This window comes from Lissotriton helveticus, chromosome 7 (assembly GCF_964261635.1).
Source record: "Lissotriton helveticus chromosome 7, aLisHel1.1, whole genome shotgun sequence".
Taxonomy (NCBI): domain Eukaryota; kingdom Metazoa; phylum Chordata; class Amphibia; order Caudata; family Salamandridae; genus Lissotriton; species Lissotriton helveticus.
In genome coordinates this window covers 113,148,832-113,293,010 of record NC_136068.1, presented here as the reverse complement: position 1 = coordinate 113,293,010, position 144,179 = coordinate 113,148,832, and the positions used below count along the sequence as shown (strand labels likewise).

At 45.3% G+C, this 144,179-nt stretch overlaps 1 protein-coding gene across 2 annotated transcripts; it reads left to right on the top strand.

The window, feature by feature from the left end:
• Positions 1-59,182: 59,182 nt before the first annotated feature.
• EEF1A2 (eukaryotic translation elongation factor 1 alpha 2) lies at positions 59,183-123,008 on the top strand. 2 transcript variants are annotated; one of them, XM_078651640.1, is made up of 8 exons: positions 59,183-59,313; positions 93,043-93,248; positions 93,828-94,007; positions 96,088-96,384; positions 113,534-113,684; positions 118,451-118,707; positions 119,266-119,500; positions 122,643-123,008. In XM_078651640.1, the coding sequence occupies exons 2-8, from the start codon at positions 93,105-93,107 to the stop codon at positions 122,768-122,770; spliced, it is 1,392 nt and encodes a 463-aa protein (XP_078507766.1). In that variant the 5' UTR covers positions 59,183-59,313; positions 93,043-93,104; the 3' UTR covers positions 122,771-123,008. The 2 variants fall into 2 exon arrangements, with proteins under 2 accessions (XP_078507766.1, XP_078507767.1); XM_078651641.1 differs by lacking the exon at positions 59,183-59,313 and adding an exon at positions 70,859-70,973.
• Positions 123,009-144,179: the final 21,171 nt, after the last annotated feature.

Genomic DNA, 144,179 nt, shown 5'->3' with positions numbered 1-144,179 from the left:
GGACCCTCTCCCACCAAATCCCTCAGAAGCTGCTGCATCCACAGTCTCCTGCCTTCTAGGGACTCTCTCTGTCCTCACCCAGTACCTCTTGATCTGCTAGTCAGAGCTGAGACATCATACATTTGCCCACACCTCACATCCAAGCTTCTTTCCTCTTTGGTTTCTTTCGACCCTCTTGGCCAGACTTGCAAATGCGTTTGGTGGGGCCCAGGTCACAAACGTGATGCGGGGTCCTTCTCAGGATTTTAGGAGGCACCTAAGGTTAGCTACCTTATTAAAATATATCACAAAAGCAGAGTATGCCAGTTTTTGTGATACATAAATATACTTTGCATATGTTATGTGGGACTCCTCAAAAGAGCAAGGCCTGGGCCAAATAGCCCGGCTGTTCCCCTCTTGTGAACTCCCTGCTCTTGAGCTCCCTTTACTGTGTTTAATAACTTCTTCTTCACTTTTCAGTCAGACACCTAAGTGTGACATTCAAAACACATTATTGGCCTGTCCTTTGAGGTATGTGTATTTCAGGTTACACCAGTCCATCCACATGTTTCTGTTGACCTTAAAAGGCATTAAGTGGGCTCCAAATTACCAAAAAGGATTTAAAGCACTCCCTTTGTTTATTTTTTTTTGCCAACAAACCATTATTATTGGTTTCCTTCCTTGGGGGCATTGTGTTGCCCTGCTTAATGAAGAGCAGGGTAATACAGTCTCACCCCAGACAGAAGCCAAGAGTGGGTTGCTGGCAGAAAAATCCTTAGGGTATGCACAATTAGCAGAACACTTTAAAACAATCCCCTAAAGAATATAAGATAATTCTAGGTGCCAAATAGCTCTTGATCTACGAAGGGCCAGATTATAAATATGTACATTCTACAGTGCATTTTTCATTACCATGTACACTGAATGAATAGTGCAAATATGACTTTTTGGATAGCATTCATATATACCTGTGCTACAAAGTTCAGTTCAAGAATCCTTCCTATTCCGGCCCAGGATAATCCTTTGCATAATTAAAAAAATCCAAAGTATTAGAAGAGTATAACTGCTCAAGAAATAGTTCAACGTTTATCAACAACATTACTTTTCCTGGGTACTGTTCTGTACTGCCAAGGTCCATTAGTATGACTTCTAAGAAGGCAATCGGTCTTGGCCAGGAAAATCTAAAATCCATGTAGCAGGGGGCTGAGAGCAGCAACAAAGTATAACGATTCCCTAGCAAAGACGCTGTAAACACGAGGGAAGTTGTACTTGCTAATCCAAGATGGTTGCCACCTCTCCGCGCTCCCTCTCCATGAGTTCATGGCCTGCCAGGAAGTGTAGTTCTTTGCCAGCACACTACCAGTAGCATGCTCTCTATCATCATCATCATCATCATCATCATGATCTTTATTTTGGCAACATATGCCATAAAAGGTACAAAGAACATTACAACAAAAACAACTAGTGATAAAATATTAAAATATTAAAACATGTAAAACCAATGTACAAAAATGGAAACCAGCCTTAAACATACAGATATTGTCGATGTAATAAATTTGTAATTTGACAGTTGTCATACATCCCCAACTAAAAGATATCTTCTCTTATGCCAAACTATCCCCAAATATTTAGCTAATGCAAAAACTATATGCCCAGATAGGTCGGTCTTAAAGACCCTATATGCATGCAAGCAGTGAGACAACCCCAGGTTTTTACACACTGGGACAATCCATTTCCTCCTCGCCTGCGCGTAAGCATTACAAAAAAACAGTATGTGCAATCGCCACCTTTTCTTGAAAGGAACATAACACAAGCAGACTGCGCCTTCCCGAGGCCACCCTGTGGCCGTCAGGAGGGCGGGCCCTTAGTCGCGTAGGGCTGCCCCCGTCCAGTATATGGTCAAGCCACTCCTCCCCAGGGTGGGCGTTGCTCTGGGGATGTGGGCAGGTCAGGTGACGCGCGTCCGGGGCGGCAGGCAGGGAGAGGGGGGTATATCTCTCCCCCTCGCCATTGCTCAGGCCTCTTTGCCGCTCCGGACGTTGCGCGATCCACATCGGGGACACTCTTTTCCGCACCGGACGCGTCGGAGTGTGGTGGGACACACATTGTTGGTTGTCCGTCGCTGAGCTACTGCCGTTGGCTCACCCCGGTGGCGCGTCGGTCCTGGTTTTGGCGCCGTGTTTGTTCCGGTGAGTGTGGGCACTATGCCATAGGTCTCTCCGTCCCTCTCCTGTCGGTTGCCCCGTGTGAGAGTCGGATCGCGCGGGTCGGCTGGGCATGGGTTGGCCGGGAGGTCCACCGGAGGTGGTGTTGTGCGGCAGAGAATACAGTGGCTTCGTGCTCGGGGACTGGGTCACGTTTTCGGGTGAGCATGCAGTGGCATTTGAATGTGCTCTAATTAATCATGCGGATACACTGGTTAGAGAAATATAAGGGGGCGAGGAAGTGGCTCAACTCATAACGGTGCCGACAGTGGAGCTGGTAAACAGGGTTCGATGCTCGTTATGGGCGTCATCAAGGAAGTGTGACACAGGCTATTTGAATGTGACCACGGAAGCCTTTGTCTGCTTGTCAGAACCGCCCTGGAATGTGATAATTTCTGATGACTGAACTTGCGGTATAGACACGGTTGAAAAGGAGTGTGTTGTTGTCTTGGTTAGTTGTATTCCACCTCCGATCGTTTATCTATGCAATAGCGTGCATGTTGTATTTACCCTGCTCAGTTTTAGTGCTTTAAGGTCGCTAGAATACTTAGGGCCAGATGTAGGTAGGAAAAATTTACCGATTCATATTTACCGAATTTTACCGATTCGGTAAATAAGAATCGGTAAATAAGAAGGGGGGAGATGTAGGAACATCCAGATGTTCCTTTTACCGAATCTCTAAAATTCGGTATTTACCGATTCGGTAAATACCGACCGGTAATGCCCCATTCATTCCTATGGGCTTTGAAGCCCATAGGAATGAATGGGGCATTACCGGTCGGTATTTACCGAATCGGTAAATACCGAATTTGACAAGGGTGCAGGGGGTGTCACTTTGACACCCTCTAGCACCCCCAAAAAAGGTTCGGGGGCCATGTGGCAGGCATACCTGCCCTAAGGGCAGGTCTGCCTGTCATATGGCACAGGTGTGCATGCACACATGTGCATGCACACCTGAATCGGTATTTTACCATCAAATTGAATTTGATGGTAAAATACCGAATTTGTAGGGCTTGTGGGACTCAGAAGAGTCCCACCTACATCTCAATTTTACCGATTCTGTAAAAATACCGGTCGGTAAATTTACCGACCGGTATATTTACCGAATCGGTAAAATTACCGAAATGGCCTGTTTCCTGCCCCCTACATCTCAAAAGCCAAATACCGGTCGGTAACGGCCGAAATCGGCCGTTACCGACCGGTATTTGGCTACCTACATCTGGCCTTTAGTGTTTTAAGGGAGTGAACAATGCGTTGCTTCAAGGCTTTCAACGGCTTTCTGTGTTATGACCGAGTATGAACATGAGTATGCGAGCACAACGAGTTGGCTTGCGGTATTCTGTGTTGTCCTTTCATCGCACTCATTATTTCCCTCAAGTCACGTTGCTTCCTTGCCTTCGGTTGGGAGCAACGAGCCCTGGTTGCCTTTTTCGCTGGTCTTGGTTATCTGCTGATTGGTTGTGACCGGGAATGTTTAAGCCGCTCCCCCCCCCCCCCATTCATGAGGACAGGAAACAAAGCTCGGTTGTGATGCACGACGTTATTACTCTTCAGATGCAGACAGTCTACAGCACTGGGTTTTGTTTTGTGCGTGCAAAGTTGTGCGAAATGGTGGGGGAGGATATATCTGGTTCTTTTCCTGTAGTGCGGAGCCAGGACGCAGCACAGAGATGGGGCTTTGGTCTTGTTTTGCCTCCACAGCTTGTTGAGGTTCGGCTGAGGGTGGCCCGCCCTGGTCCTTTCACGTAACCTATGTCAGTTTAAGAACTCACGCTTCGTTCTCATCTACTCAGTTGATTCTTGAACGCTGATTCTCTCCAAGGACATAATTTTATAATTAGGGTTTCTGTCGGGGAGCGTTAGATGGGTTTTATCATTTGCATGTTGTATGCGGTGCCCTGCAGCCCAGGTGGTCTTCTGGTTCACGGTCTCCATTGTTCGGGGGCTGGCGGGGACGCGAGCGTTCTCAGATCTGAGGGGCCTTGTGCTAAGTCATCGGAGGGGCTACTTTAGATGTGAGCGTATGTCGGTCTCCGGGATCACGCGCCAAGTATGGTCCTCTCCCGGTTATTCGAGGTTGAGGCGGGCATGGGCAGACAGCCATGCCCCTAGGGCTATGGTTAAACAAGTCTGCGGCGGATCTGGCTGCAGAATCGTCAGTGTGGCGGGCTGACGCCATTTTGTGCAGCCATTTGTTCTCATATAGCTGTGAAAGGTTTCACTCAGGGGGGGGCCCCGCCATCATGTAACCGTTATATTATTCAGTTAACGTCCGGTCCGCTGTTTATATAGCAGCCTTTCCTGCCTGAGGTCTATATATCCACGGCGATGTAATAATAGTATGCTGTACATCATCCGGTGCACGTGGGTAATGGCGTCCGTGGGCGGCCATCTTCTTTTGGTCGGAGGTCACGCCAGTCGGGCGATGGGTTCTCCCTTAACTTCACCCTTGTACGGAGCTTCCATGCCGCGTATTGCGGTGGCATCTGTATCCCCCCACGCCCCCCTTGCCTACCCTGTTGCCTTTGGGTGCCTTCTGGAGGTCCAGAGGCCTCGTTTAGCATCGGGTGCTGGGCCTCCCGCCGGTGTGTTTCCCTTGCGGTGAGTCGGTTCAATGGGGGTGTCTCGGCGCTTTACATGCATTGGGACAGCGGTGGTGCATATGCTTCTGCACGGGTCTTGGGCGCATACCTCTGCCCCGCACCCCGGGAGGTTCTCTGCGATACAGCCTCGGTAGTACGAGGGCATGTTTTTTGCCCGAGTTTCTTTGTCTTGGGCATTGGTGCAGGGTACCCATAAGGTCCTTGTGTGTGGGTTAGCATGCGTTATGTCAGCCAGCGCCGCCAGGGTAGCCAAGGTGGCTTTTGAGGCACACGCTTCACGGGCAATGGGCAGCGGTCTGGAGAGATTGCGTTTGAGCGGCTGCGAGAGTCACGGGTCACTCTGAGCGTCAGTTGTTTTACAGTTAATTTGTTTATTGGTTGTTAACTGCATTGTACTGTGTTTACTTGTTGGTGTATTAACCCTTTAGGCATGGCCTCCTTGCTTAGGCGTCTGGTAAAGTTGCCGCGATCCTCATCGGGTAAGAGTAGCAGCTTCCCTGTATCCTATAGTCTTCTGTAGCTTGCTCTGTGTCCGGAATCATGTTCGCATATACTACAGTGCAGTGGCCGTGAGGTTGAGGGTCACTATCCTGCTGGGGGCAGTTCAGCATGGAGGTATGGGGCAGGCACAGTATTCACTCCGTTCCCATGTGAACACCGTGAAACAAGTCACGGATTGCAATATTGAGATGCTGCGTCATAAAGTTGTACACCTCTGCAGATAGTATATAATTACCAATCTTGACTTTATAGGTAGCCTGTACGATTCTTTTGTCATTTTCTGTGTGGGAATTCTCGGTATAGTAACCTACATTGTATTGCTGAATCAGCAGTGCACTGCATTAGGCCTTTTGCATTGGGCACGGATAGGAGTCGTCCATTGGATGGTTAGCATAGGGTGCCTTGTAGTTGGGAGTCTCGCCCAACCCTTTCAAGGGAGGTGGATATAGGAGTTGTGTGTAAGGGGTTAGTGCACCTACGGGCCGAACTCCTGGTCCTCTTTCGGGTGCACGTAGTGTTAAATGTGCGATGGAACACAAGGGTCGGCAGTAATTGTTTCGTTCTTCTACCGGCACAGACCTCCTCGGCACAGAGGAGTTGGGGATATGCTTGGCAACAGACGGTTGCGGGCACGTTTCCCACCCTCCCGTGACTATGTATCTCCGCGGGTAGGGCGGCGGGGTATCGGTTTCTCTCCCCTATGGTGGTGGTGGCAGGGGGCACGCAGTTCCCCTGGGGTGCTGGTTAGTTTTCATGGGCAGTATGGTGTTCATGGTCCGCCGCGTGTGGTTACGGTGTCCGTTTGCGGCCATTTTATGGGCGCCATGTTTCGTATGACCGGCTCCCGTGGGTTATGGCATCCGTGTGCGGTCATTCCCAAGGGCAAGTATTTCGAGACATGTCCGGCGCATGTGGGTATTGGCGCCCAGTGCAGCCATTCTGCGTTTTCTAGTTATTTGTGGGGGACATGTACGTGTGCATTAGTCTCATGAGATTTTGCGTGCACGTTTCGGGCGGCAGTCTTGTGGAGTCGCCTTTTGCCCCTCTTGTCACACTGGATGCGTGATTCCACATGTGTGGCCGCCCTCTCGGACACCGTACACTGTTGTGGGATGGGGCATCAGGCAAGCACCAAACTAGATCTGCAGGATGTGGCTAATGTGTGCCGGGACTAAGATTTGTGTGATTCAGACTAGCGGTATGCTGCTATCCTTGCATGAGGTGATAAGTACATACGTGATTCGGTTTGATTCCTAGGACAGGTGCGATACACCGGCCGAACAAATGCTACTGCATGGTGGGGACACTATGTACACACAACCGTTTGCTGGCACACGGGACGTGCAGTAGTTCTGTCTACTAGTGTACACTTATAGTATGATGGCTGTCTCAGGTATGCCTGCTCGTTCTTGGAGAGGTGCGTAGTTGCGCGCTCTGTGCACACGCATGAGTAGGGACAACTGCTCTTGCGCAATTTTAAGGCCATTTGGAGCGTTATTATTCTACATCTAACTTTACCCTCTCATCATGAGAGTGCGGCGTCCGCCAGCACGGAAGGCACGTAGGCCACATCAGCGTGGATGCAGGTGACAAAGGTGTTATCGTCAGTCACTTTTCAGGGGTCTATCGCCTATTTTGGGTTGATTTACATACTGTGTAGGGCAGGCACGCCAGGGAACTACACTTCTAAGTATATTGTTTCTTTTCTACCTGCCCATATATTTGTTCGGCCTTGATCCCGCTTGACGAATCCGCCCTTGAGCCGAAAGGTGTTTATGGGTTTGAGTCCTGCATGTGGGGTGTGCGGACCTATAATTTTCTTAATTATCCTATTGTAGCACAGCCTAGATGTTGCTTCTTACAGTTTGAGCATTAACATTTGATAGGTATCGAATACATCTTATGGATGAGCCCAGTGAGAACAGCCTGTGGTTGGTTTTCACGTGTTTCTGGCCAGGAATGCGGGCCACCTCTCCAAGAGGTTCCGCGGCCACAGGCGGTCCCAAGCCTACCTGCGGGTAGACAGGCCTACCCAGGAGCGAATGGTTACGCAGGCCCTAGTGCCACTGGTGTTGGTCTGGTAACCAATCTTTGCTTTATAGCACTTAGCGGTTGCGAGAGGTTAGTATTAAGCGTATGTCACTTCGAGCTATGACTCTGGTAGATCACTTTACAAGTTGTCAGACTCTCTCACAACTAGATCTCACTGGGAAGACACTTACACACCCGAGGCAAGTAGAATTACTAGAATTGTAAGGAAGGGGGAGATCTTGTTAAGTGGAGATCTTGTTGTTAGTTGATAGGCCTACGCCTTCTATTTACTTATGCAGCAGGCGCTGTAGGCACGCAAGCCCTTGCCACATTATACCTGAAGAGTGGGCACATAGAAAACTGTCTCTATTGTATTGTGCAAGAAGTGAAGTGGCAGCTGTTTTTGGAAACTCAGAATGTCTTTCTGGTATTCCAACCCCCCCCCCCTTTTCTTTCGTTTTCACGAATTTTGGGTGGTGGCTGTGTACGTTGGGCTTCATCAGGATTTGACACACAGCTTGTGTTCATGGTTAGTGTGCTTGGGGCTCCCCTGGCTTGCATTGGAACAGCTTCGTGTTGAATCTGTGTATCCTTTAGTTCCCTGGTGCACCTCCCAAGGTGAGAAGAAAACCGCGGGCCAACTTATTGCCATTAGGGGGAGCTCCCTGTTCCAGCTTATTTTCCCATATGCGCAAAGGGTTAGGCATCTTTTATAGATAAGCTAATTTTGAGGTAACATGGTCTAAGCGGCCCCCTGGTTCTGGGGGACACGTGTTTCCAGCTGTTTCCTTTGCATTCCTGTATATATAATGGAAGTGCACCACGCAAGTTACTAAATTAAGCTTCGCGCACTAATAGCCATCAGTACTTTGCTTGTTTGTAGCTCTAGCGTACACTAAGCACAGTAGTCAGTTGAAGTTTGAGTGCTGCACCTCTGCAGAAGTTGTTCGTTTCTGGGTGCAGTCTGCTGATGCCTTGCGTAAAGATGAGTGTTGGGTCTTAGTGGCATGCGCTGGTTCTCCTAGGGTATAGATTAGGGTGCGATAGCAGCAGGGGCCCCCCCCCCTCATCCCTTGGGTTTACCTTTGCAATCCTGTATATAAAATGTAAGTCCACCCGCAAGTTTTACTGATGCATTGCGCACCGAATTATCCCTCGGTACTTTGCTTAAGTACAGTTGCACAAGCGCTCACATAAGCTCAGTTTACAGTTGGATTTTAGAACTACACTCCGGCAGAAGTTGTCTTTTCTGGGTGTAGTCTGCTGCTGCTTTGTGTGCAGGTGTGGTGGGTCTCAGTGTCTTGCGCTGGTTCTCCTATTGTTTTATTAGGGAACGATATCAGCAGGGAGGCCCCCTCATCTCTTGGGCTCTTTCCAGGGGTATGACCTCTCGAACCTGGGATAGTCTACACTATTGCTGTAGAGGGAATTTTTCCCGGGGGTATATGCTGACTAGTTTCAGAGGGGCTTTTGGTTTCAGCGGGCGTGTCATGATGCAGGTCAGGATCTTAAGGGGGCACTTGTTTTCAGTCCCAGCAATCCTTTGGTGGTAGTCGTAAGTCCCCCTTACAGACAAGCCATCTATAGGTAGCATGGCCTAAGCTGCTGCCAGACTAAACCCGAGAGGGCAGGTGATGCCTGCGGTTTATACCTGTGCAATCCTGTATTGGCATAGGCAAAGTCATCGCCCAAGTTATATAGTATAATATGTATTTATCCCTTCAATGCCCCGGTGCTCTTTGGATTATAGCTGCACAAGCGTTCAATTGTAAGCACACTTTCTCCATGTTATGCGGAGAACGGCATTACAGCAGGAGTTGTAACTTAGCTGAGTATAGCCTGCTGACGCTTGTTGTGAAGGGTGTGGTGAGCTTCAGTGCATGTGCTGGAACGCCTATTGTTCGATACGAGGCACCTTCAGCAGTAGGGGCCCCTTCCCATCACTGGAAGTATGACTTCATGTAACCGGGTATGGTTGCACTATGGTGGTAAAGCAATAAAAAGACCCGGGGTATCTGCGGATTAAGGGCAGAGGGGCCTGGGTTTTCGTCAGGCATGTCAGTATCAGGTCTCTTCGAGGTGGAAAGGGTCCACCGCTCACCGTCGTTTTGGCCTTGTTTCTTGGACCGACAAAATGCTCTGCAGAGCAAGGGTTGCAGGTTTCCCTAGAAAGCGAAGTGGTGGGGGGCCCGGACGGTGACGGTGGCCGCCGGCCGGGCTGTGGCGGAGTTACAGGGCGATCCGGAAGCAGAGAGGTGCAACAATGTACTTCAGCGGGCACATAGGGGTGCCAGAGCCTAACCTGGAACCTCATGGGAGGTCCAGGAACTCGAGTCGGCGCCCCAGTAGTCCTTCGGGCGGTTGTGGGCCTGTGCAACCGGGGGTTTGCCTAGATACGCCCCGCAAGGGGCGTGTGTAGTTTATTTACCATAATGGTGCAGCAGTTGGGTGGTTCGCCACTGTGCTGATTGGCTCAACAGGCGGGCAGGTGGCGAGAATGCGGCCTGCCCTTGGATCGTCCGTAAGATAACCCACCGTGATTACATAATGTTGTATGTAATAATAAACCTGCAGCAATTTTTCCCAATCTTAACACTTGTGTCTGTGTGTTATTTGCGGGATGTTGTATATGTTGGGGCGGGGGATCCGGTGGCCCTGAAGTGACTATTGGAGAACATCTCCTTGGCTTGAGACATACTAAAAGGAAAGCAGTGTATCCAACCCTGCTTCCTGACACCGGACTGCCCCATCAAGTTTAAGAAATATTTGAACATGTCCCTCAATAAACAACACTGCACCACAATACCGCAGCAGGACACTTCTCCTGCCTGAACCCTACTACCAATACTGTCGTTTGTTGACTGTATCTTTGCCTGTGACCCTGCACAGCATTTTCTAACTTTTGCCTTGGATTGCGCTGCCAGAATACCACAGACATACATACATACAATCAACTCAGAACATAGCTGTCCTCAAGGCTAACTGTAAACTTCTCAAATTCTCCAATTTAATAAACCCAGGCACCTTTGGTCGGTCACTCAGATCATAACAACAACCCCCGCCAGGCAGGCTCCCATTACCTCATCAGTTCTTACATCAGGCTCTAGTATTGAAGCAGACGCTTTGTATGATCCTCGACACACTTTGCTTGCCGGGCACTCAGCGTGCAAGGCACCTGGTACATGTCCATGTTCACCTGTAGGGAAGGTCTCCCTGCACTTTGCGGGCCCCAGGTGAAGTAAGGTCGCAGACCAGTCTTCCCCTGGAGATTTCGCGCATAAACCGGAAGACCAAGGTGTGGGGGTGGGATTAGAGGGGCAAGGCGTGGGGATTTGGGAGGGCTTAAAAAGGTGTTGGGAGAGGAGATTCAGCCTCTTCCGAACACCGAAGCACCACCGGGGGGGACGCAGGAAGATTTTTGTGGCCGGTAGGTCGGTGGTAGGAGCAGAGGCCGATTTGTCGATCGGTGGGGAGAGGTTTTGTTTTTGGCTGCGCTTTAGATGGTAGCGCGGGAACGTTTATGGGCCACCATTGCCTACGTTACGTTTATTCTTGTGCCTGAGTGTCTAGCTTATTTTGCAGTATTATACCCCATTTGTACTTTGTTTTCTCTTATAACCTGCACACTTGTCACTTTTTCCTCATGGCACCTTTGCTACCTCATGTATTTTGTTTGCTCACCATTGTCGTTTTTACCTCGTGTGACTTAGCGTCTGCTTTTGTGGTTTGTTCACGTGTAAGGTTCTCCTCGTGTGACGGTTCTGTTCCTTGTGTGGGGCGCTCTGGAGCCTTCGGGTGGAGTCCACGATGTGTAGAGACGCATACACAGGGCACGAGTCGGGGTACCACGCGGGTGGACGGCATCCCCCCACTTATTTTCCAGGGTTTTCCAGGGTGGACGCCGTCCACCCTGCTCAATCAAAACGCCGTCCCGATCCAGACTTTCCTTCGTCCCCGGCCTCGCCTGCTGCCTGCCCGCCTCAGCCGGATATGTACGAAAACAGACTCTCCCAATATTGCACCTCACTGCCAGCTTTATTAGCCCATCATCCCCTAATGCTGTGGTTCCCAAAGTGTGCGCCGCGGCACCCCGGTGCGCCGTGATGAGAAGCCAGGGGCGCCGCGGCGCCGAGCAGGATGTGGGGGAGCTTGAAAGAAATGCCACCTTCTGTTGCATCGCACATGCTTCAAAACATTGGCACAGAGCGCCCTCTCTCCACCTGCCCGCCCCCATTCCTGCAATCACAGGCTGCTAGAAGCGCAAGAGCAGCCCCACCCCGCCCATTGTCACTTTGTATGGGGCTGATTGCCAAATACAGAATGTCAATGGGCCAGTTTGGGGTGTTACAGCATGTGGTGAGCCGCTTCCTGCGGGTAGCGCCGCCGGCAACATTAACAGCTGGTCAAGGGCATTCCCCCTCAATCTCACCAGTATGCTGCTTTCCACAGGGTCAGGAGTCTCTCTCTCTCTTCTTTTGGCATATGTTGAAAGCTAACACGATGTGCAACATTTGAAAATGAACGGAGGGTGTAATGTGTTTCAAATAAAAGTTCGATTATTTTAAGACTGTTTTTTCACACATTTTTGTCTAAAATAAAAAAAAATCTGAGCAGTGAAGGCTCTTGCAGGGCTGTTAATCGGTGAGTCGAGTTCCCAAGAGGTATGTTAGTCCCTTCTCTCCAGCCTGCTTGCTCAAATCAGAGGCGAACACCCCGCAACTGGCTGTGCATAAAAGGCAAGAACAACCCGCTTAATTACTGGAAAGGTGAGGAAGCATGCACCACTCCACTGTAACTTTTGGGATTCATAGCCCTTGCACAAGAATCCACAGACACCCCGGAAATGTTTCTTTTGTGACTGCTTTTTTAAACATGTTTGTGCACTTCGGTATATTCAACACAATATTCACCATAATATGATGCAATCGTTTTTCAGTGAACAAGTGTAAAAGTGTTGGGTACCCTAATCTCATGCTGCTGTATCAGCCTTCCATCTTCACTAGATCGATAACATTATGATAATTAATTTGTCTAACAATACATATCAGGTATGACACCTGACAAATGTACATTTCTTATTGTCTTACAGGCTGGATGGGGGAAAGGGTAAATGGTTGGATGGATGAGTGAATGGATGGGTGGGTGGAAGAGTGGATGGATGAGTGAAAGGATGCTTGGGTGAAATGGTACACGGTTGGATGGATGAGTGAAAGGATGCTTGGGTGAAATGGTACACGGTTGGATGGATGAGTGAGTGAATGGATGGATGAAGGGATGGATGACTGAAAGGATGCATGGAAAGATAGACGATGGATAGGTTTTCAAATAGTTGAAAAGGTTTGGATATGGATGGGCACACAGTTGGAAGGACAGAATGAATGGTGAAAGACTGCATGATGGATAAAAGAATTAATAGATGACAATGTACATTTGGAATGGTGGATATCAGGGGTTTGATGGAAGGATGAATGGTTAGATCATTGGACAAGAGAGCTCTTCTGGGGATGGTTGTGATCAGTGGCGTCACAAGGGGGGTGCGGGAGGTGCGGGCCGCACCGGGTGTCACCAGCAGAGGGCTGACACCAAAATGAACTCCTCGCTATTTATTTACTGTTCATGTAACACCGTCCGTATTGTCCCATGCTGTTTATAGTGCAGGGAAATGGACGGATGCCAGAATCTTCCTTTTCCCAGTTCTGGGAGCGCAGCGGCTTTGTCAGGAGGGGCTTGAGTATAAAATGAGCTCCGCCCTTGACCTTCTGCTCGCTATTCTTTTTGCTCGGAGATGCGATCTTGGTCGTGTTCATGTTCCGAGTGCATGTGGGCGTTTGGGGAACACCACATTCAGTGAACACAAAGTCAAGATTGGCCCAATCTCTAATGGTAAGAACTTTCAGAGTTTCGTAAAAAGTCACATTTGCAGTTAATTTTTGGAACCTTTTGAGTCATCCGTGTATATATGTTGCGAGGCTTGTCCTGCATTATTGCAGATGTTAATATGAGAAGCACTGAAAAGACCATTTGATTTCTTTGGACAGCGCTATGATGGGCCAAACGCAGGTAGGTCACAGAGTGTGCAGGATGGCAGGAGGAACGAAAAAAGGCCTCCCCCTGTTTGCCACGCCTGCCCTAGACAATGGAGGTTCAGTTGAATCATACAAAAGTATTAAAAAAAGGCTCCGATACTCCGCACATAGGAGCGGGGTAGGCGCAAATTTGCGTGCACAAATTCAAAGCGCATTTCATGAGTTTATTTCAGTCACTTTGAGAAGAGCCAAAAACTGTGGGAGAAACCATGGGGGGGGAGAAGGCGACGAGGAAAGGGTTAAAAGAGCAGCAGGCAGGGGAGGGAGGTGCAGGCGGAGGGGGTGGATGGTGCAAGCAGAGAAGGAGATGATGCAGGCTGAGAGGGAGACGGTGCAGCCAGAGGGAGAGATGGTGCAGGCAGGGGATGAGATGGTGTAGGCAGGGGGTGAGACGGTGCAGGCAGGGGGGAGACGGAGCAGGCAGAGGGCAGATGTTGCAGGCAGAGGGCAGATGGTGCAGGCAGAGGGGAGATGGTGCAGGCAGAGGGGAGATGGTGCAGGCAGAGGGGAGATGGTGCGGACAGAGGGAGAGATGGTGCAGAGAGAGGGAGAGATGGTGCAGGCAGAGTGGAAATGGTGCAGGCAGAGTGCAAATGGTGCAGGCAGAGGGAGAGATGGTGCAGGCAGAGGGAGAGATGGTGCAGGCATGGGATGAGATGGTGCAGGCAGGGGGTGAGACGGTGCAGGCGGAGGGGAGACGGAACAGGCAGAGGGGAGATGGTGCAGGCAGAGGGGAGATGGTGCAGGCAGAGGGGAGATGGTGCAGGCAGAGGGGAGATGGTGTGGACAGAGGGAGAGATGGTGCAGACAGAGGGAGAGATGGTGCAGGCAGGGGATGAGATGGTGCAGGCGGAGGGGAGACGGAGCAGGCAGAGGGCAGATGTTGCAGGCAGAGGGGAGATGGTGCAGGCAGAGGGGAGATGTTGCAGGCAGAGGGGAGATGGTGCAGGCAGAGGGGAAATGGTGTGGACAGAGGGAGAGATGGTGCAGACAGAGGGAGAGATGGTGCAGGCAGAGTGGAAATGGTGGAGGTAGAGTGGAAATGGTGCAGGCAGAGGGAGAGCTGGTGCAGGCAGAGGGAGAGATGGTGCAGGCGGAGGGAGAGATGGTGCAGGCCGAGGGAGAGATGGTGCAGGCGGAGGGAGAGATGGTGCGGACAGAGGGAGAGATGGGAGCCATCCTATTCAACAGATCTCCCTGCCTTGCATTTGTCCTGCTCACACCTGTCGTGATGTCACTTCCTGTTGTGATGTCACTTCCTGTTGTGATGTCACTTCCTGTCGTGATGTCACTTCCTGTGACCACGCCTAACTTGGAGAGTCCCCCCACTTCTTTTTTTAGGACTTGTGCCCTGCGCATACATAGATAAATAAATAAATAATTATGGGCTACAGTCCCCCTGCAAGGGTCAGCTGTCTGCGGTGCCGAGCGGGCGGTGGGAGAGGCTGCAAACCGGTCGGGTGAAGGGCCGGCCAGCAGGCATGTGCGGGGGCCAGCGTAGGTATGGGGTCAGGCGTGCTTTGTTATGTGGCTGTGGAAAGTTGGTGTGGGCACCCTGTGTGGCGCCGGCGGGAGTTTTTGGTAGGGGCGGCCCTGTGGAATTGCGCCGCTTACGCACTGTTCGGTTCCCTGGCATGTGGGCGGTGTTGCCCGCGCTGGGCGGGAGGCGGCCCCCTTGTCGGGTGGGGCTCGCTGTGTGTCGCGGGGCTCAGGATGGCCGCGGGGGGAAGGGGAGGTGAGGAGCGGGCGGGTTGCGGCGTTTGTGGTGGGCCCTGGCACCTTTGCCCGGTATGCACGTTGTTTGTGCGATTCTGTGTGGTGCGGTCTTTGCCCGGTGGTGTCTGGGCGCTTCACGTTGGGAGCAGTGGCGATACGGGATGAGAAATCCAGGTGTGCAGGGTACGGAGGCGGATGTTCAGTTGCACGAATCAGAGGTGACAGGTGAGGGGGGAACGTGGAGCAGGGTCCAGCCATAACATACTTTTAACGATGACATGAGGCTGCTGGACCCCGGAGGGCCCGGCGGAGGCCAGGGGGGTGCTGCTGCTGCACATATTGGACGCAGATGGGCCTCCTATTGCGGGCCTGCACCCCCTTTGGGGGGAGATGCGGAGTAGCACGTTTCAGGAGTCGGTGCTGGGGAGGGCCAAGGGGGCTTAAAGGCAGGCTCTTCTGCATACAGTGGCTACATGGATGTCGGGGTTGAGTTATGCCAGTTAGGGTGCAGGACACCTCCAGAGTGTGGCTATTGCTACTTACTGCAGGGGGTCTTGTTTGGGGGTGCTGCGTTTGAGGCGGTTGGGGGCACAGAGGATGTTTGGGGCACTGAGTAAGAGTGAGGGACCGCCATGCACGGTGCGAGGCCTGGTGGTGCTCGGGCCTCACCTGGTTGGGGCGACCTGGTGGGGGAGGACCAGGACCGGTATTGTTCCGGCAGACGGGGATGCCAGTGGGGTGCACAACGGCCTCCAGACACTGGCCTGAAGCAGTAGGGGGGTCCGCGGCAGCCTGCCCTCCATCGTGGGATCGCGCAGTTCGAACATTGCAGCTTTTATGGAATTTTTCGGTACTATGACCAGTGTGTGACAGTTGACATGCGGCTTGGAAGTCTGCTGATGAGTGAGGGGTTGCGGACATGGATGTGGGGGTATGCCGTGAGAAGGGTGAGTGGGTTGGTGGAGTGCAACATGCGGTGCATATTAAGTGGTTGAGTGGGGTTGCTCGGAGGGGGTGGGTTTCCAGTAATTAGTTTATTTTGTGTTGCTCCAGGAGACAGATACGGTTACAGGCGGGTACGGGGGACGATGACAGCGGGAACATCAGCGACTGAACAGGAGCAGGAGGCCCTGGATGGAATCTCAGGGACGGTTCTATGGTTGAGGGCAAAGTGGGGAGCTGCGGGGGTTTTCGGCTGGTTGGCTGGGGTGCATTGGAAGGTGGTGCAAGGGGATGCAGGTGCTGCTACGGCAGGCTGCTGGGGTACTGTTTAGGGTCAAGTGACGGGTAGGCATGGGACCGGACTGGGGACTGACGGAGCACACAGGTTGCTGGATTGGAAGGTTAGGTAACGGTGTTTGAGCATGGTTGAAATTCTTTGCCGGGGTGCCGGGGCATTCTCAGACCAAGAGGAGCGCTTGGGGGCCTGAGGGGCCGACTGCCCCACAAACAGTAATGGGTGGTATAAGCGGTATCTGTTCTGGGTTTTCTGATTGGGTGCCATCAGGCTGGGGTTGACTTGCACAGGAGGAATTTGGACAATCCATTTGACAGGCGGGGATCGAAGGGGCTGGGAAGCCCATCTCTGTGGCTCGAGGCTATGGGTCCATGGCGCTCAGTGTCGTAGGGAGATGAGCCGTGAGTCCGGCGCAGAGGCAGGTTTCTTCTGGAAAAGTTTTTTTTTGCATAAGTCCAGGGACGCTGGAGCGGGAGTCTGGGGCTGCGCTGGGGGGCCACGGACATGGATGGCTGAAGCAAATGCTGCGGCTACGGAAGACTGGCATATGAGTGGTGGGGCTTGAGGTTTGCGCTATTGGTGAGGCAGGTTTTGATTGATATACTGTCCCCATTTATTTAAGTACAGCTTTATATAGCTGTGGCTGGACTCGCGGGTATCAGGGCGAACTGCATACAGGCTGTGGCGAACTGGTGTGGCTGGGGGTGTGCAGCAAGTGGGATTTTTGGGGGCCCTGGGGTGCGCGTGGCTTTATAGCATGTCTGGTTTGGTAGCGTTACACACAGGACGGGGGGTTTGTAGGCTGGGTGTCTGGCCAGGGAATCTTAGCATGGGCGCGCAGAGTGCGAGACCGAATGGTGCATCGGGTGTGTACGTGACAGGATAGGTAGGGATGTTTTTTTGGGATGTGTGGTGCTAGGAACCTGCACACGGGGCAGTGGTGGAATGACTCTGGCGCTGTGCTATTCTCATGAGTTACAGGGGTCCTGGAAGTGCATTCGTTTTCCCCTGGATGCGGGATTACAGTGGTCAATGTGGAGCAGCGGATGAATGGGTGACCGGCATTGTTGACGTGCCCTGGGGGTACATAATGGGGCACCTGATTCCCAAGCAGGGCGACTTTGGTGCTTTGAGGCCATTTGTGAGGATGGTTTGTCTGGGTGTCTGGATTGGGGGTGGGTTTTGGTGGTTACGGTTGGAGGGTAGTTTTCACGGGCAGCGAGATTATTGTCTTAAGATTGAAGGCATAGGACTGGGGGGTTGTTTTCCAAAGGAGGAAAGGAGGTTTTCAGTTATGCAGGTCGTTATAGGTTTTCACACGCAGGGCTGCATACAGTGGCGCATGGTTTGGGTGTTATGGGACTGTTGCAGCATTGACAGACGGAGGGCCCTGGGGGGATAGAGGGGGAGCGGCTGCAGCATTTGGGGCTGGGGGTGTCCGTCAAGGTGTTTCTGTGATGGCGGGGTGACTGGACACTTGTCGACCGGGGCTGAGGGTGTCATATGCTTACCTACATACCGTGTTAAGTTAGCATGAGCTTATTAAATGTTTAAACGCCATTTTCCCTTTTTGCTGCTTCTGCACACGGCACATAATTGTTGTTTTAGCTCTCAGCCTAGAAGAGCATTGTGATTTATGTTATTGCTCTGATATCAGCTTTGCTTGGTAAACTATGTCTGTACAGTGAGTGCTGAAGCTTCAAGGATAACTCGACACAGTATTGTTGTGAGGTCTGATCTTCGCACCTTCATAGACATAACATAAGTGCAGCTCCTGCCAAATTCTGGCTTTAGGCGCGTTTTATATTGCTTTGCTTAGAGCACACAACACACACTTGATGCGGTTCGCATGCAGAGAGCTGGTGGAAGATGATGTGATCCCTTCACACTAGGATCTTGAGGTATGGGGCCGCCCTGCTAAAACCCAAAGAGACCTTCTTAGATATTAATATAATATGCTAGTTAGGGAGGGTGAGAATTAGGTGTTGTTAACCCTATTCATTACAGCATTTTAGCATGCTGTCACCTTTTGCTTTCTATGGACTAGTAACTATGCTGATAACTTTGCTTCTGATAATATGTTTCTTTGTATTATCTAAGATACTGCGTTTGAGAAAACAGCATTAGTAAATAAATATTTCAAATGTGCACGTGTCCTTATTTACTCCACGTTCTGGTTTGAAATGATTGTATAACGAAAGAGTGCTCATGTGTTCCACGTGACCTGAGGTACTGTAAGTTCATGTTCTGGTTTGTCTAAACATTGGGAGTTTGTTATGACCAATGAGACACTGTAGCTAGCTCGGTAAGGGGATTTTGGGTACTGAGGTGAGTTTTGGATCACCCTAATTCACTGAGGTTCCAAATCTCTATGCACAGTTCTGTAGGAGAACGGAATCCCTGCTACAAGGGAATAAGGATACACTTCATGCAGGACTAATTATTCTTTTCTACTACAGGAGTTGGGAGTGGAGCAGGACCCCAGGCGGTCTCCTGGCGGGAGTGGCCCCCTTGCTACTGGGGCATGGTCTGTCGGAAGAGGCGAACTAGCCAGTTGCGCAAGGGCTGAAACATGATGATCGACTGGGGGATGTATGGGGGTTTTTCTTTGGTCTGGACGTGTGACATTGTGTTATGTGGTAAGGAGTCGCCCCAATCCGAGGTTTCAGGTGGGAGTCAGACGTATGCTGGGATTAGTGGGGTATGGTTTACACGATGATACATGGAGGGGGACATGGTGCAAGGAAACAGATACTGGAGGCAATGGGGTAGCTGTGATGAACTGGGGCCTCGCAACAGAATGAGTCGAAGGGGGGGAGCTATTGACTGGCAAGGGTACAAGTGAGGGGAGTGGGGATTGCGCTGGGAGGGAAGCCACCGGCATGGATCGGGTCGGCACCTTCCATGACAGTTACTGGTGCTTTGGGGCAGGCCCTGGTGGTGGATGGTCGTTCACCGTGGGGGGGCTCTTGTCATGAGCAAAGTTGTGGCCTAAATATTGCTGAGCAGTTTACGCAGGAGGAAGGCAGAAGGGTGGACTGGGCGTGCAAAGAGAGGGGGGCAAGTGCCACAAACAAAATTTCGGTCCCATCAAATCTTATCTGTCTACAATGGTGGCGAGCAAGAGGGTGGATGGTCGTCCATCGTGAGGGGTACACTTGGCACTAATAAGGTTTGGGCCCCGGCTTCCTCTCTATCTACATTTAAGGCAAGCAAAAGGGTGTATGGTCGTTCACCAATGAAGAGGCCCTCGTCAAAAGCGAAGTTTGGGCCCAGAATCTACTGTTACACTGGTTGCATGCAAAAAGGTGGATGGTCGTTCACCGGAAAGGTGGCACTTGGCACGGGATGGATTTTGGCCCAAGAATCCTGTTTGTCTACACAGGATGCAACCAAGAGGGTGGATGGTCGTTCACCAAGGTGGAGGGCACTTGTCACAAACAGTTTCGGTCACATTGAATTCTCTATGTTCACAGTGGAGGCGGGCAAGAATGGTGGATTGTCGTTCACCGCGAAGGGGGTACTTGGCACTAATAAGGTTTGGCCCGGGAACCCTATGTCTATGCTGGACACCAGTAAAGGGTGGATGGTCGATCACCAACAGCGCATGCACTTGTTGCGAGAAACGTTTGGCCCAATAATGGCTCTTATCGGTGTGCTCGGGATGCTGGCAGAGGTGGTGGATTGGTCGTTCACCATGGGGGGGGGGCACATTTCGCAGACAAGGCGTGGCTTGCAATATGTGATGTGGTCACGCGGTGGCAGGTTGTTCAACGCATTGGGGGGGGGGGGGGCACTGTCCCGCCATGGTCTGGCACGGCGCAATGTACCTGGTAAATTTGAGTACAGACACAGGTGGTGGATGGTCGTTCACCAGACGGGGAGGGGCCTGCTGTCACTGACATGGTTTGGCCCGACAAAGGTTTGGTTACACAGGATACATGCAAAGTGGCGTGGTCTTTCACTGAGAAGGGGGCACTTTTTCCCAGACATGGGATTGCCTTGGATACGTTATCTGTTTGCGCAAGAAGCATGGGGAAGTGGTGGCTGGTCGGCCACTGGACGCCACAGGGTTGCGGATGCATTCGCTGCACAGGAACTTGGGGTTCCAGTGATGCTGGGAACGTTGGCACCTATCGCGATGGACGGTTGTCCCATCAACAGTGAGTTATATAGAACATACATTTGGGTGGTGGATTGGTCATCCACCGGGTGGCGCGGGGATCGGCGCACAGGAGGCGAAAGGTGCCTGGGGGTGGGGCAGTGAACCACCCTACGGGGGTTCCCTGGTTGGCGGTACTTTGGAGGGGTGGTGAGTCGCATACGGGCAATCCACCCCTCGAGGGGGAGAACGGTACTCGGGTGACGGATAGCGGGGCGCGGGAGGCAATGAAGGAAATTCAACAGAGGATGCTCGGAGGGCAAGTGAAGATGAGAATGGGGAGAGGAAGGAGGTCACTGAGTGAATGGGGAAGAGTCAAACAGGTGAGATGGTTTTTAGAAGGAGGAATGGAGAATGAGTCGGCATGGGGTGGTGAAAGTACATTTATTGCATTTATGTACTATGTAATAAAGTCTAAATGAGTGCAACCTTGTCCTAATAAAATGGCCTTTTACGCTTCAAGTAACAGCGTGGAGTGTGGTTCTTGCGCGAAGAACACCTACACGACTAACTGGATCACATTATCAGGTAAGCTAGAATTTTTTTTGAAGTTCTTCCGGAAAAAAAGTATTGTCATGTCCGGTTTAGTTCTGCCACATTTCAAAATCTTTGATGGTGGTTAACAGGTTTCCACAATTTTAAATTCAATCCCTGAATATAATTTCTAAAATGTTACAATGCACAGAAACTGTTTAACAACACTTGCTCATAATTGTGACACACTGGGCCCTCTGAGCACATAGCTTTCCTGGCATAATCAACAACTTTGTGAAAATCATGATTGTTATAATCTGGTATTAAAGTGCATTTGAGTACTTTCAGTTTTAGACTATTTTTACTGTCTGGGATCGCCATGTAACCATGGCAGCCTCGAACAGCAAGGGTCTACAAATGCACACATGCTTTGGGAGAAAAACCTCCTTCGCGTGAGTGACTTTATTTTTTTTTCCAAAACGATTCCCATTTTGGGCTTATGTCATAAAAAACATAGAACTGTCAGCATGTCCATGATGTCCTCATGGGAATGGCAGACATGCTGTTTTAGTTACTTCAACCACTTCCAGCGATGGATGGAAGAGCTGTTGCAGTGCAAAAAAATACTGGCAACTTGGTGGCCATCTCTAGGTCAGGCAGACTGGTCGTGGTATATGTGGTGCTGTCCCAGGTGGTTGGCAGCCTGTCCCCTAACTGAGCAAGTCTCTTAGGTTATTTTAAAGCTTCTAGGAGTTACATCTTTGGGTTCTTGACCTGATCAATCGTTAAATTTTCTGTGTAAGCTTCAGTCATGACTTAGGGTGTTATTTTAAGCTTTAAATACCCCACACCTTAGTTTTTCAGCATAATAATTCACTTTTCACTAAAATCATAATAACCAGATAGTTTTAGTTCTTTTTTCAACCTGCTGTCTTAGCCTTTCTGCGTTAACCTTAAGGATATGCTATTAACTTTAGTTTTGTGCCATTATTTTTTCCTCTTGCAGCCTTACATTTTTCCAGTGCCTACCAACTTTCTTTAATGTTGAACTTCTCAAAACCTGTCACAAGGACCCTTGATTGTACAACCGTCTTTTGTGTGTGGAAGAGGCTTGCAGAGAAATGCATGGAGATCATTGGCAAGATTGCTGCCACTGTTTAGGAATCTAGGTGTTGGGAAGCTCTAAAGGCATATACTCTTTCCAAAGGTCATTTTTAGTTTGCACTGGTGCGTGCCATTTTTGATAGGAGACAAAATCCTGAAGCGATGCCGAGGGACAACAAAGTATAGATTGAGTATAGTTCATCACTACAATATGTTGAAAGCTATTCTCTTATATTCTGCATATTGTGGAAAATCCATGAGTAACCCAAATGTGGTAGACCGGTGCTTCCTAACCTGTGGTCCAAAGACCCTTGGGGGTAAGCGAGGCCTTCTCAGTGGGTCTGCGACTCGTTTAGAAAATTAAGTAATTTTAAATCAGTCAATAAAAAAATAGTAAAGTATATACAAATCAGAAAGCAACACTATTAATTTGGAAACTTTTTCAATATTTGATTTTGAATTACACAAAATATTTTATTATTTGAGAATTTGTTTGGTGTATACTTGTTTTTGTACTTTTGTGTATTGTTCTGATGTCCAAAACTTAGAAAGTCTTCAGGCTGGGGTCCCCAGCTTCTGATTTTGACTCTGTGGGGGTTCTCCACTTCCAATAATGATTCATGGGAGGTTCACAGATATCAAAAGGTTAAAAACTGCTAGGCTAGACGCCTGCCTCTTGTCAATATTGGGCTCTTAAATTAACTCTGAATTCCTTAGAGTTCCAACCAGTCCCGGACTGGCCGTTGCGGGCACCGGGCAATCCCCCGGTCGGCCGCAAGGGTGGGGGCCGTTTTTGGGCCCAAGGGGGCCGTTTTTGTTACAGGGACGTTTTTGCAGCAAAGAGCTCGGTGGCATCCCCCCTTCCCCAGGGGGAGGAGGGGGGGCCGGCCGAGCACTTTGCCAGGGCCGGTTTTGGTTCCCAGTCCGGCCCTGCTTCCAACTTGTTCTTTGTTAGACCTGGCATCTTTTGCTGTTGTTTCCCCTGTCTTCTTGCTCCTAGACTCCTGTTTTCGATTGTTTGCTGACCTTCGTTTTTGCTGGTGTTTGGACTCTGGGCACTTTGCCACTGCTGGCCATTGCTGAAGTGCACGTGCTCTGTGTCAAAAATGTAATGACATTTGATTTCTGTATGATTGGCATGTTTGATTTACTAGTAAGTCCCTCGTACAGTGCAGTACATTTACCCAAGCCATGTCAACCATATGCTACTACTGGGCCTGCAGCACTGATTGTGCCACCCACCTGAGTTGCCCACCAAACATGCCACTGCAGAGTCTGTGTGCACGGTTTTTAACTGCCATGTTGACCTATCAAGTACACCTACTTTCAGGGCTCAAACCTTCCCTTTTACTACATGTAAGGTACCTGTAAGGTAGGCCCTAGGTTGCCCAGGGACTGGGTGCTGTGTATTTAAAAGTTGGGACATGTGCTTTTAAGTTTGACATGTCCTGGTAGTGTAAAACTGCTATATTAGCTTTTCACTGCAGCAGGGCCTATCTCTCCCATAGGTTAGCATTGGAGCTGCCCTGTAGCGTTTTACAAGGTTTTCTTCCAATTGGTAGCTGATAGAAAATTGGAACTTGGGGTCTCTGGACTCACAATTTAAAAACACATCTTTTAGTGAAGTTGGTTTTTAAATTGCAGTACTGAAATGCTACTTTTGGAAAGTTGGCATTTTCATACTTTAACCATACGCTGCCTCTGCCTGTCCTTATAATATACGTCTGAGTTGGATGACAGTTGTGTTTTGTGAAGTCACTGTAGACAGTCACACACCAAGGGAGCTGAGGTGTGCCCTGCATATATCGACTGCCCATCACCATGCTAATCGGTCTTCCTGAGCTAGAGTGGTGGGAGGAGTTGAAACATGCACCTCAGTAGGGCTGTGTCTGTCCCACACAAATAACTGCATACCCCCCTGTTGTATTTCTGGAGCCAGGGTCAGAAAGGGCACGCTCTTGTGCACTACAAAGACCTTTCTTATAAGTCTCCCTACTTCAAAGGCCAAATTGGGTTCAGGTGCTGTACTTCTGACACCTGTTATACTTAGCTTTGGTGACTTCCCTGCTACTCATGTTTAGGGTGGTGAGTGCCCTATGGTGGTAAGTTTATGGGGTGGTGAGTGCCCCATGCACTGATTCTGCAGAGATCCGGCCGCAGCACTCATCGGCTGTGGGTCTCCTCGAGGCGAGGAGTGAACTCTGGACTTCTCTGGTCCCCTCCGCCCTGCTCTTGCCGGCTGACTGGTCCCTGGTGCTTCCCTCCGGACTCGAGTGTGGGGGGCCCGGCTGGGGACCCTGCCTGCGTGGACAGCTGCATGTACCACGGCTCCGTTTGATGAGGGTGTGATCTTCTTCTGGGGGGTGTGTGGCTGAGGTTCATGTGGCGGATGGTTGCCTTGTTTTCTGTACACTTCGAGTGGTGCCCCTGATGCCTTCGCGCCGGCTGCAGAGGAGCGACGCACTCCGCTTCTCATGTTTTGACTGCCTTGCATCCTGGTGAGGAGCGATGCGCCCTGCCCAGACATTGGGTCCGGTGCCAGCCGCGCTGCCCATGGGTCTTCCTGGCTAGGGCACAGTGTGGATTATTGCGGAGCAACCGTTGCTGGGGGACAGCGCTCGACCCCCCCACTGGTCTATTTTGCCCTGTCCATCACCGATGTTGTAGTCTAACTTTGGGATCCCAGTTGGGATGATGTGATCTGACTGAGTTGAATAGCGACATCGACCGATGGAGACATTTCTATTCCACGTCCCTCATGAGAGACAAAATGGCGTGGAATCCATGATCTTTACTCCCTGACCCCTTAAGATGGACGCTCAGCCAACAACAACAAACGTCCTGACCACTTATCTTTTTCCTCTTGAACCACAGTGACCCTATACAGACCTATTTAGACCTGCTAGCCTTGAGCGCCACCTAGTGGTCCTATTCTGAACTTCGCCCCTCAATGCTTATTTTATATGACCAGCTATAGTCTTATTCCTTTCAGACCTGCTAGCCGTGAACGCCACATAGTGGTCCTATCCGGAACTTCACCCCTTAATGCTTATTTTATTAAGTCATACTAGGTCCTATCCTGAATTTCGCCCCTCAATGCTTATTTTATACGACCAGCCATAGTCTTATTCCTTTCAGACCTGCTAGCCTTGAGCGCCACCTAGTGGTCTTATCCTGAATTTCGCCCCTCAATGTGTTTATTTATATGACCAGCTTTGTTATTTACTTGTCATGACCCCGATAGGCCTTTATCACCCGATGTCCTCTTACATGCACCTTTGTTCATAACCTACCACTATCCCCTACTATGCCTCCTCTTCAGTTATCCCAACATGGCCCGAACTCCTGGTCCATTCTCTACCCCCCCAATCTCTCGAAATCCGCAAGAAAAAAATTCAAACACAACCTTCTCGTCCTTAACCCTGAAACTCTCATCGTGGACAACTATTACAGCCTGACCGCCCCTATCATTACCAACTACATTTTCTATTCCAAACGCCCCTCTAAATGGAAAAGCACTTCCCTACAATCTCTCCCAGTCACGAAGTCCCTCAAAATCCCCCATGGCCATAAACTATCCACTTCTCCCTCTTCTACCTTTCCTGGGGAAATCAATATCTCCATTTTTAAAACCGGTAACATCCTCATCCAAGCGGCCGTTCCCCACCTTAACTCCTTTGAATTACACTTCAGATCACTAACCATCCAACTTCAAAACTCCGCTAATAACCTTCGCCCCTCCCCCTTAACCCCTCTCCCCATCCTTTACTCCCCTCCGCTGATGCACCGATGTCCAGTAATACCTTACAATTGCCGACCATCCAGCCTCACAATTCCGCTAATAACCTTCCCCCTCACATCCTTTGCCCTCCTCGTTTACCCCTCTCTCTCATCCTATACTCCCCTCTGCTGACGTGCCCACAGTCAACAATGCCTTACAATTGCTGACCATCCAACCTCATAATTCCCCCAACAACATTCCCCCCTCTCCCCTTGCCCTCCACTTTAACCCCTCTCCCTTATCCTTTACTCCCCTCTGCAGATATGTCCACAACCAACAATGCCCTACAACTGCTGGCCTTGTACACGTCTAACAATGCCTCACAATTGATGATCCCCAGCCCCCCGCATACACCCCCGGCCCGACCTTCTCCCATGGACCCCCCTCTTCCCCTGTTCCTCCCTACTCCCCAAAGCTCCCAATCCCCCACACATACAACCTGCCCTCTCCCTCCCCTCATTCCCCACGCCACGAGTGCTATCCCCCACCCCTTTCTGACTCTCACTGCCCTTCCCCTCCTACTCTTACTCCACCCTATTCCTTCTCACCCAAACCCATCCTCTGTCCCCCCGAAACTCAATCCACCCACCAACCCGAACCGTCACTCACTCTATTCCAGAACCGCCCCTTCACCCCCCCTATTCCCATCCTCTCTCCCTTTGATTATCATGGCTCCCCCCCTCCCGACTCATCCCTCACCGTTCTTCCTAACACTCCTGCGCCTCGATTTCCTCCTTCTTCACTCTCGATGACCACATACCCACCTTCCCCCTCCATGCCCCTCCTCTTGCCCTACTACCACAGTCCTCCCATCTCCCTTTCTAGGAACCCCACCCTCCCTCCCAACAGCAAACCACCCCCTATGACGAACATCGCTCATCCTGTGTCAAAAATAGAGCCCTCCCACTTCGGTTAAACTGCGCTCGTACTAGACATATTAATCCCGCTACCCCCAAACCGTTTTGCACGACTCCTCTACACTGCCGCACACACAGACCTCTCCGCACCTCCTGCCCCCTCTCCCCCATGGAGATCATTGACCTCTGCAAATCCTACCCTCACCGCTCACCCACTAATATCCAAACTCCCCCGGCCTCCTGCATCCCTGTCATACTGGGGACTAGCCGAACTCCCCGCTCACCTTGCTCACCTAGACCTCCTCCCCAACTCACAGCCATCCACTCCCTTCCACTCCCCAAAACTCCCCCGAAACCTCTTCACTGCATGCTTGTTAATTGTCGGTCCGCTGTGCGACATGCCACTGAAATATCAGAAACTATCCTTAGTGAATCCATCGACATTGCGTTCCTAAATTAAACCTGGCTAACAGACCACTCGACAAGCATCCTGGACCTCCTAGTCCCTCCGGGCTATTCTATTCTCAGGAAAGACCGGCCCATCCGAATTGGCGGTGGTGTTGCCATCATCTTCAAAGAGGAACTACAAATTTCCCTTGTCAATAATACTAATTACTCCACCCTTGAATACCCTGAAGCTGAACTCAAAAATCACGGCTCCCAACCCATTCGCCTTCACAACATATATAACCCTTCCGGCAATACTCATCCCTTTGTTGATGAGTTATCCAACATTCTTACACAATCCTCACTTTCTAATTCCCTCAACATTTTCCTGGGAGACCTTAACCTCCACTGGAATGAGCCCAGCGATCCCTCTATCACCCTCCTTTCCAACCTTCTTGAGATCAATGACCTAGAGCAACTCTGTCACTCCCCGACCCATTCCAAAGGAGCTATCCTAGATGCCATAATTACTAGCAAAGATCTAGCCCTCCTATTCAACATTGTTCCCATCGACTGGTCCGACCACCATCTCATACTGTTCTCTATAGCGGTCTCTGCCACTCCCCCGCCCACGAAAACCACTAAACCCTCGAAACTGACCAGAAATTTGAATAATATCCCCCCGGATGTACTGGAATCCAAACTCCATGCCCAATTTCGTGCCATCCCTCCCTCACTTAACGCTAATGAGCTTACAGAACACTACAACAAAGCAGTTATCGAAACCCTAGACCTCCTGGCCCCGCTTAAGCTCAAAAACCAAAGAACCGTTCCTTCCAAATCATGGTTTAATACGGAGCTTAACAATGAAAGACGCTCATTGAGACAGACGGAAAGAACATGGAGACTGCACCCTTCCCCCTTGCACGTAGCTCGCCTCAGACTTGCAAGATCCTCCTACAAAAAACACATCTTTAAACTAAAAGCATCCTTTTTCAGAACACAACTTGACCAAGCCAAAAACAGACCCAGAGAACTGTTCAACATTGTTCGCAATCAAACCTCAGCCGCTCCACCTGTACTTATGGCCTCGACGACCAGATGCGAAGAAATAGCCCTCTTTTTCTCTGAAAAAATTGTGAAAATAGAGCAATCCTTCCTGCCAACTCTGACCCCTACCTCCATACTACACATCCCCCCTACTGCACCTGCTTCCTGCCCACTCCCCCCCCAACCCCTCCACGACCCTCCATAATACTGATCTCACTCCCTCCTCCTTTCCCGCCACCCTCCAAGATTCTAATCCCCCTAACACTTGCCCTAAAGATAACGCAGCTTGGCATAATTTCCAGCCAGTCACTGAAAGAGATGTCTTTGACATCATTGCAAAACTTAAACCCTCCTCCCACACTAAAGACCCCCTACCTTCTAAACTCGTCCAAAACCTCAAACATATCATCACACCTGCCTGGACCTCGATCATTAACACCTCCCTAGCCACCAGCTGTGTCCCCACCTCCCTTCAACTGAGACAAATCACCCCATTCTTAAAAACCCTACGGCTGACCCTAATGACCTCAACAACCTCCGCCCTATCTCCAACTTGCCCCTCCTCTCGAAAGCCCTTGAAAAATGTGTCCTTCTTCAGCTTGACAGACACATGCAACTTTTTAACTTACTTGACCCCCTCCAATCAGGCTTCAGGAAAGGCTGCAGCACCGAAACCGCCATGCTTAACATTATAGATGACATCCACCATTCCCTCGACAATGGCAAATCTAGCCTATTGATCCTCCTCGATCTCTCCGCAGCGTTTGATACCGTTAACCAACGAAGAACGATTCAGCCTTAATGGCATGGCTCATAATTGGTTTGTCTCATACCTGCAACACCGCGCTCAGCAAATTAAAATCCACAATTGCCTTTCTAACCCCTCCCCCATCTCTCTAGAAGTTCCACAAGGATCCATACTATCTCCCTCTCTCTTTAACCTCTTCATGGAACCTCTCACCCTCATTCTCAAACAAGCAGGGATTAACTATCACCTCTACGCTGACGATACACAACTCTACCATAAGATAAAAACCCATGCTGACATCCTCCACCTCAAAAACACCCTCATCAAAATTCAAGCCTGGTTCCACTCGAACCATCTCAAACTTAACCCCCAAAAAACTGAAATTATTCTTTTCTCCCCAAAAAACAACCAGCTCCCCATCCAAAAGTGGATCACAGACCTTAACGCCCTCAACTGCTCCTTGTCCCTAGCCACCTCAGTCAAATCCTTGGGCATCTCCCTTGACAACCGCCTAACTCTCAACGTACACATCAACAACTCTGCCAAAGGAGCCCTCTTTACCCTCCGTAACCTTAAGAAAATTAAGCCCTTCATCCCAATTGATGACTTTAAACTGGCAGTCCAATCGCTTGCTCTATCGCGCATTGATTACGGCAATGCCATCCTCACCGGAATGCCCAAAATCCACCTGGCACCTCTTAAATCTGTTCTCAACCTCACGGCTAGGCTTATCACGGACTGCAAACGATTTGACCACATCTCTCCCGCCCTTAAATCCCTTAAATGGCTCCCCATTGAAGGTAGATCCACATATAAAACAGCCTGCATTACACACAAAATCCTCCACCAAAACACACCGACATACCTCTCCAACAAACTGACCAAAGCAGGCTGCACGCGATCACTGAGAAGCTCCAACACCCTCCTACTTATCCCCCCCTACAGAAAAAGAATTCCACTCAGTCATGCTCCTTTTCAGGCAATGCCCCACTTATTTGGAATGCCCTCCCAAAAGACCTCCGCTGTAACCAGTCCTACCCCAGCTTCAAAAAAGAACTCAAACTTCTTCTCCTTAATAAATACTGGGGTTTCTAATCGCTCCCTGGTAGCCTCGCCCCTCTGCATCACCCCGCCTAGCTGCTCCGCATATGACTTGTGACCACCCGCCTGGCCAACTCCTTTTCAGTCTATCTGATCACCTTTACTCCCCTCCTCATGACCCTCATTTCTCTTGCGTTTTTTTTTTTTTATACTTAAGTGAGGCTTCCTGCCAAACTGTGACCGCTATTTTGTATTAATCAGAGTTTCTAGCAATTTGTTTTTACTCTTATCTAGATGTCATGTATCCTATGTGGACTTGCTCTTTTATTATTCCATTGTCTGTGCTTATACACACTGTACCTGTTGGAAACACCTTGTAAAGCGCTCTGATACTCCTGGGTCCAGCCAGCGCTATATAAAACCTCTTAAATAAATAAATAAATGCAGTTTGTGGGGTGTTAAGTGCCCTATGGTGGTGAGATTTTGGGGTGGTGAGCGCCCCGTGCAGTTTGGTTTAGGGTGGTGAGTACCCTATGGTGGTGGGTTTGTGGGGCGGTGAGTACCCCGTGCAGTTTATTTTATTTCTGGAAGTTTACTAGATTTTCATGCGTTTATTGTTATGCTAACTAGTGCCATTTATGCTTGTTTTAATTTTTTTTTCCTGAGGGAGAGGGATGGGCAATGTAAATGTTAAGTTTGAAAATGCATTGCTTATTTTGGGAGATAATGTTTTCTCTTTAGAATGCAATGTAAATGCTTTCTTTTCACAATGCATTGTATATCTTCATTGTATATTCTGATTGTTGTTTACATTTCCTTTCTTCACTTGTGAATTGTTGTTTTCTCAAGGAAGGGGGATATGTTATACTTAGCTTTGGTGACTTCCCTGCTACTCAGCTGGTGTGGCTCTTGGAATGCCTGATGACATAATAGAATCATGGGTGCCTGGCTTGTGTGGAGTGGCAGTTGATGGCAGGCAGGCTGAGTGGCAGGGAGGCCGCTCCTGGTGGGGCTTTTGTCATCTTTACTTATTTACTTGAAACTGAACTTGAAACTAAGCTTAATTAAACCTGCGTGTTATATATACCTGGCTCCAGGACTTCCTTTAATTACAACAACACCATAACGATGGAAAAGGAAAAACACTTCTGGACTGAGGACATTCTTTCAGGAGGAAGAGCTGTTGGACTGCCAGGAGGTACTGCCAGTTTGCTCTTTGCTTTGCTGTGTTGGCCTGCTGTCTGCTGCTTCTTGCCTGGGTGCGAGAGGACTGGACTTTTCTCTCTGCATCCTGCTTTCTAAAGTTTTCCCAAGGGATTAAGTTGAGCTTGCCTCCTGTTGAAAGTCTTAGGGCCATCAAAGATTTCACCAGCATCTTGATACCAGCACCCAGGCTCCTCTGTTGTGAGTCCTGACCTGCCAAGTGGCGCCAAACCCAGTCCTGGACCCTTGGAGGTGATTCTTGTGCTGCAATCAAGAAATCGACACCAAGGGTCACTTCCGAATTGGCACATCCACGTGAAATCGATGCATCACCACTGCCTGCACCAAAGCTGTGGTCTGAGGTCACTGAGTGTTCAATGCAACCACAACAACTTACAATGAAAGCCCGATGGTGCTGCAGTGCCTCCAAAGTACTGCCGCTGTGTAAGTCTCGAGCACCTCTTCACCGAAGTCCCTGCTGCACTACTCTGACTCTGACGCAGCGCCTGTGGCTTGGTGGTTCGACATCGTCGCTGTGGCATCGACGGACCACGCTGAGACACCAATGCATCATCAACACCGCGTTGCCTTCAGGATCTGAGGTTTCGCACCTGCAACTGGTGTATCGCCTTCCTTGCTCCCGGAATCGTCCCTGGGCATTAGTAGTTCAACAACTCTGCGCCACCTCCAGGAACCGATGCATCACTTTGCTACAGTGACATCTCAACTTCTTGGTGCAACGCATCCTCCCCGAACGCCAAAATGCCAATGACCTGCATAGCAGTAAGGAACCAACGGATCACCTGCCTTCGTGAAGCCTCACCTCCTCGGGACATCGCACAGTCTTTGAGTTTTTGGATGCATGCAAGGTACTGTACCAGGGCTATGAGACTCCTGTAGCTGGCCCGCTCACCATTGCGGTCTGACTAAATTTGGGGATTTGGGCCAGTCAAGCATGAACAAATAGCCCCAGGTGGAACTATTGTTTTGTTAAACACTATAATTGCATTTAATATTGAAGGATTCGTATCTTAACTTGTGTCTGTTGGTTGTTTTGCTGTTCTGGTTTTGTTTTACTCAGATTAATATTGGCTATTTTTCTAAACTTTTCTAGACTGCTCTGTGCCAAGCTACCAGAAGGTGAGGACAGGTAAACTTAGTGTATACTACACTTATCCTGTCTAGAGTGTGGGGCCCTGCTTGGCCTGGGTGCAAACCACTGCAAACTAGAGACCCAATTTCTAACATTTTGCAATGCATATTATTTCTGCAATGAAGTCACACACTGAACGGTCTGTATTACCTTCTGCCAAGTCGACGTCAATAGATTCTTTACAAACGTGTATTTTTAGCACAAAGACATTTCTTCATATTTCTGACTTTTGTCTATGCTGTATATTCTTTTATTGCTTTGCCTACTTAAATCCTGGAAACATTCCAGGTATTCACTTCTTTGTATTCCTGAGGATGATTTGTTATGTCATTGAGGACAATTTGCATGAAAAAAATGCATGTTCTCTAAGGAACCGGGATCTTAAATTTGGTGAGTGCTCTTAGCACGTTCTTAGCAGCCGTCTGATATTACAGTCACCCTTATTTTGGTTCCTTCTTTGGCAAATGGCCAGATGTTGCATTACAAAAGGCATCTTATCTCAGGCGTCAAGCTTATATAACGACAAGGCAAAATCATCAGATGAAAAACTTGAAAAAAATACCAGCAACCAAAAGATATCTCCTAAAAAAGCTCAAAAGAAGTCTGAATGACCAAACACCTGTGTATATCACAATACCTTTGAAACTAACCATTTACGTTCATATTAAAACATAGCGTAAGGTTCATGTATGAGTCCATTACACATTTAGTTTAAATCCAGAAATAGACCTTGGAAGGGTCATACAACTGGAGTAAATGGAGCAGTTCTCTATTAAACTGTGAATGTCCAAATCTTAATGTCCAGTTTAATACCCATGTTTAACATATTCTCTGCTAATAAGAGGTGATCAGTATTCCTTTCTTCTAAATTCTGAAAACAGCATAAAAATTGAAATTTTGATAATATATAATGAGCACTTTCTGCAAACATATTTTAATGGGTTAATTATATAATATTCATGCAGCACTCTTCGACACGCTTGAATGCTTCCCTTCATGCTTCCCTTCACTAACCCATGCATAATGTTCTTGTGAAGGAATTCCTGCCTTTTTTAATTCATGTAAAAAGGTGTGCGGATGCAAACTATTTCTTTATTTCAAAGTCAATCTAGATTTAGTTTAGTCTTGCATGCTTGCTTTTCCATTCATTTATTTCTCTGATATATATAAATTCAGTCTTTCAAACAGATGCAGCAGTTAATTTTAGACAAATTGCATAGACAAAACCAGAGGAGTAAGGGTCTGCGTGAAAGTGTTGCACCATTTGCCTTAGTGCATGATTCAGGAAAAACTAGTAAACCTGTGCCCATAAATTTACATATGAGTGAGGGTTCAGATTTATGACTTATTGGTATTAGTCAATTTTCCCAATAGTGTGGGTAGAAAGCTGTGACAGATGCAGGTTTCTAGGCATACTACTGGAATGCCAGATGACTGTTCCCTCTCTACAGAGTTTTACATAGCAAAAAAGTGCAGGGGGAATTGCGTCTCCTGTGCAAACGCATACTTTGGTGCTGATTATGATGTCGGTTGGAGTTGCCTCCGACCAACATCACTGCGCATGTGGAACCGACCGACCTCAGGTCGGAGGCTCCGACGCTGCAAATAGGATGCGACCGCACATGGTGTGGTCGCAAACTTTCTTTTTTTAATAGAAGCTTGTGCGGTGGGCCAAAACTGCCTGCAGCACAAGCTCCCATTGAAAAATGGAAGCTTTGAAACATCCCTGCACCGACTGGCAGGCACCTCACAGTGCCTGCCACACAGTGCAGGGATGGGAAGGGGGGCACCATAGGTGCTCTCAGGGCCACAAGCGGAGGACCAGGGAGCAAGGGGGCCTTGCTAGAGGCTCCCATAGACACTTTCCGACAGCAGTTCCATATCGAAAAAGCCAACATGGAACTCCTTTCGGAAAGTGCCATCATAATCCCAATGGCGGAAACGTCGTCCATAAGGGATTATGAGGCCTTTCTGACTGGCCGGCAGGCTCCTTGAGCCTGTTAGAACTGAGCCGGATTCCCCAGCCAGTTTAAACTCCGACTGCCGTCGTTGTAATATGGCAGTCAGAGTTGAAACCTACAATATTGGTTGGAAAGTGACCAACACTGTAATTAGGCCCCTAGTTGTAATCTCTGCAATGAACACATTACTCTCAGTGGAGAAAACCCTTCCACCTACAACACCATCAAATGAGAGGTGGATCTGTCCTCTTTTCCATCATTGCAGCACTTAGTTGAAGTAAATCTCTGACATTTCTAGGGTTGGAAAGAATTTGATTGGCATTTGAGAATGTTCAAAAATAAACATTCTTCTGGGCATTGCAAAATATCCAAGGCAAACCAAAGCTTGGAGTGCCAATTTTCCATCCCTTGAATTGGATTTCGTTACACTCATGGCAAGACATGTCTGCTCTTGTAAATCATTTATGCCCACCTGGAATATCTTTGTGGATTACAGACAGGCCTAAAAACGTATGTTTATGGTTGAATTTACGTTTGTAAATAGGGCCCATAATGCACAGCATTGGATACGTTTGCTACTGAGATTGGTTAATGGAATTGCATTAATATTTCCTGAAACTTTGGTGGCACTCAGAGACGGTGACCGTTAAATTTTTCAATGCAGAAGAAAGCTCGAGGCCTGACAGCTGTAGAGAGTTGGCATTACCCATCCATGCACAGTGCTTGCTTGAGCCAGTGGTTGCAGGTGGGGCCACCTGGACATATTTTTGGGGACCCATCTGCATTGTAATCCAAATAAAACATTATCCATAGCTTAACATTTGTTTGGGAAAGTGTTTCATTTAAGTTGTGCTGAGCATTGCAGGTATTTTATATGGAAGTGTTTCTTTTCACAGTAGCATTGCAGTTAATTAATTTCAATGAAACGCAATTAAATTTCCTGGTGATGCATTTATGTCAGCAAAGGAAGCCATTTTCTAAATATGTTCACCAATTATGTCATAGCACACTTTGTGATCGATTAGTGTTACAATTAATATTTAATGCCATTTATTGAAGTCCATGAATATATTTCTGCTTTGTATAATTTGTAATAAATTAAAATAATATCTTGATTGAACTCTTCTCCCGGCTCGCCCTTACTATCAGGGTCTATTGTAATTTACCTGTTAACCTCTAGAATGCACTAGTTTATGAGCATATTAGCTTACTTGTTTACAATACAATCTAAACAGTTTTCCCTTTACAATTTTTTATAGCCACAAACAATTTACTTAGGTATGTGTTAAAAACATGTAGGAAGGAGCAGGTGGTGGAAGGATTTATGAAAGCTAGTGTTTTGACACCACTTTGGTGAGTGACCAAAATATTGTTTCAGAAATATTGTGGTTCAAGAATAAATCCAAAGACAGAATATAGATGACAACAATATTGTATTGTACGTATGCAATAGCACTTTGTTAAGTATGTCCAAATTTTAATGTCCATTTTAATGCCCATGTTTAATTGATGGATAACATCTTCTCTGCTAATAAGAGGTGATCAGTATTCCTTTCTTCTAAATTCTAAAAACAGCATAAAAATTGGAATTTTGATAATATATAATGAGCACTTTCTGCAAACATATTTTAATGGGTTAATTATATAATATTCATGCAGCACTTTTCGACACGCTTGGATGCTTCCCTTCATGCTTCCCTTCACTAACCCATGCATAATGTTCTTGTGAAGGAATTCCTGCCTTTTTTAATTTAAGTAAAAAGGTGTGTGGATGCAAAATATTTATTTATTTCAAAATCAATCTAGATTTAGTTTAGTCTTGCATGCTTGCTTTTCCATTCATTTATTTCTCTGATATATATAAATCCAGTCTTTCAAACAGATGCAGCAGTTGATTTTAGACAAATTGCATAGACAAAACCAGAGGAGTAAGGGTCTGCGTGAAAGTGTTGCACCATTTGCCTTAGTGCATGATTCAAGAAAAAACTAGTAAACCTGTGCCCATAAATTTACATATGAGTGAGGGTTCAGATTTATGACTTATTGGTATTAGTCAATTTTCCCAATAGTGTGGGTACTAAGCTGTGACAGATGCAGGTTTCTAGGCATACTACTGGAATGCCAGATGACTGTTCCCTCTATACAGAGTTTTACATAGCAAAAAAGTGCAGGGGGAATTGCGTCTCCTGTGCAAACGCATACTTTGGTGCTGATTATGATGTCGGTTGGAGTTGCCTCCGACCGACATCACTGCGGATGTGGAACCGACCGACCTCAGGTCGGAGGCTCCGACACTGCAAATAGGATGCGACCGCACATGGTGTGGTCGCAAACTTTCTTTTTTTAATAGAAGCTTGTGCGGTGGGCCAAAACTGCCTGCAGCACAAGCTCCCATTGAAAAATGGAAGCTTTGAAACATCCCTGCACCGACTGGCAGGCACCTCACAGTGCCTGCCACACAGTGCAGGGATGGGAAGGGGGGCACCATAGGTGCTCTCAGGGCCACAAGCGGAGGACCAGGGAGCAGGGGGGCCTTGCTAGAGGCTCCCATAGACACTTTCCGACAGCAGTTCCATATCGAAAAAGCCAACATGGAACTCCTTTCGGAAAGTGCCATCATAATCCCAATGGCGGAAACGTCGTCCATAAAGGATTATGAGGCCTTTCTGACTGGCCGGCAGGCTCCTTGAGCCTGTCAGAACTGAGTCGGATTCCCCAGCCAGTTTAAACTCCGACCGCCGTCGTTGTAATATGGCAGTCAGAGTTGAAACCTACAATATTGGTTGGAAAGTGACCAACACTGTAATTAGGCCCCTAGTTGTAATCTCTGCAATGAACACATTACTCTCAGTGGAGAAAACCCTTCCACCTACAACACCATCAAATGAGAGGTGGATCTGTCCTCTTTTCCATTATTGCAGCTCTTAGTTGAAGTAAATCTCTGACATTTCTAGGGTTGGAAAGAATTTGATTGGCATTTGAGAATGTTCAAAAATAAACATTCTTCTGGGCATTGCAAAAGATCCAAGGCAAACCAAAGCTTGGAGTGCCAATTTTCCATCCCTTGAATGGGATTTCTTTACACTCATGGCAAGACATGTCTGCTCTTGTAAATCATTTATGCCCACCTGGAATATCTTTGTGGATTACAGACAGGCCTAAAAACGTATGTTTATGGTTGAATTTACGTTTGTAAATAGGGCCCATAATGCACAGCATTGGATACGTTTGCTACTGAGATTGGTTAATGGAATTGCATTAATATTTCCTGAAACTTTGGTGGCACTCAGAGACGGTGACCGTTAAATTTTTCAATGCAGAAGAAAGCTCGAGGCCTGACAGCTGTAGAGAGTTGGCATTACCCATCCATGCACAGTGCTTGCTTGAGCCAGTGGTTGCAGGTGGGGCCCACCTGGACATATTTTTGGGTAACCAATGCTTATTTTTCTTCAACAGACTTTGGTCCACAGCAAGATAGAGAAAAACACAAAAGGAAGAAAGATGAGGGAAGAGATTGTCACACTAAATTAGTAACAAAGTGAGAAAGCAGGGCAGAAGAAGAACCTGCTACAGTGAGATAAAGAAGAAGGGAGTGTCTGGTGGTGGATTAAAGAGGCATACTTGAGGTGGAATCAAGACAGCATAGCCTCAATCTTCTATAACGTTGGCTGCGGTCTTCTGAGCAAAACCTTTGGCCCCTGCACTTCTTCTTTTACAAAGTAAGCATTGTTTATGCAGGCATGGTTCTAAAATTGTCTGAAAAATCTACAATGTCCTAAATATAGTTTACAAAAATATCACTCCATTAGAATTGATAAATAGAAAATCTACCTCAATGGAGCAAAAGATTTGAATAAATGATATTTGAAGCCATTGATATTTCTGTTAGACAGCATCTTTATTATCGACATTCTGATATGGGACCCCTACATGCATGTTGTTAGATGCGCCAAGTAGCAGTTATAATTGTCATGTCCACCATGTCTACCATGGGAGAATACTCAACCGGTGTCAGCAAGGAGGAAGAAGATGGTTGCTGTTCGAGCCCATCTGCATTGTAATCCAAATAAAACATTATCCATAGCTTAACATTTGTTTGGGAAAGTGTTTCATTTAAGTTGTGCTGAGCATTACAGGTATTTTATATGGAAGTGTTTCTTTTCACAGTAGCATTGCAGTTAATTAATTTCAAAGAAACGCAATTAAATTTCCTGGTGATGCATTTATGTCAGCAAAGGAAGCCATTTTCTAAAAATGTTCACCAATTATGTCATAGCACACTTTGTGATCGATTAGTGTTACAATTAATATTTAATGCCATTTATTGAAGTCCATGAATATATTTCTGCTTTGTATAATTTGTAATAAATTAAAATAATATCTTGATTGAACTCTTCTCCCGGCTCGCCCTTACTATCAGGGTCTATTGTAATTTACCTGTTAACCTCTAGAATGCACTAGTTTATGAGCATATTAGCTTACTTGTTTACAATACAATCTAAACAGTTTTCCCTTTACAATTTTTTATAGCCACAAACAATTTACTTAGGTATGTGTTAAAAACATGTAGGAAGGAGCAGGTGGTGGAAGAATTTATGAAAGCTAGTGTTTTGACACCACTTTGGTGAGTGACCAAAATATTGTTTCAGAAATATTGTGGTTCAAGAATAAATCCAAAGACAGAATATAGATGACAACAATATTGTATTGTACGTATGCAATATCACTTTTTCAAGTATTGCTCTACATAGTATCCTTTACTTTATAATAGGTGTGTTAAATGTAGTTTTTGAATTCATTTAACATAGATTTGTTTAATTATTTTTCGCTATTAGAATTATTCCATAATTGCTTAATATTTTTTAATATAGTTTGAAAGGTTTAATATGTGAAACAAATAATAATTTAGTAGTAGCAAGTTGTTGGCTTTGTACAGGATTAACATGGGCAATTATTTAAATGATATATTACTATTGTTTTATTTTAAATTAATGTTAATTGAATACTTGAGCAGTAATTAATCACACAAATTATTTAATTAATCAATTCTGATTTAAATTATTTTGTGGCTTTTGTGAGTTTTATGTGTGAATTTTCTATAGTTGAGTTACTAAATTATAACTATGTGAATGATTGTTTTTATTGAAAATACATTTTATCCTAATCAAATATTTAATTGGTAATTAATTACGTTATTTATTTATGGTTGTGTTCTTTTAATAATTTAGGTGTGTTTTGTGATTTTTTTATATGTAATATATTTTTTCCCCGTTTAATGACTAATTTGTAATTTAGTAGTGGGTTGTTCAGTTTGTATAGGATTAGGATGGGAATTTATTGAAAATATGAAATATTATTTTTTATATGTAATGCGTTTTTAGGTTAATAAAAAGATTATTTGATAATTAATTATCTAACCTATTTAATTGAATATCTATTATGCCAATTATGTGCTGTATTTTACTCAATTGCTAATTCTTTGATAAGTGAATATAATAATGCACTTTTTGAAATTAATTGTAGATATATTATTTGTTTTAATTTCATTAGTTTGATTTCAGTTTAATTTTAATGGAGTTAATGTTTTATCTATTATTTATTTTAATTGTTTAGTTTTTGTTTGAGTAGTAGTAAGGGAGGTGTATTAACATATATATATATATATATATATATATACACACACATACACACATACACACACACACACACACATATATATATATATATATATATATATATATATATATATATATATATATAACGCTCAAAGAACTTCTCCGTGGTACGAAAAGAAAAGAGCAGCACTCAGGGGAATTACTCAGCAGCGTGCAGTTTATTTAGCACAGACAAACGTTTCGGCTAAAAGCCTTCGTCGGTGTCACAACCCGTAATCCCAAAACACACCTTAAATAAAATCATGTGTTAATTCATAAACATCAACAGGGGACTAGACCCTCAGCAATACCATAAGCGCCATCTTGAAGTGGTTTTCTAAAAATCAAAACCACATAGATATAACCATGAATTGGTTAAATCAAATAGGCAGAGGGCAAAATTCAATAATGCATTCCAATGATTATACAAAAGAAGTATAGCCGTGGATCGGCAAGGGTCCCTTGAGTGAAAAGAATAAACAATTTCATGACCACATACAATAAGGTGCTGGAGAATATATATAAATAAATATGTGCAAAGAGGAAGTGGCCTACTTCATATCAGCAGTCAAAATGAATATGTTAAGTGCTATAATTTCACCGTGAATAAATAATATAGATAAAGTTAATCAATCCTGCAACACAGCAAAACAAACAGCCAAACGTCCGTCTGGCGGGAGATAAGAACCATAATCTATCTACAAATGATCACAACTGTACAATGGAGAGTGGTCATACTCATAAGATCCATTAAATCAAAACCATATTAATGTAGAGAGTGATCAAAGTCAGAATATATATACACACACAAACTTACAGATACTAGCACAATCTAAGAGGAGTGAGCTTCGTTACGAGACGTATAACGTATATACAGTATGCTGTTAATTTTGAGAAAACATATATGTATGTAATTACACACACATTACTCTGCAGAAGCTAATGATCAGCCTAGGTATGTAATATAACCATATGGTCCAAGCACAATATGTACACTATATACATATTTACATTTTCATAAGTTTACCATACTTTCAAACAGATATGCATAATGTTATAGCGTACAGATGATATCAAGACGAGATGGAATAACTTGTGCTAGTGGCTAAATAATCCTATTCAGCCCATTATTTCCCCAGGTGGACCGCCATATCCTCACCACTATTCATACCCTTGGGGAACTTGGTAGACAGATCGATTATGTATCTGGACTCAAGACGTCTGAGCCTTCTTAACCTATCTCCACCCCGTGGATTGAATGGGACATGATCCAAGCCAAAGTAGCGCAGTTTCGTTCTATCTTTTTTATGGTATTCGGCAAAATGCCTCGCTACTGGGTATGCGGGGTCCACCTTTTCGATAGCCCTCTGATGTTCAAGCACTCTCAGTTTAAGTTGGTTGATGGTACTACCAATATATCTGAGACCGCATGGGCATATCAAACAGTACACAGCATAAGTGGTGCTGCATGTAATGAACTTGATTTTCTTAGTCCTACCAGCATCAGGAATATCGTATTGTAGAACCCTACGGCTGTTGCTACAAGCCTTACATTTCCCACATGGGAAAAAACCACTCATACTTTTTAGAGTGTTGGTATTGCTTTGAGTGGGTAGAGGTTCTAGATGGCTGTGTACTAGCACGTCACCCAGAGACCTTGCCTTGCTAAAGGTCACCCGGGGATGCGCAGGCAGATCCTCTCTGAGTACTTCGTCTGTGAGCAAGATGTGCCAATTTTTGCGCATCAGACTCCTCAGTCTATCAGCACCTGCAGAGTAAGGGGTGATCATTCTAAAGACATTCCCAGTATTCTCATCAGGCGTCCTTACTTTCTCAGCTAGTAAATCAACTCTCGCAATCGTTCTCACTTTTTTCAATGTGTTAGACAAAAGTGGCTCGTCATAACCTCTGGATCGGAAGCGGGAAAGGCATTCCGAGGCAGCCGCCTCGAAATCCTTATCTTGGGTGCTGTTTCTTTTTATCCTCAAGAGTTCACCGTACGGGATACTCCTGACGAGCTTAGGTGGGTGGGCGCTACTAGCAAAAAGGATAGAATTTCCCGCTGTCTCTTTGCGATAAAGAGACGTTTGGACTCGGCCATCCTCAATGTGAACCCGTAGGTCCAGATAGTGGGCTGCCACCCCACTAATAGTACCAGACAGATGCACATTGTAGATGTTGTCATTGAGAATATCAATGTATTTTCTAGCTGAATCCTCTGTACCCTGCCACACGATGAACAAGTCATCTATGTAGCGGTACCAATGTACCACTTTCCCACTTTCACCCTCTTCGTCATAGCTCCTGGGCACATGCTCCTCCCACCAGCCGACGAACAAGTTCGCGTAGCTGGGGGCAAAGCATGTGCCCATCGCTGTTCCAGAGGTTTGTCGGTATAGACTATCTTCGAACAAAAAGATGTTATTCTCCAGACAGAATTGCACAAATTCTATTAACATCACATTATGTTGCGCAAACCGAATGGGACGTTTGTTTAGATAGTGTTCGACAGCAGATGGTCCATGTACATGCTCAATGATGGTGTATAGGCTGGTAATATCCATCACTAAGAAAAGATAATCATCTTGCCAGTCCATATTGTCCACTCTCTTTAAGAAGTCCTTTGTATCTTGAACATAAGACTCCAGACCCAAAACCAGAGGGAAGATGTAATTGTCCACAAATTTGGACATATTCTCTGTTAGCCCACCGATAGATGCCACAATCGGTCGGCCAGGAGGAGTGACATTGTTTTTATGCAGTTTCGGCAAGTGATAAAAAGTAGGTGTCATTGGGTTACTACTTCTTAGGAAGATGTGTTCGTCTTTGTCAAGCATGGAGAGGTTATACCACTTAAAGATCAAATTGTCATATTCCCTAATACTTGCATCATACAGATCTTTAGTCGTGATGACATAGTATTTTATATCAGAAAGTTGCCTCATTGCTTCTTGGTAATAATACTCCCTTGTCATTAAGACGACATTACCTCCTTTATCCGAGGGTTTTATAATTGTTTGTTTGTCGCTTAACAGTTCTTGCAAGGCTTTCTTCTGGGATTGAGTGATGTTACTGGGAATAGGGTGGGAAACCTTTCTTTCTTTGACCAACTCCATCAACATGGCTTCAGAGAAGGCGTCAATTGCATCCCAAGGGGACTGGGGAATGAACGTTGAGAGAGGTTTAAACTGACTCCCATCTCTTTCTTGTTCAATACCTTGAGCCACTGCCCGCTCTGCCATATTCATTGTCGAAATGTCCATATCTGCATTTTTACTCCTTAGAGCTTCCATGGCTTCAATGCAGGGCATGTCCCGACCAATCAAGGTGTCAGTAGCTGTTATCCTGAGCCCTGGTTTGGACATACCCTTAATGTGTGGTCTTAATTTAAAGTGTTTGTGTAACTTCAGTTTTCTAGTAAACTTGAAGAGATCGATCTTGGTTTGAGTGAATTCGAGATCCGCATTAGGGCAGAAGGAAAGCCCAAGGCCGAGGAGCTCTTTTTGTTCATTGGTCAGGAGTTTGTTTGTAAGATTTACCACTGTAAGGTTAGTCCCATTATCGCGCTGTTCTTCACCTATTCTTACTTCTTTGTTTTGCGATATGACCGTGTTTGGGGTTTTGTTTTGCCCTTTCCTCTTCCTTTTATATATATATATTACCTACTGGCGGTCGCCAGTAGGTGGTTATAGTTAGGACCTATTTTCCATAGGAAATCGGCAACATTCTATTTGGAATAACTTAACTTTGGTGCCGGCTGACTAATCTTCTCATTTGTCATTTGAGATGTCATCAGTGATGTCATGAGTGATGTCACTGACCATGTCATGAGTGATGTAATATGTGACGTCATCAGCAGTGCATTGCACGCGCAAGTTATAGTGAGTCCAACTAACTATAACGTGGGAATTTCAATGGTTTTATGCGAGTAAAATTTCCACCTAACTATAACTGGTGTGAAACCTATGTTTTTTTCAGTGAATATATGTATATATATATATATATATATATATATATATATATATATATATATATATACTTGAATTTTTGTATAGAACTTGTTGGCAATTATACACACCTGAGATTTCAGGATAGCCTGAATGGTATCATAAAAAGCAGCATCCCCAGGGTCACAGGAGAATCTTAGGGCGAGACGTCTGGGGCATCAGACCTCAGGTTCCACTTTTGGCTCCCATCTGTGGAACAGATTAAACAGGTGGTGATGACAACGAAGTCTGGGGGCCTAACGGACCTGTGTCCACCTAAGGTGATGCACCTGTTTCCAGATCTACTGAGCGACCAACTATCCCTGCTTTTCACAAAGGTAATTAGCTCTAGCTGTTTGCCAAATGCCTGGAAAATGGCCTCAGTCCTCCCATTGCTAAAGATGCCAAATTTCGATCCGCAGGATCGCGGGATCTACAGACCAATTTCGAGAATCCCTTTTCCAGCAAAAGTATTGGAAAAATGATTGAACAAGCAATTGTCCAAATTTTTTACCTCTGTAAATGCCCTATACCACTCACAGTACGGGTTCCCAGAGGAACATGGAATGGAAACAGCTCTGCTCATGGCAGTGGAGGAACTCAGGAGTATACTGGATGCTGGAGGGAAGGTCGCCTTGATTCTATTAGATCTCTCGGTGGTCTTTGACACTGTAAACCATGATACACTCCTGACCCGACTAGCCGAAGTAGGTGTCCACGAGATGGCACTTAAGTTGCTATCATCATATTTAACTGACAGAACTTTTACAGTTAAATTAGGAGAGGCTACATCCAAACCCTTCAACTCACCGTGCGGCGTGCCGCAGGGGTCCTCCTTGAGCTCCACTCATTTCAATATTTATGTTGCCCCATTAGCAGCTATAATAAGGAACTATGGTTTTCTACCAGTCTGCTATGCAGACGACACCCAAATAGTGGTATCAGTCTCAAACAACTTAGAAGAGACAGCAGGCAGATTTAGCAACTGCATCCAGCGTAACTGGCTAAAATTAAACGGTGATAGAACCAAAATCATGCTGCTTGGGACAGACATAAATGTCTGTTCCCCAAAATGGTGGCCAGACAGTCTAGGTGACTGCCCATCGCCAGTGGACAAAGTTAGAAACCTGGGAGTGATTCTGGATAACAAACTTTGGGGCATATTATCAACCACACAGTTAAAATTATCGCCGCTTTAGCGGCAGAAAACTGCCGCTAAAGCGGGGATAATGGGCTTGATAATATGCCCTTGAGAATTCCAATAGAAGCCCATGTTGACACCAGAACCTGGTCTTCCCTTTCTCATGCCCTCTGCTTCACAGTACATGGAGGCACACTGCTGCCAATGTTGGGCATGGACCACACTCTGCTTCAAAGCATTCAGCTTTAGGAGAGAAGATGTGTTTACGGATAGCTGGGTTGACATCTACTTGGTGGTGACGGCTGATATCTTCTCAGTGATTATGGTGTTGGTTGACATATTCAGAGTATTGATGGCTGATATATTCCCAGTGAAGATTGGTGTTGGTTGACATCTTCAAGGTAGTGATGGCTGATATCTTCTCAGTGAAGATTGGTGTTGGTTGACATCTTCTGGGTAGTGATGGCTGACGTCTTCGCAGTGATGAAGATGTTGGTTGACTTCTACTGTGTAGTGATGGTGTTGTGTTAAGTGTCCCACAGTTGATGTTTGCTGCCTTGTCTTCCATTGATGTAATATATATATAGAATAGCGGTGCGCCCAAGAAGTGATCTTCTGCAGGTGTAATGTGTCTCATGCATATCGCCAACATCATCATGTTCAAGATCTGCGCATATATGTTGCAGTGGGGTAAACATTTCAAGTTTGGTACAATACATCGTGCCAATGGTCTGTGGTTTTTCCACATTTTCAAATTTAAAAGACTACTTACTATTAAGTAATATGGGAATCCGTACCACTCTCCTACTTACAATTCAGCTACTGTATCCCAGCACATGGCGATGGTTGGCATCTGTCTAGGTAGCTACCCATAAAATTAAAATTTGAACCGGGCTTCAGCAGGTCTCTATGTGGAGTAGATTTGTAGAAACATGCATCAAAGGCAGATTTAGCGCTTCCTAAATAGCGATTATTAAGGAATCACTATTTAGAAATCGCTAACCGCAATACATGAACCTGTTAGCGAAAAATAACCAAATCTGTACTAATCGCAAATGTGAATAGCGATTTACCGAAAGAGTCGCGCAAATTCCGAAAAACACAATTTGCGATTTTGCTTTTTGTAATATCGCAAATTGTGAGTCTACATGCATTGGTTTGTGACTTTTTATGATCTAATGGCTATTCGCAATCGCAGTTAGGGAAATCGTAAATAAGGATTCGCATTTTGGTTCTCACAATATGCGTGTCCTTATTTTTGTGATTTTGTTTATTTTTCGCAAATTTGGTTCCAGCATTGGAAAGGGCTGAATTGTGCTCGCAAACAGCCTTTTATTTGCGATTCGCTATGTTTGCAAGGCTTTTTTTGCTTGATGCATGTGCCTGTTTATCTTTGGCTGTTCTCATACCATATTTTAACTGACTGTAACTCTATTGACATTTTTAAGTTGTCATAGTTTTTAATTAATTAATCAATAAAGTATTCATTAAATTGTCTACTGTCCACGAGTAAGACACACTTACACGCTTCAAAGTTTCTGAACTAAGCCCTGCAAAGCTCTCCACTGCTCATGACATACATCGCCTCCATGCAGCGCTTCGGTGTTTTTCTTACCTTTAAATTGTAGATGCAAATGGGAGGAAGGAGATGCTGAGACACGAAGCACAGCGTGCCCTCACGGTACACAGGATGCATGTTGGAATTTGCTTGCATGCGTTGCATATCATGCACTATTACTTAGCACGCAGTTGCGTGCGACAAGTGTACACACACATTACCTTCCAGCTGACGTTGTGACCATATTATCACCCTCACAACGCAAGTCGTTACAACGACTTGCGCTGTAGGCGCTGGACTTAGGAATAGTATGATTTACTATTCCAACTCCATCCCACGTAACAGTAGGGAAGGTGTTGGAATAGTAAATCATACTATTCCTTAGTATATAGCGCCATCCAGCGCAAGTCGTTGTAACGACTTGCGTTGTGATGACCGCGTCGTAATGGTAGTGTGGTGTAAAGACCGCGTTGTAATGGTCGTCTCCCTACCCATCACACAACTCAGTGACATGGCTGTTTGGGGACCATTGCAGGTGGATAATGTAAATCCATGCAGTGTGTCTGTTCTATATACTTTTGGACTATATACGTTATGCAATTAAATGGATATTGTCTGTACAATGTTCCACATGTGGCAATGCTGACATATCTACTCTAATCCAACTACAGATTTTGGGGCAAGTTTGGGGCCCACAAATGTCATCGCAGAAGTTCTTGGCCCTTCCTGTCTGGTCGCTCCTCCTGTGTCTGGTTCCTTTTCATTAAACCTTTTCTTCCTGGATTGGACATGTTGCACCATGGTGTTATACTTCTGTGACGTCTACGCTCCTGCCTCCCTTTGCTTTCTATTTCGAAGAACAATGGTCCCTAGTAGTTCAGGGATCTTGACAAATGATAGACATACGCTCAATGGTAAGTATGACCTTTGTCCAGCCGGACAGGATTTTTAATTTAAGTAAGTTGCAAAAATACACAGGAATTTTTTACACAGTGGGTACAGCCAGTAACCCACAGGGGACAAGACAAACCAAGGGGATAAGGTTAGAGCGAACGAGGTGGTCTGAATACTAGTGATTCAGTGACCAGACAGAAATACATTTCAGAGGATCATTGTATTCATTTTCTACTTTCTCTTATACATATGACGCTAGTATGTCGACAACATTTCCATGCCTAGACTGAGATAATTGGCATCATCTTCAGGACAAAAAAATAATATGCTTGTCTTGAAAATATTTCACAATTTCTTTTGGCCAGTTTTGGTCCAAACGCTGTATATTTAGGGAAGGAGCGGTAACCAATGGTGAAGAGCGGGGTGCTCAATTGTCTGAGCAGGGTGCTCGGTTGTTTGCCCAACCAGGGCAAGGAAGCCTCTTCATAGGAGACCGGACCGATCGTGTCTCATTCCTGGTTGGGTTGCACGATGGCAATTCAGGATTCAGATGGGCGGGGATCCTGAATTGCCATCGTGCAACCCAACCAGGAATAAGACACGATCGGTCCGGTCTCCTATGAAGAGATGCCAATTATCTCAGTCTAGGCATCGAAACGTCGTCGACATACTAGCGTTCACTGAATCACTAGTATACAGACTAGTACCCACTGTGTAAAAAATTCCTGTGTATTTTTGCAACTTACTTAAATTAAAAATCCTGTCCGGCTGGACAAAGGTCATACTTACCATTGAGCGTATGTCTATCATTTGTCAAGATCCCTGAACTACTAGGGACCATTGTTCTTCGAAATACGTTACTGCCCAAGGTCCCTAGTGCCATACCTTTGGGTTCCCTTGTCTTGTACAGAAAATGTAGCGTCCCTTTGCTTTCTATGCAGAGATTGCAATATTCCTGTGAGGTGGGTGATGTCTTTACCTCTCGTACGACTTTTCTTTATTACTGATTTGCTTACCCAGTTATTGCAAATTACGACTATGCACAACTTGCTGCATCCAAATCTCCTTTTTGCGACTCAGTGACTTTGCAAATAACATCGAGTTTGACACAATTTTGCTAGATCTTTTTGCACATTTCTCACAATGATCTGGCTTCTGTTCATTGCTATTTCTGTCAATCAAAACACTAACGTTGGCCACTATAGACCAACAATGCAGTACTAAGGCAAAGGATCGCCAGATTCGGGCATAAGAAAGCCACACAAGGGCAAAATAACAATTATCCTGTCCAGTGATTCACTATAGTGCCATTTTCCTGTGTTTGGCAAAGCAAATCTAAAATAATAGCAATTCTGCATCTGTAGCACTTTACTTTGGTATCTGACGGACCTATGTGGGTTTAAGATAGCCGTAAGAAGGCATTGTAGTTCTCTGTCGTAGAGCAGCACTTGGGCATATGCTCATAATATATGGACATACTGTGGCACTTGAAAATATTAAAACAGTACTTGAGTATAAAATAGCCAACATTGGGCATGAAAATTCCATATTTTGACATTTGCTTGATGTAATAGGGAACTAAGAAGACCCCTCTGTGCATATGGTGGCACTTGAGCAGATGGCAGAAGTATTTGAGAAAAGACGGCCATAGTCAGACTTAGGACAATTATAGTATGATGGACAGATGTCAATCTGTTTAGATGCCTTCATTCGCCTCTGATTCCAAACCTCTGAAGTTCGGCATTCCCCAGATATCTGCCTTGAGTCCTACATTGTTTAACGTTTGTAAGGCTCCTGTGGCTGCCTGGTTGAATCCTTTGGAGTGCAGGTCATTTCTTACGCTGATGACACACAGATTATTTTAACCTGGGACAGGAACTTCTCTATGGCCCAAAATTGTTTCCAAGCATGCCTGTCAGCGGTATTCCAGTGCAACACCAGTAAAACAGAGGTCTTGGGTTTTCGTTCCCCTCCCCCTTCTTGGGGTGGCAAATTTTGGCCCAGGCCTGCCTCTCCCTTTTGACCCTTGCCACAGTGGTTCATAATCTAGGGTGTGAAGTTTGACAACAATTTGTCTTTAAATCACAGGTGGAGAGTGTAGTTGGGTCCTGCTTCGGTCTCTGATTTCTGAACTTTTTGTTCCTGCTTCATTTGTCGTGTCAGAAGACGGATGTATGACGTTGCAATGCACACTTTTACAACGTATACCTTTACAACGCATACCTTTACAACACATTTTTACAACGCAACATCCATGACAACGCATTCCATTAGAACGCATGCCATTAGAACGAAAATTTTAAAACTACATTTACAACGCATTCCATTACAACGCATAACATTACATTGCATGTTTGGTAAGTATTGGATAGTGTAGGGGTAAAAATTACTATTCTAACTCCAGGGGGTGCAACAGTAGGGTAAGTGTTGGATAGTGTAGGGGTAAAAATTACTATTCTACCTCCAGGGGGTGCAGCAGTAGGGTAAGTGTTATGTTATGTTATGTTAAGGCCGTACTTTTAGAGCGCACGGCTACCCCAAGGGGTGTCCCGGCGCTTTGGCAAAGAGACCTGAAACCTAAAAACACAAAGGCAGCAACACCACAGTCGCAGTGATTACGCGGAAAAGAGCATGGTCTTCAGCTCTTTCCTAAAAGCTAAGAGACTCTTAGCTTTGCGGAGGGAGAGAGGGAGCTCGTTCCAAAGGCGAGCTGCCACAAATTGAAAGGACCGTCCTCCCATCCGAACTCGTTTGGCAGTAGGCACCTCCATTTTAGCCAAATCGGCTGATCGCAACATCCTCCGCGGCACATAGAAAGCAATACGCTTTCTGATATGATTAGGACCGACAGAGTGAAGGGCTTTGAAAGCCAGCGTGAGGATTTTAAACCTGACTCTTTTGGAAATAGGTAGCCAATGCAACCTGTTTAGAAGCAGTTGGGCGCTGGCTCTCCTAGGCAGGCCAAATATAGCTCTGGCCGCCGAGTTTTGGACAATTTGCAGTCTGGCCAGGAGGTACCTGGGCAGACCAGCAAAAAGCGCATTAGCGTAATCTAACCTAGATCCCACTAGCGCCTGAACTACTGTCTTCCGATATTGTAGGGAGAGCAAAGGAAGAAACTTCCTCAGCATCTTGAGGATGCCGAAGCATTTCCCAGATATCCCCATAATGTGGGGACGAAAGGAGAGGTCATCATCAAATACCACTCCAAGATTTTTCACTTGGGAAGATGATTTCTCAGGGGGGAACATATCCTGGGGCCATCAGGACTTCCAACCCGGATCAGGGGCACAGCCGAAGAAAAGCAACTCAGATTTATCCGAGTTGCATTTCAGGCTGTGCCGCTGAAACCACGCAAAGACTGCACTCAGACAGTCTTTGATCCTGTCGCCGTCAAAAGCCTCTCCTTTGCTGCATGTAAACAGAAGCTGGGTGTCATCAGCGTATGAGATGACCCGGGCCCCATAAGCCTCCGCTACCACCGCCAGAGGGGCCATATAGATGTTAAAAATGGTGTTTGATAGTGTAGGGGTAAAATTACTATTCTAACTCCAGGGGGTGTAACAGTAGGGTGAGTGTTGGATTGTAATGTCATGCGTTGTAATGGTATGCGTTGTAATGACTGAGTTGTGATGACATGCGTTGTAGTGGTGTGCGTTGTAGTGTCATGCGTTGTAATGGTTGCGTTGTAATTGCATGCGTTGTAATGGATGCTGCGTTGTAAAAGTTTCGTTGTAATGGTAGTGCGTTGTAAAAGTTGCGTTGTAAAGGTTGTTTCCCCAGAAGACAGTAGTCCATGGCATCATAACTTCTCAGCTGGACTATGTCAATGCCCTATCCTGGGGTCTCCCTCTGTACCTACTCGAACATCGGCAGTTGGTACAGATTGCTGTAGCCAACTCTTGCTTAACATATCGAGAAATACTTCGATTTATTCCCATCTCAAGGATTTCCACTGGCTGCCTGTGCGGGAGAGAGTGATGTTTAAGGGCTTGGTGCTGGTCTATAGAGCTTTCTATGACCTAGGTCCCAGCTATATTACCAAGAGATTCTCACATTATCATTCCTCGAAAACCCTACACTCCTGGGACACTCTGTGGTGGTACCCAAGATCAAGTGGAAGAAATGGAGACGCACCTCCTTCTCAACATTGGCCGCTACAGGGTGGAAAACCCTTCTTTTGCATCTGCGTGCGACTAAGGATGCAGGCTCCTTCAAATGTGGCCTAAAAACTTGGCTGTTTAACCATGATTTTTGCTCTGTGCTCCATATTTTTTAGACCAGGAGTCGAGATAACGACGGGAGACTGAGTAGCCGCGGGCTTTATAAGTGCCACTTTGATTTGACATAATGGGACATATGTTGGATTCATTTAGTGCTTGGGTGCATGATGGCTATAATTGGGCATTTGTTGAATATAATGGCCTTAATTGGTAATACAATGGTCCTAACTGGGCTTATGGGGTATTTAGGCATAAAACTGTCATGTTTGGCATACGATGGAATGTGGACATTTGATAGATTTCAGGAAAATACAGGCCAAATTTCAAACAAAAAAGCCATTATTGAGCATGTGGTGGTACTTGGGCATGGGAGAGGCCATACCTGGACACACATGACTTAACTGAGGTATGAGAATGCCATGCTTGGTCATACTGTTCAAGCGTCTGGGCGAAGGATGGCCCTATCCGCGCAAATGACTGCCAGATCTGAGGATATGGTGACACTTAGAAGTGCATGAGGGCAGTCACTGGGCCTGAGATGGTCATTAATCATCATAAGATGGCAGTTATTGGCTTTCGATAGTTCTCGCTTGTGCACAGGGTTGCACTTGGGCATAGGATTTCTGAACCTGGTTTATGGTCAAAGTATGTAGTCTAAAATAGCCAAACATTGGGGTGTGCATGCTGAACATGTGCATACAAATGTAAGGATTGGGCAAATGATAACCATACACTATCATATATGTCATTTCTCTGCCATTTGATGGTAGCATTTGTGCATATGTAGATAATACCTGAGCAGATGGTGGCACCATGACACAAGGGGGCTACTAATGAAGCATACAAATGGTATAATTGGGCATATGGTGGCATGTGGGCATGAGAAGGCTATGTTTGGGCATATGATGTCTACTTGCCATATGGTTTCAGCCCTTCGGGCACAATAGTCATACATGAACACATGATGTCTATTATCACACATTGTCAATACTTGGCTACTTTGTAGGACTAGGACATATGATGGCCATAATTAGATCTATAACAGCATTCTGACATATGGTTGCAGCATCTGGGAATTGGATTGGCTAAACTGGGATTCGGAATGCATACTTGGACATTTGAGAGTCATACTGCACCAAATGAAGAGATTGCATGTGCATATGGTAGATGCACCCAGGCAATACGCCACAAACTCTGGGTATTTGAAAGACTATTCTTGGGCATGTTATGACATTGGGAATAAGGTTGCAGCACTTGAGCTTATGATGGCCATACATGGGCAGACAATGGTGCTCCTTGGGCATTAAAGGGTGCTTTGCCACACAAATGAATTATTTGTGCATAAGGTGAAACACAGGTTTAATATTGCCATGTGTAATTGTAATTGCAAATTGCATTTATATAGCACTTACTACTCCTGACAAGGTGTTGAAGCGCTTTACTTCAGGCAGCTTTCTGCTCTGGAACCCAAGGTTAGTGGTTAGACCAATGGGTATGAACCTTCGGACTTAGGACCTCACAATGAGTTTAGGGATGTGATAGCGGCACCCCCCCACACTCCTGCACCACCAACCGTATGTACAAACCGCCAGCCAGATCAGGAGTATTCTCTTGTCTGGCGGGCAGTTCTCTGGGGTTCCCAGGATGGTGCCTATGAAATAGGCACCGCAATGGAAACGTCAATGGCAGTACCTGCATGGCATGGACTGCTGTAGTCCATGCCGTGCAGGTACTGGTGTGCATGCACACAGGGGGGTACATGCTGTGCCCCCTGTGTGCATCCGAATGGCGAGAGGCACAAGGGGTCCGGAGTCCCTTTTGTTTCCTCACTGCCACACTTTTTATGGCGGTCGCACCGCCATGAAAAGTGTGGGGGTGAGGAAACTCGTATTATGCTTGGCGAGGCCGCTGCATATTATGGCCTCAATACCGTTGCGTCGCCACCAGGGATCTCTGATTGCGGTGGTTCCAGGGCGACCCAATGGCCCTGGTCGTAATGAGGTGGTTGGAAGACCGCCACCACTGCGGCCCCGCATGTCTGGTGGTCTGTGGACTGCCAGACTCGTAATAAAGCCCACAGCAAATCAAGAGATGAAGAATACATTAATCGTTTTAAGTAGAACGTTCAGATTTATGAGTTGAGGTAAAAACCTGAAAAATGTTTCTATTTTATTTTTTTAATTCAAAAAAGGACCACTGCTTTCCTGGCATGCCGGCTATTCTAGGAGTTAGATCCTCAAAGTGGGCAGCGCCAGAAAAATATTTAGACGCCGCTGAAGTGTATTTGTTTGTTTTGAGGGCATCGCATCACCCCAAATTTCCAAGGCTTTTGGCCCTTCTGGAGATATTTACCAAAGCATGGAGGTATGTTGGTGTCTTGGGGGGTTTGAAAGTGAGGCAAGAGTAAATTTGATTCTCACCTCCAGAGGGATCCAGTGGAGGTTCCTCAATGTCGGAGATATGTGGGTCAAATTGTTGAAGGCAGGGATCGGTCTCACGACTTCTGTGGGAGCAAAAGCTTTTTTGGGAACTCTAATAAGGAAGGGGCTTCAAAAATCTTATTTTTAGGTAGGATAAAGGCTTGAATTACAGCACAGATGATTTGTTGCGAACAGTGTTAGCCTGGCTGAGTATTAAATACACACGTATATGGTGTGGTTCGGGCCGACCCAAAAACCGAAAACGTTTACTTCATGTGTCAATCTGGGGAAAAAAAAGTCTCCTCAATCCAATTTGTATTGAATTTTGATTGGTGCTCTGATGTAACAATTATGAATGACTTCAGTATTTTGGGGATTAAACTGAGTAACTTTCATGACATCCATTTTAGAATATTTAAGCAGATTATGAGTGAAAGGATGGAGCCTGAGGAGGCAGTGTTCATTTATCACTGTGAGACCTCCGCATATTGGTGGACAGACACATAGGTGTGGTTGTGCACATCTTAACATCGCCATCTTTAGCAGGTCCAGTTAGGTGTCTTTAATAAACCCCTTAGCTCAGAACTGGGTAGCTGTGGTACACAGCAGTCTGGCTTAATCAAAGGAACAAGTGTAGAGCATCTAGAAGTACCAAAATAGTTCAGTAAGAAACACAACACACTAAATATCAGACCCCAATTTATAAAAAAGAGTGTATTTTTGTCTCAAAATAGACACCAAAAGGACAAAAAATATTGAGGAAAAACTGTAGATATGATTTTTCAATAGTAAGTTAATTCTTTTTTAAAGATTCAATAAATATTTGTATATTGATTGAGCAGTTCTTAGCCAACTGGCTAGTATGTCTACTTCTCTTAGCCTGGATGGGATACAACAGGATGTAGGCCTGTCACAGGAGGAAACTACTTAGGTCCTGGGAGAAAGTTACCTGTCACTTTCAGCATACATAGGGTCCTTAGTGTCATTTTCTTGTTTAACATGGTACAGCCTAGAAGTGGTCCTGAGGCTGGGGGTGCAAGATGTAGAGCATGTTGTGATGCTAAAGGCGCAAAAGAGATATGGTGAGTTTTCCTGGGGCCACCAACTTCAGGGGTCATCTCCGGCCTCAGGACTCAATCTCCCACAGTGCATGAGGGGAGCCCAGTGCAGGTCCAGTTACCACTGGTCAATTGGTCTTCCAGTTACAGCAGGTCCAGTGGTTGCATACAGGTAAGAAATCTTTTTTGTTTCTGGGAACCAGGGTCTACTTTGACTTTGGGTCCAACAGATTTTGGGAAAACTCAGGAAGGTCAGAAGTCTGTCGCACAGAAGGCACTTCGGCACTGAATTGCGGTCAGGCGTTCCTGGGCTGCTGAACTCTTGAGGAGTGCAGGGTTCTATAGCTTTTGAGCATCCTGAAGCTTAACAAGAGGCTAGCCACCTAGCCCTAAGAGTCACTTATTCCGTCTTGGCACGAGTGGATCTCTTTTCCACAACTAGGCACAGTCCTCTTTGTGGTTTCCTCGTGTGCAGCAGGTGCAGTCTCTCTTTGCTGGGTCCAGTAGGGCTGTCCTTATGTCTTCTTTCCAGTCCAGTCTAGTAGTGATCTAAGGGCTAGGATGCCATTATTATGCCATCTTTTAATGTGTGGCAGGAGAAGACGCACTAGCAAATAGGGCATTAGTTCCCACGAGGCAGCTATTCCCACTTTACATCACTTCATGGGGTTTTGAACTCCAAACAATCCCAGGATACCCTTCTCAACTCAGTTCCTAGATGGTTCCGGCCCTCATCCCCTGTGAGGGCCCCAGGGCACACCCCTGGGGAGTACCAATCATAATGGCCACTCCTACTGAAAAAATAGTTTGGCAATAGGTTTCCCCCATTGGAAGAGATGCCAGCCTATCGACCTACACAAAGAAGCGGGCCGGTGAAGGTGTGATCATCATTTGCTTCACTTAGGCTTCACTGAGGCGGTGGCATCTTTGAAGCTTCTCGTCTGTGGCCACCGCCCTGTAGTCATCCTGCTGGCTAGAGGTTACACCGCCTCCTTCCAGCAAATCCCTTTGTTCCCTGTTCATATGAGATCTTCACACTTCCTAGCATTCGAGCAGCATGTTGTTGACAACTGCTGCAGGTAGTCAGTAAAGAGTATTGGGCAACAAAGTGGTGATTTTCAAAAGTCACTTTTCTCTTAAAAGTTACCATGAATCCAATCTAAGTAATAATTCAGGTTTAATGTAATGATTAATTTGATTCCTTGGAGTGATATCTTTGATGGTCCCAAAATGGAAGTTAGCACGGTGGCTAGTGAAATTCCATGTTACCAAATGGGCCTACCGGCTTGACACACGGAAAATAATCCGTATTGTGTTTTCACTGTTAGGGTATAGAAACTCAAAAGGAACATGCCCTTCTTAATATTAAGCACCCTGCCTAGTGGATTACTGAGGCCTGTCCTTGGGGCTGCTTATTAATATTAAAAAGGAAGGTTTTGACTAGGCAAAAGGGTTTATTTTACCATGTCCAGCTAGCCAACTTTAAGCTTTATTACTAGGCTGCAGTAGCAGGTTTAGAGTCACCTTGTCAATGCAATGGTGGCACAATTAAGTGCTGCAGTCCACTAGTGACATTTAATTTCGTAGCCGTGGGTACCTCTAGTACCATGTACTAGAGACTAATAAGAAAGTGAAAGGAGCCAATCAGGTATTAAGCAATAGTAAATGTACTTGGGGGTGTGGGGGTCAGAGCACATGCACTGTGCCCTGGACAGCTGGGCCCAGTGCACTACAGAGTTGAAAAACCAGCAGAATCAGTCCAAAACCTTGGGTAATCATACAAAAGAGGCCCTTCCTACACGCCCCCTCAAGATGAAAGGTGATAAGCAACTAACCCACATCCTGGTAGTTACAATCATCTAAGTGGAAAAACTGGAAAGGGTACCTGCATATTGGCACGGTCACTCACAGGTCTATGTTCGATTCTAAAGTCCATTCCCTTTAGGAAAATGCACCACTGCAAGAGTTTGGGGTTTTCTCCTCTCATCTGCATGAGCCACCTGAGAGGTCGGTTGAAACTTTGACGTCAGTCCAATACAAGTAGGGTCTCAACTTCTTTGGGGATCAAACCACAGCAAAGGCTTGCCTCTCAATGGCACTCCAACGCTACTCTCTGGGGAGCAGTTGCCTACTAATAATGGTAACTGGTTGTTCATGACCCTCATAATTTACCTGTGACAACACTGCCCTAATTTCATGTTCTGAATCACCTGTCTGGACAATTCATTCTCTGCAGTAGTCACACACATGTAGGACAGGTATTATACACATTGCTTCCTTCAGGGAGTCAAAGGGCTTCTGACATTTTGCAGACCATATGGCTTTTTAGTCTGTTTCTTATAGGTGAGTTTTGTTGGTTGGGGCGGGTATAATAGTGAGCCATACCTGTTCTCAAACCTGCTGTAATACCTGGTCAAGCACAGAAAGACCCGGACCTGGATTTCAGTCTTGGGAGGCTCCCAAGTCAGAATTGTCTGCACACCACTTGGTGCCTGCCACACTGTGCATGGCCTGAAAGGGAGAACCTATGGGTACCCCCACAGGCTCGGTTTAGAGGGACCTGGGTGAAGGGGGGCCTGCTACAGGCCCCCAAAGACTGATTCCAGCAGTCTTTTTTATCCCGGCAAACCGAATCGTAAAGGCTGTCCGAATCATTCATCATACTTGCTTGCTTGGAAAACCTACTCCATAGAGATTACGATTCGGTCTCAGAGGGCTCTATCTCTCCATATACCTTCCGGAACCGATTCGGTCAGCGCTAAGACTTTCCAGGCATCGTACTTGGTTTTTCGGAATGGGGAACTAATCGATCAGGAACAAGGGCTCCGGATCGGTTTAGGCAATTCCAAATCCGATTCGGAACCCTTCCGAACGAGATCGGAATCGGCCCCTAAGTGTACATGTACCTCATAGTTGTCCATATTAAGCCTATGGTTGAAATAATTTGATATAAGATGGCCATATTTGGGCATATGATGGTACTTGTTAGTACGGTGGCATAGAATTGCCATACTTCTTCCGATACATGTCACACTTGAGAATATGTTGGAAGCTGTTTTGCACATGATAGCCCTCTAGCCCAACTTGGCCATTTGGATGCCATTTGAGGGCATCTCGGAGCACCAATTGGTCATAAGGTCAGCTTTGGGCATCTTGTGATGCACGGATATGGTATACTGTACTTGGAGAACGTTAAGGACATACTGTTATCCGATGTTGCATTTATGTGTAAGATGACGATACATGGGCATGTCAGGCCATGCTTGGGCAAATTATGGCCACACTTTAGCTTTCAATGACAGGATTTTCAAAAAGAGAACCATGCGTGGGCATATGATCCCACTTTTGGAAATATAGGACCTGATATAGAGTCCAGTGGATGGGTTACTCCGTCACAAACTTAACCTGTTGGTTAACTCGCCCCTCACTGTCCCCCGTGTTGCTTCAGGCCTCCCCATCCACTTAAAAAATTTAGTTTGCACATTTTATTTTATTTTCAGTTACTAATCCAACTCAGATCGGTAGCTATAAATGAAAAAAAACACCCTCGTTAGTTTGTAGGCGCGAATATACGTCAAATGCTTTTACTTTATTTTTATTTCACTTTAACTACACTGCACGGATGCTGCGCGACGTTCCTAAAAACCATTAGCAAAGCCACTGGGTCTCAAAGGCGAAACCTATTGGCTTTGTCAGTACTTGTTTACTTTTCATCTTTCCTTCCCGCGCACTATTGTCTTCCTCCTCTTTTTCTCCTTCTCCCCTTCCTGCGCTCTCTCTCTCTAGTCCCGTTTTTCTTATGTCACGCCTTTACTACCTCCATTCACTCACTTCTCTCTTCCCACCTCCCTCCCGCCTCTTCTCTGCCAATCCTCTCCCCCTCGGTGCCCTCTGCCCTCCCTCGCGACTCTGCTCTCTCTCCCCCCCCTCCTCTTGGTACCGCAATGCTGTAATGCAGGGCTGACTGGATGGATGGAGCGAGGGAGGGTGCAGGAGGGAGGGAGGGAGGTGTCTGCATTGCGCCGGAGCGGCCCCCCCTGGCAGGGACATAAAGCGGCGGTTTCGGAGCTGACACCCCTGCTGTCTGCAGCCCTGCTCCAGGTGAGAGCTCAGCCCCGTCGGGAGAGGCAGGGGTCTGCGCGGGAGGGGGGTGGGCGTGGGGGTGAGGTCGGTGCCGGTCGTGGGGGTCCCAGGGCAGCCGGACGAAGGTGACCGCAACGGGGAAGGAAAGGGACTCGGAAGAGCAAAGTGGTGTGGGACGGGGGACCACTGAGGGAATGTGGGCCGAGCACCCCCAGGGAGAAGAGGACAGGTGACGCATACGGGGGGGAGGGGGGGGGGGGTAGTCCAGGAGACCCCTAGGAGTAGAGAGTGCTGATGACGGTGCGAGTGAGGGCTGGGGAAGTGACTCTAAAAATCTGAAAGTGCTTAGGGGGTGGGGGGAGGTGGAATAATATATGGGCATGCATGGGGGCCGGGGAGGGGAGATGGCACCTGCCCTAGTATGGGTGTTTTTTTGAGTTTGCTTTCAAAAAGTGCGACTTTTACGTCACAGTGACTGGCACGGTGCCTTGCATAGAGCTGGTGGGGCGGGCACCTGGCTAAGTGCATACAGGAATAAAGTAAACATGGCTGCATGGGGGTGGGCGGCCGGCTGACGCAGTTTTCACCCTCGCAGCCACCTGAATTTACTCCTGCGCCGGGTTAGCTCCGTCCTAGTGGCGGCAGCTAACACTCATACCACTCGTTTCTCCCATCCCCATCACCTGCAGCACAATCTCCTTACTCCCCGATGCCCCTCGCATGCCCCTGGAGCGGGTGATATGTGTATCTATGTTAGACAGAGCTTCTGCAAAACTGCCCGCTCTGCGAGGTGGCACACTTCTAGACACCCCCTAGCCCCTCCTATCGCCTGCTTTGCCCCCTGTACATAGGACCACCGCCCCATCCCAAACGGGATCTTCTGATGTCTACTCATGGAGTGCCAAGACCCCCTGCTGGGCGGTGGGCACGGGCTGTGCCCCCGAAGGACACAAGTGGGCTTGCAGCTCTCTCTCCCAGCTACCCAGGGGAGCTGAAACTGGCAGAAGATGCAGTTGTTTTCAGCACAACACAAGCCCCGCCCACTCCCTGGGCACTGCCATCACTCCGCTCCGGGCACCTCAGCCCCTAAAGAATATTGGTACTTGAATGACAGGACCATGTGATGGGGAGGGGGTTATTGTCAATGGTACTATAATTTATCCATGGCGGTACCCTCGTCTATTCCCCCTACCCGTGCCCACAGCTGACTGCTATGCTAAGGTCTGCCTGATAACGCTGGTTGGCAGCAGCTGTTGTTGACTTAACAGTGCCACCCTCCCTGGGCACCGCAGCCGGGCGAGGGTGATGCAGGAGTTAAGCCGAGGGACATCAGTTCACATTCTGATAAGTGAGTGAGCTCAGGTGCAGCCTCAGCGGTAAACACCCCCCCCCCCCCGCTGTGCTTGTGGTATGGCCCATGTGGGAGCTGGGAGGGGGAGACGAACTAGTCAGCAATAATTGGCTGAAACAGAAGTATACAGGGGGAAGTAGAAGAGGGACCATGCTTTGTGTGGATGCTGAGTTGGTTAGGTGAAAGGTTGTACCTCACACCACCTCCCCTTAGCAGCCCCCTCATCTTCAGTCCCCCCCCCCCATCGTCCGCACTTCATTTCCCAACAAACATCTAAAAATAAACTGCCTTTGGATGATGACTCAGCACTACTCCGCATGTAATGAGATTGGGGCGCCCCACTTTACCCTTCCAAAATGTACATTTACAGTTTAACAACACCAACATCCCACGTCACCCCAGACTCTCCCCCGCCTCCTGGGACAACTCCAGCCCTACCCCCCTCACCACTCCAGCAAGACTCTTTCAAGACAAGTGTGGGCAGGGCTTTAAGTGGAATGAAAAAACTGGAGGGTCTCTCAAAGGGGCGTACCAATGTAATAAGGGCGTGGCTTAAAAACACTTAAGCTAATAATCTGTGCTTAGCATAGTGTGCCGCCCGACTTGTATTTTGCTGTTTCTGTCATTGCATCTAGATATATCATACAACAAGTAAACACATACCTACAACAATGAAGGATTATTGGCTTTGTCAATGGTTGTTAGTTGCATAACATAAATGGTGTGTATATAATATTGAAAAAGCTTCCACTTAAAGCTCTGGTGACACCACGAAAATGTTGCTGCTCCTGAATTTCAAAAAGAGAAGGGAAATCCAGAGAGAAAATGACTCTCTTTAAAGGATTTCCCTTCCCCTACAACGCTCACCTGGCATGACATCATGCCATAACTTCGCCAGAAGTGGGCAGTGTGAGAGCACACACATCAATGTCACTATAGTCCGGAAAAAAATGGACTACCTGTGCTAGGGCACCAAACAGAGCCCGATAGAGACCTGTTTCGAGGCTTCCTTTAAAAAAAACTGCAGTTGCTCAGACCCGGCCCACTTAAAGCCCTTAGTGTGGAGTTTATTAGTGACATAGCGAAAAATGATGCCCCCCCCTGCAGAATGTGTAATGGCAGTGCTTAATTTGAGCTAGTGTTTTCCGGTGCTCGGCACCAGCTCTTAACTTATGACAGTCTGCCATATGGTGGCGCTATCTGTCTGTAAAATGAGCATAACAACACTTGTTTAATAATTCAATATAGATTCAAAATGACTAATAGCTGCCGCCCAAGCCATTCTTATTGTGTTGGGCACCTAGAATATTCACACTTGTAGAAGTGTGATGATTAGTAGTTATGTTGGTACCATTATTGGCAGTGCTGGCAAGGACAATGGGTGGGGCAAGCTGCAGTAACCTCCAGATAAGGGTCCTGGCACTCCCCCATCCCCAAATTAAGCACTGGAACAGGGGCACTGAGTCTCCCATACCTCAGTTATTCATTGGTCTTTGGCAGAATGGAGTCCCCTGGAAGAGTTGAGGTGGCCCTGAAGGATTGCCCCCCCCCCCTGCTCAACAAGGGCTGCGTGTCTCTTCGTTAAGCCCTTAGGTGAGTCTGATGTCCAGCTTATTTCAATTAACTCTGATTAGGTCTGGCTGAAGGCAATTTTCCTTGATGTATTGACTAAAGCTATTGTTCCTTATCTGGATCAAAGATTAAGGAACACTGTTTCACTAGGTTGAATGTACCTCTTCTTAAAAGGATGCACAGCTAAGGGCCCTAGTCAGCCGACAAGGGAATAGCAGTGTTGTCTTTGCAAATACAATACTATACACTGACTAGAATGGAGAGCAATGTAGTTGCGGACATATGGGGCAAGATGAATTAGCCGTACCATATCATCCTCTCTGGGGAAAGACTAGGGCATTTACATTTTAACAAGCAGCATACACTAAAGAGATACGGTGTGGGACCCCCACCTTGTTTCCCACTCGGTTATGGTGGCAGAGAAGTTCTGCTGAGCTGGTTTGATATATCCTACAACTCTAACACTGTGCTCACAATTATGATTGTAGGACAGGTTCCATGCACTTTAAAGTACAAATAATCGATAGACAATTGAATCCAAAAGTTCAACTTGACGTCCATTACTTCAACATAATAATAAAACAATTATTTTTGTGTGCTAACACGTTTCGCCCATCGAAATGATAGGCCTTCTTCACAGCAAACAGTAAGTTTCTAAAGGACTGATCATAAACTGTAATTCATGATGCCAGTTTGGTGGTGGTTTGTTTGCCTGATCAATATCTTGTAAAAGGACAGAGGTTTTCTGTTTGTTCAATGCTTTAGCATGCAGTTAGCATGCGCTGATCACAAATTTATGCAGTACACCATTCCCCAAGGTGTGTATGAACCATAACTTAACCTGGGGGCCCACAAAACCTAGATAGCATTGTACCAGCTAGAAAACTCTTTTGTTTTTCTTTCAGTGACCTGGATACCTTCATGGGTGACAAGCAGCTCTCTACAAATTTACCTTCCATTACAAGATATTGATCAAATAAACAAATCACAACCAAACTGGCATTATAATTTGGATTTAATGCCCTGCCTTTTTCAAAACTTACTGTTTACTTTGAAGAAGGTATATCATTTCAATGGATAAAACACATTGGCTGATCCAAAGATAATCATTTAATCTTGTCTGTTCTGAAAGCCTAATTTGAATATATAATTATGAATTGAGAAGAAACAACTATGAAACAACTCTGACAGTCAAGAACTTCATTCAAAAATGTTGGATTCATGAATGCATTGAATGTTTGTTATTAATTTAAGAGTGAAGCCCATTGAGTGAATTTAATGTGTTGACGTTGCTGAACTTTTGTTAAGTAGTAATGTGAGGATCCTTAGCACCTGTGTCCCAGAAGGAGGCTTGCAGGCGCCACAATATTGAAATGGGACAATATAGATGTATTGTGATGATTGATACACCTGCTGATTGTAACATTGGCATTTAGTACTTGTTATGTACTGATAGGTTACGCTTGTTGCTTGCAAAGTGCATTTTGATGAGGCAGTCTCAAGGCGCAGTAGGAATGGGGGAATGTAAGTAGAACTTTGCCCACATGCGCTGACTACTTTCTGCCCTGCTGTAATCTCACAGACTCTAGCTGCCACCATGTGTGCCCTTGCTCTTATCTCATGATTATGCCATATATACCTAATTACCGATAAAAGTTTGGCATTGGTAAAACATTAAGGGCCGAGAAAGGCAGCAAGGCTAGAAAAAACTGCACCGCCCAGTCTAGTCACTCTTGTATCACAACACATGTATTGCCCACCTCAAATGACCAGCTGCCAGATGGTCATAAATTAAATACAGTTTTAACAGAAAGGCAATAAGATCTTTACGGGACGTTTCAGTGTTCAAATACAATTCCAAGCACTGTGTTCTTGTGTACACAGAAAGATTCTTTATTTTCTTTACCTCAGTGACAAATAGGCACAGCCAACACGTTTCGCCCTGTAAAGAGCTTCTTCAGGACAATGTACTGTGTAAGCACTATCTCAAAGTCCAATTAGGAAACGCCAGCATTGTACTGCACTTAGACTGCTCCTTGCTCCCTCATAGAATTTAGTAATTCATCATGTATTTCACAGAAATACCTTAGGTTAATAGGTTAAAAGACAAGTCAAATGACGGTATTCATATAGTTCCCAGGGTTTCCGGGTCTGATGTTCGTTGAAGTGTATAACGGGTTAGTCCCACATCCAGAAAGTCTTCATCCATTGGTAAAACATAAATGCTTAGAAGCCGATCAAGCCCAAATCTCTCATGTGTTTTACCCTTGCGCCCACACAATAGCTTACAAAGCCCCACACACAAACACACAGACATACACAACATAGCATACCTATTGTTATGAACCGGCCATTGACCGCAATGAAGTGTGTAATTACTATTCTAACTCCACGCGCGCTTTGATAGTAGGGAAGGATATACAGCCCCACACACAAACACACAGACACACACAACATAGCATACCTATTATTATGAACCGGCCATTGACCGCAATGAAGTGTGTAATTACTATTCTAACTCCACGCGCTTTGATAGTAGGGAAGGTTATAAAGCGGATTGATGCAAATCTACCAAAAAGTTTTTTGGTACACTCGTTCGAAAGTACATAAACACACTACTGTGACCGGTCCTCACAACGCACAAGTCCTCACAAAGATAGTGTTTGTCAGGTTCTGACAAGGTTAATGTTGTACAGTGCTTAGCTCATCTACTGAGCTAACACTCTAGATCTCTGTAATGTTCTTTGTTCTGGAATTCTCCGTTGCCCTGTTGGCAGTTGGAGCTCTGGCCAGGGGAGGATTGGGCTTACCTGTTCTGTGCTGCAATAAAGCTGTTCCTGCAACATCCAGTCTGTGGAGTTATACATCAAATCTACAACATTTGGCGACTTGGACTTAAAAGACATCTGGCCATAGCTTCCTGTTGAAGATTGCAGCTAATTAAGGAATTACAGAACGGCAGCACCGATTCCTCACGAACCCGCGTGGTAAGCAGACCGAGAGGAGCCTTCAGCGTATTGGCGTTAATTGCAGTGGAACCGATCGTGAATTTTGGGAGAATACGAGGTTTCCTCTATGTGCCGACGAAGGTGACGTCACACCCTCCAACGTCTTTCGTGACGAGATGTGGTGAGTCGCGCACACGCACTGCTGGAGCGCACGCTGAAGCGCACGACGTGACTGGGTGAGTTGCGCATCTCTTACGCGCACTACTGGAGCGTATGCTAAAGCGCACACTGAAACGCACAACTGCGTTTCTCTGACACTGTACGCATTGTCCTCATGCGCATGCCAGAGACGCACACGTTCATGCGCGTGTGACAACAGACGTCAGACGTAACTGACGTAAATCGGCCATTTTGAATAATTTTTCTGCCTGTTGTCAGTGGTTGCTAAGCAACGCGCTTCGCGGAGATCTTCACATCAGACTGTCGGAAACACCGTGGTGCAGCGGATTATCACTGCGGACTACCTGGAACGTCATTATTTGGCGGATCTTCAGAATAATAAAGTGGAGTAAGCGTTTAAATTGAGTGAAAAGATAAATATATACAGACTGTTTCTGTTCTCTGTGAAAAGAAAAATTATAACGTGCTTGTATAACAACTGTTTCTTGCTACTACACAATAGTACCTTACGTTTCAATTCAATGGCTCAAGCAATTAATGTAGCACTACCACCACAATTCTTGTGCGAACCAGGGAATCCACCCATAATGTGGGAAGACTGGATAATAATGTTTAACAACTATATCCAAGCTTTAGACGGGGAGGATTTCTCACCTAAGCGCAAGAAAGCTCTCTTGATGACGACATTAGGTAAAGAAGGACAACGTCTGTTTAAATACTTACCACAAGTATTACCTTCTGGGTCACAAGCAGATTTAGATGAATTTAAGGAGGCGGTAGAAAGACTTGAAACCAGATTCGGTAAGGAAGAAAACCTTGTCTTACAGAGATACAAATTCTACAAGAACAAACAGTTAGCGGAAGAGAGCATTGATGAGTTTGTTGCGCGTCTACGCGAACTATCAGTGAAATGCAACTTCGGCCAAATGGCGGATGAACTTATAAGAGACCAACTGATTGTTCAAGCCAATAACAGAAAAGTCCAAGAACGATTATGGGCGGCAAAAAATCCAACATTGAAAGTTGCGATAGAATTGGCTAAAGTAGTAGAAGAGAGTGAGAAATGTATGAGAGAGTTGCAGAAGAGTGGCTTGGAAACTAAAGTGGCAGAAGTTTCCAATAAGAGTATGACTAGTGACAATAGTGATGATGAAGCTATGGCGATTGCTATAGTAAGAAAAAAGGGCTATATTCTTCAGAAGAAGAATATTCAACAAACCTCAGGTAGTAGGAATAGTCAGAAAGTGTGTTCGAGGTGTGGGAGTTTTTCACATTCTTCAGATGCTAAGTTTTGCTTTGCAAATAATAAAGAGTGTCTACGTTGTGGGAAAACGGGACACTTTGCAAAGATGTGTAAAAACAAAAACAGTTCAAACGGTTCACGGGTGACTGTAATTAATGACTGTACTGATGTGAGACGTGAAAAGAACAAGATATTAATTTTGTCTGACACTGTATGTTCATGCAAAGATCGAAGAGAGAATCCTTTTAAAGCTGAGTTCAAAATTGATGAGAGGGTAGTGAACCTCATGGTGGACACAGGTTCAAAGTGGACCATCATCCCACTATCCTTAATGAAGAGTGTGTGGGGCGAGAGAGCATTGAAAGAGTGTGATATTTTTCCGTCTGGATATCAAGGCGAGAAAATTGATCTATTGGGATATTTCGAGTCAAAAATTGAATTCAAGAATAGATCGGTGCCTGGAAAGGTTTACATATCGACTGTAGGACCGGCCATATTAGGTCGTCACCACCAATTTGACCTACACATTGTAGTAGATCCCAGGTCTGATGATCCTGTGTCTATAGTTGATAAGTCTTCTATTGGTGAGATACTAGACGAATTTAAAAATGTGTTCAGAGACCAATTGGGGGAACTTATAGGATATTCTCATCGCATAATACTCAAGGAGGGTAGTTGTCCTGTCCAACATAAAGTGAGGAAAGTCCCTTTTGCCCTACGTAAAGAAGTTAAGTCCACTTTAGAAGAAATGCTTCAAGGTGGTATTATCGAACCAATTGAAGCATCTCCCTGGGTTTCCCCTGTAGTGATTTCCCAGAAACCGGACAATAAAATTAGGTTCTGTGTGGACTTACGCTCACTCAATAGATGTGTGGTTGCGGATGTATTTCCCCTACCAAACATTAATGAGCTAGTTTCGACACTTAAAGGGGCCAAGTTCTTTAGTAAACTGGATCTAAAGCATGCTTATCATCAAATTTGCTTAGATGACAGCTCCAAACATCTTACCGCATTCATCACTAGTGAGGGGACATTCCAATTCACGAGATTGCCCTTCGGACTTGTCTCTGCCGCTAGTGTATTCCAGAGACTTGTTTCTGAAGTGTTTAAAGGGTTAAATAAAGTCCTTTACTTTCAGGATGATATCTTGATATATGGAAATTCACTAGAAGAACACAATGAGATTTTGTGGAATGTGTTACAAAGAGTGGATGTTGCTGGTCTGACATTGAGAAAAGAGAAGTGTGCATTCCTTTTGAAAGAAATAGAGTACTTGGGTTTTTGCCTATCCGAAGAGGGGATTAAACCAAAAAAGAATTTGTTAGAGGCCATTGAACAAGCTCCTTCTCCAGTTGATAAAGATCAACTTCGATCATTCATGGGTCTGATCGAGTTTTACTCGAAATTTGTGAAGGATTTTTCCTCAAAGACTGCTCCTTTGAGGAGTTTGTTGAAGAAGGGTGTTAAGTTCAATTGGACTGTTGAGCACGAGTCTTGCTTCGATATGATAAAAAAAGAGCTAAAGTCTGCCAATGTCCTTACACCGTTTGACACTGCTCGGTCCTCTATTTTGATGGTAGATGCTAGTATTGTAGGTCTTGGTGCAGTTCTTTTACAAAAACATGGTGGAGTGGAAAAGACCATAGCGTTTGCCTCTAGGCCATTATCTGTCTCAGAGTCGAATTACTCGGTTATAGAACGTGAGGCTCTTGCTGCTGCTTGGGGCACGAGTTATTTTAGGACCTATCTGTGGGGTTACAAATTTATCCTTCGCACGGATCATAAACCTCTCTTAAACGTGTTGGCTCCGGGAGGTGCTGGAAAGGGGTCTCCACGTTTAGCAAGGTTAGCCTCTCGCCTACAAGATTACCTATGTGAAATTGAGTTTGTTCATGGATGGAAAAACATCCAAGCGGATTGCCTGTCACGACTTCCTGTGCGATCTTCTAGTGGTGAAGATTCAGTTGAAGATGTATTGGATGATGTAGCAGTTGCTGTAATGGATGATGTTATGAGTGTAGGTGGTGGTTCTTTTTCTTGTAGTGAATGGTCAAAAGGTATGGAAGATGATCAGGTTTTAAAAGCTGTCATAAATCTTGTGTCAAAAGGAGCAAGAAGAGAGAGTACTGTAGAACCTCAAGTCAGACCGTTTTTAAAAGTCTTAGACGAACTCTCCTTAGAAGGGGAGCATGTTTTGATGAGAGGTGACCGTTATATTCCACCTAGTTCTTTAAGGTGTAGGATCCTAAACTTAGCCCATGAGGGACATTTGGGCCAAAGTCTCACGCAACGTCGAGTTAAGGAACATTTTTGGTGGCCCTCTGTCGATTGTGATGCAGTAGATTGTGTTTTAAGGTGTAATTTCTGCAAGGAAGGGGAGAAACGTCTGAAAGTGTTGGGGTCTCAGTCTACACAGAAAATTAGTTTTGAAAATATACCATGGCACAGTGTGTGTTTGGACTTTATAGGTCCCATGAGTGAATTGCCATTAAATCAACGTTACGCTATTGTTGTAATAGACTGTTATTCGAAGTGGCTTTGTGTACAGTTTGTGAGAGAGATAAACACTGATACTACCATTAGCTTCCTTAAAGGAGTGTTTTTGAATGAAGGATACCCTTCTGTTCTTATTACGGATAATGGCACACAACTGACTTCTTCAAAAATGACTCAGTTTGTACGTGAATGTGGCATCAAACATCAGAGGACGAGTTTGTACAATCCGCAAGGAAATGGCCTTTGCGAGAGAGTAAACCGTCTTGTAAAAGGGGTGATTCAAATGTTTGTTGAAGGTGGTTGTTTTTCCCATGAACGGGTACAAGAACTTGTTTGGGCCTACCGGTCGACGCCCCATAAGTATGGAGAAAAATCCCCTTTTGAGCTAATGCGAGGTCGTACGCCAGTGTCAAGATTGACTCCTGCATGGTTAAGGGGCTCTGCAAGTGAGGTGTCCTTATCCCAGGGCAGTGCTTCTTTACCTATATCTGTAGGCGATCTGGTCAAGGTAAAGCCAGGGAGATGTGCCAAGGGTCTTAGCAAGTTTAGAGGTCCCTTTAGAGTCAAAAGGGTTTTTCCACATTTTGTTGTCTTGGCCAATGGGGAAAGTTGGAATTATAGGAGAGTTGCACTATACCAAAGAAAGAATGACTGTTTTGATGGCGTAATACCTGGTAGTACTGAGGGATGCAATGGGTACTTGTTAACTTCTGATGGTAGCGCCTCTTTCGCTTCTCAACCAATTGTACGGGGGGAGGTGGGTAGTGGTGATGCTTCCACTTCCTTGAGTGCACAAGATAATTATTCAGTTGAAACTGCCTCTACTACAACTATTCCCACTACTTCTTCTTCTTCCTCATCAGAAGCTAGTTTGAGGTGTACTCGTTCTCGTCGTCCACCTACTTACTTGAATGATTATGTACATTGATTGTGTTTGATCTTTTGTATGATGTTGCTTCTTTCCTTGTTAAGGGGGGAAGATATGTTGTACAGTGCTTAGCTCATCTACTGAGCTAACACTCTAGATCTCTGTAATGTTCTTTGTTCTGGAATTCTCCGTTGCCCTGTTGGCAGTTGGAGCTCTGGCCAGGGGAGGATTGGGCTTACCTGTTCTGTGCTGCAATAAAGCTGTTCCTGCAACATCCAGTCTGTGGAGTTATACATCAAATCTACAACAGTTAACCTACAGTGTGGGTTATACATACACACACACACACACACGCGTGCGCGCACGCACTCTCAAACACAACATCATGCTCCCTCTCTCCATTTGTCATGTCGGTGGCACTACACAAAGCACTATCAACAAATAAAGCGAGAGCTGATAGGTTTGGGGTTCCCCTTCTGATGCAAAGGGATTAAATTATCTTTGTACTTTTACCCAGCATTGTCAAGGTACCCGCATGGATTTCAGTGTTTGCACGTGCAAAATAAAAAGACAATATTTTATTGGTATTATTCAATAACGTTTCCGTCATCATTATGCAATCAGTGGTATGCGAATTATTACTATTGCAATGTGGAATCCATTTATATTGGGGGCGGTGGGTTTCCCATTCATTTTGGGATGCTTGCTGCTGCGACGCCCTGGCACGGTGCCCGCAGACATGGCGGGCACAGCTTGGGCTATCTTGCCCCTCCCCCCTCCGCGCAGCGCCGGCCAGGCTGCGTGACACAGCAAGCTGATGGGTAGTTTGGGCGCAGGGCACATCGCGCTCCTTGGTGGGAGGGGCGCTGCACGCTGTGGGCAGAGGGGCCTATGGGGCGCAGGTAGAAGAGGGGTACCTTGCTGAACATATTTTTCGGTCGACGTCATGTGTTGTTATCGTGTTGCGGCGCGTGATGCCGAGATAGGAAGGGATTATGTCTTCCATCGCTCCGCCCCCTGGTAATACATATGTGGAAGAGAGATAGCAGGGCAGAGGGGTGGGAGGGGAGAGAGTGAGTGCGTGACCGAGTTCGAAAGATGATCCTAGGGGAGAAATTGAGAAGGCGAGAGTGACCCAGTGAGAGGCGGCTTTAGAGTGACGTCACCAGGTTGCCACTGGGATATGCTCGCCATAGATACCCGTTGCCAAATTATCTATGTAATATTACGAGTCTGCTGTGTGCTTTAAAAGAACAATTCCAGGACAGTCCCGTGGGGAGTGTTTGTGGTGGGGGAGAGAGTGGGGTGAGATGGGCGTTTCTGTGGATGGGCAGCATTACAGGGTTCTGCGGCAACCTGAAGTCAATCTATTTCTGTACTTCTGCCCTCTTTCGTGCATTAAAATACAGGCACCATGCTTTGTCAGGTAATATTTTCACCTAGGGGCTAGCGCCTTGCAGACCCCCGTAGGCGCCTATGTCTGGTTAAGGCGCTGTATTAGTGCACCAACCATGAAAAGCAGCCCACTCCCAGCAGGGCCCAGTCGGTAGTCCAACCCTGCAGGAACCCCCTAACAAGGGCCACTGGAATCATGCGGCAAGGGAAAACCAAATTATGCAGCAGGGTTTACTAAATTGTGTGGAAAGAAACAGGGGGGGGGCTGTGGAGGTCCATGAGGGAGAAAGGTGTGGATTCAGGGATAGTTGACTTTCTGGTGGATATGCACAGTAACACCAGTGCTAATGTCAGATATTCTGTAAATGGGGACACCACGGGTAATTTTGACATAAAGAAGTGCGTCAGGGTTGCATTCTTGCCCCCTTCCTTTTTAATTTGTACATTAACGATTTAGATGATTATCTACAGAATGTACAGGCAGACTGCCCTGGAGTTGGCAGGCGGGGTATTCCAGTTCTTTTATACGCAGATGATGCAGTTTTAATCTCAAGAACGGAGAAGGGACTCCAGGCGCTTTTAAATGCTTTTAACACTTTTATGTCTGACCGAAATCTTTTGGTCAACAACTCCAAATCATACATAATGCATGTTGGCCATAAACCCAAAAAGAATTTTATTTTTAAATTGGATGATGTCCCAATACCAGTCACAGAAACATTTTCATATCTTGGTGTCTTGTTTGATACGAAGCTTAACTGGGGTCCACACCTGGCCAAAAAGAAAGGTGAACTGACAAGGGCCAATGCTTCTGTTTTTAACTTTGCGTCAAAACTGGGTAAGAAGCCAACTAATGCAATGATTAAGCTTTACAATGCCAAATCTGTTGCTACAGCTGCATATGGTAGCGAACTTTGGGGATATCTGGCTGGAGAACAGTTGCAGGTTGCTGAAAACAATTTCCTAAAACGTCTACTTTGTGTCCCCACCAGTACACCCAACCTGGCAGTACATGAAGAACTGGGAATCCAGTATCTAGGTGATATTTTTTCCATAAGGCCTCTGACTTGTTGGGTGAAACTGTGGATAAATCAGGACATACCTCTTACCCATCTGATTGTAAGAGATCTTGTATCTCAGGATAAATATATGTGTGTCCCCTGGTTAAAATATCTGAAAAATTGTTTTTCAAGGCTAGGTCGCCTGAATTTGTTTGAAAATCCTAGCGGAATTGTAAAGGGGGATATGACAGCAATCAAACAAGCCTTCTATAAGGATAAGCTGGCTCAAAGGGAAAGTGAGGAGCTTATGAAACCAAGAATTAGGAGATATGTGATGTTAAAAACCTGTGAAGGCATGGAGCCTTATTTAATGAGTAATTTCACCTCTCATGAGAAATTCCTCTTGACTAGGTTTAGATTTGACATCTTCCATCATCTTTTAATTCGACCGAAGTCAGACATTTGTAATAAGGTTACAGCACCCTGTGGCTGCGACGAGAAGTCTCCTCAGGATATGCTGCATTTTATGTTTTTATGTAGGTTTTATGAATACCCCCGCAAACGTTATCTTGTTGCACTTTTAAGGAAACTTAATTTTAACCAAATCAAACCTGCCTTTTTTTATCTGCAGCTTTTGCACAGCGATAGTGTTTTACAGGTTAAAGAATTTCTAAAATTAACCGTCAAATTAAGGAATTGCTTAGATCAATGATGTTGTACTTACCTTCTGCACTTTACCATGTATCTGGATCAATTAATTGGCAATGGGCTACGTGTAATATGATTTTTTTGTGTGTGACTATGAATTATTGTAATAGTATGAATAATGTTTTTAATGATATTGCATATATGTGTACTTTTATGGTGTGAAATATAACCGAATAAAGTCTCTATTGAAATTGAGTGTGGAAAGAAAAGGTAAAATATGCGACCTAATGTGGCACATTTTGTGATAGTATTACCTCAAAACTTTTTTTCCTTTTTTTTTCACATTAACCCTAGGTAATAGTTTCACCTAATTAGTACCAGTTTAACATCTAAATAAAGTAGTAAGGAACTGAAAGATGACCCGTCAATATTTGCTTAAGGCCTTCCACTGAGTGGCAACACAGGTCTCTGTGATTTTAGTTACTTTTGATCCGTTTGAGGTAGACGTAATAAAAAAAACTATCTGCAGATTATGCAGCAGATGACGGATTATGTGGCAAATGTGGCCAATCCAAAATTATGCGGAAAACGGCAGAGTCACAGAATCGCATAATTCTAGTGGCCCTGTCATTAGCCCCATGAAAGGAGTGCTTCTTCTGCATCCCCATTCTTTCTTTGGCCTCTCTGCTGAAGCTGCTTGAACTGATGTTTTATGACAAGACCTGCGCCAGCGACGAAAGATAAAAAACACAACCCTGTACGATACTTCTGCAGATTTATTTGCAGCCCCAGAGATATATTTACTCCTGCAAGTCCTGTGTTTGTATCCCGATATGCCTGGCTCGACTGTAATTGAATATATTAGCCAGTTGAAGCAGAGTGGTAGAAACACCATTTACACCATCATTGAAATTCACTGGGGATGTATTAGCGTTTATCTAAAGAAAAAACAAATCACAAATGAAGATACATATGCAGTAAATAAACTGTACAGCTCTCCTCTGACATGAACTACACAATTTGCAAAGAACCTGTCACTTTCAGAAGCGTAGACATCCCTTCTGCAGTAGGTGCAGTGGCACCGGGTCCATGGGGCTGAGTGTCCCATTGTTCCACAATTAGAAGCTGTTTTTAACTACCAAAAAGAAGAAGAGAAGTGTGGGGGCATTGAAAATCTGCTAGCATTAGGGCCCAGGGCACTCTGCTACTTCACTGGTCATTTTAAATATTTAAAATCCATCCTTATCAGAACACTTGTTGCCATGACTACTCAACTTCATCGGCCTTGGGAGGAGGCAAGCCTCTTCAAGTGGCATTCCAGTATCCTTGTAGGGTAACCCACACGTAGGATAGCAAGACGGGGCTTATGACTGGGAAGGGCGTCTACCATAGGGGTCTAGGTACCAAAACTTGAGAAAGATGCTGTGGGTCAGTCCGTGACACCTAAGGATGAAGGAAAGAGGATGCCCTATTTCACACCATGAAGGGCTTAGGGAGCAGATCAGTGGCTAGACTGTGCCTGGAGATCAGGTCTTTCTTTGAGAAAATAGTGTGTAAGATGAGATGGTACTTGAGCCCAGCTCATTAAAATAAAGACCTCAAAACTCGGCCTCTAGAATCTAGATAGATATAGGGTGGCCCAGTGACTGCACCATCTTGCAACCTGTGGATACATTTGTTCTCAAGGACATCAAGAGAAATGAAAGTAGGATTTCTCGAAATGGGGTCTCTAGTTGGCAGTGGTTTGCACCCTGTCCAAGTTGGGACCCTCACTCTAGTCAGGGTAAGTAAGTTACACACCTAAGATAACCCCTGCTCACTGCCTTGGTAGCTTGGCACAGCAGTCAGGCTTATCCCAGAGGCAATGTGTAAAGTATTTGTACACATACACAGTAACAGTGAAAACATTACAAAAGGACTCCACACCATTTTAGAAAAATAGCCAATATTTATCTGAATAAATCACGACCAAAATGACAAAAATCCAACATATTAAATAGAAATTCAAAGTTTCAAAGATGAAATGCTGTTATAGTGGTTAGAAACACTATAGCTCCAACTGGGGCTATAATGACATGGTTGACAAAGTTGAATCTCAAAGTTCCGGGCCAACCGCAATGAAGCACGGGCCGGCTACGGAGTCGTACAGACCCCGGAAATGATAACAAAACAAGGAGGTTGTGAGGCGCCAGGGAGGTGAGGCGTCACCTAGGCCGGTGCAGCGTCGGTTCTTTACAGTCGGTGCAGGTCAGTGCCACGTCGGTGCTCGGGGAAGTGATTTGCACAAAAGAGGTGAGGCGTCACTGAGCAAGTGAGGCATTGGATCCTAGGGAAGGTGCACAGTCGTTGAGCCAGTGCCACCCAGAACGCAGCAAGAAACACAGGAGGTGATTCAGCATCGGTGGCAAGGTGTCGGTTCCTTAAGATGATGCAGGTTCAATGAAGTCTTGAGAGTAAAGCCACGCAGTGTCGACTTCACGGTGTCGATATCACACCATGGGACCACAGATACTGTGGAGGAGTTGAAGGTGGGTGTCATGGATGTCAGTGACACGGCAATTGGGACTCATGCTGTTGGGGACTTCGGAGGTGTGGTGGTGGTATTGGGGCCTGCGCTGTACGTTACAGTCATTGCATTCAGCTTGGACCGCTGCTCTGGTACAGGGAACGGCTCTGTGTCGAAGAGCGGTGCCGGCTCCGAAGTCACACTCAAAGTCGATGTACTGGTTTCCTCTTGCTTAGCACAGCAAACTCACTTCCATGGCCCATGAACTGGATTTGGTGCCATTGAGCAAGCTATGACTCCCAGCAGGGGAGCCCCAGTGCTGCAGGTGAAGTCTTTGATGGACCTGAGACTTCTTAACAGGAGACAAGTTCAACTCAAGCCCTTGGAGACCCTTGGAAGCAGGATGTAGGAAGAAAAGTCTGGTCCTTCCACTCTCAGGACAGAAGCAGCAAGTTGCAGGCCAACATAGAAAAGCAAACAGCAAAGTAGCAGTTCCTCCTGACAGCTATCCAGCTCTTCTTCCTTGCAGAATGTACTCAACCTAGAAGTGTTCTGAGTATTTGGTGTCCGACGTCCAGTACTTATACCAATGTCAGCCTTTGAAGTAAACAAATATCAAAGGAAACTCTTTGTAGTGCACAAGACCCACCCTTTTCTGGCCCTGGCTCCAGACACACTACAGGGGGGGGGGGGGGGTGAAGCCTGGTTTGTGAGGGGACAGGCACATCCCTATTTAGGTGTAAGTGTCAACTCGTCCCACCACTCTAGCTTAGGTAAGCCCATCAGCCTGGTGAGGGCCCATCAGGATATGCAAGTCACACCTCAACTCCCTTTGTGTCTAGAGTAAATGCACAAACAGCCCAACTGTCATCCTGACCCAGACATGTATTCAGAGACAGTCAGGGGCACAGAATGCTTAAAGTAAGAAAATACCAACTTTCTAAAAGGGGTACTTTCAGACCTGCAGTTTAAAAACCAACTTCTCTAAAATATGTCTTTTTAAAATTTGAGTCCAGAGACACCAAACCCCGATTTTCTATCAGCTTCCAATTGGCTGATACACTTGTAAGATGTTACAAGGCAGCTTCAATGTTAACCTATGGGAGAGGTCAGCCTTGCTAAAGTGAACAACAAAATTAGGAGTATTTCACTATGAGGACATGTAAAACACAACAGTACATGTCCTACCCTTTAAATACACTTCACCCTGCCCATGTGCTACATTGGGACTACCTTAGAGTTGACTTATATGTAATAAAAGGGGTGGTTTGGGCCTGGCAAATGGGTACACTTGAAAGGGCACTTCCATCGCGTCCCCGTCCATCGCACTGCAGAGTTTGAGCTTACATGGAAAATTCCCAATAGAGGTGGTGAGTGTATAGACCAATCCCCAGAGGAGGTGCTGCATACTGAGTCCAATTTCTAACAGAGGCTTGCAAGTGTTCCAGCAGAGCTGGTGGAGGCATGGACCCACCCCCCAGCAGTGGTGTTGGATGCATGGAACAGTCCTTAAAAGTGATAGACACATGGCACGGTCCCAAGAAGAGATATCAGAAAAAGAGGTGGATATTTGGAACAGGCCTCAGTAGATGTGCCTAGTGCACAGAACAGTGTCGCATGGTCCTAACATTTACCCATAGTACCAGTTGAGAAACAGCATTTTCTAATTGCTAAAGTTGTCGCCTAATATTTCAGGGGTCAAAGGTAAAGAATACTGTCATTGCTTGACTTATAATAATTACTCTTTGTAAAGCGCAAACATATCACTCCTTAAGGTTTCAAGGCACTGGGGGCCGTCAGCAAGATTAAGTGAGCTATTGCCCAGAGACACATGATACTGAGCTAAGCTGCCGCCGGCGATCGAACCGCGAGCACTGCTCTCCGGAGTCAGCCTCTCTGGCTGCTGCGCCACACCTCTCCCTTTGAGAGAGAGAACAAGTGCGGTAAATGCTCGAACAATGTCTGGTAAGAGATAACATTTCACAAAGCCCAAGTAGAATAATCGTGTTGCAACTTTCAAAATCATCCAAGTGGCAGGTGTTATGTTGGCATCAAACAGGATGTTGAGGGTCATAGTAACTGATATAGGAGTTGTACACATGGCTATTGCCTTAAGACAGATATGGCCGTGCCAAGGTCGTGGCAAAACTCCAGCTACCTATGTTTCGGTATTTCTTGGGTTAATTTTTAGCTTCTTTAGATAAATCAGTTGGTAGAAATGTTTGAAGGAATTTATCAGACAAACATCGGATTCTGCTATGCTTCTAAATTGTACCTACAAATCTTCAACATAGTCATAGCATATAAGTCTGCTTGATCTGAGATTTTAGTTGAGAGAAGTCAACATACATGAAAAAGAATGGAAAGATAACATTCACACTTTTAGGAAACCATTGGCTGAAAATCGAGTCTAGAAATGATGCAATGCAGTGTTAAAGAATGTGTCCTACTTCTGTGGGCCTGCAGAGGGGTGTTGAACTGCCAATGGTGTCAAATTAGACAGAACACGCAAAAAATGACAGCAGCCCCAAAAGGTGTCTTCCACCTGAAGGCACATGTAATCAAAAACAGACAGGACCACTTATTGAGTTTGTCATGAGCGATAGAACATTGCTTACAATGAGACCAGAATGACGGTCGACAGAATTAATTATTGCACTGGTCAAGAAGAGCTCACTCCAGGATTGTAAAGAAGAAGGGCAGTGTGCCTGTTCAAGTCTCAGTATCATCAGTGAGTTTTTGTGTTTGAGCACTTTGGACGGCCTACCACCCAAACTGGGTGTACAACTCATCACCTGTATTGCTTGCGGCGATGATTTAAGGATTTTCTCCTCAACACACTTTGGGCTTCAGACACATTTAATGAACTTGAATCCACTCAATCTTGTAAATGGCCTGATCATCAGTCTCACACTCAAAAATCCTGGCCTTTGGTAAAAAAGGGGAATAATCGAAGTTGGCAGATCAGCCAACACCATATAGACATCGCTCGCAAATACCAGTATCTAGGCGTCACAATTAACTCTAAACCGTCCTGTTCTGACCATATTGACAAAGTAGAAAATAAAGCTTCCATAGTCACCAAAGGAGTCAATCACTTCCCACCATCTACAGCGAATGAGCAATCACGCCTTCCTTCTGGCCTTGCATGCTTAACTCCTCCTGCTCCATCTTTACATGTGGATGGCACTTCGTCAAAACAGATAAACATGTCGAGGATGAACTTCATGTGCTTTTTTTTGTCCTGCATACAGCAATTCCAGGAAGTATTGGCTGGCTCCACTCTGTAGAAATTTAGGATTTAAAAATTGTTTGTTTGCTTTTAGAATTTTAAAGACCAATACATCAAGCTTCATCGTATTTGCACTTTCCAAGTATCTTATAGCTATGTGGACAAGAAGGCGTAAATTAATTGATATCCACAGCTAAAGTTTTTAATACTGAAAACTATTCTTATATTTCAAAAGTATGATATCTGTATAGTGTAATTTATGATGTTTACTTAATGGCTGTAAATATCTCCTTTTTAAAAGTTTTAATGTTTTAACTTGTACTCTTTAATGACCTGGACGGTCGAACTAAAGAATTTTTGAATTGAATTGATAAACATCCTTAACACTGTCTAAATGCAGAAAGCCAGGTTCTTCCTCAACCTAAGGTCCTCCGCTTCCCAAGAAATTCTTCATTTAGAACTGATCTTAAAATCCATAAGCAGCTTACTCATGGCTTCCCTCTTCGACTTTGCATGTGAATGCTGGTCTGCAAAGGATGACATGCAAAAAAATGGATCCTCCAATAGTTATCTATTAATGATACAAAACATGGTTCCTTCAACTTCGGCAGAATCTTCTGGAAGTGCACAACTCGCCTTCTTTGGCCAACTTTTCTTTATTTTCTTGATAGATCGAAAATATAATTTCATCATCAAGATATACACTACATCATAAAAACCTAAAAGTTAATCATAATAGATAGATAAAACTTAAAATCCCAGCAAATAATCAAAAGAAAGAATATAAAAAAAATTAAGATCCCTAAAATCCTACCTGGGGGGTCTCAGTGCACATAGATCCTCTAAGATTGAACTATCAATTTGGCCAACTTATCATATCAGGCCTTCAAAGATGCAGCCGAAAACGTCTAATAGGAAATTCTCATTTTCACCTTGGTCATCGCAATAACTTAAAATAAAAATTTACATTTAAGCATAGTCACTCAATCTAAGCCTCTTTCTGGGCTACCAAACAGCTGTTCGGTTCAATTCAGAGATGGAAGCATTGCAAACAATTCAAATATCTGCCATCGCTGACTTCAAGGGCTTTTGGAAAATTTGCTCGCGCCCACATGATGACCACAGATCAAAAACCATGGAACACCTACTATGTGCCTGCCCCCTGGACTTGAGGGGGAGGTACTTTCGTGAACCCTCTATTGAGAACAAAGCAAGAACAGTTAAAGAAGCGACGAGTTATTGTTTCTAGCTTCAGACAAATTGTTTTTTTTAGCAAACTGGAAAAAATATCTCGATTTAACTTATCTCAGGCTTTACTCATATACATAACCTGGTACCCTAATCAGGCGTTACACTTAGTCATCTAACTGTTTCCAAGCACGATGACTTAGGCTCCGGGATCTGGATTTTATGAAGATTTGTTTATAAAAAATACTTTTAATTGTTTTAGTAATATTTTGTAATGCATTTATTTTAATACTATTAATATTAATTAATTCATTCATTCATACTGCACTGGGTAACTTCACTGAGCGTTACTTCTTACGTGAGGGGGAAAACTGTATTAGTGGCTGTGCAGCCATTGGCATAACCAAGCACAGTATGACTTGTAGGCTTGCCTCCTGCAGTGACACTAGCGTTCAACCTGCAAATAAGCATGGTGCCTATGGCACATTCACAACCTGTGTTAGGAGTAGGATCTCCTGCGACCTTTACCGTCGCATTGAGTCAAGAGCAGAGGAGAAAGTGGAAAGGAAACTGAAGTAAACAAAAAACAGTAGGCATCTGAGATATTCATTAGGACACTGGTAACACTGCTAGGTCGATTTTATCTCTACTACAAACCCAATGATTCTAATCACCACCTTGCCTTGCCTGGATAAATGGTGACATATCAGTGTGCACTTCAACTCCCATCTCCATTTTCCTGCTCTTGACAAAATTTGGTCCACTGCAGATGCTCCGCCCACTTCCATGACCACAACAATCGGACTTAATACAAGGAATCAAAGATTAACTGTACGATAATCTGAAATCCCAACAAAACAGGAAAAACATATTCAAGCACTGACCCAATTAAAGAATTGCTAGTAAGAAATTACTCTACTGCCTAGTTAATTCCAGTACAAGATCAGTTGAAACACAGATTTTAGTTTGTGCCATCAAAATCACGGTGAATATGGAAGACATGATAAAGGGAGTATCTCAGGGCCCCACTAAGCAGAAGAAGATGCTTCCAGCTTGATACCTCTCCCAGGTTAATGCAAAAGGAACACATGATGGACGGAATGCTGGACAATGCAAACATTCACACCTAGCCACAAACATCTGGGTTTAATCCATTGTTCTTTTGCTCACCACATCACCCCAGTTTGGACCCAGCCATATGCAAATTAGTTTTGGGAACAGTCCAGCCCCAACTGCCAAGCCAGGTATTCCCTGGACTAGAAAATGGTGAGCAAAAGACCGATGGATTAAACCCAAATCTTTGTGACTGGGGGTGAATGTTTGCGTTGTTCAGCATTCCGTTTATCATATGTTCCATTTGCCCACATCTCCCAGGTTATGCATACCTGTAAACCTCTTGACTTAACAGTGCGGGTCATGTGAAGTGTTTAGGAAGGTAATCCAGTTACGATGAATAGAGTACGAACTCTTTTTTTGAGAGTGTTCAAGGTTGAAAGCATATGGAGGATTTTTGAATGCTAGGTGAGTGAATACCAGTAAACGTCCATCATATGTGGTTGACTTGACAGATATGCAAAGTGTCCATATTGAGGTCCAGGCTTATTTATATTATCACTTGATTGCATGGTCATCACTGATGATAACAATGCCATTTGACATGTCATCAGTGATGTCATCAATGATGTCATTTGACATTTAATGAGCGATTTAATATCTAAGGTCATAAGAAGCGCATGATGGAGGGGCATGTTATAGTTAGGTCATTAAACTGTAAGTGGTGAAGTTCGGTTCTTTTTTGTTTTTTAAACATTAGCTCTTATCTCATTTCATGCCCTAACTATAACATTACTTGAAGTTTTGTTTCTTCCAGTGAATTCTGGGGAAGTTGCAAATACAAATTTGGCTTTGATTTTGACTTGTTGACCTGTAGTGACTGGTTATTAGAAACATCGTTTAATGTAGGCTTGCTGATCACTATCAACTGGTAACTAAAAAATTGAATTGGCGTTTAATAGTTTTTTTGACCAGTATTAAACGACAACTTTAAAACAACTGTGATTTGCTGATTTGTGGCATCCGGTGACAAGGAAAACAAATTTAGGCAGATACGGCTTTGATGAACCTCGATCTGCATGCGAACCAAACTAAAACATTCATAATGAAGTGCGGCTGGAAACCTGGAAACTGCCACACTATTAGAATCCTGGATACCACCATAGAATTTACTAACAACTTCTCATATCTGGGTGTTTTATTCAATAAAGATGGTACATGGAAGCGTGCCATCAAGACCAAATTCATTGCTATTTAGAAGGGTGAACAACCTTTACAACGCAACTTTTACCACGCAGTGCCTTTACGACGCAACTTTTACAACGCAAACCATTACAACGCATTGCGCTGGGGGGCGCTCTAGGATAGGGAATAGGTTTAATTTGCTATCCAACACCTTCCCTACTATCCACCGGGACAGGAGTTGGAATAGTAAATTAAACAATTCACTATCCAGCGCCCCAAAGCACTATGCGTTGTAAAGGCATGCGTTGTAAAAACAGTGTTGTAAAGGCATGCGATGTAAAAGCATGCGTTGTAATGTCATACATCCATTTAGAAGTGCCTGCAAGGCCCTATGGAAATTTGCCACTAGAATAGGTACAAATCCCCCTCGAAAGATGCTCACTATTTATAAGGCTAAATGTGTTAGCAAAGCATTTTATGGGGCAGTTATAGGGGGGCATGCAAACTGTACGGCACTGCAACTAGTGGAAACCGAGTTTTTGAGGTACTTGCTTGCTACACCTAAAAGTGTCTCAACTTTTAAGTGCCACGCAGAGCTGGGTGTACTGTTTCTAAATGATTTACTTAGGATCCAACCTATATATATTTTTTTGATAATCAACTTTATCAGATTTATAACAACATGGAAATTCATTGGTTGCAGTTCAATAATCATTGGGAAGAGCATGACAGGGCATATAGCTGACAGGGAAAGGGGCCGTCCATCGGGGTTTAGCACGGCAGTCCAGACATTAATTACAGTTGTACATAGCCAACCTATATTATTGTGGCACAAAGTTTGGTTGTCTGAGTACACTGCCCTAAATCAGTCCATTATAGAGGATTGTTTAAAATCAACCGTATATACATGAATCCCATGGTTGACATACATACAGTGCTTTTGTCAGGACCTGGGCTACCCAGATTATTTTACTAGCCCTGAACCCCTAGTTGAAATTAATAGGAATGATTTAAAAGCTGACTGTATAATGCATCTAGAGAATATAAGGATGTCTGCAGAATTATTAAAGCCCACTGTTGCAAGAAATCAGCTTATTTTAACTAGTTATGATATGCAACAATACCTGAGAGTCGTACAGATTCAAAAGCATAGATACATTCTGACTCGTTTCAGAATGGATATCTTTCATCATATGGTCACCTTCCCCGAACCTAACAATTGGTCCTCAAATTTATGTAAATGCTCCTGTAACAGTGCCTCGACACAGAGTACAATGCGTGTTGTTCTCTTTTGTTAACTTTATAAAAAGTGTAGGAAATATTATACATTAAGCTTTTTAAAACATTTATCGTTTACTCAATGTTGCCCGGGAGTATCTTTTTTTTACAGACACTGCCCCCTATTGATATTTGTGTAAGAATGTCATGTTTTTTATGGAGTGTCTTTTATGCCAGGAAGAACATTTTGATAGAGGATATGAATAATTCAGGGGAGAAGTGAACATATGAATTATGTTGGATAACCAAACTGTCTAGTACCATATATATCAATATATCCTTTTATAAGTAATTCTATTGGCATGAATTAAAGTAAGAGAGAAGAATAGGATTGTATGGCGGACCCAGACTTGAGGTTCTTACCCTCTTATATTTTACTTCTGAATGTATGTATAGAATTGTAGCGGGGGTGAGCTAATACAAGGTATAGATGAACTTTTTATTGGTATGAAATTAATTGTTTTAAAATATGTATTTCTGATCATGAAACGAGATTTGATAGTGTATTGTATTTCGCATTATATATGTGTATTTTGTTCTGATGTGCTTTTATGGCATTACATATTTTGACCGAATAAAGATGAATTGAATTGAATTTGATGAGCTGTAACCATTTAATTTAGGGTTGTGACAGGTTTTAACATCCCCAACTAGATGTCCTGAGTTTAGGAGAACAACTACAGTATTTCTGAAATAATTCACATGCTCAGTGATGCCTCGCGTAGGACTTAATCATTTCACCAACCTCCCAGTACTCAAAATAGGGTTTAAAACATGAACAAAAAAATAAATTCTCCTTCTGCCTCTCAAAACACTATCTAACTTAATTATCATGAGTCACAAACGACCACAATAAACTGGTAGACCCAGATGTTAGTGGTTGGAAAGTGAAATGTATTTGTCTTTGCATGGGGCCAGATAATTAGATGTTGTTGAAACCAGATTACTGGTGATTTATTTGAAGTACTTCCCAATCAAAATCTCCAGGCCCTCACGCGAAGTGTTCCTTGAATCCAGAAACCTGGAATGGTTTACTTAGAGACTATGGGATGAAAAAATAAAATTAGAAACATGCTGGTAGTCCCATCCAACTTAATTCTGATGTTGTTCTCTCTCTGGCTTTGCATGTGTGTGTTGGTATGGGTCAGTGTTTAATTGGTAAAAAAGTAAGTGCCAGGGCTCTCGTCAGGAGGCTTACCTGCTTGCACCACCCATTGCCCCTGCCACTGACAGTACCAATACAACTACTAACCCTCACACTCATACAAGTGTGACAATTCTTACTATTCCAGGCTCTCAAAGCTACAAGAATAGCTTGGACGGCAGGTACCAGTTATTTTTTTAATGTATATTAAAGTAACAAACAGCAGTTGTTGTGCTCATCTTTAAATTAGACAAACAGCACCACCATGTGGCAGGTTATCATCAGTGCCGATGTTGACAATCATGTGTTGGCGTCAAGCACCGGAAACCACCGGCTCAAATCAAGCACTGGCATGTGTCTGTTGGTGTCTGTCTTTGAATGCTCTGTGTCTGGATTTATATTCTGTGTTTGAAGGCAGGCTTCACTTAGAGAAATTGCATTTCCTACTATTGGTCCTTGGTGACAGGAACCTAGGGACAGAAATCCTTCTATTCTGGTGATCTCATTTACATATCAGTGTTTTACTAACATAAGCCTGTTTTCTGGAGTAGGATTTTGAGTTCCTGGCAAGGACACATCCTTCCGTTTACAGTCCAAAGTACTAAGTGATGACACCCTAGCATCTGCTCTGCCTATACAACCACATTTAAAATAATTATTACACATTCGTATTGGAACTATCTCCCAAACTTTATATATCTGGGATTTCCTGTTGATGAGTTAACTATCATTGGTCCTGACTGTCATGGATGGCTCCCAAACACTCCAAAATGTGTGCTTTTTAATATGATTAATACAGTTGTTGGTATACATGTTTAATTTGTCATTTCCCACAGGCTCCATCAATAGGCACTTGGGATTCTAAAGTTTCTATGCCAGTTCTTCGTAATGCTAGTTCAGGAGTTTCCCACCCAAGATTAACTCTTACCCGCAAGGAGTGGGTTTCACATGAATCTTTGTGATTTTCCTTAGATCTCCAGCCTTTTGCCTGGAGTAAAGGGAAGCACAGCCCTTGCCACTGAATATGTCATCTTTATTCTGTTGCAAACCAGGGGAAAGACTCATAGTAAACTATTCAATAATTGGTTTCATCATTCCCAGAAAGTTTGCTTTCTGGTCACGGGCTACTGATTTAATTACAGGCCACCAGATGATACCAATATCTAAGGATTTTTGTTCTGCTTGTAACTCCAAGCCGAGGCGTGGCACATGCTTTAATTTGGCACGCAGCTAAGATAACACCACAAGCAGAAGTTGCAGGAAGGTTCTCCATGACTCTAGTTGCATCGGAAAATGTCCAGTTGGATGTGGTTCCTTGGATTCCACGGTAGCAACACCAGCTCCCTAAATCCACAAGGCCTTCTTAACTCCCCATTCATATGGGCTGAGTTTCACCACTGCACGCCAGCTAAATGTCCAATTACCGCTGGTCTACTGGTTTTCTCCAAGGAGGACACAGCATTCTCAGTAAAAACGAAAGATGCTTGACGGTTGCGAACTGGAATCCTATATACTGGGATGTTTGCAAAAAGCTAGCTCTTCATCCTTGGGGTGGCTTTTCAGCCACAGAGATCCAGTCCACAGTGGAAGACACAGCCTTTCCGCAGTCCTGAATCAGGAAGATAGGAATTATTCAAAAAGAAAGCAAGCAAATCTTTTTTCCTGTGGGCCAGTCAGGACTCTACAATGAGTGGGCCAAGCAGGAAAGCATTTTACCCCTTGTGCGCTTGTGACGGAACCATTCCGTCAGGAGCCACGGTGGGGCTGTGCTGGTGATGGAATGGTTCCATCACGGCCCGGCCGCCGCGCCTGCGCGGCGCGTTCTGTTGAGCGGGCGGGGCCGTGACGGAACCATTCCGTCACAAGCACAGCACCACTGCGGCTCGTGACGGAGTGGTCCGTCACGAGCATGGTGGCACCGCGCGGCCCCCCTCCTCCCTAGCGCCGCGGCGGAATTACCGCCGCGGCCAAGGGTTTAATGTAAAGTGAAAGGAAGGTTGAAGTCTGAGCGAAACTGCTTCATCTCAACCGGCATGGTGAATGACATGGGCAAATGTGGTGGACTATTAAGTTGAGTTCAGAATAGAGTAGAAGAATTTCAGGTACTGTTGACACTGGAAATACTGGTGGGCCGGACACAACACTGACATTTTCCTAGTATTGATTTAGATCCAATGGCAACAGACTCAATGTTGCCCCTAGACAAAATACAGGTCCTGATGGAACTGGTAGAGGAAGGCAAGGTGAACAGTGCGCTCACAACGTGCAACTCGCTGTCCCCCACTGAAACAACTCGCAAGGAGACAGACAACTGCAATTAGTGTGGTTTGACCAAGGGCGTAGCCTTTTATTCACACAGACACGTAGACTCATTGGGAAATGATGATCATAGATAAGCAGACATTGTTATGAGAATACAGGACATAAGATCAGCCAAATCATGCACAATTGTTATGAGAATGAGTATGATCTTGAGTAGGCCCTCAGCTTCCCTGGTACTGTATGCATTGCTAGATAGGTAAAATAAGAGGGGAAAATCCGGTTTTCATGGAGTGTGTGTCTGCTTTGTGAGTTCGAGATGAGTGAGCGAAAAAGGCACCCAGGTAAATTAGTGCTCACTACGGTGCTCGTCAGTTTCCCCGCTCCCTACACAGCAGGTGCCGCAGCCGCGAGGACAAAACTCGCATATTCACGCAATCACAGTTCAAAAATGCTGCCCACTCTGGCCATTATTCAAGTTAATTTATTTCGTACATTTCTGCAAACACGATCAACTGACAAACGCGTTTCAGCCTCCTGGCCTTCGTCAATGTCATTGACGAAGGCCAAGAGAATGAAACGCGTTTGCATGCAATGCAGCAAAATTGCATGCTTAAACTATTGTTTACCAACTTGCACTTTGTAACTTTTCAACATTGTGTAAACTGTAAAACCATTCAAAGAACCTCATATTAGTGCTGTGCACACATTTGTGTTTCTGTGCACACATTTGTGTTTCTGTGCACACGTTTGTTTTGCAGCATACTAACTTCTTACTGCTTATATATTTATCCTCTTATGCAATCGTGTTACTTGTACACACCAGTTTTACTATACACACACGATTGTGTTGCTTGAAATACAACTACATCATAACTTACAACTCTGTTACTTTTCACACAGTAACATGGCTGTATCAACACCTGTTATCCGGCATGTAATTGTTTTATGGAAAAATATATCATTGTAAATACAACAATACTACTAAACTCATAGTTCTATTTCACATAATAGTATGATTTTAAAAACATCAGGCATATTCACAAGCCCCTAGGGCCATCGGAGCATTACTTTTTTTGATGCCCCGGTGGTGCTGTGTGCTGGCCCATATTTACAAGGCCACGCAAATCCACTTTGCGTGGCTTTACACAGCCTTGTAAATATGTCCCTCTTTTACGCAGTACTCTGCATCAAAGCGGCGTGTCATAGGTGTTGCTGTGGGAAAAATGGCAGGCAGAGACCTCAGCTCGGAACTCCGGCTGCCGCTTTTCCGGACCTGTGATTTTTTTCCCTTGCGAGCAGTCACGATTTAATCAGACGCCGCCCCGACCGGACAGGACCATCTTGATCTAACTCATTTGTGATCATCCACATTGCGCCCAGGTGCTTCACTTATGGTCGCCCCTGGATCGACCTTTGCAGACCTCTCCAGCCGAGTTTATGATTTACTTCGCCCACAGCACACCCATGAATTGACAGCCCAGTCCTGAAGACAACCCCAAGTAACGAGGGTCGAAACGTCGTCGACACCATAGCGCAACTGATGAGCGCAATTTCTCTGTTCTCAATGAAAATGACAAATAATGATCGCTAATGTAGATATTTGTTACCTGTATATATTGTCACCATTGTTCGCCTTGCGCCGTTCACGCTGTTCACCCTGTTGACTTGCGCCGTCACTTTTCACTTGTATATATCACTCTACGCCAAGTGCCCTCGGGCTGTCATAAGATTCTTTCTGTACAGTGCTGCCTCAACTGTATGCCCTTGTGCAATTTTGTTTGATGTAATTTTGGCGATTAACAGCCTTCAAACACCTACATTGAGTCTCCTTGTTTCTTGCTTATGTAATGCAGTTTGCATGCATGTTCAATTGTCTTTCTAAGTGACCCCTGTTGGAACATTGTTTCTCTTTATGCATACATTACCCAGTTCCGACGTGGTTTAAGGGTCTTACTCCTGTTCTTCTTTCGCTTGGTTGATATAGGTTGTCTCTTGTTAAACTTCCCTATTCTCCTGTTTCCCCCCTCTTTTTTTACCCCCCATATACCCCGTTCGTTTTCTTTTGTGATACATGACCTATCAATCTGTGACTCTTAATTAGTTCCCATGGTCGTCAGCTGATAGCAGTTATATATTGACTGTCACTTTAGAAGATTCATCCTCAGGCTTTTGTGTTTTTGGAATTTTCCTCTGGCTATCAACTGTTAAAATGTATGTTGACTTGTCACTTAAGGTACTTACTCTGGCTGTTCCTGTTTTTTAAGCTATGCATAGGCCGTTGCTCTTTATGCTGCCGATTTGGTGGTCCCTGGGCATGGCTGTGGTCCATGGATCCTTGGTAGGGTGCTTGCTTATCCTCTCCCTTGGTGGCATCTGGTCTTAGACCTAGCGGTTCTCCTTCCTGGAGAAGTCATTGTTTGTCTATGTTGATGAAGTGTGCCACCAGAGTTTCTGAAGTCTTCTCAACTCTCCTGCAGCACCACCGCTAAATAATTCTGCACACTACCGTTGTCATATCCGATTCCTGGCATGCTAAACTCAAGAATAAAAATCAAGTTTTGTTTTTTATCCTAAAGAGATAAGGTGGATTATAATCTCAAAAATCCATTGTCTTGGTTCAATATTCAACCGGAATTATAGATGTAAAGTAGACCTCCAAGGTTGTCTATGAATCACTTTATAAACGCTCTATACACATTCTGTAAGTGCCCCGTCTACGCCTGGCCATACACTACACAGTAAGACAGCAGTATATCGGCTAAAGCTCTCTTTAGGTTTATGCTAGATTCCTGACTTTGATCTTCATTGAACATGTAAAAATGGCTACATTCCAAAATGGCTGACTCTGATAAGAAGGGTGTTTTTGATTGTGATTGTGATCAAGCTATTAAGTCATTCTCTTCAGCTGACCATGAACCTGGACTTGTTCAACGCATACCTAGAGGTGGGTTATCCGATTGGTGCTGATGGGACAGTACAGATGGAATAGTCATTCAGACAGGCCTCATAGGCTGTTATCTTCAGCCCATACAACAAGACATGGAAGGTGATGCTCCTTCGTTTACCTGAGCACTCAAATATCCCAGACATTTCAGACTCAGTGCATTACAAGACCTGGCTTCAAAAATGCATGGGGGTCTATCTTTGGCTTGATGGAGATTTTTTTCAACAGAATTGCTGGTAAAATATTTTCCCCACCAATTGTTTTTAAATACAAACCTAAATCAATGAAGAAATGTATTTAACTTTTTGATTACATCACATTGAGGTTAACTAATCAATCCTAAAGTGGCCACCATAAGTGTTCTAAATAGCACACTGCAAATCTCTTTTTTTTAATTTTATCTTTTTATGGAAACAACACGCCATCTTAATTTACAGGATACACATAGCACAGTAGAAAGACAATTCACCAACAAATTAGACTTGTTGTAAGCATGATAATTGTTCATTGTTCGGTTCTCTTTCCCCCCACCCTGGCTGCCTCCCTCCCCAGTTAGAGTGATTTGTCCTCCCGATCATGGACAGGCAACGAGCCACATAACATTCCCTGATAGCTGTTCCATGATGATGTTTCCATAATCCTGCTGAGAAGTGTAGAGAGCTAGCAGAATATTTTCATCTAAAAATTGAGAACATCATAGCTGCCCTGCCACAGGTCGCACAGGTTGTACAGATAGGCAATCAGATAGCAGGAGAAGGCCCCCGCCTGGATACCTTCGGTCCAATCTCTGTAGCTGAAGTCGCAAAGGAGCTGGGATCCATGAAGAGTGGCTCACCAGAGGACCCAGCCCCAATGAGATTTTTGAAACAAGCTACATCTGTGGTTGCAGCTCCTATAGCGAACTTGATTAACACATCACTCACTCAGGGTGTGGTGCCGCCAAGCTGGAAAAGAGCGGTCGTAATGGCTCTTCTGAAGAAACCCAATCTAGATTCCTCAGATTTGGCCAACTTCAGGCCCATCTCTCTGTTGCCGGGTGTTGGTAAGATCGCTGAAAGACTGGTTAATCGACAACTATCCGTCTTTCTGGAATCCAACGGCTTGCTGAGAGATTCTCAAACTGGCTTCCGGCCAGGGCAGGGCACAGACACCGCCCTCTTGGCAGTCGTTGAGGAAGCAAGGAGCATTTTGGATTCAGGAGGGTCAGTGGCAGTGATCCTCCTGGACCTCAGTGCTGCCTTTGACACTGTAAACCACCAAGTGTTGATCCAACGGCTGTCCAATGTGGGGGTCACAGGAGTTGCGTTGCAATGGCTCAGGTCGTTTCTACATGGCCGTACCTATCAGGTCTGGGAAGGCAGCGAGAAGTCTCCATCTATCCCCCTCCAGTGCGGTGTGCCACAGGGCTCTTCGTTGAGCCCTACGTTATTTAACGTCTATATGCCCCCCCTGGAGGATGTGGTGGCCCCTTTTGGGATAAAAATTGTAAGCTATGCTGACGACACCCAGCTGGTGGTCGCTTTATCCCAATTGGAGAAGAATCCAGACGTGCTGCGCCTATGCCTGACTAATGTACATACCTGGATGAGTGAATCGTCACTTAAACTAAACGGTTCTAAGACGGAGATTATGCTGTTAGGGCACAAGACTCCCTCTCTCCCCTTGTCCGTCTGGCCCAGCTGCCTGGGGGAGCTCCCCAGCCCCAAGCAGGAAATCAAGAGCTTGGGAGTCTGGCTGGAGCAGGATCTCTCTTTTAAAACTCAGGCCAAGAAATCGGCGGGGGTTTGCTTCGGGCTTCTTCGCTCAGCCCGTAAAATCTTGCCCCTCCTCCCCTTGTCATCGGGTTACTCATCCAGGGGTTAATTATCTCCAGGCTTGACTACTGCAATGCTATTTTCCTTGGTGCTCCGGAAGCCACACTCAGTAAGCTGCAGCAGGTGCAAAATGCTGCGGCCAGGTTGCTGACTAATACATCAAGGCGACAATCAGCTAAGCCCGCCTTAAAAGCATTGCATTGGCTCCCGGTGAGAGAGAGGGTCAAGTTTAAGGCTCTCTGTACGGCCCATAAGATTCTTCAAGGGAAAGGACCCCCCTCTTTAAGGAAGCTAGTGGCGCCTTATAAACCCAACAGAGCTCTTCGCTCTGATCAAAAACTTTTGTTACAGGTCCCCAGAGTTCATAAGGCTCGCACTGGAGGTAGAAGATTCTCGGTGCATACAGCCACCCTTTGGAATTCGCTCCCTTTGCAGCTGCGTCGTGAGACTTGCTATCTTCGTTTTCGGAAGCTTCTGAAAACATATCTTTTCCCATCTTAAACATGCTGAATAGCTTTGCATTGGTCTGACGGACTCCTTGACAAGCGCTGGGATGCCCAAGGGTAACCATGCGCTATATAAGACTCAAATAAATAAAAAATAAATTTCTCCCAGGTCTTTGTCCATTTTTGGGGGCATCCCCTGCTCTCGGCACACTGCAAATCTTGAGGCAGGGTAACACCCAACTACCTTTTTATAATTACACTGGAGAGGGGGTTGATATCCACCTTATTAATTACGCCGGGTCAGTTTCAGGCAGTGTTGCTGCAGCCTTAGCACCCCCATCAAGGTCTTGCCAAGGCACATGTTACAACACACAGTGGTTTCAAAGCAGGGCACAAAGTCCATTTGATTTTACTCTGGATTTGACTTTGCGTATGTGAGAATGGAAGGCCCAGGGGCGTAGTTTGGTCAGTAAGATGGGGGAGGGGGGTGTGCTTCAGTTTTTCCAACAATCACGCTGGCATTTCATGAAAAAATACTTTATCCGAGAAGCAGGGCATGCATTGGGGGGAGATGGAAGTGATGAGGGAACCGTTTTGAAGTCCTTCAAAACAGAGACGAGAGGGTGTGTGTGTCTGTGTGTTTTTTCTGTGCATGTATGCAAAAATCCCAAGTGAAATCCTACAGACAACTCCCCACACCTGAGTTAAAGCACCTATACCCAACTATGTATTCAAGAATACATTTATTAGGAGGGTGTAACACCCCAAGCACCCCACTGAAGCTACGAACCTAGGAAAGCCCAGCTAATATTCTTCTTTAATCACTCCAGTTGGCGTCACCATTGGTCTGTTAAATAGTGCATGGGATGTGAGCTTCCATGCATGTTCTGACGTATCTCAATCTGCTGAAGTAATGCATACTCATATTGATCTCTCCAATTGAATACATCTCTAATGAATGAAACCTGTTTGTTATGCTTTGTCATTCTCAAGCTGGTCCCAAAGTTGACACCTGAGGATCCAGCAGACCGGTACAGCAGGAAAAAGGGGACAAGATGGGGAAGGAAAAGACCCACATTAACATCGTAGTCATCGGGCATGTGGATTCCGGCAAGTCCACCACCACCGGCCACCTCATCTATAAATGCGGGGGCATCGACAAGAGGACTATCGAGAAGTTTGAGAAGGAAGCAGCTGAGGTGAGGTTCGTTGGTCACAAATACCCCTGGGCTCTTGAGTGATTTCTGAAGTGCCACGGGCAGATCGCGACGTACCCTCTCAAGCGTCAGCGGTTGCTTATAGTTGGGACTTGAGAGAAGCATCAAGATTATGGAAACAAAAGTTACAACCAAATGAATGGAAATTATCTCAGGTGATAGGAGGGGATTTCCACTCTAACAATCTGAGTCCGGTGTTACGATGAGTGGTATGAAGACCCTCATTCGAAGGAGTGGGAGTTTCCTGTACATTCCAGATTCTATGTGTTTCAAACATGGAGTATTAGGGTACTTCCATTATAGATTATACTAGAAGGGATATTGTATATAGTTGCACTGGGGAATGGAGTATTTTTCCAACTCTGTTTACAGTTCTGTTTTGATAATGGTAGTATTATGAGCTTGCCTTGGCTTTTTAAAGCATGCAGGTATTTCATAGTGAGGTGTTTTACAAGGAATTCCGAATATTTGCAGCATCACTCCATAATACCAGAAAATGAAACTATATCTGCTCTTTCTTTTCTTTGTTTGTTGAACTGTGTCTTTCTCACTGGCCTTCAGATGGGGAAAGGCTCCTTCAAGTACGCCTGGGTGCTGGACAAGCTGAAAGCCGAACGTGAAAGGGGCATCACCATTGACATCTCCTTATGGAAATTTGAGACCAACAAGTACTACATCACCATTATTGATGCCCCCGGCCATAGAGACTTCATCAAGAACATGATCACTGGCACCTCCCAGGTGAGATACTGAAGAGGCCTCAGGAGGTTGTTACTATGAATGATACTTCTCTGTCAAGTTGATTGGTGTTATGTTATGTCTACTGATATTTACTCAAACATTCCTAAAGGTGAGCTGAGTTATTGTTTGAGCCATGGCTTGGTTACAGCGATACTTTCTGGAACTTGTTGGACTCCAGTAGCTGAGCTTGTGGTTGACTGGTTGGCTTATTAGTTCTTCTGCAGTGGTTATCAATGGAGTTGGGTTGTAGAGATGTCAGGTGCATCCAAGGTAGAATAAAATGTTTACTAAGAAGTGGTGGAGTTCAGCTTGGCTTAGTGGTAGTTTGAGCTATGATTGGATCTATAGGTATGGAGATAGAGCTCTATATGTTTTGGGTATCAGATGTTAGACTACAATGATACATATAGAACTTGGATTGTTCTACCATAATAAATAGTGGAGGCGGAGCTGTACAAACGTTGGCAGATGGTCGGCAGTGTTCATATTAGAATGATTACTAGTTGATTTGATTCTAGTTTACAATCATGATTTTCTGAGTTGGAGAGGTAACGTAGTGTAATTGGTAATATCTGAGCTTAGCAGGGGCGGCTCCTCCATGTGGGCTGAGGAGCGACGCCCCACTGCTTTCTCGAAGTCGAGAAGCAGAAACATAAAATGGTATTTTAAATACCATTTTATGTTTCTGCTTCTCGTACTGCAAGAAAGCAGAAGGCAGGGTTTGTTTGGGGTGGGCAGATGGTCGTGATTGCTGGAGGTCAGGGGAGGAATGGTTTGCCCACTGTTGTGGGCGCTGACTGCTTGGCCGGCCCCAGGGTCGACCAAACCAGTCATACACACTCTGCATTTTCTCTATGTAGGCTACATGCAGCCAACAAAGAGAAAATGGCCTCCCCATAGACACCTGTGGGATTGGCGTCACAGCCAATCACAACGCTGTCATTGCAGTGTTGTGATTGGCTTAGGGGATGGGAGGGAGGCTGCCTGCGGCTGCTTCCTTATGTAGGATGATGCAGACCGATGACTCGGGACGGGCCGGCAAAGGTAAGTTATTGTAACTTTTTTTTAAATTAGTTAAACCTCCCACCCGCACGACCCCCTCCCCGTATGAACCCCCACCCGCGAGTCATACCGGCCGCGACTGGAGCTTATTGTTGAGGGGGGTAAAGTTCAAGTATAGGGTTGACTGTTGGCGTTAGAGTTGGATAGAAGAAGTGTTTTCATCAGAAGTCAGGTGGAGTTGATGTTCTGGTTCATTAGTAAATAGCTTTACTGGGAATGTGCAGAAGTGGTTGATGCTTGGGCTGGAACCATTTTACTGCTTGAAGGTGTTGCTATGACCTCAGAAGCGGATCCAAGCATCCTTGGATGATGGGGACTGTCTACTGAGTGGCTGAACTTATTCTAAGCTGCAATGATGATTAGTACATATTTTGCCGAGCTGAAGATGTGACAAGAAGAGCAGAGGGTGGGCATTATCCATGAATGGCGTAGCTGGGGAAGAATTGCAGTCATTTTTGGGGAGCCAGGGTCGGCTGCATTGGTGAATGAGAGTGTTGGAGGTTTTCTGGATTGGTAATTTGTGGAATTAGGGAGAGTCACTGTGATGACACTCCATTGTTGAGATAATGCTCAGTCGGATTGGGATTATGTTAAATAGGTAATAGCATTGTTGAGGGTGTGATGCACTGTTCATTGGTAGAGCTAGTGTTGAGCTGCCGTGGTAATGAGCAGATGTAGAATGATAGTTCGTTGATTATTGATAGTCATTAAAACTTGCTGCAATGAGTTGGGTACACTCCTTGAAACTGGATCATGGCTTAAATGAAAGAAAAGAGGTGGGCGGGGTTGGACTTGGGATATTGGACACATCCTGCCTACGTGTTTAGAAAGCTTGTGGTCATGTCAAGTGAGCTTTCTTTTTTCGCCTGGATACAGTTGTGCAAAAGCTCATGTGTATATGTTCTCTTGTAGGAACTGTGATTCTCTTGTAGTTTGGGGATAAGAGCATCCATGCATGGTTGCAGCTTTTTCCATGAGTAATGTTAATGTTCTGTTTGTTTCTGTTTTGTGCACCCAGGCAGACTGTGCTGTCCTGATAGTAGCTGCGGGCGTTGGTGAATTTGAAGCTGGCATCTCGAAGAACGGCCAGACCCGTGAGCACGCCCTCCTGGCCTACACCTTGGGAGTCAAGCAGCTCATTGTGGGCGTCAACAAGATGGACTCAACAGAACCCCCTTACAGCGAGAAACGCTATGATGAGATTGTCAAGGAAGTCAGCGCCTACATCAAGAAAATCGGCTATAACCCCGCCACAGTACCCTTTGTGCCAGTTTCTGGATGGCATGGGGACAACATGCTGGAGCCCTCACCCAATGTGAGTAGTACATTTATCGGTTCCTTGATTAATGTTTGTTTTCCACTTTAATGGATGCGTTGGCTATTTGTTTCCTACAAGTCTATTCATTATTAATACCTTACTTCATGTACTGAAAATGGTGGATTGCTTTGGGACTAAAAAAGTTGTGATTTTTCCAAAACACTCCCTTGGACCCCTGTCATGACTAACTGTAGCAGAAGTACTGCATCTGTACTTGAGAGGTAACTATAGTGTTATATTTTTGGTAGTTCATATCCTGAGATGACTCCTTACTCCAGAAACTATTGTTGACCATTTCTTTATTGTATCTTTGCTTTGTCAGTCCCAGATGTAGTCCTCCGAAAACGTTTAGATGTGTATATCCATGAGCTTTATGGTTATTAGTAAACATTCTGAAGGAGTTAATAGTTTAAAGCCCGTTTTTAGTTAATTTTTGATATTTTTAATATTGAAATGGGTTTAAAAACACATAAAAGCAAGAGTAACTCAACATTCACCTTGTAGCTGATGGGTGGAATCAAGGCAGGCTTGCAGTCATCTGGGACTGGTGTTAATTCAATCAAATTACACAAATGTGTCCTATAGTTCAAAATTGTTTTGCATTTTGCAGACTGAAATACGCAAAACAAAAAAATTGCTGTTCCGAACGGGGGGGGGGGGGTCTCAAAATATATTGGGCCTACAAAATCCTTAATAAGTCACTGCTTATGAAGTTCAAGCCTGTGGAGGAACTGCCAATTTTATTGAGAAGATGCTCAGTGTTTGGACCTAATATTGTTTACAAAATATGGTGTGGACTAAATATTCTGTCAAGAATATCGATAACAAAAATATTGTGAAGGTAGCTACTATGGGAAAGCAAAGTTTTACTATACCTAACTCCACATATATGTACCTTGACGATATGTATATCGTCAAGGTACATAGATGTGGAGCTAAGAATAGTTCATCTATACTAACCTGTTTGCACTTACCTTTCTGATATTTTGGTGCGCAATAATTTTTGACATGATATTCTGTGCGTACCATATTGTTAAGATTGATAATTCTATCTGAAAACCAGATGCACTCTTCATTGAATGTTACCACCTCTGTTAGATGTAACTATGCTTCTGATTAATTTTGTTTATAAGGGTTCAGAAAATAGTGCTAGTCCTTGTAACTAACATGCTTTAAACACCAGTGGCGTATCGAAATTTGAGGAGGCCCCCTGCAAGGCGCAGGGACGGGCCCCCTCCGAATTTTATCAGGAGCTCTCGGATGAGAGTACTGTGCTGAGGGGGCCCCCTGCAGCCCAGGGGCCCCCCGTACTGTGGGGGCTGCGGGGGCCTGAGTTACACCACTGTTAAACACCAAATTCTGCATGTTGTACCCGAATAAATCATAAGATGTGCTATCTACAGCAACTCATAAATAGCGAACCTCAGGGTATCATTATTTGCCAGGTGCAATTAATAGCACCTTTACCTGTAATCAGGCCCTAAGAGTTGTTATTTTCTTGTGTACGTAAGCATTTTGAGCATTTTAATTGGATTCACAGATCACTGGAAGAAAATCAAAAGGTAGGCTGGAATATAAATTACAGGGTATAGGTCAGCCACCCCTATAGCTAGGTGCACTTTACCAGTGGTGTGGGTACAGGTGCATGAGCCCTGTACACCTACAAGGGCTAAGTCTATTCTTAGACCCTGTAAGTGCAGTGCTGCCATTAAGAGTATATGGTGCTGGGAGTTTTTCATTACGAACTCAACAGCACCATAATGGCTACACTGAAAACTGGGAAGATTGGTATCAAACTTCTCAACACATTAACCCCACACTGATGCCAGTGTGGGATTTAATGTAAAATGCATGACAGAGGGCATCTTAGAGATGCCCCCTGAAACTCGACCAACTTCTAGTGTCCCGAATGAGTGGCTGCCATCAACAGACATGTTTCTGGACCCCTGGGTCCAGTGGCTCAAACGCTCCGTCCATCATCCCCTTTTGTATCGCTTTGCTCGCCCTAAGTGTGGCAGGGTATGCTCAGACGTGAGTCCCTTGCTCTCTTGGCCACTGGATTCAAGATAGCCTGGCTGATGAGGATTATGAATCCGAAACCGGTCCCAGGATGCTTGTTTCCGGTCCAGGGAAGACATGGCTTGGCAGTTCGGGCTGGACTGTTCCCATGAGGCACAGGGTCAGACTGATTTGCATATGGCCATGTCTGAACTGGGGTGGCTGAGTGAGCTAAAGAATGGTGATGGATTAAACCCAGATCAGTTGACTGGGGGTGAGTGTTTGATTTGCTCAAACGCTCCGTCCATCATCACCTTTTGTATCGCTTTGTTCGCCCTAAGTGTGGCAGGGTATGCTCAAACGTGAGTCCCTTGCTCACTTGGCCACTGGATTCAAGATAGCCTGGCTGATGAGGATTATGAATCCGAAACCGGTCCCAGGATGCTTGTTTCCGGTCCAGGGAAGACATGGCTGGGCAGTTCGGGCTGGACTGTTCCCATGAGGCACAGGGTCAGACTGATTTGCATATGGCCATGTCTGAACTGGGGTGGCTGAGTGAGGTAAAGAATGGTGATGGATTAAACCCAGATCGGTTGACTGTGGGTGAGTGTTTGATTTGCTCAAACAGGGTATGCTCAGACGTGAGTCCCTTGCTCACTTGGCTACTGGATTCAAGATAGACTGGCTGATGAGGATTATGAATCCGAAACTGGTCCCAGAATGCTTGTTTCTGGTCCAGGGAAGACATGGCTTGGCAGTTTGGGCTGGACTGTTCCCATGAGGCACAGGGTCAGACTGATTTGCATATGGCCATGTCTGAACTGGGGTGGCTGAGTGAGCTAAAGAATGGTGATGGATTAAACCCAGATCAGTTGACCGGGGGTGAGTGTTTGATTTGCTCAAACGCTCCGTCCATCATCCCCTTTTGTATCGCTTTGTTCGCCCTAAGTGTGCCAGGGTATGCTCAGACGTGAGTCCCTTGCTCACTTGGCCACTGGATTCAAGATAGCCTGGCTGTTGAGGATTATGAATCCGAAACCGGTCCCAAGATGCTTGTTTCCGGTCCAGGGAAGACATGGCTTGACAGTTCGGGCTGGACTGTTCCCATGAGGCACAGGGTCAGACTGATTTGCATATGGCCATGTCTGAACTGGGGTCGCTGAGTGAGCTAAAGAATGGTGATGGATTAAACCCAGATCAGTTGACTGTGGGTGAGTGTTTGATTTGCTCAAACGCTCCGTCCATCATCCCCTTTTGTATCGCTTTGTTCGCCCTAGGGTATGCTCAGACGTGAGTCCCTTGCTCACTTGGCTACTGGATTCAAGATAGACTGGCTGATGAGGATTATGAATCCGAAACCAGTCCCAGGATGCTTGTTTCCGGTCCAGGGAAGACATGGCTTGGCAGTTCGGGCTGGACTGTTCCCATGAGGCACAGGGTCAGACTAATTTGCATATGGCCATGTCTGAACTGGGGTGGCTGAGTGAGCTAAAGAATGGTGATGGATTAAACCCAGATCAGTTGACTGGGGGTGAGTATTTGATTTGCTCAAACGCTCCGTCCATCATCCCCTTTTGTATCGCTTTGTTCGCCCTAAGTGTGGCAGGGTATGCTCAGACGTGAGTCCCTTGCTCACTTGGCCACTGGATTCAAGATAGCCTGGCTGATGAGGATTATGAATCCGAAACTGGTCCCAGGATGCTTGTTTCCGATCCAGGGAAGACATGGCTTGGCAGTTCGGGCTGGACTGTTCCCATGAGGCACAGGTTCAGACTGATTTGCATATGGCCATGTCTGAACTGGGGTCGCTGAGTGAGCTAAAGAATGGTGATGGATTAAACCCAGATCAGTTGACCGGGGGTGAGTGTTTGATTTGCTCAAACGCTCCGTCCATCATCCCCTTTTGTATCGCTTTGTTCGCCCTAAGTGTGCCAGGGTATGCTCAGACGTGAGTCCCTTGCTCACTTGGCCACTGGATTCAAGATAGCCTGGCTGTTGAGGATTATGAATCCGAAACCGGTCCCAAGATGCTTGTTTCCGGTCCAGGGAAGACATGGCTTGACAGTTCGGGCTGGACTGTTCCCATGAGGCACACGGTCAGACTGATTTGCATATGGCCATGTCTGAACTGGGGTCGCTGAGTGAGCTAAAGAATGGTGATGGATTAAACCCAGATCAGTTGACTGTGGGTGAGTGTTTGATTTGCTCAAACGCTCCGTCCATCATCCCCTTTTGTATCGCTTTGTTCGCCCTAGGGTATGCTCAGACGTGAGTCCCTTGCTCACTTGGCTACTGGATTCAAGATAGACTGGCTGATGAGGATTATGAATCCGAAACCAGTCCCAGGATGCTTGTTTCCGGTCCAGGGAAGACATGGCTTGGCAGTTCGGGCTGGACTGTTCCCATGAGGCACAGGGTCAGACTAATTTGCATATGGCCATGTCTGAACTGGGGTGGCTGAGTGAGCTAAAGAATGGTGATGGATTAAACCCAGATCAGTTGACTGGGGGTGAGTATTTGATTTGCTCAAACGCTCCGTCCATCATCCCCTTTTGTATCGCTTTGTTCGCCCTAAGTGTGGCAGGGTATGCTCAGACGTGAGTCCCTTGCTCACTTGGCCACTGGATTCAAGATAGCCTGGCTGATGAGGATTATGAATCCGAAACTGGTCCCAGGATGCTTGTTTCCGATCCAGGGAAGACATGGCTTGGCAGTTCGGGCTGGACTGTTCCCATGAGGCACAGGGTCAGACTAATTTGCATATGGCCATGTCTGAACTGGGGTGGCTGAGTGAGCTAAAGAATGGTGATGGATTAAACCCAGATCAGTTGACTGGGGGTGAGTATTTGATTTGCTCAAACGCTCCGTCCATCATCCCCTTTTGTATCGCTTTGTTCGCCCTAAGTGTGGCAGGGTATGCTCAGACGTGAGTCCCTTGCTCACTTGGCCACTGGATTCAAGATAGCCTGGCTGATGAGGATTATGAATCCGAAACTGGTCCCAGGATGCTTGTTTCCGATCCAGGGAAGACATGGCTTGGCAGTTCGAGCTGGACTGTTCCCATGAGGCACAGGGTCAGACTAATTTGCATATGGCCATGTCTGAACTGGGGTGGCTGAGTGAGCTAAAGAATGGTGATGGATTAAACCCAGATCAGTTGACTGGGGGTGAGTGTTTGATTTGCTCAAATGCTCCGTCCATCATCCCCTTTTGTATCGCTTTGTTCGCCCTAAGTGTGGCAGGGTATGCTCAGACGTGAGTCCCTTGCTCACTTGGCCACTGGATTCAAGATAGCCTGGCTGATGAGGATTATGAATCCGAAACCGGTCCCAGGATGCTTGTTTCCGGTCCAGGGAAGACATGGCTTGGCAGTTCGGGCTGGACTGTTCCCATGAGGCACAGGGTCAGACTGATTTGCATATGGCCATGTCTGAACTGGGGTGGCTGAGTGAGCTAAAGAATGGTGATGGATTAAACCCAGATCAGTTGACTGGGGGTGAGTGTTTGATTTGCTCAAACGCTCCTTCCATCATCCCCTTTTGTATCGCTCAGTAATCCACTAGGCAGGGTGCTTAATATTAAGAAGGGCATGTTCCTTTTGAGTTTCACATACCCTGACAGTGAAAACACAAAAATTGCTATTTTCAGTGTGTCAAGCGGTAGTCCCATTTAGTAACATGGACTTTCTCTAGCCACCATGCTAACTTCCATTTCCATTTCCATATAGGACCACCAAAGATATCACTCTAAGGTATCACATAAATCATTACATTAAACCTGAATCATTACTAAGATTGGATTTAAGGTAACTTTTAAGAGAAAAGTGACTTTCGAAAATCATCCCTTTGTTGGCCAATACTCTTTCCTGAATACCTGCAGCAGTTGTCACCCGAGACAAAATGCTGCCCTAATGGTAGGAAGTGTGATTTGCTTGAAGGAGGTGGTGTAGCCTCTTCCAGCAGGATGACTACAGGGCGGTGGCCACATAGGGGCAGCTTCGAAGATGCTACCGCCTCAGTGAAGCAAATGATGATCATACCTTCAACGGCCCGCTTCTCTGTGTAGGTCGACAGGCTGGCATCTCTTCCAGTGGGGGAAAACGTATTGCCAAACTATTTTTTCAGTAGGAGTGGCTCACTGTGATTGGTACTCCCCAGGGGTGTGCCCTGGGGTCCTCACAGGGGATGAGGGCCGGCACCATCTTGGAACCGCGTTGAGAAGGGTATCCTGGGATTGCTTGGAGGTCAAAACCCCATGAAGTGATGTAAAGTGGGAATAGCTGCCTCGTGGGAACTAATGCCCTATTTGCTAGTGCATCTTCTCTTACCAAACATTAAAAGATGGCATAAAAAATAGCATCCACTAGACTGGACTGGAAAGAAGAGATGTTGGCCTAACGGCTAAGGTGCTCGACCTCGGACCTGGGGATCTGGGTTCGAGTCTTGGTAATGACGCCAAACATCCTGTGATTCTGGGCAAATCACTTAATCTCCCCGTGCCTAACAAAAATGAATGTGTGTCCTCATGTAACGTAACTGGTGCTATGTAAAGCGCTCTGATACCTGATTCAGTTCGGGTCAAGTTTGCGCTATATAAAAAACTGCAAAAAAAATAAAAATACTCTTGAGCTCAAGAAACTTCTTTCAGCTCCAACTACTCCTGTCATGTAACACCCAAGGGTATTGGGGAATGTGTGCATAGTACTGCCTGAAGGGCGTATTGAGGTGTAGGAGTGACAAGACGCCAGCCAATGATAAATTGCATCAGTGTTGTGACGTAATTAATGTCTATGCCGGAATGGCAGTGACCCCTGCATTACGGCTACCAGAAATCAGTAACAAGTTAGATTTGTGAGCTCTGCTCGTCAGCCACTATTTGCATTAAGAATTCTCAGCAAATGCACTGAAAAGCTGGAGAAAAATATTTGTTGATAGTGAAAAACCCATGAAAAAATTGGCATGGTTGGCTCTGAAAATAGTTCACAAAAAGCAACAGAAATGAAACAAAAGTGACACCAAACAGCACTGACCTATGCCATCTCATCCTCCAGGTGTAACTGAACAAGAATGTCTTGGGTACAGGTAGAGTTCCAACTGGTAATGTGATATTGATGATAAACTGCTAACCACGCCTTAGAGTACATCTGACCAATGCAATGAGTGCCAAAATGGTGCTGGCCCTTTAAAGCTCAGCTTCACTAAGAAGTGAGCAATTTCATTCACGGGCATATTACCAACAACAAGCGATATTTATCGCGAAATGCTCTTAGCGACTTTTTTTTTTATCGCTGCCTATCACTGGATATTTTAGCAGAGGAAACATACTATTAGCAACATTTTTCTCCATAGCACTAAAATATTCACCGATAGCGGAGTAATGCGAGAATATCGCTGAGAATATAGCGATATTCTCGCATTAGCAACAAAATGCTCTTAGCCATGTTATCCACCTCCCATTGGATAACATGGCTAAGAACTGGTCAGAGCAGGCGTTAGTTTTTGGCGATAGCGGGAATATTTCCATCGCTACGCCAGCCTTGTGAATAGGCGATAGCGACGTTATCGACTGCTTTCAGTCGCTAACGGGTTGGGTACGCCCACTCTGCATGTCATTAGCGATAAATATCGCTGACATGCAAAGCGGGCCCCAAACCGCTCGCTATCGCCTTTAAGCTGTTGCTAACTGCTGTTAGCGACAGCTTGATAATAGGGCGATAGAATTTTTGCCGCTTAGCGGGCGAAAACGGCCGCTAAACCGCCGAAAAGTGCCTATCGCCCCCCTTGGTAATATGCCCCTAAGTTTCTACTCTGTATTTCCAATATTGGATATGTTTATAGTTCACCTGGTCACTGTATGGAAGGAAAGATAGGGGCTCAAGTGTATGTTGCACTTTACATACATGGCATATCTCAGATTGTTGCATGGAGACCATGTCTACTGTACCCTGGGCCTGGGGTGATATATAAAGTACAGCATGCTGTGTGGGGTCGGGATCAGACTGAATTACAGGGACCAGGGCATAATGAGGAATGAGCACATGTAACTGTGCCACCATTAGATAGCACAGTGTACAGTTTTTGAATTTTCAAAGTGCCCATATTTTCCAATGGTGGCAGAGGAGCTGTATATGGCAAGAATCACAACATTTTCTGGTCAAATGCCACAGTTTGTATGGAAGATCAGATCTGCGGGTGCACAGGTGAGCAATCAAGCCACTGGACCAAACTGAGCACTGACATCACTTTTGTGCATGAGTAGAGATGAGACAGGGTGACAGATATTTACTCAAATGTACAGAAAATGTCACATCTGGTGGCATATGAAATTTGAGCCAGTGATCCACGTTATAGAAGAATAAATATTAAAAAAAAACAATAGTCAATTTGACCTCATTGATACAAATGTATTGACGACAATTTCTGAAGCTAGTCTACTCTACCATAAAAATCGAAATAATCCAGATTTTGCAGCAATGGCATTGCCGTGCTGTAGTATCTACTGACAGCATATCAACCAATCAATATTGAAATCAGAACCTTCTGTGTTTTGAAAACCAGTCCATATTTTAGCACTGAGACTTCTTTTTTTTAAGTTCAAGTTTATTGAAACCAAGTACAAAAGGGTAGTACATCCGAAATTCACCATACAAGATAAATATAAACAAGTATATAAAAATACAAAATACATAATAAAGGTGCATGAATAGAAGGAATCAATAAACAATGTCTGAGTGAAGGAAAAAGGGGGGAGAGGGGGAGGAGAAGGAAATAATATGATGGGAAGAAGCAGATGACCAAATGGTAAACTGTGAAAAGTACACATTGTATGCATATATATAACAATAAAGATAAAAGTACAAGCAATTGATAAAAATAGAGTGAACAATTATAATGAATTATAATTTATAGTAACAAGACAACAAGGGAATAATCATGGCGGTTTACGAACCTCATCAGACTCATGGGCTGGAATACTAGACGAAGGAGTTGTGGAAGAGAGGGAAGAGAGATATGAAGTAAGAGGGACCCAAAGTAGATCTCTCTTAATTGCCAAGGAAATAGGAGTGACGTAATTCGTGTCTCATCTGTGATGAAAGCATATGGCATTCCACCAGGCCGAATAAGTAACTTTTGACGTATCTTTCCAGTTGGAAGTTATCAAATGTAGTGCAATAGCTATCAGTAGATCGACTAATTTAAAGTGGGAAGGGGTTTGAGGTCAGGATGGAGATAAGGAACCTAGTAAAACGGTTGAAGGTGAAAAGGGAACTTTAGTATTAAAGATGACATTTATACGAAACCAAAGGGATTTCCAGAAGGTAGAAATTTTAGGGCACATGAAAAGTATGTGCATTAAATCGGCATTAGGGCTTGAGCAAGACCAACATGAGGAGGAAAGATCTGGGGAAAAGGATGCTAATCTTGCAGGGGAGTATAATAAGCGGTGATAAATAAAATAAAAAGGTTTGAGTGGTGTTAGCTGCTCTGGAGGTTTTATGAATTTTTAACCATAACTTGTCCCATAAGGACACCAACCAGGAAGAGGACAAATCCCGTTCCCAAGCCAATTCAGTCTTTGTCTTGAGCCGTTCTGGAGGGGATAAAAGACATTTATAGATACAAGAAGCAGAAGGAAAAGTGTGCAAAAGAGGAAACATTGTGGAGCATGAAATAGGAAGGACAGGAGAGGGAGGAAGTGATTGGAGATAGACCTGAAGGGCTGGAAGCCGAAGGTCATATTGTTTCTTAAAAGAGTTGGGAAGACGAAAGAGAGACTGAAGAGCAGAAAAGATATAGGAACATTTTCCTGAAGAAGTTGCGAACTCCATATTAAACCTTTGGATCTCCAGGATTTCCAATAGAAGGTACGATTATTAATGCAAAGGAGTTTGTTGTGCCAAATAGGTTGTTGAGGTAGCGAGTTCAGAGAAGGGTAGGAGGAGAGCAAAAGGGGAGTTAAAAGTTGACGAGTATGAGCAATAACCGAAGAGTGTAAAAAGGAAGAATTAGCGGTAAATGCAAGTGTTTCAAGTAAATCAAAAGGTGAAGTAAAGGATTTTTCAATGGACAGCCATACAGGAGGATGAGAGGGGGAGATCAGTAGATAACCATCTGGAAGCCTGTTTAAGAGAGAAGGCATAGTGATAAGATTTAAAGTCAGGGAAATTAAGACCTCCATAAGTTTTATCTTTTTTTAGACTTGATAAGGCTATCCGAGGGGGTTTATTTTTCCAAAGAAATTTCAATGAAATCGAGTCTATTTTCTTGAAATAGTAACCTGGGATATGAACGGGAATCATAGAAAGAGAATACAATACTATAGGGGCTAACATCATTTTAATAGAGTCTAATCTGCCCCACCATGAAAGAAAAAGAGGATGCCATTTGGTAATTGAGTCGTTTAATTTTTTGGTGACATATTCAAAGTTAAATTTTAAAGTATCGGAAATATTAGAGGAAAACCATAATCCTAAATATTTCAATTTAACCGGTTGCCAGGAAAAACCCGTTTGGTCAAAGTAGTGGCGAAGACATAAAACGTTGAGGGGTAGAACCTCGCATTTGTCTCGATTAAGACGATAACCAGAGATTTGCGAGATAGTATCAACTTGCTGATGGAAAGAAGGGAGAGAAGTATCTGGATTAGAAAAGTATAATAAGATGTCGTCAGCATAAACGGATAATTTAACATGATCATAGCCAAGTTGAAAACCAGTAATTTGTGCGTCTTGCCGTATTTTCGTCAGAAAAGGTTCCATCGCCACTATAAACAACAAGGGGGACAAAGGACAACCTTGGCGAAACCTCTAGAGAGAGAAAAATAGTCTGAGATTCCACCGTTTGCAAAGATAGAAGCTTTAGGGCCAGAGTATAGCAAAGAAATTAAAGAGATTATTTTGGGGGGAAAACCTATCCATTTGAGAGCATGAAACATAAAATCCCAACCAATCCTATCAAAAGCTTTCTCAGCATCTAGGGTTATGGCGGCTAGTGGATAATTTATGGAGGAAGCTTTGCTGAGAACATTAAAGAAAACCCTAGAGTTATCTGAGGATAAACGCCCTTTAACAAAACCAGATTGCTCTGGTCCAATAAGTTCGGGTAAAATGGGATCAATACGAAGCGCAAGTATTTTAGCAAAGATCTTATAATCCGTGTTTACAAGAGAAATAGGGCGGCAATTTTTGCAAAAGGAGGGATCTTTATTGTCTTTGGTGATTAAACAAATCATAGCTTCTTGGAATGTTCCTTGAGAAGAACCGTTCATAATGAAGAAATTAAAAAGTGAAAGAAGATGAGGAAGAAGAAGTTTTGAAAAATGAGCATAAAATTCTATCGTAAACCCATCGGGTCCAGGTGCTTTACCACGTCGTAAGATTGAGACAGCATGGGAGATTTCTTTCAGGGTTATATCTACTGCAAGTGTGTCAAAATTAATATGAGAAGAAGAAAGAGATGTAAGGTTCTGAAAGTAAGAGGATATGTCAGATTGGAGAGGTTGTGATTCAGGAGTGTAAAGAAGTTGATAGAAGTTGACAAATTTGTGTAAAATATCTTCATCTTTAAAAAGAGAGTCACCATTAGAGTTTGTTATAGACGTTATCCTGGTTCTGTCCTGACGGGTTTTTAAGTAGGTTGCCAAGAGCTTCCCCATTTTGTTCTGACCTCCATAGTATTGTGCGCTACTTTTTAAGAGATAAGAAGCCGCAGCGTCAGTGGATAATTTATTGAAAGAGACTTTGGCAGAGATGAGGTCTTTTAAGGAAGATTCAGAAAATGAACTGTAATAAGCGGATTCTAATTGCTTAATTTTTGTAAGAAGGTGGGCATTGTTCTGAGAAACATAGTTGAGTATGAAGCCCCTTGCAGTCGCCTTAAAAGAATCCCAGATCATAGTAGGGGAAGTGTCGGAGACTGTATTTGTGGCAAAAAAGTATACAGCAAAAGAGCTGAATTGGCTGGAGAATTTAGGATCTGCAAGAAGGGAAGTATTAAAACGCCACCTGCCAGAGGGTGGAGTAAAGGGGAGTATATCAAAGTCAACATACACCGGGGCATGGTCAGAGATTAGAATGGAACCAATGTCTGAATGAAGGACGTGTTGAGTAAGGGACCTACTGAAAAAGAGGTAGTCAATACGGGATTGTGTTTTGTGTGGAGGGGAAAAATACCTGTATTCTCGAAGATCTGGATGACAAAGTCTCCAGACGTCAATTAGGGATTTGCGACGAATGGCAGAGGTAAATTGGGAATGCATTTTAGAGTGTACATATTTAACTGAGGAGCGTCTATCTAGGATGGGGTCGAGAATTTGGTTACAATCACCGCCAAAAATAATATAATCATTGCCAAATGTAAGTAATTTGTCTGAAACTAATATCCAAAAATTGTTATCTACAGAAACTGGAGCATAAACATTAAATACAACTAGCGGAACATTATCTATTAGTAATTTGACAATGACTCAACGACCATTTGAATCAATTTCTTGATGAACAATAGAAACATTAAACTTTTTGTGACACAAAATTACAACTCCATTCTTTTTGCCTAAAACTGGAGAAGAAAAAACATTGCCTACCCAAGATCTTTTTAGTTTAGAATCAGAGTCATATAAATGGGTTTCTTGTAACATAGCAATGTCTGTTTTTAACCTAGATAAGTGAGATAACACTCGTTGTCTTTTAATAGGATTATTTAAACCTTTAACATTCCATGTTGTTACCCTGAACGTTTGTGGATTGAAATAATGCTAATAAGCAAGAAGCATACAGTGCATAAACAAGTCGGAGAGAAACTGTGTACATCTTATAAAGGAAAATACAATGAAGATTAGAAATACAATAGAGAAAATTTAGGTGGCGAGAAATAGTGGATGGAAGGAGGAAAGGGAAGAAAAAAAATGAAAGGGAAATCGTATAATAATGTATAAAAAGAAGATAGAGAGGAAAGAACTAGAAGGAAGAAAATAGGGAGAAGAAAAGGTAAGAGAGGGAAAGTAAATGGGAAAGGTGAAGAAAAGATGATAGAGCATTAAGGAAAAAGAAAGAAATAAGAGTGAAAACTTACAAATATTGTAAATCATACGCTGGGTGGAGGGGTGGGAGGCCATACGGAGAATGACGTTACCCAAACTCACGAAGGAAAACGGGGAGGAGACAGCATCAACGATCTGCTGAGAAACATGAGGAGAGGGAGTAGGATTGGACAAACAACCAGTTGGGAAGAAGCACTGAGACTTCTACCATTGTACGCACAGTCTATGGTCATTCTACAAGCACATTAATTGCCATTAGATGTTTCAAAATGCAGCCCGGGACTGTTCCATCTTTTTTTTTTTAAATGTGGACCAGAACACAAGCAAAAATAGGGGAAATCCAGGCAGCTAGCTAGGATGTTAACAACTAGGAGGCAGCAGATTGCACCATGAGACATCTACAGCCCACTTAATCCGAGGCATCTACAGCCCCTGATATACCTCCGTAAAAAAATGTCCAGAAACTTTCCTTTTTGACTTGTGTTTTTGGATCATTAGAGAAGTAATTTAGCTTGGGTAGACTAACCTTATGGCCTCTAATCCTGTTTGATGTGCCATCTCTCCTTTTGGCACAAAACAGGATTACAAGTCGGGTGAAAATTGTGCTTGATGTAGATGTTTGCTCCCACAAAGTGCACAAGGTAAATACTTGAGAGCAACAAGTGTTTTTCGGACACACTGGAATGGAGAATAACACCCCAAATCTGAGATGCAAAACTTGGAATTGAGATGACATTGCACCCACATTTTGCACCCCTGACAAAAAGGCCCCCCTATACGGCTTCTTTGACAGGGAACCAGCAGCACAAAGCCACATTACTCAGGCACCCCAAAAAATTAGCACCAGCGATTATCGGGACACGCAGCGGAAACTGCCAAGGCAAGGAAGGAAGACGACAGCAGGAACAGTCTGTGAAATGCAGCAGCCGCTTAATAGCAGACAGAAAACCACTCTGGCTGCAGAAACTGACAGAGCACATTAGCAAGGAAGAGCGAGGGATTCCAAGGAACAGACTGCTACAGCACAAAGCTCAAGGATGAATGCACAAAGTGCTCCAGGCTTTTACTGCTGCCAGGCGGAAGGATGCCAGGGCAATCCCACTGGAGACAGCTGCACAAGGTCAGGCAAAAGTGCAGCAAGGACTCACCTTGACAGGCCTTTAGGAGGAGAAGCAGAGCAAGTGGGGGGTTTCTTTCAAGATGAGTCTATCAAAGGTGGGGGTGAATAAGAAAGACAATGGATTTGTGTGGTGCAAAGACAGTGGAATTAAGATGCACAATGTTTACAGACTCTTTTTTTTTTAGAAAATCTTGTTGATAACATGACCCTTTTGGCAACTAAATGTTCTGAAAAGGTAGGTCTAATTTATGTAGGTACAGGATATAAAAGTAACTATAGATATTGGCAATGCAGCCTTTTGTACAGTGAATTTATGATTGCAACAATTTAAGGTAGTAAATCTGAGGTACTATAGCCCTTGAAAGTTGCAAAAATGTAGACGTGTAACTAATTCATATGGTCATGGGTGTCGGCTAGAAGGTGCAGGTGATGAACACATGTTTGCTACCTTTTCCAAATTGTTTCTGTCTAGACTGATCCAGAAAGTGTGGAATATACCTTTACTCAGTTCGACGTAGTAATTCCTGCTAGGAGTATTATATTCAGATGTGATGATAAAATAGTGTACTAATTTGTGCCTTCTATTTTCACTCCTATAACTACCATAAGGCTTTTTATTGCAAGAGATTGAATCAAATCCCATAGAGCCAACTACTGAAAAATTGTGTTACTCTTTGTGGCGGGTTTTTGAGTTTGAACTGGCAGTGCAGAGGGTCAGAAGTCTTGTAGGCCTGAAACTATTTCTGAGAACCTGGGACCTGCAGTGGATAGACCAAGCTTAAGATAGGCGGTGTTACATTTTTAGAGATAATTATATATTTGCTTTTCTATTCATGATAATCAAATTCTATGTATATCAGTCTGTATTAACGTTCTTAAATATGTACTTGTTTTCATTGCCCCCCCCACATAAAAATTAAATAATGAAAAAAGTATTAGCAGAACAATATTCATTTGGACCAGCATTGTGCAAAGTCATTAATTTCCTATCTCCATCAATCGCCATAGAAAACCTATCACTTCCAAACATCATTACACAAACGTTCCTACATGCCATCTCTCACCACTCAAGCAGCATTAACATAAGTTAGTCTCTTCCTTAATCCGCCTTTCTTTGGAATAGCCCAACTCTTACCAACTATTCCAACCATCACTACATACCCGCCATCCCTAAATCCACCAAAACAACCACAACCAAACCGCCACCAACACCAGCTCTAGCCAATCATTAGAATGCATCAAATGCAAGAAAGAATTCTGGCACAGATGGACCACTGTGAGATGCCCCCGAATTACATCAGCCATTACGATATAACAAAGTTCTTCAAGAAGCCCAGTCCCTAACCCACTCCAAACTCTGCTGTGTCTCAACACCAGAAACCGGTCCTAGGATGCTTGATTCCGGTCATCATCTTGTTTTTTTGCTGTTCGCCCTAAGTGGGAAGGGTATGCCCAGACGTGGGTCCCGTGCTCACTACACCACTGGAGTCAAGCTATCTTGGCTGATGACGGCTGATAGCCAGAAACCAGTCCTAGGATGCTCAATTCCGGTCCAGGGAAGACATGGCTTGGCAGTTCGGGCTGGACTGTTCCCATGAGGCACAGGGTCAAGACTGATTTGCATATGGCTATGTCTGAACTGGGGGTGGCTTGGTTAACAAAATAACGATGGATTACACCCAGATCTGTGACTGGGGGTGAATGTTTTGCCAATGTGCAACATTCCGTCCATCATCTTGTTTTTTGCTGTTCCCCCCTATGTGGGAAGGGTATGCCCAGACGTGGGTCCCGTGCTCACTACGCCACTGGAGTGAAGCTATCATGGCTGATGACGGCTGATAGCCAGAAACCGGTCCTAGGATGCTTGATTCCGGTCCAGGGAAGACATGGCTTGGCAGTTCGGGCTGGACTGTTCCCATGAGGCACAGGGTCAAGACTGATTTGCATATGGCCATGTCTAACTGGGGGTGAATGTTTTGCCAATGTGCAACACTCCATCCATCATCTTGTTTTTTTGCTGTGTCTCAACACCCAACATCTCCATCACATTATTTTTAGTATCAATCAAAGTTAGATTAGAACACCCAGTGCAGCATGTATTACAATCCTCAAGCAGCCTCACTTTTCCTTTTGTCTGTGTAGTGCTTCCTCTGTCACTTATCACTGCAGGTAATCTTCTGCTTAGCTTCAGTAACAACTACTGTCTCCAGCTCCACTAATTGCACTGACATATTAGATTTCCCTGGCTCCATCAGCCCAAACCACATATCCCTGTCTCTCCATCACCACCAATCATATCTAGCTTCTATTGCAACCCTTACACTCATAACTACAGCTCAGCATCTCCACAAAAAATTGCAGGCCAATCTCTCTTCAGCTTAATTGACTATACATACAGATGGATCTATTTCTATTTCTAATGATCCCAGCTTTTCCTCCAGCTAGCCAGAGAGAACCATGTTTCTCCCTAAAAGCCCTCTTTACATAAGAAAGCTACATTGAGTCCAGGGGCGTAGCTTCAGGGGGGTGTTTGGTGTGTTACACCCCCCCTAATAAATGTATTGTCTGATAAATAGTTGGGTGTAGGCTCTTTCAGATGGGTACGGGGAGGTGTCTGTCGGATTTCACATGGGTTTTTGCATGCACACACTGACAAAAACACACACACTCTGTCATCTGTTTTGAAAGTACTAAACATTTTGATTATTTTTTTAAATATTGGGTTTCTCTGACCTAGTACTCATAGCAATCAGCATTCTTCCAACTTTCGGCTGCCCCTTACGACCCTCTCATGCGCGCTGCTTGGCATACAATGTATTTTAACATTATATGTACGTGTGGTTGTGAGGAAATCTGAAGCTCACCCCCCCCCAAGTCGTACTGACCAATCGGTGCCCCTGATTGAGTCAACACAAGAACCGCTCGTAGTTGTTCTGCATGTGGGTGGTCCCAATTAAGTAAGTGAAGGCTCATGTGTCATTCTGTTTACAGATGCCATGGTTCAAAGGCTGGAAGGTAGAGCGCAAGGAGGGTAATGCCAGTGGCGTGTCCCTGCTGGAAGCTCTGGACACCATCCTGCCACCCACTCGCCCAACAGACAAGCCTCTGCGCCTCCCACTGCAGGATGTCTACAAGATTGGAGGTAGAGTGCCACTTAACTCCCTATGTCATATATATATATATATAAATATATGTATATATCTATATCTATATATATATTTATATATATATATATATATATATATATATATATATATATATATATATACTTGGAGATCTTTTATTGGAATCACTCTCATATTCAGTAAGGAAAATATAAAATATATGCAATGAATGTATATTTTAGTATATTCATTCTGTTTAAAAGTTACATAAAACGCTCAACAAGTTAAGGCAGAACAACAGTTAGAGTGAAAAAACTGAGGTAAGTAGAATTCCTAAAAGCTACTGAAAGCTCACAACCGCAGCTCCGCTGTCTACCTAGTGGCGGGACAAATCCTTTAAAGTGATATTTGTGGGTGTCCTTCTAAAATGGTTCCTAATACCAACATTATATACGTGTCCGTAGAACAAGCTTGTAACACCTTCTCCAATGATCACAGCCCTGTCCGCCAGCAACTAGATTCTGGCATGTCTTAACAGTCCTCCCTTATGTGATCCACAATATAACACATGGGATTCTGTAATCCCTGTATAAATGCCTGGCTGTAATTTCTTTATATTCACTGAATATAAAGAAAAGATGTCAGAACTCAACTATAATAAGTTATTACAGTTGAGTTCTAACATCACAATGCCTGCTGCCAGAGCCAGCAGCTGAGGGAAAGGCAGGTCATGTTACGGAGCAAAATTGAAGCAGCTGTTTAAAGCAACAAACAGAACATTGCTTTTGTTCTACTCTATTTTAATAGCTTACAATGACAAGCTGCAAGAACATGTTTATTTTTTTGTACTCCTTAGATAGAGAAAAGATTGAGGCCCAGATGTAGGTAAAATAGATTTACCGATTTTTAATTACCGAATTTTACCGATTCGGTAATTAAAAATCGCTAAATCTAAGGGGTGGATATGTAGGTATTCCAGATGTGCTGGAATACCGATTCTGAAGAATTCGGTATTTACCGATTCGGTAAATACCGAATCGGTAATGCCCATTCATTCCTATGGGCTTTGAAGCCCATAGGAATGAATGGGCATTACCGATTCGGTATTTACCGAATCGGTAAATACCGATTTGCACAAGGGTGCAGGGGGTGTCACTTTGACACCCCCAAAACAGGCTCGGGTGCCATGTGGCAGGCATACATGTCCTAAGGGCAGGTCTGCCTGTCACATGGCATAGGTGTGCATGCACACATGTGCATGCACACCGGAATCGGTATTTTACCATCAAATTGGATTTGATGGTAAAATACCGATTCTGTAAGGCCTCTGGGACTCTGAAGAGTCCCAACTACATCTCGGTGCCTCAGAATCGGTAAATTTACCGATTTTTTTATTTTACCGAATCGGTAAAATTACCGAATAGGTAATTTTACCGATTCGTTAAAATAATGCCCCCTACATACCTGTCACCCATATACCGGTCGGTAACGGCCGAAAATACCGATTTTCGGCCGTTACCGACCGACCTACATCTGGCCCCGAATCTTTCTGCATTTTTTTTTACATAATCCGAGCTACTGCAGCTTTTATTTTTTTTTAAACTGACTTGTATTGGACTCTTTCTAATAGCTGTTTGCCACAAACATCTAACAGGTGTTTGATATGTTTAATTTTGCCCTAAAAGTTTTATATTTATTCTTCATGTTTGCAAACATGCTGTCTCTTTTAAATTAAAGAGCAATGCACCAAAGTTTTAAGTGGTTTTGTACGAAATGTGATGGTTTTGACCATGTATTATATGGGATAAAGTGCCCCCTAGTGTATATGGTGTATATGGTAAGGATATTACAAGTCACCGTGGAGTTCCATAACTTTATAAATAAGCTCAGCCTTTTGCCTCATTCCTCTATATGGTTATGGGACTCCTCAGTGACTTGCAATATCCTTATAATTAGGGATCCCGGTTTTATGGTATTAATTGTTTGAACATTTCTGTTCGTATTTATCCATATTTATTTTTTGGCTAGCTTATTGGTATTTATCCCTATTTATCATGTGTCTTGTGAACAGATGAGGTGATAACTCGTATATTTCTGCATTTATTTAACAGATTAACGTGAACTCAAACTTTGATGTGTGTCGGGTTTTAGCACATTACACAGCCAAAAAGAATAAAATAATAAACTCACGTCAAAAAATTGTATAATAGCACATATACATGTTGAGATATGCTGTAATTTAAGCACATCTCATTGAGCTTTTTAGGTCTCCATGCTGCCATTTTGTACAGCTATTGGCCTGAAAGTCATTAATCTCAGCATGGCGAGTCACTGAAAAGAAACCAAATTATGTGTATTTTTCTGCCTTTAAATATAAATACAGACAGTAACACAGTGTTTTCTGTCTGTATTTGTCTGGCAAAATCAGTAAAAATGGAAAACAGGGAGCCATACTTAAAATGTACAGCAGGCAGTACTTTATCCCATATATAAGCATCATCGCATATCCCTGCAGCAGCCCCCTCCGCATAGTAGCATCCATAGGATGTACCATCTCCAACAGCTCACCAGACCCTTTCCACAGTGCCGGATAATATTTAGGCCTCTGAGCACATTGTTACACTTATAGTACCAGATTATCAGGCTACTTGTAGTGCTCATAATTTCCAGTTTTCAATGCAGCTTTGCGGACTGCATAGTATTCCCTCAAAGCAAAGTTGGTTTGAGCAGAAATGTTTTGTGCAAAATGTGAAACGGTGTGTGGTGTGTGCCCTGCACTAGCAATGCTCACAGTGTGATTTACAGGAACAGTACAGTGGACAGTCATGAGGGAAAGGTTCACGGGGTCATTTTGTAATCGAAAAGTAATGGTGCGAATGGGCATTTTGTGATGAAAAGTAGCATGAGAGCCCTAATTTTTTGATAGTTGTCCTCCCAGGTCCAGCACGCCAAGAACCAATAGTTCTTGCGGGCATTATACGAGGTGGGCCGAGGCACATGAGGGTTAGAGCTTGTATGCAATGAGTGAATAACAATTACTGCTTTCTTACAAGAACGAGTCAACCATACCCAATGAGAACTTTCCACCATGTTTAACCCTTTCTCTGCGGCGGCAATTCTGCCGCAGCGCTAAGGGTCGGGGGGGGCCGCGCGGCGCTCCGACGCTTATGACGGAACCGCTCCGTCACGCCCCTCGGGTGGGCTGTGCTTGTGACGGAGCGATTCCGTCATGGCCCCGCCCGCTCAATAGAACGCGCCGCGCAGGCGCGGCGAGCGGGCCTAACGGAACCGCTCCGTCACCAGCACAGCCCACCCATGGGGCGTGACGGAGCGGTTCCGTCATAAGCGTGGGAGGGGTTAAAGGCAGTTATAAGATGCATAAGAGACAACAATCTATAGTGTAATCCAGACAAGACTGAAACCTTGCTGTTTGGCTCCAACCTACTAATAGGATGGTCTGGCTGCTGGCCAAGTGAATGTCTCCTCACCCCACAGAATTGGCAAGGAATCTGGGTGTTATGCAACTGGCATCTTTCTTTTGAAGCCCAAATTTCTTCTGTAGTGAAATCCTGTTTCTGTATTCTAAAAATGCTGGAAAAGTTTCTATAGCTGCTCCAGTGGGAAGCTCATAAAACGGTGGTCCAAGCATTGATTCTTACCAGGTTGGGACTTCTCCAATGCTCTTTACTTGGGGCTACCGGAGTATTAACTGTACCGGCTCCAAGTGGTACAGAATACCACAGTCTGCCTTCAGTGCATACTCACAAGGCGGGACTCCATTTCTTGTTACCGAAAACAGCTGCACTGTTTGCGGTGAGCAAATGAATCACCTTCCAAGCTCTAACAATTGCTTATTGAGCATTCCAGTGTGTGGGACCTAAATATCGTAATATCCTACAATATTGCCCCAATAGAGCTTTGTGCTTGGGAGATGCTCTGTAGTTAGTGGTCCCACACTTTGACAAAAAAAGACAGGATGGTTCCTCCTTCTCTGTACAATTTGCCTGGACCTGGAATCAGTTCCCACCTCAACTCAGAATTATGCCCATTTAGACTTCCTTTCCGGAAGTTGTCGAAAACCCATCTGTTCAGCCTATAAAAAGTTGCAGCTGACTTGTATTCTACCATAGCACCGGGACACTCTTGAGTAGCCGAGCGCTTTACAAATGTAGTTATTCATTCATTCATTCACTGATTCCACCTGATCAGAGTACTCACATATTAAATGAGACGTTTGGGTGTGCTCTTCAAGTGGAACACTGGACCGCCATATTATGCTTCAGATAAATTAAAAGTTACACTTCAGTCCCAAATTAATGTCCTAGAGAAGTCGGTGTGCATGAGAAGGGAACTGCAAACCTGAGCAAAAGTTACGGCTAGAGTTCATAAATACCCAACAGGTCTCAGCACCTTTTAAGTGGAAGAAAGGAGGAAGGTGTGGCATAACACACACATACAAATAAAAATAATAAATACAGTATCTAACCCACAGGTTTTCAGCAGTAGAGTACTGCTGGATATGGAGGTTTCAATCTAAAACAGGTTTGAAAAGTGTGGGAATTTATGAGTGGCATTAGAAAATATAATTATTCCAGACAGTGGATTAAAGCAATGGAACAGCTATCTAACAGATGTGAATTCTGCTGCCCCCAAACTCCATTCCTTAAGCATATCTGTTTAACATGGAAAGATTGAAATGATTGGATGGTTCCTATGCCCTCTTGCTCAAATAAGCTTGGGAAAATACCAGCTTTGCAGTTAAATCATACTTAGGTCATGTTTGTTCCTGTTCTCCATCCAACAGGCATTGGTACGGTACCCGTGGGCCGCGTGGAGACTGGCATTCTAAAGCCAGGTATGGTGGTGACCTTTGCCCCCGTGAACATCACTACAGAGGTGAAGTCGGTGGAGATGCACCACGAGGCTTTGAGCGAAGCGCTTCCTGGTGACAACGTGGGATTCAACGTCAAAAATGTGTCTGTGAAGGATATTCGCAGAGGAAACGTCTGCGGTGATAGCAAGTCTGACCCACCACAGGAAGCAGCCCAGTTCACTTCCCAGGTGAGGAATGGTGAGGTGATCAGGAAGTATGGAGAGATGGAATGAGAGTTGAAGATAAACAGGAATTAGAGAGGAGAGCAGGATATAAAGAGGAAAGTGGAGGGGGAAAAAAACTTCACATGGAGACACTAAGAATATGAAATACAGAGGAAGAGTACAAGAGTGATATAAAGAAGAACGGAAAGAGTAAGAGAGTGGTATGAGGAGAAGAAGGAACATTTGTTAAAAAGGTAGAGAAGAAGTAGGATTAGAGGTGAGAAGGAGATAAGGGTATAGAAGATGAGGTAGAAACGAGGAAAGGAGGAAAAGTGGATAAGAGGTACGGTTTGGAGGAGTAAAAGTGGGAGCAAGTATGTCACAGTAGAAGAAAAGCGGAAAATGGGGGAGTAAAGAGGAAGTGAAAAATTCAAACAGGTAGTAAAGATGAAAGTAGATAGTAAGAAGAAATTAGTGAAGAGTGGGTGATTAAGAGGAAGGAACTGAGGATGGAGGGTACTGAGGACAAAAGGATGAAGCCGGTTGAGAGATGAAATAACCATTTCTTTCCTCCTTGTGCAGGTGATCATTCTCAACCATCCTGGACAGATCAGCGCTGGGTATTCCCCCGTCATCGACTGCCACACCGCCCACATCGCCTGCAAGTTTGCGGAGCTGAAGGAGAAGATTGACCGCCGATCTGGCAAGAAGCTGGAGGACAACCCCAAGTCTCTGAAGTCTGGTGACGCGGCCATCGTGGAGATGATCCCCGGGAAACCCATGTGTGTGGAGAGCTTCTCCCAGTACCCTCCCCTAGGTGAGGAAAAGCTTCTCTCAGTACCCTCCATTTGATGAGGCAAAGCTTCACCCAGTACCCTCCCCTAGGGGATGCAACTTGAAGTGTCCAATCTTCCCCATCCTTGCCCACTGTGGTGTATAACCCCAGGGCAAGTCACTCATTGCTTAAGTGGGTCAGATTGTGGTACAACCCAAAGCCTCGGTGCTGTGCCCACTGTGAATGAGAGTAGAAACAGCAACTGGTGATTACTCCATGGTCGTTTGTCACTATATCGAGGTTGCAAATATCAATCTACAATAATATTGCATTGACTACATCGACTTAACCACTACACCACAGGGTAGGATATTGTACATTGACTTACCACCTAGGGTGGATCGATGCAGTTGTGGCAATATTTTCGTCATGCGGCCTTGCGCAAGCAATGTAGTGAGGCTTATACCCTTTTCCACCATGGTGGCCAAAACGTCCCATGTAGGATTTTTATTAAATTGATTTTCATGTAGAGCCATTACCAGTTAGTTAGTGGCACCACCTTGCTGTACAGCATGAAATCTTACAAACACAACATAAACCAAACGTTATGTTGTGTATATCACCTTTAGATACTTTGGCTCCTGTTCTGTGTAAGGTAACAGTTTAAGGATACCAGGTGCTTATTCTCACCACTGCAGTGCACGCTCCTGCCCTTGCCCGTCCATGTGCACAGGTCTGGCCACGTCTGTTCATGTGCTTTCACCGTTTAGCCCTGAAACTGAGATGGTCTGTGTAAGAACTTCAAACCTCTAGTGTTGTCTGTCTATGAGCGATAGTTCCTCTCAGTATTCATGCTCCTAAAGCTTCTCACACCGTCTGCCCACATGACAGCAGCTCATTCGACTGTCTCACTTGTTTGTTCTTAGATCCTTACACAGTCTGTGTGCCCCAGGCTCCTTACACTGTTTGGCAATGTTCACCAGGCTCCTCACATTGTCAATATGCCCCAAGTTACTCACTCAATCTGCTCTTGTTGTCCAAACTTCTCACACTGTCCATGTGCTCCAAGCTCCTTACACAGCCTTCAGGCTCGGACTGGCCTGTTGGGCAACCAGCAAGTGCCCAATGGGCTGGTCTGGCAGGTCAGTGTGTGGGCCATTTTCTTTTAGTAGTTGTTAGCTGGTGGTTTTGTGGCCAGGTTGGCCGGTTCTCACAGATGAGAGTTGACCTCCCTGATATTACCACATTTTTAGCTATCTGCTTCGCTACTGGGGAGCGCTTTTATTTTTGAGACCGGGCCTAGTCCAACCCTGACTGTGTTCATGTGCTCCACGGTCCACACACTGTCTATGTGCTCCAAGGTGTTTGCACATTCTGCTCATATGCTCCAAGCACCACACATTATCCACATGCTCCAGGCCCCTCGCCATCTTCATGAAGGTTTTTCATCCCTACTTGAGTGGGTTAAACACATCTCTGGCTGTAAGAGAGAAAATGTCTCAATCATGCTCATACCTGCCTTGGCCTCCTACGGATGCTTATGGTCTATAGATGCATCTTATTGAAAAGAAAAAAAAACTGACAGTATTTAAGTGGGCGTGGGACTCAATATGCACATTCAAGTAGGGTCTGGTGATCCTGCCTACTGCTAAACCCTCACGGTGGCAATGGCTGCCGCATCAACCCGCATGCACCACACTGGTAGTGCTCTTCTCCTCCAGGAATTGTCTGCCAGCCGGCTCCATCAGCCCAGCCTTCCTATGTGAAATGAACAGGCTCCATAATTTTCTGATTGTGACTATTGGATGTAATATATAATATATTGGACGAAATATTGGATGTAACCTCATTGAGATGACAGAAAAAGGTGACAAAGCATAATGAACTACTCATTCTCTTGATTATTTTAGCTTCTTTAAACCCCAGATGGCCCTTTGCTTTATCTATATTCTGACTATCCATTAAGAGATTCTTTGAAGCACTGTTTTTGCAGTCCACCATAACTAGAGACAGTCTTCACACACTTCTAGCTGTCACTTCTTCCTCCATTGCAAATACTTAGGGGGTCATTGGCATGGCGGGCGGATACCCCCGGGAAACGGGACCGCCGCAATGCATGCGGTGGTCCCGCACCCACAATTAGGATGCGCCCACCACACTGGCGGGCGCATCCTGCATTTTTAACATTGCCGTGGGCGGTGCTCAAAGCAACGCCCACCGCAATGCCAAAAATGCAAGTCGTGCATTTCAATGCACAATGTGCCGCGCGGTGCCTGCCCCGTTGTACATTGAAATGCAGGGGGGTACCATGGGTACCCCCCATGTGCACCCCTCACCCCCCAGAATACCTGGGGGCCCGCTACGGGCCCCCAATGTTGTTGCCCGCATGCCTTTCCATAGCGGCAACGCGAAACCCAACATGCATCTTAATATGGACGGCGGTGTCTACCAGACACCGCGACCATATTAACAGCTTTTCCGCCCGGTCGACTTATTGACTGGGCGGAAAACCGGCAAACTGTCTTTACTTCCGCCAGGGTCCCCCGCCATAGTAATATGGCAGGGGAAATTTGAATGCAGGCGGGAGGAAATGTCAGGTGAATCGCCACCACTAAGCGGGCGGTGGCAATCCACCCGACATACTAATGGGCCTCTTAGTTGGTGATCCCAGTGGTGTGCTCACCCTCAGCATTCTGCCCTATTAGCTGTGTAGGACAAACTCACTTCCTGCCATCTACTGCCTTATTTCCTCTCTTCTGCTGCCGTCTACCAACTGGCCTTTTCTGCTCTAAGTATTTCCTTGTCTCTAATCCGTCTTCTACTTTTCTTGCTAGCTATTTTTTTTACTGTCCTTATCCATTCTGCTGACCCATTGCCTGTATTCATATTTGCCTACTTTCTGTTTTCCCCAGTCTCAATATTTTCTCTCTGGCTGTCCTATCTTCCTGTGTTTTTCTGTCCCCAGTTTCTATTTTCTTTTGTCATTGCATCCCATCTTTGGTTGTCTCTGATACCCCAAAGCCCACCTTCAGACATCTTCCATTCCCATGTTCGAATAAGTATAATTTCTATCTACTGCAGGGACCACTTCCTGTCTTCTGATGCCCCCACTTGCTGTCCTTTGATCCCTAAACTTACTACTCACCTCTGACTTATTTTCCTTCCTCTTATTCCCAACCTACAGGACGCTTCGCAGTACGTGACATGAGGCAGACCGTCGCGGTTGGTGTCATCAAGAATGTTGAGAAGAAAATTGGTGGTGCTGGAAAAGTCACCAAGTCAGCCCAGAAGGCTCAGAAGGCCTCCAAATGAATCGCGGGGCACATGTGCGCAGTGCACCAAGCGTGCCCGCCCCCGGGACTCCACCCCCTCCCACCTAAGGCGCATGTGTGCCTGTCTGCTTGCAAGAGCTCACATGTCAACGATTGGTTGCTCACCATTAAAGTCCAGTGGAAGTTCTTCAAAAGGAAAAGCATGTACCAGATTCTACTAGTCCTCACAACCCCTACCAATAAATCTAGTGCAGTGTCAGCAGTGTGACACCAAAGTGTGCCTGTCTGTCTTTGTTTTGTCCAAAGTGTGAATGAATGGAAATATGCTGCCATGATGTGAAGATGTTTAACCTCTAACTATTTCACAACAGAAACTAAAACTGCACATAATATCATCTTTTATTCTACTTTTTCTATGTGTGTAGTTGAAAGTTTACAGTCATATTACACCAGTTGCCTTCTATTGGAGGTACAGTAAACAACAAAGTGCATACCAAGGTACATGCCAAGGTAACCACACAACACCATTGTTTAACATACAATTAATGGATTTTGCTGTTTTCACATTTTTAACTATCATAATAAATATGAATATAGGTAGTAAAGTATTAAAAAATGTTTTATATTTGAACCCTTTTTACAAGCCGACTGCAGATTTGGAACTTTTATGTCTTTGAGCTGTATTATCCACTTAGAGGAGATTGGTTAATGATTTCAAAAGTAGTAGGGGAATAAAATGTCTATTTAATTAGAAGTAGGGATTTGACATAAACTACGTTTCTGTACATGGCTGCAATACCATTTTATCCTATTGCCATGCAGAACAGATTATGATTAATTATGAATATACAGCAATTCTGTGAGACAAATTGTCCTAGATTAAATCATTTTACGATTTTGTTTGAGTTATATTTTTATTTAGGACTGCTTGCCATATTGTACAATGTTATTTGGCAATTTTCTGTAAACATTCAAATTAATTTACGTCCCTAACCATTATAATTGTCATTGCATTTATATATTGCTTAGTAACTAACCCTGGGCAAAGCACTACGCTATGCTTGCGTAGTTTGCGATGTTTGTGCTACTTTGCACTACACGAAGTGCACGTAGCACAGTGCAAATACGGATAGCGTAGTGCAGCGGTCATCTTTTGCTTACTCACGGTCCTCACGTCAAGTTGGCGACCGCGAGCAAGCAAAATGACATCTCGGCGAGACTTTTTCCTCGTTCGCGATCAGCAACATCAAGTTGCCGATCACGAGCGTGGAAAATAAACCTCCTGGTGAGATTCTCAACGCGTGGAGGTTAGGTTTCTCATTGCGAGTGGTCGCATATGCTCATGACCGCTCTCAATGAGAAACTACCAGTCCGCGTTGAGAAAGCTGCCGCTTGAGTAGAAATCTACTCGAGCGGCAGAAAACGACCGCTTGCACTGTGCAAGATGCAGTTTGCACTGCTTGCACAGTGCAGACAAGCATCCAGCACTGGGAAATCAGTGCAAACAGCATTTTGCACAGTGCTCTACGCAGTTCGCCTAGCTACGCATAGCTTGAAGTGCACTTTGCGTGGCTACGCGTAGCGCTACTTCGCGAACTATGCCCATGGTTATTAGTAACCCTAACAAGGATCTCGGTACTTTACTACAGTTAGCACACTACTTTGGAACCTAAGTTTAGGGATTAGTCCAGTAGAAATTGGTTATAGGGAGTAGTATCTTGCTCTCAAAATCTATCTTCCGTGCTAGATTTAGTTAATAGGGGTTAAGTGCAGTCATTAATGTGAGCTCAAGCAAATGGTTAATGGAATGAATAGACAGGCGAGAGTAGATTAAGTATTGTTGTGGGGTAGGGATATGGTTTATAAGAAGGAGCGTTTGTGATCTATGAGATGAGATGTGATAAAAGAAAGTAAGGCAGACAGGAGGTGATTTAAAGTATGCAGTATAAGCTCATGCTTTAGCATATCCCCAAGGCTCCGTTCGGTCAGAAAAACAAGTTTACCACCTCTGAAGGCTTTAATCTAAGCTGTTATGTGGTACTGATTGCATATTAAGACATTAACCCGATCTGTATGCTTGGCAATACTTTTTCACTGATTTCTTTATCTGCCTTGTCTTGTTTTCTACTGATTTTCCCTCTTTTTTGCACATTTGCTTGTATTTAGTTGCACATTTATAACACGTTGCCTTGTGACAGATTCACGTCAAGCACTTTTACTGCAGATAATGCAGATCATGACTAGACCAGTCCAGGGCCGGACTGGGAACAAAAACCGGCCCTGGCAAAGTGCTCGGCCGGCCCCCCTTCCCCACTGGGAGGGGGGGGTTGAAGGTTCCGCCGAGCGCTTTGCTATGGCCGGTTTTCGGCCGATTTTGTTACACGCCCGATTTTGCAGGGATTGCCCGGTGCCCGCTATGGCCAGTCCGGGCCTGGACCAGTCCCCTTCCAGCGAGAAGTTGGATAGATGTCTGTAATGGGTCCAGGGTCTTGTGCTGGTCAGAAATGGTCTTCCTCAGACACTGGTCTGTGGTCAAAGAGGCCCTGTGTATCCTGGAGAAGGCTAGGATGAGTTATAGGTGATTTTATAGAAAAACGATTTCGTGGAATACCATTACTGAGAAACCATTTCACCTAAATTGTTCAATGGAAATGTTCAGAATGAATGGCTTTCACCATTTCATAAAAAACAAATTCATAGAACTTCTTTTTGGTGGAAATTGGCTTTTGCATTCTTATTTGTTTAAGGTGTAAATACAATGGTAGCACCCATTCTTGAATGCTAAAAGCCATTTCTACCCCTATACCCACTTATTCCTGAACCGTAAAACCCCTCACTACCTCCAAACACCCATTCCTGAATCCTAAAACCCTCTTTTTATGCCTAATCTCCACCCATCTGTGCCAACTTGAACCCCTTACCACACCCAAGCTCTGCCCATCCCTGAAGCCTAAAAAAACCCTCAACGGCTTTAAACACCACCCATTCCTGATACCTCCACCCATCAATGGACCTTAAGACCTAGAAAACTCCTGCACTCCACCCATCCCTGAGACCTAAACTCCCCTTACCCCCAAACTCCACTCATCAGTGAACCCTAAAAATCATCCCTACCACGAAACTCCACCCATTTCTGATACCTAATAAAAACCTTCAACACACATGAATTCCACCCATTCCTGAATCCCTAGAACCCCTCAGTAATATAAACTTCACCCAATTCTACCCTAAAAACTCTTGGCCACCCCAACCTCTACTCTTCACTGAACCTTAATAATGCTCATCAGCTCTAAACTACACCCATCCATGAATCCTAAATCCTCAACATCCCTACACTCCACTTATCCCTGAGCCCTAAAGACACCTCATACCCCTAGACTCCACTCATCCGTGAACCATAAAAAACCCTCACCACCCCTAAACTCAACCCATTCCTGACACCTAAAAAATACCCTGTATAGGTATTGAGTTTGTCCTCCTTTTTGATTTAAGATATTATTTTTTTGTTTGAATATGTTTATTGAATTTTCAGTTATTATCACTATACAATGCAATACATTGAGGATGACAGTAGGTAAACCCTCCAGGCCCCAGTAATGATCGTGTACAGCAATAACATTAGATTACACATATGTCTCATACCACAATCATTAGTGCGGGAGGGGGAACGGAAATATCTAGAACAAATAACCTTTCCTCACTTTACGTGTAATAGAAAAGTGTTTCCCATCTCTACAGAGCTATGGGCCGCCAGCTTGGCGATATAGTGGTGCTCAGAAGTTGAGTGTATGGTTCCCGCCACAAAACCGTGGTCTACTGCGTGGTGCAACTATGCGCCCATAGTGGCGACAAATGATGTCTTGCCCCATAGGTCAATTGCAGTAATGGTTCCGATTCTGCGGATGTGTCAGGTGGTGCCCATCCTCTTACTTATGCGTCAGTTCCACTTGTCACAGATCATGCCTGATGGACCTGTTATGTGGAGAATCCCCTCAAGTGTAGATGCAAGTACTGCAGATCAAAGGCTATCATTTTGTGTCAAACTTTGTAACTAACGTGTCCGCTAAAGAAATTGTCGGCACAATATTGACTCAGACAACCGGGGGGGGGGGGGGAGAGCAACTGTATAGGTCGACAGTGAAAGGGGTCTACAATAAAGTAGAGGGGGGATATGAGAGGGGGGGAAATAAAAGGAAAGAAGAGAAGTAAAAATAAAGAGCTGTAGTCTGGGGATTTTCTGTAAGATGCGTAGGTGGAGAGAATGTTCATGCGTGCAGGTAGGCGTGTGTTATTGCAACCAGGCGTTGAGGTTACATGGCGGAAGCGGATGCGCGCAACATAAGTGCGCAGAGCGTGAAATATTGGCAGTCAATTTCAAGCGTGCGGGGACGATGCTGGTCTGCTCATATATGTCGTGTGGGTAGCCCCCTTGTTTCTCTGGTGCATCTTGTCTCTGGCTACCGGGGCAAGAGTTCCCCCTGTAGGTGCGTTATGTTTTCCCTTCTGTCGCCTATCATATTGGTGGAGCCTTGTGTGTTAAATGTCTATGTGATTCCTTGTTCGAGACATGCCTGGTGAAAGGATTTTAAAATATCGTCCCAGGGCTGTGCTATTGAAATGGCTCTGAGTCCCGCCATCTCCTCCCTGCGTAGTGTGGCACCTTCTGCTACCGCCCAATTATTAAAGAACGTGCGCCAGTGTTGAATGCGCGGTGGGTCAACACCCTTCCTGTGCCTGGTGATGAGCCTCTTGGCGGTGACCAATCCCAGATCCCAAAACCTGGCACATACTTTGTTGCGTTTTGACCGTTTAAAGAAACCCAACAAACATGTTTCCCATGCATGTGGTAGCTCTTCACCAGCCCCTTGTGTTAATAGCGATGTTATGTTGTGCCAGTATGTCGATAGTCTAGGGCAGTCCCAGAGCATATGTAGGAGGTTTGCATTCACTAGGGAGCATCTCGGGCATACGGATGTGTCCGTTGCAAAGTATTGATTTATTTTATCAGGTGACAGGTATGCTCTGTGTATAATATAAAATTGAATGATTTTGAAACGCGAGTTGCGTGGAATGTTGGTGGGCCCTTCTAATATCCTTTCCCATTCCTTGTCTGTCCAGTCTCGGCCCCTGTCCACTGCCCATTTATCTCTCAGTGGTTGAAGGGTGCAGGTCGTGTGCGATAGTAGTGCCTCTGCTAACCCGTGGATCACTTGTGACCCATTCCCCATAACATGTAGGTACTGCATTAATAAATGATTCTGCGGTTCCTCGGTCATGTCTCCCCAAGCTTTGACATATGTGCGCATCAACGATGTGTGCAATAGAAATTGCCCTCCTGGCAGGTCAGTGTTCTCCGCTAACTTATCAAATGGGAGCAGAGCACCGTCTGCGTACAACTCAGCCATCGTGTCTATCCCGGCCTGCACCCATCTTTCCAGCATGAGTGAGGTGATTGCACCTCCTTCTCTAGGAGTGCCTAGCAGTGGGAGTGCGGGGGCATAGGGCGTCATCGTTCGTGTGAGCCGCAAGCTGCGTGTATAGCACTTGTGAGCCACTGCAAGGTGGAGTTGCCGTGGACGAGGGAGTTTGGCCAGGGGATGGAACAGCGTAAGCACCTGCGTATGAGTGAGGGCCGTGGTGTTCGAGGTGGTGTCAGTTAGACACTTCCCACTTAGCCATCCAACCACCCATTGGTGCGCAGTTGCGCGGCCAGGTAGTATAATTCCTGGTTGGGAACCGCTAGGCCTCCCGCTGCTACCGGCGCATATAGTTTCGTCAGCGCCACTCGGGGTCTACCAACGTTCCAGATGAGGGTTCTAATCATGGATTCCAATTCTCGGAAGATGCGGTTCGGAACGTAGACTGGCATGTTGGAGTAGTAGTATAGTAGCCTTGGTAAAACAATCATTTTCGTCAAGGTTACTCGGCTTGGGACATTCAGGGGGAGCGTTTTCCAAAAGGTTATTTGCGCTTGCAGGGAGGAGATGGCTCTGACCAGGTTACCCTCCAGCGCATCTGCCGGGGTCCTGTAAACATGAATACCTAAGTACTTGAACGTGGCGGTGTGCCAGGCCAGTTGTACTCCGCCTAGTCGCACCTCACACTCTGGCAATTCTGGGCTGAAGGAATACACCCCGGATTTACCCCAGTTAACCCTGAGTCCTGAATGGTCTGCAAAAGTACAAAAGATGTCCGTTAGCACCTGCGGCACTTGAGTGAGGTCTTTAATGTAGAGAAGCAGGTCATCTGCATATAGAGAGACCGCGTGGATGCCGTCTGCCAGGGGGATACCCCAATCCGCACTTTGCCTTCACAGTAGTTCCGCTAATGGTTCTATAGCTAGCGAGAAGAGCAGCGGCGACAGGGGGCAACCCTGTCTGGTGCCCCTCCAAACTCTGATGTCATCGGACAAAAGACCGCCTGTGCGGACCCGCACTGTGGGCGTTTGATACAGTAGTTGAACCATATCGATAAAGGCATCTCCTAATTCGTATTTCTGCAATACCGCTCTAAGGTAAGGCCACTCCACCGAATCGAAGGCCTTCTCCAAGTCTAGCACTAGGCACCCCGATCTTGGCCATTGTTGCACCGCGTATTCCTGCACTCTGAACAAGCGGCGGATATTATGGGAGGTGCTTCTCGTGGGTACAAAACCATTCTGACAGGTGTGTACCAGTGTAGGTGTGATGGAAGCTAGTCTCTGCGCTAAAGTGGATGCCAATATTTTATAGTCAGTATTTAGGAGAGCCAGAGGTCGGTATGAGCCTAATTGTGTGCTGTCTCTGCCTGGTTTGAGGAGGGAGATAAGGGTGGCTTCATTAAGCATGGGTGGGAGGGAGGAGTCCAGCTCTGGGATCAGTAGGTCCGGGTAAGCCTTATAAAATTCCGCCGGCAATCCATCTGGGCCCGGGGATTTGCCGTTGGAAAGCGCAGCTATAACCATACGAAGCTCCTCCGGCGTTATTGGTGCTTCAAGGTCCCCCTGTTGGGTGTCCCCTAATGGCAGTAGAGGTATGTGTGTGAGATAATCGGCAGTATCCGGTGGGGGAGTTCGCAACTGGGAGCGGTATAGCGCTGTATAATGAGTGGTAAAGGTGTCATGTATTTCGTGTTGTGTGTACAACATGCCACCTTGGTCGTCACATACCGCCGATACCGGCTTCACTCGGTCTTCTCTACTGATCAACCATGTCAAAAGCTTGCCAGGTTTGTCACCCTTGCTATGCGTGCGAGCCGAGTGGGCCGCATAGTTGAGGCATCGCAGCCTCTCTAGCAGCCGGTCATGCTCCGCCCTGGACTCTAGGTCACTCCCATCTCCATTGTTAGCTGATCCCTGTTCTGTCTGAATGAGGGTAGCCTCAAGCCGTGTCAGGTCCGTCTCTAGCTGCCGTCGTATGTTGGCCTGCGTACCTAGGCAGTGGCCTCTGATCACAACTTTGAATGCATCCCATTCTACTTGGGGAGCAGATGCTGTTCCTGTGTTGTCCTCAAAATAGTGTGTGATTTGTGCAGATAGTGAGTCCCGGAATGGGGCGTCTAGAAGTAGGTCTGGTTGCAATCTCCAGGTGGGGATAGGGGGGTGTGTGTGCGTCCACGCGAGTTCCAAAACATGGGGGTTGTGGTCCGAGTGTGTACGGCCCATGTAGTAGGTGTCAGTGACATGGGGGAGTAAGTCGCTGGTGAGCATGTATCTGTCCAGTCGGACGTGGAGGTCATGGGCGCCCGAGTAGAATGAATAAATCCGAGCATCCGGGTTACGGATCCGCCATGCATCGCGTAAATTCCATTGTGTGGCCCAGGTAGTAAGGGCTTTCATAGCCCCCATCACTGGTGCGCTCGGTAAAGGTGGGAGGAGCGATCCAGAGTGGTGTCAAGGACACAATTATAATCGCCCCCCACTATCCATGGGAGCCCATGCCAGGGGGATAGTACGGTGGTGAGTCGTGCAAGATACCCCTGCTGGTCTGTGTTGGGAGCATATATCGAGGCCAGAACTACCGGATGCCCATCCAGCCGCCCCCTCACCACCACCAGCCTACCCTCCCCGCCAATGTGGGAGTGGTCCACCTCAAATGGAGTCCCTGGACTTACCCATATTAGGGCGCCACGGGCATATGAGGAATAACCCGTGGCATAGAGCTGTCCACGCCACCTACGACGCAATGTGTGCACCTCTGTATCACTCAAATAAGTCTCCTGCAGGAGTGCTATTTTGATCCGGTGCCTTTTCAGGTATGAGTAGATTTGATATCTGCGTGAGGGGGTGTGAATTCCACGTACATTCCATGTGCAAAATGTAAGTACTACCATTACGTTAGCTTAGGTGTCCCCCATTCCTCGTCCCCCCGACTCCGCCCCGCCAAATGCGAGTTCATTACCTCCCAGCAGTTCCTACATATGTGCCTCAAACTCACTATGGTGGGTACCTGCAACGCATGGATATGAACATGAAGTGTCAATAAGCAATCCAGACATCTCATTAAACCTAAACAATATCCAACATGGGGGATAATACCAAAAGGTCGGCTGCAACCCGTGCAGACGTCCAAACACTCTATCGAAACAGTCAACATTCAAGTCTATGAGGGTTGCTGCTTGCCGAGCAGGGTCGAACAGTCATATGCAGCGGATGAGTGACATCGCATATTCTCCCTTCCGGGAAGGTACATGCATAGACAGCCGGTTCTGTGGCGTGCGATATGGAGGTTGTTCTATTTTTTTGCTGCATGGCAATCTGTGCGCGTTATGCTGTCAGTGCGGCACCTGCCAGCGTGAGCAATATAGTTTTATAGAGCCCAGCGGACTCGAGGGCAGCCTGTCGGGGCATGTCAGCTGGGACAGGTGTTTGTCTGTGCGTTCCTGACCACCTGTCATCGGCCAGACAGCCAGGAACGATACTCACTGCGTCTCACAGCTGATGGCCAAGTGTCCCAGCAGTGGTCTCGTTGGTGTGTTGAGTTGTCACTAGCAGCCAGCCAGCTCAGAGGCGATCCGGTGTTTCAGTTCTTCCAGCACATCGTCAGTGGAGGAGGGGAGAAAAGGCGCAGTAGAGCATTTCATCCAAACAGATCAACTGTTTGCGGCGTGACGTCCGGAAGATCCGAGGAGAGCTGAGAGTCTGATATCCCATATATCGCCTCATCATCACTGGGCAAGGCCTGAGGACTGGTGGCCGACGGCGACTGTACCCTCAGAGAATGACTGATTTCTGCAACTATGCGCAGAGCGTCTTGCTGTTCCTGGTGCATCACGTCCTCCGGCGGTCCGTTACTCATCTGCACGTGAGTTTCCGGGGCCGACGACGACCTATTCCGGCGCCTCCTCCGCGGGCCTCGGTGTCGTTTCAGATTAGGAGGTTCCGCAATCTTTCTGGGAGCTGTATCCGTGCCACTGTCCAACCATGCCTCCACTTCTTCTGAGCTCGTGAAGAAGTGCGTTTGTCATGCGCCACCACTCGGAGTTTGGCAGGGAATAGGAGAGAATATTTGAGGTCGAGTTGGTGCAATCGTCGTTTCACCGCCAGAAAAGAGTGTCTTTGGCGTTGCAACTGGACCGTGTAGTCAGGGAAAAACATGATTTTGGCGTTGTCAATCTGGATATCTTGGAGTTTACGCGTTTCCCGTAGAATTGAGTCCCGGTCTCGGTAATTCAGAATGCGGAGAAGGAGCGGCCAGGGATTAGAGCCTGTCTGGAGAGGCCGCGTTGGTACTCGATGCACTCGTTCCACCACAAAGTGCGGTGACAGTGCCCCCTCTGGCAACAACGTGCGCAACCAGTTTTCCATGTGCGTCGTGGGGTCTCTCCCTTCCCACCGTTCCAGCACTCCCACTATGCACACGTTGTTGCGTCTCACCCGTCCTTCCGCATCCCCTGCCCGATCTTCTAGAAATTCAACTCTGTTGAGCAAGTCCTTCATTAGCCTGTCTGATTGGGTGACACGGGGTTCGAGGTCCGATATTGAACTTTCCAACGTCGTGGTGCTGTCCTTGAGTTTCTTGTGATCCTCGCGAAGGTGGGTTAGATCAATGGCCACTCCGTCTATTTTCACCTCGAGTGACACACGCATGGATTGCAACGATGCCTCCAGCCTTTCCACGGCTGCTAGCACAGTGTCACCAGGCCAGCTTCTGTGTATTTCGTGGTTTTATCCATTTTGCCCTTCAGTGGCATTCCGCTGGAGCCGGTTCGCGCTCTGGTTCCCCCAGACATGAGCAGCAACAACGTTGTGTGCTTTACTGTCCTAAGTCCTGTAGCCGGAGGTTCACTTAACAGCTAGTTTGTCAGCGGCAGGTGTGGGTAGGACAGTGTCTTTGCATCAAGGGAGGGCAGTGAGAATGGCGCCGCTCAATGCCTGTCCGCCGTGTCGCTGTTCTGTTATCGTATGTAGACCCGCAGGGCCCATCAGTCGCGGGCTGGGGAGTGAGGACGTGAGGACCACTACCAGGGCGTGTCTGCAAGTCTGTCCCAGGTCAACTCAATGGCCACTGTGTCTCTCGGTCAATGGTGGCGCCAAGCTCCCGCCACTGGGTGCTCCTTCGTTATAGCGCTGTTTGTTTCTGCGTTCAGCATTCACCCCCTGCGCGCCTTCCCTGTAGTCCCCAGGTCCGTCGGCTACTGTGCCCCGAGGGCGTCTCTGGTGCTGCTATGCGGTGTATACCCCTGGTTAGTCCCAACCGCTATATGATGCCAGCCCACGGTGAAATAGTGTCACTCAGACCGGTCCATCAAGTGTTCATATTTGCCACCATAGCTCATCTCCGCCTCAGAAGGAATGTCCTCCACGGTGGCTAATCCCTGTCTGTGCACTCACTGTTCTGGTGCGTAGCAGCGGCACCTGCCAGTCTCTGCATCCCGCTCCGCCGGACTCGGTGGTATGGCCGATGTTCGCACCAGCCGCTGGGCGTCATCTGCTGTAGCCGCGTTGCGGGTTGGCCGTGTGCTTTTCCCGGCCGGGCTCTTTTGGGGAGGTCGGCGGTGTTAGGTGCAAGCCACCTGCAGAAAGTAGTGCGGTGGGGCTTTGGTGTCCCGGCCCGTGGCCGCTGCTGTCTCCGTCTGTGGTAGGCCGCGTTTTGCGGCCTTGGTCTTCGTGGCAATCCCCGGCCTCACGTAGTTGGTGCCGCCGGAGCGGCTCCCAGGAATGCGGCGGCTCCGCGGTCAGGGGTCCCGGTGCGGTTATTCACTTCCCAGCAGCCTGTAAATCGCCTGGATGGTAGCCAGCTTGTCCGGGCTACAGATGTCGGAGTCAGGTCCGGCTGTGTTCAGTAATGACGGATAAATGCCCCGGTAAAGGGGAGCTCACGCCTGAGCTCTACCCAGAGGCGTCCGACTTCGCTGCGTGCATTGCCACGCCCCCTTTGATTTAAGATATTATTTGTATATATATTTGCTTGTTTCGTCATACTGATGTAGCATGTAAAGAAACATGTTGAATCGTATTTTATTTGTGGTATTGCTCTTTTTATTCTTAGATACAGATTTTCATCATATTCGTAATGTCTTTCAACAGGTTGGTGATTTTATGAGCAGCCAACAAGTGTTTCACCCCCAATAGCCCATTGGCGTGGGGCTTTTTCAAGGCTCCTATAGTATTTAAAACATCTTAGTTCTCAATTGATTGCAAATAGCTTCATTGAGCAATTGTATTTAGTAGAATAGTCGGACTGGAGGTGTTTTTATGCTTGGTTAATCGCGTTAAAGCACGTCCAGGGTCTAATCCCTCACTGCTAATCGGTGCTGGTTTACGAACTCAATACCTATACAATTACATTTAATGGAGGCAAGGAAGGTCCAAATCTTGAGTAACGTCCTACCACTTAGACAAAAGAAAGAGGAAATATTAACCCAGGGAGTGATTACTTGGACCTTAACAATGTGACTACTGCACCTAAAAAAAACTCACCGCCCTCAAACTCACCCAATCAAACACACTAAAAACCCCTTTCTGTTCCTGAACTCCACGAATTCTTGACACCTACAAACAGCCCGGAACCGAAAAACCCTCACTAGTCCTAAACTCTACCCAAGTTTATTGAAATTTTTGATTTTTCCTTAAAATTATCCTTCATTGAAAATGTTTCCTTTAATTTTCTATTTATTTTTATTTACTTAAAATTGTCTTTCCTCAAAATTGGGTTTTTATGATTTGGTTCCCTCCAGTTTGGTTTCCGAGTTTTTGTTTTCCCATTAATTCAAATACATGAACTGGAATACAGATCTCAATGTTTCGTCATAGGATGGAAACTTCATCTTGAAAAGTCAAGTTTCCAGTTTCGTTGTTAATGTTTACAAGTTTGAAAGGTTCCAGGCTTCAGGTTGGAGGGCGTTCCACAGAGTTTGGAAAAGGGGGGTGGTGATGGACAGAGTTTCTGAATGATGCAGAATACTCTTACCAAGTCAAGAGATCATGGTATTAATCCATCACCATTTTTTAGCTCACTGCACCATCCCAGCTCAGAACCTGGCTATATGCAAATTAGTCTGTTCCTGTCCCAGTGCATGATGGGAACAGAGCAAACCAAACTACCAAGCCAATTCTTAAACTGGGAAGGAAACAAGCTCCCGGGGACCGGTTTCTGGCATCACAGCCTTCTTCGGCCCGGTTTGCTTGAATCCTGATGGTGCAATGAGCAAGGGACTCACGTCTGAGTATACCCTCCCACACATAGTGTGGATATAACCGATTTTGGAAAAGGGGGGTGGTGATGGACAGAGTTTCTGAATGATGCAGAATACTCTTACCAAGTCAAGAGATCATGGTTTTAATCCATCACCGTTTTTTAGCTCACTGCACCATCCCAGCTCAGAACCTGGCTATATGCAAATTAGTCTGTTCCTGTCCCAGTGCATGATGGGAACAGGGCAAACCAAACTACCAAGCCAATTCTTAAACTGGGAAGGAAACAAGCTCCCGGGGACTGGTTTCTGGCATCACAGCCTTCTTCGGCCCGGTTTGCTTGAATCCTGATGGTGCAATGAGCAAGGGACTCACGTCTGAGTATACCCTCCCACACATAGTGTGGATAAAACCGATCATGCACTGGGACAGGAACAGACTAATTTGCATATAGCCAGGTTCTGAGCTGGGATGGTGCAGTGAGCTAAAAAACGGTGATGGATTAAAACCATGATCTATTGACTTGGTAAGAGTATTCTGCATCATTCAGAAACTCTGTCCATCACCACCCCCCTTTTCCAAAATCGGTTTTATCCACACTATGTGTGGGAGGGTATACTCAGACGTGAGTCCCTTGCTCATTGCACCATCAGGATTCAAGCAAGCCGGGCCGAAGAAGGCTGTGATGCCAGAAACCGGTCCCCGGAAGCTTGTTTCCTTCCCAGTATTAGAATTGGCTTGGTAGTTTGGTTTGCCCTGTTCCCATCATGCACTGGGACAGGAACAGACTAATTTGCATATAGCCAGGTTCTGAGCTGGGATGGTGCAGTGAGCTAAAAAACGGTGATGGATTAAAACCATGATCTATTGACTTGGTAAGAGTGTTCTGCATCATTCAGAAACTCTGTCCATCACCACCCCCCTTTTCCAAAATCGGTTTTATCCACACTATGTGTGGGAGGGTATACTCAGACGTGAGTCCCTTGCTCATTGCACCATCAGGATTCAAGCAAGCCGGGCCGAAGAAGGCTGTGATGCCAGAAACCGGTCCCCGGAAGCTTGTTTCCTTCCCAGTATAAGAATTGGCTTGGTAGTTTGGTTTGCCCTGTTCCCATCATGCACTGGGACAGGAACAGACTAATTTGCATATAGCCAGGTTCTGAGCTGGGATGGTGCAGTGAGCTAAAAAACGGTGATGGATTAAAACCATGATCTATTGACTTGGTAAGAGTATTCTGCATCATTCAGAAACTCTGTCCATCACCACCCCCCTTTTCCAAAATCGGGCGTTCCACAGAGGTCAGTCACCTGGAGAGATCTCCTTCGGTGTGTTTTGCAGTTCAATCTAGCCCAGGGGTTTCCAACCTTTTCGGTACTTATAGCTACTTATGTTCACTGAAAATCATTCAGTGCTACTAATATTATAAGTGTTGTAATAGTGACCACATCATGGACGATTACAGTAGTTGCCACCCTATGCAAGATTATCAGCAGTGATCACCTCAGTGCACCAGGCAGGGTTGCCAGCAGCAATGTAAAAATGTGTTGGAAATTTTAAATGTCTCTACAAGGATAATGCATGATAGCTGGGCTTCAATGCCACTGGCACCAAAGTACACATATAACTAATACTGCATGATTTATCACTCAAATATCAGATTTAGATATATTTTGATATCCATTTTCTCCAATTAGTAGCTTATGCATTCTGAAATGCACAAATTTTCATAGCAAATTCACACATTTTATTTTTGAGATATGCCTGATCTTCCATGGCCTACCAGAAACCTAGGGTCTGCTCCGCACACCTCACCTCACCCTCACTCAGACATCATGTATCTGCCGCAGCCACTTATGCTCCTACCTCGCCGCCAAAGCCTGGAACAATCTTCTCCTCACTCTCCACACTGCACCCTCCCTGACCCACTTCAGGAAGGGACTCAAGGCCTGGCTCTTCAAATGATACCCGCAGCACAGGGCCCACATACCCCCGGGTGATTGGTTGGGCTATACAAATACAACTTGATTGATTGATACATATATTATTTCAACCAAACAAAATCTTCTAATTTAGTAGGCTGGGCTTTATAGAGGAAAGCAACTTCTAGGTTGGAGACCTAACAATAGCTACTGAGCTACTTGTTGGAGAAGCCTTATCTAGCTTGTGTGTAATCTAGTTTACCTTGCATGATCTCAGGTTGTGGCTTGGAGGGTATAATAGTAACAGAGCCTGAAAGTATTGAGTAACCCTGGGCGTAGTTCGCGTAGCTACGCGAACTGCGTAGTGCGTTAGGGAAAATGCTGTTCACACTGATTGCACAGTGCCGGATGCTTGTCCGCACTGTGCAATCATTTCAAACGACATCTTGCACAGTGCAAGCGGTCGTTTTCTGCTGCTTGAGTAGATTTGTACTCGAGCGGCAGTTTTCTTAACGTGGACTGGTAGTTTCTCATCATGAGCGGTCGTGAGTGTACACGACCACTCACAATGAGAAACCTGACCTCCCCGCGTTGAGAATCTCGCCAGAAGGTTTATTTTCCACGCTCGCGATCGGCAACCTGATGTTGCTGATCGCGAACGAGGAAAAAGTCTCGCCAGGATGTCATTTTGCTCGCTCGTGGTCGTCAACTTGACGTTGAGGACCACGAGCAAGCAAAAAATTCCCACTACGCTACGTGTTTTTGCACTGTGCTATGTGCAATTCGCGTACCACGTAGTTGCGCAAACTACGCAAACAACCGGAGTGTAGCGTAGTCCTACGCCCAGGGTTAGTATTGAGCACCACTGCCTTCCCTTGCCTAGGATGTGGTATTAAGTAGCTTATTCTCTGTGCGACTGATGGCTAGTGTACATCTTTGAGAGCCAACGAGATCTGATATGATTTCTCGTAGTTGAGGTGAAATCAGGATGTGTGATGTTTCAGCCTCTGTATGTAATGTTGTGTCTCTTTCTTTCAAAACTCTGCCTCCTCCCTTTATCCCATTGCTCTAGGTTGCTTCCTATGTGTTTGTCCTCCTTTCACACTGCACTCCCTTGGTGATTTAACTGACCCGCTTAAGGAGCTGGCTCTCTATTGCTCCTTGTTGGGTATCATATGGGCCTTCCTTAGTGATTTAACTCCTCCTCAAATGAGCAATTTCACTACTTGGAAGATTCCATATAGCTTTCCCTTGGTGGCTTAACAGTGCTTACGATGGACGGGCCCTGTGTGGCTCTTGAATAGATGCTGTATAAACCTATTAGTGGGTTAACAGTGCCTCAAATTAGTGGGCGATCTGTCTCTCCTCCGTAGAATTCACAAAGCACTCCATTGGTGGTTTTACTGCACCACCAGTGAGCTGGCTCTCTGCCACCGGGGTAGATTGCATGAAATATTTCCTTGGTTGAGCCTAGAATGGGTGGGGTCTGTGTTGTTACTGTGTGTATATTATATATTGCACTGCTTCCCTAAGATTGCCTCCAGTGGACTGGTCCCCTATCTCCCATGAGTGGATTTTATATGGTACCCTGCTGTCTTATGAGTACCTCTAATGGTTTGGTCTCCCTGGCAAGCAGATTGTATTCAAAGTCTAAATTATATATATTGTTGAAGCCTAAATTAAATTTTATATAGAGAATATCAGGCATGATGGAGAATACATCATCCTTCTCCTTACATGAGACAGCTGGGGATGTCCTCTTCACAGAGGGCCAGGACATTGAATAGAAAGAGAGAGGGAGAGATGGCCAAAGTGGACATTGTAACTTGCAGCCCATGGCCTTCCCAACTTACGTAGGTTCACCACCTTCTGAACAAGGGCGAAGTGAAGATTCATGTTATCTCCTTTAGATATATTTTTTTAGTTTTCCTGAACAAATGAAGCCAGTAAAGTGTGTTTTTTTTCACTAGGAGACCCAAGACATCTATCACTCTAGGCCCCTTTGCAGTCTATAATTTTACAACTAATGTGCCAAACTGGACAGTGACCGGCCGCACGCAAACCAGGCTTGGCTATGCTCCAGTAGGAACAGCCCTTCCTGAACCACCAGTTCCTGCAAAGCACCAAAAGGTGATGGAGAGGATGGTTGAGATGGCATATGCTGCTGGCCATCACTTGGGGTGCATTTTGGGGCTTGGAATGCTAGGAGGAACAGGATGCTGCAAGGGTAGTCTGGAAGGGAAGGATGTGGTGCTGTGTGGCAATGAGCCGAGTAATATGTGCATGGCATAAACTGCAAGCTACAGCTCAGAGCCTACCAGTTCCCAGGGGTGCTCAAATTGATGTTTGCCAAATTAGAAACAAATCAAAATGCAGGTACACACAGTACAGAGTAAATACCAAATGACCATTCCGGACTGTTGTATCTCTCCTGATGCACTTCCACTGTCTGGGAATATCAACCCCTTCTCTTGCCCAGGAACAGGCTGGGCCTTTCAAAATGGAACCCACTGGCCTCCATTACTCTGGTTTGCTTACACATACAATACATATACTACAATGGCCACATACACAAACACGCACGGCATCTAGTTGAATGGGATTAGGTGACAGGGTATAAATCTGGCTGCGCAGTAGCAAGGTGCTCTCAGCTAGTGCCAAATAACTAATATTTGTGAAAGTGTGAAAAAACCTTTAATTACAGAATAGTGAGGGTACACCTTTAATGAAACCAGCTCCCCTTGTGCATCCTACAAACCTTATACCAAGGCCGGGATACTCCAGACTATGTTTAAAAGTGCTACACTAGGATTGGCACACAGCATGCCCGGGCTCTTAATGACTGAATGGTGTGTACACTTCATAGTCACATGTTGTCTTCCCCAGATGTGGAGTACTATGCATAATGTTGTTTCGTTCTACAGCATACATCCTCTGATTGCTTCCTATCTCAGAAGGCCTTCTCTCACTATACACATAAAACCATGCATGAAAATATTGACCTTGACCTACTTCCACTTGATTTCCCTCTGTGCTTTTTCTAGAGTGACTCTCTTCTTACCTCCCATCCTCTGCCTGCCTTCTATTTCTGAATCCAGCCTTATTTCGTCTCATGCCTGCCAGCCCTAATCCTTCTTATTATAATTTTGTAATTGGCTGATACCTCATTCAATATATCACAATCTCTTCTCTTTAAAACCCCATCCCTGCCATCTAACTTTACTTAATCTCCACCAGACTATCCCCCAACCGTTCACTCGATACCCCATAGGGGCACATGCATCAAGGTAGGCTTTTGCAATTCCTTAATTGCGATTATTAAGAAATTGCAATTAAGGAATCGCAAAAGCCTATGCATGTAGGAATTGCTAAAAAAAAAAGCGATTCCTAAACATTCCTTAATTGCGACTCTCAAATTGCAAGTCGCAATTAAGGAATGGCTTCCCATTCATTCCTATCATTCCTATGGGCCTACAGGCCCATAGGAATGAATGGTAATTACATGCGCAATTTATGAGTACCAAATAGGTACTCGCAAAGTGCGCTTGCAATTTCAAGGGTGCATGGGTGCCAAAAGGACACCCTGTTGCACCCCTGAAATGGCACTGTGCACCCATGTTGCTCACACACATGCCCCAGGGGCATGTTTGTGTGTAGCATGAAACTTTGAAAAATGCACTTAAGTGCATTTTTCAAAGTTTTTGCAAATTACCGACCTGTTTAATTACTCGGTAATTTGTGGCCCCAAATAGCGCAATAGCTATTTCAAAGTGCTTCTAGCATTGCATTTAAGGAATCGCAAATTGTGATTCCTTTAATGCAATAGCAATTTGTGAAATCGCCAAAACTTGCGATTACCGAAATTGCGCATCCCAGAAACGTTCATGCATCGCAAAAGGCCATTTTGCAATCGCAAACGGCCGATTTTTGCGAATCGCACTGTTTGCGATTTGCAAAATCCCTTAATGCATGTGCCCCATAGCCCCCAGTACTTACACCTAACTTGTATTAATATAATGTATTCACTAGGTAACTGGAGTAAACACATGCAGTTTTTTTCTCGAGAGCACATGACGATTTCCAATTAACTGCCAAGCATGGGTTCCGGAGTAGCATGCTACTTGCTGTAAAGTACTTCAACGCCTCATCAGGGGTAGTAAGCGCTATATAAATACAATTCCAATTCCAATGGTTGTCCTCCAGTGTTTGCTTAAAGGCGCACTTTATAACTCCCCTGTTCATTATGGGGACACACACTTGCCATTATTACGAGTAATGTAAAATTTGGTGCAGGGAAAATCAGCAATCAGAATACACAATTCCAGCTGTACCCCTACGCCAAATTATGCGGCTTGCAAGTTTTCTCCCCAGAATGGGAGCTATGTGCTTGGACCCAGTAATATCTAGTCCTTTTCCAGACAGATTTCCCCTACCGCTGTCATTGTTCACTTGCTCTTAGCAGGCAGAAAATGTCAGCACTTGGGACGGTGGGAACTGAGAGGGTGCGGCGGGGCTACAGGGGTTGTGAGCGGGCTTGTGTCTATCAAGGGAAAGCATTGCTAGCTCCTCTGATACTGCTGCAGGGGTCAGGTGGTGGGGGGTGTGATGAATCCCACAGCTCTGCCTCTGAAGCATTACAGACAATCAGGAGTCTCTGGTCCCGGCGCTATCGAGTATGGATTTTGGAGAGCCAATAATTTCAGACCCGGAGTGATTCAGAATTCCAAATTGTAGAATTTTCCTTGGAATTCTCACTCTGGATGAAATACCCCAACTCCTACCCAAATTCTTAGTGGTCTCAACACAGCATAGACATCCTCACTAGAAGGCTTCAGTTCTTTGCAGAGGTACACATTCGATGGACCTGGTGCACTTTAGATATGTACTTAGTGATCTTGGTGCACAACATAGACACATAGGGCCCGAATCACTAAGAAAAACTTAGACTGAAGTCTATGTTTAGACCTGAAGTCTAACTTTTGAGTTCAAGTCTGAACTTAGACTTCAGGTTTAAGTTTACCTTTGTGAATTGGGCCCTTAGACTTCAGGTCTAAACTTAGACTTCAGGTTTAAGTTTACCTTTGTGAATCGGGCCCTTAGACTTCAGGTCTAAACTTAGACTTCAGGTTTAAGTTTACCTTTGTGAATCGGGCCCTTAGACTTCAGGTCTAAATTTAGACTTCAGGTTTAAGTTTACCTTTGTGAATCGGGCCCTTAGACTTCAGGTCTAAACTTAGACTTCAGGTTTAAGTTTACCTTTGTGAATCGGGCCCTTAGACTTCAGGTCTAAACTTAGACTTCAGGTTTAAGTTTACCTTTGTGAATCGGGCCCTTAGACTTCAGGTCTAAACTTAGACTTCAGGTTTAAGTTTACCTTTGTGAATCGGGCCCTTAGACTTCAGGTCTAAACTTAGACTTCAGGTTTAAGTTTACCTTTGTGAATTGGCCCCCTAGACTTCATGTCTAAGTTTACCTTTGTGAATCAGGCCCATACCCGTGTATGTCTCGGCCAACTACAGAAATCCACAAGCTAAAACACCAGTCAGTACTGATGTACACATTCACACTCATGGTTCCCACTGCCTACAAGGATACACACCATTGCACCCCAGTGCAATGCACTATAAGATTGCACTGTAGGGCTGCATACCCAGAAGTCCCAGCACACTGTAAGGATACACACTCACTGATTCTAAAGCAAAATAGCACAACCTACACACTGACCCTAGTGCACTACTAGGGTTTTCATTCAGTTGATTCGGTGTTCAATAGAGTGAGATACTCACTGTCCTGGGCACACATTTATGGCACACAGCACACTAAGGCGGTAGACACCCACTGGCCTTTTTGCATCACAAGCACACATATTTAATAAGTGCAGTGAATAATAGTGCCAGCTATTCCCTCATCTCGGTGCACTGTAAGACTATGCATCCAATAGTTATAAAAGCCATATAGCGCTGCACACCTACAAGCTGACCAAATGAATGAATGCAACAGAATGAATAAATAATGAGTGAATGCAAGAAAATGAAAAAAAATTAATGAAAATGGTTGAATTAAAAAAAAATCAATAAATACATAAATCAAAATGAATGATTCAGAATGAAAAGATAAATGAATGAATAGTGAATGCACTAAAAGGAATAAAACGAAACAAGTGGTGTTCTAATGAAAGAAGAGATGGAACAGCTTTGTGAACTAAGTCGTCTCCAGGGGCAGTGACCAGCCCGATAGAGAGAATGAGGGTGTTTTATTTGTTATTTTTAACTACCTTCTGCCACTAAGTTTGACGTCCGCTGCAGACGGGAAGAAGAAGGTGGTAAAAGGGAGGAACCAGAGATGTTGGTTCTGGTCTGAGAATTACCCTAACTTTCGAGAACTGAGGGAATGTGAACACACCCCACTATTTCCCTTGCTTGTGCCAATGCTTTGATTACTTACAAGTAATCTCATTACTACTTCCTCTTTCCATTCGTCACATTATGAGGTGTCCACACTCTGGGAGGCATCCTACTGCCTATGCAGAACAACAAACATAAACTCCTCCCCCGACAGGGGGACGCATGGCGATCCTACCCAGAAATCTCCTGAGTCAACTAGGAGAGCAGCCCAGCAGACTGAGCTCGAAGCCGAGCCCTCAGCATGGAGGGTGGGGGTGCTGTAAGGACGGGGCTGCAGAAATAGATGCTGAGTAATGGGATTACCATTAAGTAATCAATGCATTACCGCCACGTCACTTCCCGCGCAAGTCCTTACGTGATGAGGACGAAGCAGGCGGGACTGCCATTGACCACTCACCAATTCATCGAGTCAGAAAAAAAGCAAGGCCCAGACACAAAGGTGCAAGTAAAAAACCCAGAATATAAGCCAATCCCCAAGTGCCAGAGAAAGGCAACAAGTGCTAAAAGCCTGA

Excerpts from the sequence above, each read along its gene's own strand:
- EEF1A2 (XM_078651640.1), top strand. The coding sequence starts at position 93,105 with ATGGGGAAGGAAAAGACCCACATTAACATCGTAGTCATCGGGCATGTG. Across the intron at positions 94,008-96,087 it reads TGATCACTGGCACCTCCCAG|GCAGACTGTGCTGTCCTGAT; the intron begins GTGAGATACTGA and ends TTGTGCACCCAG. Across the intron at positions 113,685-118,450 it reads GGATGTCTACAAGATTGGAG|GCATTGGTACGGTACCCGTG; the intron begins GTAGAGTGCCAC and ends TCCATCCAACAG.